Source organism: Lissotriton helveticus, chromosome 7, assembly GCF_964261635.1.
Source record: "Lissotriton helveticus chromosome 7, aLisHel1.1, whole genome shotgun sequence".
NCBI lineage: Eukaryota > Metazoa > Chordata > Amphibia > Caudata > Salamandridae > Lissotriton > Lissotriton helveticus.
The window spans coordinates 1,918,297,344-1,918,441,522 of record NC_136068.1 but is presented as its reverse complement, the minus strand read 5'-3'; the positions used below and the strand labels follow the sequence as shown (position 1 = coordinate 1,918,441,522).

Genomic DNA, 144,179 nt, shown 5'->3' with positions numbered 1-144,179 from the left:
TCTCCTGCTCTGGGAGGACTCCCAGCAGCAGGAGGGCAGACTTGTGTCTCGGTGGCAGCATCCATTTTGTGGATGCTAAGGCTCTGTCTGACTTTAACCGGGGTTAGGGGTTACATACATGTCGTGTCCCTCTAGAAGGGTGGAATGCTAACCCCGTCGCCAGAATTGGCGAGGGGTTAGTATTCCAATTCGTATGACACCTTACTCGACATGTTTTGATAAAGCGATACCAGAGTTGGCATATAACCGCGAGGATTATAATGCACTTAAGAGTATATGGTATGCGATATCATGGAAACGGCTAAGGGATGGATCCCGAAAGCCGCAGACAGGCTCAGCTCATGCCAGAGCACCATCTCACACGATTCCAAGCACTCTGCCTTCAGGATTGTTAAGGCCTGCCATAGGAGTGACTGATAGGAGATCTGTGTGTCCATTTTAGGGTTAGATATAGGTATACTATATCTAAAGCAAAGGGTGATTACACCACCTTGCCCCAGCTGTCAAGCAGCCAGTTGTGTCAGATTTGGATGGCCAGCCAGGGGTGGCATAATACATGCTGCAGCCCCTGGTAGGCCCTGGGTATACCTATGCCCTGGGTACCTAAGGTACACTGTACAGGGACTGGTAAGGTGACTCAGTATCCAATTTAGATATGTACCTAAGGTACATGGAATCCATTTTACAGAGAGAGCAGTAGGCCTGGGGTCCTGAATAGCAGGGCCCCAGGTCAACTAAGTCAGAAAACCAGCAAAACACCAGGCAAAAAGTTGGGGGCAACCATAGTCAGGGGTCAACCTTCCTACATAACCCCCCCCCAAACGAAAGGAGATAAGGCTATCCTTGTCCAGGTAAGCCTATATTGCCTAAGTGGCCATTTAAGGAAGTACCAGCACTGGCATGGTTACCCCCTATGTCATGGTCCACTAAGCAATCCCTCACCCTAAGGGTGTCTGAGGGTCTCCACCATAGGGAATCTCTACCTGTGGTGTGTTTTGTCAAAGAAAAAGGCTGGTGCTGAAATGGAGTACTGAAGTGAGGCTCCACTAATTGTGGGCTCAGCTTCCTCCAATCATTTTCCACCATATAGGCCTTTCTTTCCAAGACTGAGTTGTTTTGGGCTCTCAGGGTCAACCTCTGGCTACCTACAGCTGGAGGTTGGGTCCCTCTGTTTGGCTTACTGGAGGGACAGGTCAGGTCTGGGGCCCTCAGGTCCCAAGTTTGGCTGTGCCCAACAGTGTCCATCTGTGGGAGGTCCCTAACTAATTTTAAGGGGGATCCCTCAGGAGTATGTTTTATTTTCACTTGGCTAGGACTACTAGCTTCAGTGCCCTTAATCTGCTGATTGGGAAATTCTTTTGGACAGGGGGCCCTTTGGGGTCCAACACTGGCCTCCCTGACCTCTACAGCCCTGGGCTGACTGAGGCAGGGTAGAGAGGGGCAGGTTACCTGCTCCAGACTGGGTCCCACCTTGGAAGGGTCCACTGACATCAGGAGTTCTGCCAGGCTAGGCCTGACTACCTCTGTGGCAGTTTCTTCACAAGGGGTCAGGTCAGTTCCCTGAGGAGGCTGATCCTTTCCTAAAGTCTGGTGGGAGGGAGATTTCTCTTCCTCCTCAATACTCTCTGTCTGAGTGGAGTGATCCATAGTTTCAGGCTTCACAACACTGTCATCTGTCTGAGTTTGAGCTGTGGCCATCACAACTCTCCCAACCTTTTCAGGAGGGGGCTCAGTTTGGGTGTGGGCTGTGACCATCACAGCCTTGACAACCTGTTCTGGGAAGGAAGTTGTCTGAGATTGGGTTGTGACTGGCACAACCCTCCTGACCTGTTCAGGGAGGATATCTTGGACTGGGGCTGTGGCTACCACTGCCCCACTAACCTTACCATGGATGTTCACCATTCTAGAATGGGTCTCTTGCTCTACTTCAGCCCAGGCTGAGAGCTCTAAATCATTCCCCAGTAGGCAATCTACAGGCAAGTTTGGTGACACTGCCACTCTCTTGTGGCCAGTGACACCTCCCCAGCTGAGATTGACCACTGCCATGGGATGATCTCTCTGTACTCCATCAATATTGGTCACCTGGTATGTGGCACCAGGTAAAAGTTGCCTGGAGGGGACTAGACTCTCAGTCACCATAGTGATGCTAGCCCCTGTATCTCTATAGGCCTCAACTTTTATACCATTGATGAGGGGCTCCTGTCTGTACTTGCCCAAAGTGTTGGGACAAGTTGTGAAGTTGGCAAACCCCATGCCAGTCTCACAGACAAGAGTATCTAAGTTTGGGGACCTGGTTAGGCCAGAGTCCCCAGGAACTCCCAAAGTAAATGCACCCAAATTCTTGGGGGCACTCCCACCACCTGGGGGATTACTACTAGTAGTAACAGGAGGTTTGGGAAGGTTACTTGGGGGTATGTTTTCCTTATTGTTATTCTTTGGGCAACTGCTGTCAGTTTTTAAGTGACCCACCTGTTTACAGGGATAACAATAAGGTTTCTTCTGGTTGTTGGAAGGATTCTGGGACCCACCCCCCTCAGAGGATTTTTGGGGCCCTGATGTGGTTTGATCTGGAGATTTATTCCCACCCTTCTCTTGAGGCTTGGTTGATTCCTTTTTCTGGTCACCACCTTGGTTCTTGGGCCTAATCCTGGTTCTGACCCATTTGTCTGCCCTCTTACCCAATTCTTGTGGAGAGGTCAGATCAGAGTCTACCAGGTGCTGGTGTAATAACTGGTTCTGACAATTATTTAAGACTTGCTCTCTCATAATTAGATTATACAATCCCTTGAAATCAGTAACCTTACTACCCAGTAGCCAGCCTTCCAAAGCCTTAGTGGCACAATCAACAAAGTCTGACCAGTCCTGAGACTGAGTTTTCTGGGTGTCTCTGAACAGCAACCTGTACTGCTCAGTGGTTAAACCAAACCCATCAACCAGTGCATTTTTCAGGACCTGGTAATTGTTAGCATCCTCCACTCTTGTAGTGAGGAGCTTATATCTACCTTTACCATCAAAGGAGAGCCACAGTATAGCTGCCCACTGACTCTGGGGAATGCACTGCACAGTGCAGGCCCTCTCCAGAGCAGCCATCCATTTCTGGATATCATCCCCTTGCTTAAAGGGGGGCACTATTTTAGTCAGGTGTTTAGTATCTAAACCCTTCTCTCTATCTCTTGGGAGATTGCTGCCACCAGTGGGAGCTAGCCCACTCATCTGCTGCTCTCTTGCCAGGGCAAGCTTCTCTTTGGCCAGGGCAATTTCTTCCCTTTCAATCCTCAGTTCAGCTTGCCTCATCCTAGCTTCATGCTCCTTTCTCTGAGGGGAAGTAAATCTCCTCTGTGGAGGATTCCTTCTCCCCTGAGAAGAGGCATTAGAGTGCAGAGATCTATTGGAGTCCCTAGAAAGAGATCTATCTCTCCTAACTCCAAGGTTAGGCCCACTTCGGGTTAGTACTGGGGGGCCCCCAGATCCTAGCCCAAGTAAGTCTAAGTTGGTCCTAGTTAGCCTTCTGACTACCTCAAGACCCTTGTCTACCTCATCCCCAGAGAGTACCTCCTCATCCTCCTCCTCAACTGCTGAATCAGTGTTGGGGAGGTCTGGATCCCCAGAGGTTCCCTCTAAGGCTGGCATGCTCTCATGTAACTGAGAGAGCTTTCTGGCATCATATGTCTCTAAGAGACCTATCAGAAAGGGAAGGGTGGGGTTAGACCCCTGCTTCAGTTTCCTGGAGACACAGAGTTGTCTCATCTCCTGAAAATTGAGAGCTGCATATCTTGAAGTGACCTGTGGAGGGTCAACACTGACCAGGGGAGTCTCAGTAGAGTCCCCCTGAGTCGACATGCTTTTCTAGTGAGGTGTAAGTGGTGCACTTACCTACACTATATGTTTGCCTACTGATCCCTTGCTAGAGTTGTAGTTTAGGGTGTGCTAGGCCCTAGGAGCTACAACAGCTGGTTCAGTAGAACTCAGAGTATTCTAAGCTAAGTTATATGTACCTTTAGTACTTATGTGATCTTTCACAAGATATTCTTAGGGCATGTGTGGTAAAACAACAGCAAGCTCAAATCCCAACCGCTGCTCACCAATGTGAGAAGTTGGCCTGATGTGCAGTGCTCACTATTCTAGTGATCACTATATATCAGTCCAAACAACCCTTATTGATGATTGGTTGTAAGTCAACCTTATAGACCAGCTATCCTAGTAGCATGGATACGAGCAGTCTAAGGCTAAGACTCTAGAGGGCGTGTTAAGCCAGCTGTTTTACCATCACATTACCCCTTGAACACCCAGTGAAAGGACACCACACAAGTGTTATGAAAATAAACAATGTATTTATTAGAATCACAACAACCCTGTACTCTTTATGAGGACAGGGTGCTAAGCACACAACAAAACTCTTACGAAAATACTTTTAAGTTAGCACGTTACACAAATGCCCGAGGGGCACGAAAAACCATATACGCTAAAAGTGGAATGCGAGTTACTAGCAGGTAAGTAACAGTTCTAATAGGCTTTGGAATCGCTAGGACTGGACTAGGGAATCGTTAGATTACTACTAGGAGGCCTAGGGGACTCGGGTGCAGAGTGTGCACTCTCACGCGGGATGCGGGACAAAGTCTATGGAAGCTAGAATTCACAAAGTTAGTGTTCACGGGCGAACCCGACCTGGTAGGAAGAAAACGACAGTGGATCCTGACCCTTGGATAGTGAGGCTATGCTGGGACACCGGAGTGCCGAAGTTACCTAGCCCAGGGGCTGCAGCTGCATAGGTCTGAAAAGACGTCGGGGATCTCGTTGCCGGACCAGGAGCCTGGAAGGAAGAAGTTGCTGGCAGGCGACCAGTGAAGGAAAGTTCGATGGATCCAAGCCTGGATCAAGGAAGAAGAAAACCTGAAAGCAGAGGGGACCAAGTTCTTGAATCACTAGCCAGTGATTAAGTGGGCACCAGGATGGCACCGGGCGAAGTCACCGCAGTCAGGTGAGTGGGCGCTGCTGGGCTCTGCAGTCTCTCGGACCAGGAGGCGTTGTCGGCGACCAGGATGGAGGTGCGAGCTGTCCCACGAAGGATGAAGTCGTTGGCGTCGAAGTTACCCAGGATTGGGCAACAAGCCTTGGCTAATTCAAGCCCACGCGGTGGACTCAAAATGGCGTCTTGAGTGGACCAGGAGGGTCCGGGGTGCTCCTCTTCTGGAAGGGAGCAAGGGCCAGTCTGGAGCAACCAGACCAGCAGCAGAAATGTCGTCGGGCGTCGTCGGGAAGGCCACAAGCCAACGGGCTAGTAGCCAAACAACGCGGTGAGCAGCGGAAAGCAGAAGGGCCCCACGCAGATCGTGGAGATGCTGGGGGGCTGCACTTCGGAGCTGGAGCTGCTCAGAGTCGGGGCTTCTCGGACCCCAAAGCACTCACCAGTAGATTACTCGGCGGGCTTACTGGAAAGAAGTCGTGCAGTCTTGCAGATGGCCGGTCCCTTGAGGTCTCGTCGCACCCACGGTTCTCAGCTGGGCTGTAGAGGTGGGTAGAGGTCAGAGGTGCCAGGGAAGCCGGTTCTCGTCGAGCTGGGCAGTCGGATTCCGGAGGAAGGACTTACAGCAGACCGCAGTGTTCTTAGATGGTGCCTGCGGATGCAGGGTGACTACTCCTTAGTCACAAGGGAGAAATCTTAGGAAGAAGTCTTGAGTTCCTTTCGCAGAAAGTAGTTTCAGGATTCAAAGATGATCTGATTTGGAAGGGGGCCAGTTCCTACCTTTATCCTGTAAAAAGGGGCTGGCACGCGACTAAGTCCTGCCCTAGGGGTGGGACTAGGAGGGGGGTGGTTACACCCACTTCCTTGGCGGGCTTTTCCCCAGCACAGGGTCTGGAGTGTCCCTGGAACTGGTTCAAGCCAGCCTATGCACAGTGAGCACCGGGGTGCCACGTGCAGTCACCTTCCTCTGAAGCCCTGCCTACCTACAATACACAAAATCCTGTCTGGGACGGTGCTGGCACCGCCCCTGGCAGGAAACCCTTTGTCCTTATCTCCTGCTCTGGGAGGACTCCCAGCAGCAGGAGGGCAGACTTGTGTCTCGGTGGCAGCATCCATTTTGTGGATGCTAAGGCTCTGTCTGACTTTAACCGGGGTTAGGGGTTACATACATGTCGTGTCCCTCTAGAAGGGTGGAATGCTAACCCCGTCGCCAGAATTGGCGAGGGGTTAGTATTCCAATTCGTATGACACCTTACTCGACATGTTTTGATAAAGCGATACCAGAGTTGGCATATAACCGCGAGGATTATAATGCACTTAAGAGTATATGGTATGCGATATCATGGAAACGGCTAAGGGATGGATCCCGAAAGCCGCAGACAGGCTCAGCTCATGCCAGAGCACCATCTCACACGATTCCAAGCACTCTGCCTTCAGGATTGTTAAGGCCTGCCATAGGAGTGACTGATAGGAGATCTGTGTGTCCATTTTAGGGTTAGATATAGGTATACTATATCTAAAGCAAAGGGTGATTACACCACCTTGCCCCAGCTGTCAAGCAGCCAGTTGTGTCAGATTTGGATGGCCAGCCAGGGGTGGCATAATACATGCTGCAGCCCCTGGTAGGCCCTGGGTATACCTATGCCCTGGGTACCTAAGGTACACTGTACAGGGACTGGTAAGGTGACTCAGTATCCAATTTAGATATGTACCTAAGGTACATGGAATCCATTTTACAGAGAGAGCAGTAGGCCTGGGGTCCTGAATAGCAGGGCCCCAGGTCAACTAAGTCAGAAAACCAGCAAAACACCAGGCAAAAAGTTGGGGGCAACCATAGTCAGGGGTCAACCTTCCTACATAACCCCCCCCCAAACGAAAGGAGATAAGGCTATCCTTGTCCAGGTAAGCCTATATTGCCTAAGTGGCCATTTAAGGAAGTACCAGCACTGGCATGGTTACCCCCTATGTCATGGTCCACTAAGCAATCCCTCACCCTAAGGGTGTCTGAGGGTCTCCACCATAGGGAATCTCTACCTGTGGTGTGTTTTGTCAAAGAAAAAGGCTGGTGCTGAAATGGAGTACTGAAGTGAGGCTCCACTAATTGTGGGCTCAGCTTCCTCCAATCATTTTCCACCATATAGGCCTTTCTTTCCAAGACTGAGTTGTTTTGGGCTCTCAGGGTCAACCTCTGGCTACCTACAGCTGGAGGTTGGGTCCCTCTGTTTGGCTTACTGGAGGGACAGGTCAGGTCTGGGGCCCTCAGGTCCCAAGTTTGGCTGTGCCCAACAGTGTCCATCTGTGGGAGGTCCCTAACTAATTTTAAGGGGGATCCCTCAGGAGTATGTTTTATTTTCACTTGGCTAGGACTACTAGCTTCAGTGCCCTTAATCTGCTGATTGGGAAATTCTTTTGGACAGGGGGCCCTTTGGGGTCCAACACTGGCCTCCCTGACCTCTACAGCCCTGGGCTGACTGAGGCAGGGTAGAGAGGGGCAGGTTACCTGCTCCAGACTGGGTCCCACCTTGGAAGGGTCCACTGACATCAGGAGTTCTGCCAGGCTAGGCCTGACTACCTCTGTGGCAGTTTCTTCACAAGGGGTCAGATCAGTTCCCTGAGGAGGCTGATCCTTTCCTAAAGTCTGGTGGGAGGGAGATTTCTCTTCCTCCTCAATACTCTCTGTCTGAGTGGAGTGATCCATAGTTTCAGGCTTCACAACACTGTCATCTGTCTGAGTTTGAGCTGTGGCCATCACAACTCTCCCAACCTTTTCAGGAGGGGGCTCAGTTTGGGTGTGGGCTGTGACCATCACAGCCTTGACAACCTGTTCTGGGAAGGAAGTTGTCTGAGATTGGGTTGTGACTGGCACAACCCTCCTGACCTGTTCAGGGAGGATATCTTGGACAGGGGCTGTGGCTACCACTGCCCCACTAACCTTACCATGGATGTTCACCATTCTAGAATGGGTCTCTTGCTCTACTTCAGCCCAGGCTGAGAGCTCTAAATCATTCCCCAGTAGGCAATCTACAGGCAAGTTTGGTGACACTGCCACTCTCTTGTGGCCAGTGACACCTCCCCAGCTGAGATTGACCACTGCCATGGGATGATCTCTCTGTACTCCATCAATATTGGTCACCTGGTATGTGGCACCAGGTAAAAGTTGCCTGGAGGGGACTAGACTCTCAGTCACCATAGTGATGCTAGCCCCTGTATCTCTATAGGCCTCAACTTTTATACCATTGATGAGGGGCTCCTGTCTGTACTTGCCCAAAGTGTTGGGACAAGTTGTGAAGTTGGCAAACCCCATGCCAGTCTCACAGACAAGAGTATCTAAGTTTGGGGACCTGGTTAGGCCAGAGTCCCCAGGAACTCCCAAAGTAAATGCACCCAAATTCTTGGGGGCACTCCCACCACCTGGGGATTACTACTAGTAGTAACAGGAGGTTTGGGAAGGTTACTTGGGGGTATGTTTTCCTTATTGTTATTCTTTGGGCAACTGCTGTCAGTTTTTAAGTGACCCACCTGTTTACAGGGATAACAATAAGGTTTCTTCTGGTTGTTGGAAGGATTCTGGGACCCACCCCCCTCAGAGGATTTTTGGGGCCCTGATGTGGTTTGATCTGGAGATTTATTCCCACCCTTCTCTTGAGGCTTGGTTGATTCCTTTTTCTGGTCACCACCTTGGTTCTTGGGCCTAATCCTGGTTCTGACCCATTTGTCTGCCCTCTTACCCAATTCTTGTGGAGAGGTCAGATCAGAGTCTACCAGGTGCTGGTGTAATAACTGGTTCTGACAATTATTTAAGACTTGCTCTCTCATAATTAGATTATACAATCCCTTGAAATCAGTAACCTTACTACCCAGTAGCCAGCCTTCCAAAGCCTTAGTGGCACAATCAACAAAGTCTGACCAGTCCTGAGACTGAGTTTTCTGGGTGTCTCTGAACAGCAACCTGTACTGCTCAGTGGTTAAACCAAACCCATCAACCAGTGCATTTTTCAGGACCTGGTAATTGTTAGCATCCTCCACTCTTGTAGTGAGGAGCTTATCTCTACCTTTACCATCAAAGGAGAGCCACAGTATAGCTGCCCACTGACTCTGGGGAATGCACTGCACAGTGCAGGCCCTCTCCAGAGCAGCCATCCATTTCTGGATATCATCCCCTTGCTTAAAGGGGGGCACTATTTTAGTCAGGTGTTTAGTATCTAAACCCTTCTCTCTATCTCTTGGGAGATTGCTGCCACCAGTGGGAGCTAGCCCACTCATCTGCTGCTCTCTTGCCAGGGCAAGCTTCTCTTTGGCCAGGGCAATTTCTTCCCTTTCAATCCTCAGTTCAGCTTGCCTCATCCTAGCTTCATGCTCCTTTCTCTGAGGGGAAGTAAATCTCCTCTGTGGAGGATTCCTTCTCCCCTGAGAAGAGGCATTAGAGTGCAGAGATCTATTGGAGTCCCTAGAAAGAGATCTATCTCTCCTAACTCCAAGGTTAGGCCCACTTCGGGTTAGTACTGGGGGGCCCCCAGATCCTAGCCCAAGTAAGTCTAAGTTGGTCCTAGTTAGCCTTCTGACTACCTCAAGACCCTTGTCTACCTCATCCCCAGAGAGTACCTCCTCATCCTCCTCCTCAACTGCTGAATCAGTGTTGGGGAGGTCTGGATCCCCAGAGGTTCCCTCTAAGGCTGGCATGCTCTCATGTAACTGAGAGAGCTTTCTGGCATCATATGTCTCTAAGAGACCTATCAGAAAGGGAAGGGTGGGGTTAGACCCCTGCTTCAGTTTCCTGGAGACACAGAGTTGTCTCATCTCCTGAAAATTGAGAGCTGCATATCTTGAAGTGACCTGTGGAGGGTCAACACTGACCAGGGGAGTCTCAGTAGAGTCCCCCTGAGTCGACATGCTTTTCTAGTGAGGTGTAAGTGGTGCACTTACCTACACTATATGTTTGCCTACTGATCCCTTGCTAGAGTTGTAGTTTAGGGTGTGCTAGGCCCTAGGAGCTACAACAGCTGGTTCAGTAGAACTCAGAGTATTCTAAGCTAAGTTATATGTACCTTTAGTACTTATGTGATCTTTCACAAGATATTCTTAGGGCATGTGTGGTAAAACAACAGCAAGCTCAAATCCCAACCGCTGCTCACCAATGTGAGAAGTTGGCCTGATGTGCAGTGCTCACTATTCTAGTGATCACTATATATCAGTCCAAACAACCCTTATTGATGATTGGTTGTAAGTCAACCTTATAGACCAGCTATCCTAGTAGCATGGATACGAGCAGTCTAAGGCTAAGACTCTAGAGGGCGTGTTAAGCCAGCTGTTTTACCATCACATTACCCCTTGAACACCCAGTGAAAGGACACCACACAAGTGTTATGAAAATAAACAATGTATTTATTAGAATCACAACAACCCTGTACTCTTTATGAGGACAGGGTGCTAAGCACACAACAAAACTCTTACGAAAATACTTTTAAGTTAGCACGTTACACAAATGCCCGAGGGGCACGAAAAACCATATACGCTAAAAGTGGAATGCGAGTTACTAGCAGGTAAGTAACAGTTCTAATAGGCTTTGGAATCGCTAGGACTGGACTAGGGAATCGTTAGATTACTACTAGGAGGCCTAGGGGACTCGGGTGCAGAGTGTGCACTCTCACGCGGGATGCGGGACAAAGTCTATGGAAGCTAGAATTCACAAAGTTAGTGTTCACGGGCGAACCCGACCTGGTAGGAAGAAAACGACAGTGGATCCTGACCCTTGGATAGTGAGGCTATGCTGGGACACCGGAGTGCCGAAGTTACCTAGCCCAGGGGCTGCAGCTGCATAGGTCTGAAAAGACGTCGGGGATCTCGTTGCCGGACCAGGAGCCTGGAAGGAAGAAGTTGCTGGCAGGCGACCAGTGAAGGAAAGTTCGATGGATCCAAGCCTGGATCAAGGAAGAAGAAAACCTGAAAGCAGAGGGGACCAAGTTCTTGAATCACTAGCCAGTGATTAAGTGGGCACCAGGATGGCACCGGGCGAAGTCACCGCAGTCAGGTGAGTGGGCGCTGCTGGGCTCTGCAGTCTCTCGGACCAGGAGGCGTTGTCGGCGACCAGGATGGAGGTGCGAGCTGTCCCACGAAGGATGAAGTCGTTGGCGTCGAAGTTACCCAGGATTGGGCAACAAGCCTTGGCTAATTCAAGCCCACGCGGTGGACTCAAAATGGCGTCTTGAGTGGACCAGGAGGGTCCGGGGTGCTCCTCTTCTGGAAGGGAGCAAGGGCCAGTCTGGAGCAACCAGACCAGCAGCAGAAATGTCGTCGGGCGTCGTCGGGAAGGCCACAAGCCAACGGGCTAGTAGCCAAACAACGCGGTGAGCAGCGGAAAGCAGAAGGGCCCCACGCAGATCGTGGAGATGCTGGGGGGCTGCACTTCGGAGCTGGAGCTGCTCAGAGTCGGGGCTTCTCGGACCCCAAAGCACTCACCAGTAGATTACTCGGCGGGCTTACTGGAAAGAAGTCGTGCAGTCTTGCAGATGGCCGGTCCCTTGAGGTCTCGTCGCACCCACGGTTCTCAGCTGGGCTGTAGAGGTGGGTAGAGGTCAGAGGTGCCAGGGAAGCCGGTTCTCGTCGAGCTGGGCAGTCGGATTCCGGAGGAAGGACTTACAGCAGACCGCAGTGTTCTTAGATGGTGCCTGCGGATGCAGGGTGACTACTCCTTAGTCACAAGGGAGAAATCTTAGGAAGAAGTCTTGAGTTCCTTTCGCAGAAAGTAGTTTCAGGATTCAAAGATGATCTGATTTGGAAGGGGGCCAGTTCCTACCTTTATCCTGTAAAAAGGGGCTGGCACGCGACTAAGTCCTGCCCTAGGGGTGGGACTAGGAGGGGGGTGGTTACACCCACTTCCTTGGCGGGCTTTTCCCCAGCACAGGGTCTGGAGTGTCCCTGGAACTGGTTCAAGCCAGCCTATGCACAGTGAGCACCGGGGTGCCACGTGCAGTCACCTTCCTCTGAAGCCCTGCCTACCTACAATACACAAAATCCTGTCTGGGACGGTGCTGGCACCGCCCCTGGCAGGAAACCCTTTGTCCTTATCTCCTGCTCTGGGAGGACTCCCAGCAGCAGGAGGGCAGACTTGTGTCTCGGTGGCAGCATCCATTTTGTGGATGCTAAGGCTCTGTCTGACTTTAACCGGGGTTAGGGGTTACATACATGTCGTGTCCCTCTAGAAGGGTGGAATGCTAACCCCGTCGCCAGAATTGGCGAGGGGTTAGTATTCCAATTCGTATGACACCTTACTCGACATGTTTTGATAAAGCGATACCAGAGTTGGCATATAACCGCGAGGATTATAATGCACTTAAGAGTATATGGTATGCGATATCATGGAAACGGCTAAGGGATGGATCCCGAAAGCCGCAGACAGGCTCAGCTCATGCCAGAGCACCATCTCACACGATTCCAAGCACTCTGCCTTCAGGATTGTTAAGGCCTGCCATAGGAGTGACTGATAGGAGATCTGTGTGTCCATTTTAGGGTTAGATATAGGTATACTATATCTAAAGCAAAGGGTGATTACACCACCTTGCCCCAGCTGTCAAGCAGCCAGTTGTGTCAGATTTGGATGGCCAGCCAGGGGTGGCATAATACATGCTGCAGCCCCTGGTAGGCCCTGGGTATACCTATGCCCTGGGTACCTAAGGTACACTGTACAGGGACTGGTAAGGTGACTCAGTATCCAATTTAGATATGTACCTAAGGTACATGGAATCCATTTTACAGAGAGAGCAGTAGGCCTGGGGTCCTGAATAGCAGGGCCCCAGGTCAACTAAGTCAGAAAACCAGCAAAACACCAGGCAAAAAGTTGGGGGCAACCATAGTCAGGGGTCAACCTTCCTACAGCAAGGGATCAATATTATGTCCTCAACATAATAATATGACAACCATAAAACTAGCTGGACAACCCATATCTCTGTATTAGAAGGAATCACTAATGTCCATGCCTCAATCGACAGGACTCCTCTCAGGATAGTATCAGATGGCCAGTAAGGTAGACCTCTCAGATTACATGCAATCATGGGATAGTACTTCTACAGTGTCATCCACGGGATGTCTTCGTTGAGCCCGCTTTTATCGCAGTTGAGCTTATACACCCATTTTTGTTCGATTCTGAACAATTACCTGGATATATCCGTGATGTGATTAGGAATATTCGGTTGCTCTAGCACAGTCCACTCAAAGTCCGTGGGTCTGTGCCCCACTTGGATGAAGTGATTGGTCAATCTTGTTGACTGCTTCTGGCACCTTATTGTGCTCTTATGCTCCGATATCCTTGTTCTGATCTTTCGGGTGGTCATTCCAACATATCTCAGTGCGCAGGGGCAGGTGATGAGATAGATCAGATTACTGCTGTTGCAGTTGGTGAACCTCTTCTGCTCCCACGGCCGATTGGTTCCTATATCTACAGAAGTAGTTCTTCTCGTCTGTGGACAAGCCGCGCAATTGCCACAGGGGTGGTGTCCCGTTACTGGTGGCATGTTCCAAATTGTACCCACTTGATGGATTGCCTTAGGCGGAGGTCTGGTGTGAACAAGTCTGTCTCTCAGACTAGTCGCTCTTTTAAAAGCAAATAGTGGTTGCGGGAGGGAATCTTCTCCGGTGTTTAAGATCCTCCAATGTTTTCGGACGATGCGCTGTATGGCGTTGGATCTCGTGCTGAAAGTGTTGACACAAGTGAGCCTATCGTTCTTGGTCTTTGGGACTGGTGGTTCCAATAAGGCTTCCCTATTATTGTTAGCTGCTCTTTTCATTGAGCGCCGGATCAGTTTCTTGGGGTAGTTCCGTTCAGCCAGTTTAGATGCCAAATCGTCAGAGTACTTGATCGTGTCCTCCTTGTTGGTGCAGTTCCGCTGCACTCGCAGAAACTGCCCATATGGGAGATTATCCCGTAGAGATTTAGGGTGACAGCTGGTGTACTGCAGCAGGGAATTGCGAGCCATAGGCTTTCTGTAAAGCTCGGACTTCAGACCCTGTGGTGTAATCGTAATCAACAGGTCCAAGAAAGCCAAGGATTGTCGGCTACTCTCCAAAGTGAACCGTAGAAAAGGATTCTGCTCATTGAGCCAATTATGAAAATCGTGGAGAGATTGTTCATCGCCACGCCAAATCACCAGGATATCATCGATATACCTCTTCCAAGTGCATATCGATCCCAAGAAGGGGTTCGTATTGATAAGAACAAAGTCTTGTTCAAACTTATGCATATATAAATTCGCCAGGGACGGAGCAAAAACGCTGCCCATGCTCGTCCCAGACGTCTGCAAGTAGAACTGGCCTTCGAACTCGAAGAAATTTTCTTTCATAGCAATCGTCGCCAGATTCATCACTAGTGGAATAGGTGTTATTGACTCCCACGTTAAATCGCCCAACAAAGACTCGATAGCCTCTAGTGTTTCGTTCTGGGGGATGGAAGTGTAAAGTGACTCCACGTCGAAGGATACCAGGTGATCAGTCAGGATGTTAAAATCAAGCTCTGGTAGCAGTCTCAGTAGGTCTTTGGTGTCCTGCAAGTAGGTCGGCATCTGTTTAACCATAGGCCTCAGAAAGACGTCTACGAACGAGGACAGGGGTTCAAGTAGAGACCCGATGCCCGAAATAATGGGTCTGCCAGGTGGTGGTCTTCTGGCCTTATGAATTTTAGGCAGGACATAGAAGTAAGGAGTCACAGGGTTTTGGGTAGTCAGATAGGCTGCTTCTTTGTTCGTGATCCAGCCTTCCGCCAGTGCCTCTTCCACAAGATGCCCAATAGTCGTTTTTAGACGAGGCGTGGGGTCTGCCGTCAGAAGCTTATAGGAACGCGTGTCTCCCAGCTGCTGTAAACACTCCTCCCTGTAGGTAGACATATCTAGAAGGACTGTTGCCCCACCCTTATCCGCTGGTTTGATAATAATGGAACAGTCATTAGTCAGATCTTTTAGGGCTTCCTGTTCAGGTTTGGAAATATTCACAAATGGATTGTGAGATTGTTTGAACAGTTCTTGTATGTCGTGCTGTACGGCTTCTTCAAAGGTGACTACCTTTGCCGGAACCATCGCTGTGAGGGGACTGAAAGTGGATGGTCTTTTGAGTCCTGTGTTTTCGAGGAGACTGTCAGGTGGTTCTGCCTTCGAGAAAAAGAAGTGTAGTCTCACTTTTCGGAAGAATTTCGACATCTCAATCTGTGTCAAGAATGGGTCGCCTGTGTTTGTACTCACAAAACCCAGGCCTCGATTCAGTACCTTTTCTTCCATTGGTGTTAGATTGTGTGAACTGAGATTCACTACGAGGCTGGTCCCGTGCTCTGGCCCGCTTGGTCCTGCGGGATCTGTTTGCCGCTCCGAAGTCCCATCGCCTGTGGGGGGACGTTCCACTGAACTTGTCCTTGTCCTTGTGCAGTCCGGCGTCGTCCACGCGACCTCCCTCGGCCAAATCCTAAAAAAGGCACATTGGGACCCGGATAGTATGGTCCTGGTCCAAAAGGTCCCATCTGTTGCGGGATCTGGGGTGGCCCTTGCATCCATGGATTGGGTGGCCACCAGGGGTTGAATTGGCCCTGATTGTAATTCTGTCCACCTCTGTTTTTCCACTGGCCTCTTCCTCTGGGTTTCATCGTTTGATTGCCTTGGTTGGAGGAGTCAGAGTCTGTAGAGTTCTCGGATGAGGATGTTCCATAAGTCGAGCCTCCAGTTCTTCCATTGCGATTGAATGGCGTCGGAACATAGTTCGCGCTGGTGTAGGGATAAACTTTCTCCTTGGAGAACTTCTCTAGATCCTTCTTGCACTTCTCCAGTTTGGAGAAGAGGATGTTGTCTTTGAAGTCCTTGTTGGTTTTGTTGTTCTCTTCTTGTTGTTTGGTAAAGAGTTTGCCAGTTATGGTAGTTTTGATTTGGCCTTCTAGGAGCTGGATCTCGATCATTATTTTGTCCGCAGCTTTCTTCGCGGTCTTGATTATCAGGACCAGCCAGTCTCTGGTGCACTTCCATGCAATGAGGTACCAATCTCTCAGGAAGTCGGGGTCGTCTAGAAAGAGTCTCGGTGAATTGACTACAATCAGTCCTGTTGGTGCACCGTTTCCTCTAAGATATTCCGCCATGGTAATACCATGGATGCATGTTCGGGAATGACTTTTCTTCAAAGTCAGAATCTTGGGCCAACCATCCTGACTACTATCCTGAGGTTTGGATAAATTATCCAGCATGCTGGGGTTGTCATCTAATATGGATTGTATCTCGGCTTCGTCGAATGCCAAACCCAAGATGGAAGCCATCGTGAATCCGACAGATACAGCCAAAAGGGCCGATAAGAATAACGGATGCTCTGCCTATGCCTTAACACTGAATGGTCAACAAAGACTGTATAGCCACAACCTCACTTAGGGGGTGGGCGGTGATATTCTTATCACGCTGTAAGAAAAATGAACCCGCAGCCTCAGCTGCTCCGGAACTACAATCAACTAACAATTATTCTGGGGTTCAAGGGGTGTGTTTTAAGACCTGGGCACAGTTATATCCCCCACACAAGTATTCAAAAAACGACAAATAACTGTGGGTCTAACGGTGAACTCAAAACATGCTATGTGTGGCTGGCTATGTGTCTGCTACTCCTCTTGAGATAGAAGACAGACTGGACAGTTAACCACTGTGAAAAAATGTCCATCAGTTACGCGATTGTGGGCGCCCAGTACATCATATGGTCTACTCCACAGTAGTATAACCACCACTCTATCACCATAGATCAATATTGGAGATAAGGAGTGATGGGTGGATGTCTGGTAGATTGAGTTATCGTAACTGTGAGCAGTGCACAAAAATAAGAGTGTGAAAAATGATAAGTGTAAGATTGGATGGTGCATACAATTATTTTTTATTCTGGAGTCATGCACCTCCAAGGTTAAAAATGACGTGCAAGTAAGTCAGGTGGTTCAAACAAATACCTTCTGACTGGGCTATCTGGTCGACATGTTTCTGCGGTTACTGGTCAAGTGTTACCATCCGCTTCCTCAGGACCCATAAACTTAATTGCTACTGCTGAATCAGTGATAAGTGAAAAAAGGACATTCTATAAACATAAAAAGTGTCACCTGTACACTTCCATTTTTCTCCTGTGAGTGTCCGTTTTTGATATAGCCAGCGAATCCACATGTAATGAAAAACAAACAATAATAGCACTCACATTAGTTAAGGCTATCCCAAACAGAATTGTTCCAATGATTATGATGCTGCCTCTAGGTCAGAATGACATTAGAGTGTCTCACATTGTTACAATAATCAATGTCTCACCTTAATTTTTAAGGGAAAACGCCTCACCTCACCTGGCAAACAGCTCAGGAAAATGAAGCACCGCTCTGTAGTGCAGAAAAAATATATATACAAAATCAATGTTAAAAGACAGTGTCAGGCAGTTACAGAAACAAACCCTTAGCGGGTGCCCGGGTAGGCAGCCCAAAAAGGGGGGGGCAGTTATCTTATCGTGGTGCCCACATTATAGCTTGGTTCAATGTATTCAGCACATAACCCTTACGGTGTATAACGTGCTATCAAAAGTAAAATATTCAGACAAACATTTATTTGCAGAACTAAAAGCGTTCTGGAGCTGTCATGTCGTTAATAGGTGTCTCCCTCAGCCGATCACTAAGGATCAATAACACCAAGTGTCTTATTATAATGATAGTCTCCAAAAATCAGTGCTGTCAAAATAAATTACTATTAGTTAGGCAGCTGGCTGATGTTTGACATGGACAGAATAGCGCTGGATTAAGCAAGCGCTCCCACCCATTAGAGCAAGCGGCATCTAGCGCGCGCTGCTGATCTAACAAGGAGTTAAACAAAGCCCCTCCTGCTGCCTCACCTCTCCGTCGGTACTTCAGACAGCCGGCCGGGCTGTTTGGGGAGGTGCCGCGGGGGGCGACGTGCACTTCCTTATTGATTCTGTGCCTGCGCGTTAGGTCATGCGCGCAGAGACCAGAACTACGAGTGCTCATGGGTAGTGTAGTTCGGCTAGGTTCCGCCGAGCGCTTCAGTGCGCGAGTACGTCTAGGGACTACAAAGTTGTTGGGAGTTGTAGTTTCAAGGGTGCCTGTCAATAGCGCTAGGTTGAAAATGCCAATATGCAGAGAGATTTCTAGCGTGATGACCCGTCAATAGCGCTAGGTTGAAAATGCCAATATGCAAAGAGATTTCTAGCGTGATGACCAGGTCAAGTGGATTTTAATCACTATGATACGAAGGCTGAGAGCCCTAGTGCGCGAGTCCATTAATGACTGCACTCACCTCCGGAGAGCATGGATACATGAGCGCCCCTCGATCGTGTTTAATTTATGTTGCTACTGTGCAGTAAGGTGTCAATAATAGCGCAGTGACGTGATGTAGTCAATTCTGGCGCGGGGGCTCTTTTATTATACATCTCAGTGTTTATGGAGCTTTAAATAGCCACCTATCAGTCATCGTCCTCTGTCTCAAAAGGACAAGGGATCAGTATGCAAGGGATCAATATTATGTCCTCAACATAATAATATGACAACCATAAAACTAGCTGGACAACCCATATCTCTGTATTAGAAGGAATCACTAATGTCCATGCCTCAATCGACAGGACTCCTCTCAGGATAGTATCAGATGGCCAGTAAGGTAGACCTCTCAGATTACATGCAATCATGGGATAGTACTTCTACAGTGTCATCCACGGGATGTCTTCGTTGAGCCCGCTTTTATCGCAGTTGAGCTTATACACCCATTTTTGTTCGATTCTGAACAAGTACCTGGATATATCCGTGATGTGATTAGGAATATTCGGTTGCTCTAGCACAGTCCACTCAAAGTCCGTGGGTCTGTGCCCCACTTGGATGAAGTGATTGGTCAATCTTGTTGACTGCTTCTGGCACCTTATTGTGCTCTTATGCTCCGATATCCTTGTTCTGATCTTTCGGGTGGTCATTCCAACATATCTCAGTGCGCAGGGGCAGGTGATGAGATAGATCAGATTACTGCTGTTGCAGTTGGTGAACCTCTTCTGCTCCCACGGCCGATTGGTTCCTATATCTACAGAAGTAGTTCTTCTCGTCTGTGGACAAGCCGCGCAATTGCCACAGGGGTGGTGTCCCGTTACTGGTGGCATGTTCCAAATTGTACCCACTTGATGGATTGCCTTAGGCGGAGGTCTGGTGTGAACAAGTCTGTCTCTCAGACTAGTCGCTCTTTTAAAAGCAAATAGTGGTTGCGGGAGGGAATCTTCTCCGGTGTTTAAGATCCTCCAATGTTTTCGGACGATGCGCTGTATGGCGTTGGATCTCGTGCTGAAAGTGTTGACACAAGTGAGCCTATCGTTCTTGGTCTTTGGGACTGGTGGTTCCAATAAGGCTTCCCTATTATTGTTAGCTGCTCTTTTCATTGAGCGCCGGATCAGTTTCTTGGGGTAGTTCCGTTCAGCCAGTTTAGATGCCAAATCGTCAGAGTACTTGATCGTGTCCTCCTTGTTGGTGCAGTTCCGCTGCACTCGCAGAAACTGCCCATATGGGAGATTATCCCGTAGAGATTTAGGGTGACAGCTGGTGTACTGCAGCAGGGAATTGCGAGCCATAGGCTTTCTGTAAAGCTCGGACTTCAGACCCTGTGGTGTAATCGTAATCAACAGGTCCAAGAAAGCCAAGGATTGTCGGCTACTCTCCAAAGTGAACCGTAGAAAAGGATTCTGCTCATTGAGCCAATTATGAAAATCGTGGAGAGATTGTTCATCGCCACGCCAAATCACCAGGATATCATCGATATACCTCTTCCAAGTGCATATCGATCCCAAGAAGGGGTTCGTATTGATAAGAACAAAGTCTTGTTCAAACTTATGCATATATAAATTCGCCAGGGACGGAGCAAAAACGCTGCCCATGCTCGTCCCAGACGTCTGCAAGTAGAACTGGCCTTCGAACTCGAAGAAATTTTCTTTCATAGCAATCGTCGCCAGATTCATCACTAGTGGAATAGGTGTTATTGACTCCCACGTTAAATCGCCCAACAAAGACTCGATAGCCTCTAGTGTTTCGTTCTGGGGGATGGAAGTGTAAAGTGACTCCACGTCGAAGGATACCAGGTGATCAGTCAGGATGTTAAAATCAAGCTCTGGTAGCAGTCTCAGTAGGTCTTTGGTGTCCTGCAAGTAGGTCGGCATCTGTTTAACCATAGGCCTCAGAAAGACGTCTACGAACGAGGACAGGGGTTCAAGTAGAGACCCGATGCCCGAAATAATGGGTCTGCCAGGTGGTGGTCTTCTGGCCTTATGAATTTTAGGCAGGACATAGAAGTAAGGAGTCACAGGGTTTTGGGTAGTCAGATAGGCTGCTTCTTTGTTCGTGATCCAGCCTTCCGCCAGTGCCTCTTCCACAAGATGCCCAATAGTCGTTTTTAGACGAGGCGTGGGGTCTGCCGTCAGAAGCTTATAGGAACGCGTGTCTCCCAGCTGCTGTAAACACTCCTCCCTGTAGGTAGACATATCTAGAAGGACTGTTGCCCCACCCTTATCCGCTGGTTTGATAATAATGGAACAGTCATTAGTCAGATCTTTTAGGGCTTCCTGTTCAGGTTTGGAAATATTCACAAATGGATTGTGAGATTGTTTGAACAGTTCTTGTATGTCGTGCTGTACGGCTTCTTCAAAGGTGACTACCTTTGCCGGAACCATCGCTGTGAGGGGACTGAAAGTGGATGGTCTTTTGAGTCCTGTGTTTTCGAGGAGACTGTCAGGTGGTTCTGCCTTCGAGAAAAAGAAGTGTAGTCTCACTTTTCGGAAGAATTTCGACATCTCAATCTGTGTCAAGAATGGGTCGCCTGTGTTTGTACTCACAAAACCCAGGCCTCGATTCAGTACCTTTTCTTCCATTGGTGTTAGATTGTGTGAACTGAGATTCACTACGAGGCTGGTCCCGTGCTCTGGCCCGCTTGGTCCTGCGGGATCTGTTTGCCGCTCCGAAGTCCCATCGCCTGTGGAAACGATGAAACCCAGAGGAAGAGGCCAGTGGAAAAACAGAGGTGGACAGAATTACAATCAGGGCCAATTCAACCCCTGGTGGCCACCCAATCCATGGATGCAAGGGCCACCCCAGATCCCGCAACAGATGGGACCTTTTGGACCAGGACCATACTATCCGGGTCCCAATGTGCCTTTTTTAGGATTTGGCCGAGGGAGGTCGCGTGGACGACGCCGGACTGCACAAGGACAAGGACAAGTTCAGTGGAACGTCCCCCCACAGGCGATGGGACTTCGGAGCGGCAAACAGATCCCGCAGGACCAAGCGGGCCAGAGCACGGGACCAGCCTCGTAGTGAATCTCAGTTCACACAATCTAACACCAATGGAAGAAAAGGTACTGAATCGAGGCCTGGGTTTTGTGAGTACAAACACAGGCGACCCATTCTTGACACAGATTGAGATGTCGAAATTCTTCCGAAAAGTGAGACTACACTTCTTTTTCTCGAAGGCAGAACCACCTGACAGTCTCCTCGAAAACACAGGACTCAAAAGACCATCCACTTTCAGTCCCCTCACAGCGATGGTTCCGGCAAAGGTAGTCACCTTTGAAGAAGCCGTACAGCACGACATACAAGAACTGTTCAAACAATCTCACAATCCATTTGTGAATATTTCCAAACCTGAACAGGAAGCCCTAAAAGATCTGACTAATGACTGTTCCATTATTATCAAACCAGCGGATAAGGGTGGGGCAACAGTCCTTCTAGATATGTCTACCTACAGGGAGGAGTGTTTACAGCAGCTGGGAGACACGCGTTCCTATAAGCTTCTGACGGCAGACCCCACGCCTCGTCTAAAAACGACTATTGGGCATCTTGTGGAAGAGGCACTGGCGGAAGGCTGGATCACGAACAAAGAAGCAGCCTATCTGACTACCCAAAACCCTGTGACTCCTTACTTCTATGTCCTGCCTAAAATTCATAAGGCCAGAAGACCACCACCTGGCAGACCCATTATTTCGGGCATCGGGTCTCTACTTGAACCCCTGTCCTCGTTCGTAGACGTCTTTCTGAGGCCTATGGTTAAACAGATGCCGACCTACTTGCAGGACACCAAAGACCTACTGAGACTGCTACCAGAGCTTGATTTTAACATCCTGACTGATCACCTGGTATCCTTCGACGTGGAGTCACTTTACACTTCCATCCCCCAGAACGAAACACTAGAGGCTATCGAGTCTTTGTTGGGCGATTTAACGTGGGAGTCAATAACACCTATTCCACTAGTGATGAATCTGGCGACGATTGCTATGAAAGAAAATTTCTTCGAGTTCGAAGGCCAGTTCTACTTGCAGACGTCTGGGACGAGCATGGGCAGCGTTTTTGCTCCGTCCCTGGCGAATTTATATATGCATAAGTTTGAACAAGACTTTGTTCTTATCAATACGAACCCCTTCTTGGGATCGATATGCACTTGGAAGAGGTATATCGATGATATCCTGGTGATTTGGCGTGGCGATGAACAATCTCTCCACGATTTTCATAATTGGCTCAATGAGCAGAATCCTTTTCTACGGTTCACTTTGGAGAGTAGCCGACAATCCTTGGCTTTCTTGGACCTGTTGATTACGATTACACCACAGGGTCTGAAGTCCGAGCTTTACAGAAAGCCTATGGCTCGCAATTCCCTGCTGCAGTACACCAGCTGTCACCCTAAATCTCTACGGGATAATCTCCCATATGGGCAGTTTCTGCGAGTGCAGCGGAACTGCACCAACAAGGAGGACACGATCAAGTACTCTGACGATTTGGCATCTAAACTGGCTGAACGGAACTACCCCAAGAAACTGATCCGGCGCTCAATGAAAAGAGCAGCTAACAATAATAGGGAAGCCTTATTGGAACCACCAGTCCCAAAGACCAAGAACGATAGGCTCACTTGTGTCAACACTTTCAGCACGAGATCCAACGCCATACAGCGCATCGTCCGAAAACATTGGAGGATCTTAAACACCGGAGAAGATTCCCTCCCGCAACCACTATTTGCTTTTAAAAGAGCGACTAGTCTGAGAGACAGACTTGTTCACACCAGACCTCCGCCTAAGGCAATCCATCAAGTGGGTACAATTTGGAACATGCCACCAGTAACGGGACACCACCCCTGTGGCAATTGCGCGGCTTGTCCACAGACGAGAAGAACTACTTCTGTAGATATAGGAACCAATCGGCCGTGGGAGCAGAAGAGGTTCACCAACTGCAACAGCAGTAATCTGATCTATCTCATCACCTGCCCCTGCGCACTGAGATATGTTGGAATGACCACCCGAAAGATCAGAACAAGGATATCGGAGCATAAGAGCACAATAAGGTGCCAGAAGCAGTCAACAAGATTGACCAATCACTTCATCCAAGTGGGGCACAGACCCACGGACTTTGAGTGGACTGTGCTAGAGCAACCGAATATTCCTAATCACATCACGGATATATCCAGGTACTTGTTCAGAATCGAACAAAAATGGGTGTATAAGCTCAACTGCGATAAAAGCGGGCTCAACGAAGACATCCCGTGGATGACACTGTAGAAGTACTATCCCATGATTGCATGTAATCTGAGAGGTCTACCTTACTGGCCATCTGATACTATCCTGAGAGGAGTCCTGTCGATTGAGGCATGGACATTAGTGATTCCTTCTAATACAGAGATATGGGTTGTCCAGCTAGTTTTATGGTTGTCATATTATTATGTTGAGGACATAATATTGATCCCTTGCATACTGATCCCTTGTCCTTTTGAGACAGAGGACGATGACTGATAGGTGGCTATTTAAAGCTCCATAAACACTGAGATGTATAATAAAAGAGCCCCCGCGCCAGAATTGACTACATCATGTCACTGCGCTACTATTGACACCTTACTGCACAGTAGCAACATAAATTAAACACGATCGAGGGGCACTCATGTATCCATGCTCTCCGGAGGTGAGTGCAGTCATTAATGGACTCGCGCACTAGGGCTCTCAGCCTTCGTATCATAGTGATTAAAATCCACTTGACCTGGTCATCACGCTAGAAATCTCTTTGCATATTGGCATTTTCAACCTAGCGCTATTGACGGGTCATCACGCTAGAAATCTCTCTGCATATTGGCATTTTCAACCTAGCGCTATTGACAGGCACCCTTGAAACTACAACTCCCAACAACTTTGTAGTCCCTAGACGTACTCGCGCACTGAAGCGCTCGGCGGAACCTAGCCGAACTACACTACCCATGAGCACTCGTAGTTCTGGTCTCTGCGCGCATGACCTAACGCGCAGGCACAGAATCAATAAGGAAGTGCACGTCGCCCCCCGCGGCACCTCCCCAAACAGCCCGGCCGGCTGTCTGAAGTACCGACGGAGAGGTGAGGCAGCAGGAGGGGCTTTGTTTAACTCCTTGTTAGATCAGCAGCGCGCGCTAGATGCCGCTTGCTCTAATGGGTGGGAGCGCTTGCTTAATCCAGCGCTATTCTGTCCATGTCAAACATCAGCCAGCTGCCTAACTAATAGTAATTTATTTTGACAGCACTGATTTTTGGAGACTATCATTATAATAAGACACTTGGTGTTATTGATCCTTAGTGATCGGCTGAGGGAGACACCTATTAACGACATGACAGCTCCAGAACGCTTTTAGTTCTGCAAATAAATGTTTGTCTGAATATTTTACTTTTGATAGCACGTTATACACCGTAAGGGTTATGTGCTGAATACATTGAACCAAGCTATAATGTGGGCACCACGATAAGATAACTGCCCCCCCCTTTTTGGGCTGCCTACCCGGGCACCCGCTAAGGGTTTGTTTCTGTAACTGCCTGACACTGTCTTTTAACATTGATTTTGTATATATATTTTTTCTGCACTACAGAGCGGTGCTTCATTTTCCTGAGCTGTTTGCCAGGTGAGGTGAGGCGTTTTCCCTTAAAAATTAAGGTGAGACATTGATTATTGTAACAATGTGAGACACTCTAATGTCATTCTGACCTAGAGGCAGCATCATAATCATTGGAACAATTCTGTTTGGGATAGCCTTAACTAATGTGAGTGCTATTATTGTTTGTTTTTCATTACATGTGGATTCGCTGGCTATATCAAAAACGGACACTCACAGGAGAAAAATGGAAGTGTACAGGTGACACTTTTTATGTTTATAGAATGTCCTTTTTTCACTTATCACTGATTCAGCAGTAGCAATTAAGTTTATGGGTCCTGAGGAAGCGGATGGTAACACTTGACCAGTAACCGCAGAAACATGTCGACCAGATAGCCCAGTCAGAAGGTATTTGTTTGAACCACCTGACTTACTTGCACGTCATTTTTAACCTTGGAGGTGCATGACTCCAGAATAAAAAATAATTGTATGCACCATCCAATCTTACACTTATCATTTTTCACACTCTTATTTTTGTGCACTGCTCACAGTTACGATAACTCAATCTACCAGACATCCACCCATCACTCCTTATCTCCAATATTGATCTATGGTGATAGAGTGGTGGTTATACTACTGTGGAGTAGACCATATGATGTACTGGGCGCCCACAATCGCGTAACTGATGGACATTTTTTCACAGTGGTTAACTGTCCAGTCTGTCTTCTATCTCAAGAGGAGTAGCAGACACATAGCCAGCCACACATAGCATGTTTTGAGTTCACCGTTAGACCCACAGTTATTTGTCGTTTTTTGTATTCTGCAACTCTACATCCAGCACTGGGAGTGGGCGCCTTACCACTGGCTGAGAGTGGAAACGGGACTAGGAAATCACCACCATGTGGGACTGGCTTTCGGCTACCAGTGATCGGGTTTTTCTAAATCTGGGATGACCATTGGCCTCGACGTCACCGGAACTCAAACGACCCCCCCCCCAAGTAAATAAAGTGAAACCTTACAAAGTATTGCAAAACGCAAACCAGAACAAGAAAGAGGGGTTCTCGGTGACATGGGTGGTGTAGTCACCAGACTGCAAATCAGCGAACAGCAAGTAAATGGTTCAGCAAGGTTGTACAAACCTTGTTCACCGAAAATGTCACAAGAGTTTGCTTCATCTACAGTATTGTGATTTCTGTGTCCCTGTCCTTTGGTGATGCATAGCTTCCTTCAACACTACAATCTAGTTAGCGTAGAGTTAAATGCATTGCCCTGTCAGTGTGGCCCACATAGAGCTGAGCAGTCAAACCCGGAGCTAATAGAGTGGAATGGATAACTCGTTCACAGTCGGGTCCGAGCCCAGCACATCCAGGAGATGGGCATTATTGTAAAACCAGGGTATGATGTCACTGACGACGTCATGCTTTAAAAAAAAAAGGCGCCAACAATCCGTTTCAGTTTCATTAACTTTTATTCGATTATCAAGTAACTAATCATAAAAAGTACATAATAAGAATTTTTAGACACATGATTAAGAAACACAATATAAAAACGTTTTTAAGTAGAAAAATAAATTTTAAGATACAGTTCAGTTCCGGAATTAACTAGAAATGCTGCGACGTGTTATCAAGACTGCTTTAAGATAGGTCGCTATGTATTTAGCTTCATGCATTGATTTTAAGGATTGCAAATAAAGATATGCCGCTTGTGTTTGTCTGTGACCACTGATTCGGAGGATCGGAATAATCCATTTTTTCCTTGATATTTTATAATATTTACAAAAAAGGACAACGTGGATCGTAGATTGAGAAGAAATTCCGTCACAGGGACAGTTCAGCAAATTGGGCGACCAATTATTCGTTTCAGGGAATGTAACTAATCGGAAAAAAATGTTAAAGCGAAGTCTTGTTAATAAAAACCTTTCATGATTGGATAAAAAATACGTCAGGTACAGCTGCATGCATTTTCCAGTTTGTTGTGCGCCGATTTTTTCATTTGATGGTTTAATGATCTCTGTCTGATTCCGTAAATCCCTTAGGTGGTCCAGACACATTAATTTTAACTGCTTCCTAGAGATGTCTTCCACTGAGGGTGGTTCTTCAAAGTAGGATTCGCGATCCAAGTCTTTAAAGAAATTGGATACATAGGTTAACCAGGGGATTTTCCGCCAATTTGCCATGGCTAAACAGTCAGCTATGACATTCAGGTTTGCACCATATTCGATGCCACAACAGAATGGGCTGGCATCCAATGGTGTCAATAATATATTCCATACCAAGCTCCCGATGTGAGGCTAAAGTCGGGGAACTTTGGGGGAGGGCTAGGATATACTTTACAAAGGCGTTTTCGGTGACCTGTAATTGGTCAATACGTCCATGACCCCAGATTCCAGCACCATAGGTGGCCACGCTATGGCATTTCGCATAATATATTGTCAGGAGTTCAGATGGGGCTGGTTTCCCCAATTTCCTCGAGAAAGATGTTAATGCTGAAGTTGCACGACGAAAGTGGAGATTCCTGGCCTCGATTGCCTTCCGCCAATTCATAGCATCGTCCACTAGGATACCTAGGTATGGATAGATCCCGTTTTTTTCCAATTTGGTGTTGTCGACCATTATTGGTTTTGTGGTTTTGGTCCTAGGGCCGAGATGCATTACGAAGGTTTTCTTGATGTTTATTTTGAGACCGAGTGAGTCCATAAATGCTGTGTACTTGTTGGTTTGGATCTGAAGTTGGTTTAGTGTCGGTGCTAGAATCACTGAGTCATCAGCATACAACAGCGTAGGTATTGGGCGATGACTTATCTGGGGGAGGTCCTGACTCCCGTCCAGCATAGCATGTTCAAGTCCATTAGTATAAAGATTGAACAGGAAGGGAGCCAGGACACAGCCCTGTCTTACTCCCTTCATTATCTGAAATGGACGCGACAATTCGCCACTGGTACCATAACGAACTCGGCCTTCGGCATTTGAATAAAGTTCTCGTAGGAATGTTATTATCGGGGGATCCACACCCAGGTCAGTTAGTATTTGCCAGAGTTTCGCGTGCTGGACGCAGTCAAATGCCGCACTTAGGTCGACATAGACGAGGTAGATGTTACCTCCTTTGGCGTGTACATATTTACCAGCCAATAGAACAAGGTTCAAAGCCTGCTCCACGGTCCCAAGCCCCTTCTGGAAACCATATTGCAGGTCGGTTATGATGTTATTCTCCCGGGCCCAAGATTGTAAGCGGTCCAGGAGTACTCGACCTGCAATCTTGCCCATTGAGTCCAGAAGGGAGATTGGTCTATAACAGGCGGGGTCGTTGCGGTCTCCTTTTTTAAAAATGGGCAGGAGGATGGAGGTAGACCATGAGTGGAATAGGCCGATCTTGGTTACTGCTGACATGACCCGGGTGATTATCTGCGCCCAAAAGTCTACATCATGAAGGAACAAGTCCATTGGAACACCGTCAGAGCCTGGGGCCTTGCCAGGTTTGGAAGCCCTAATTGCCTTTATGATTTCATTAAGATGGAAACATATCTTAATTGGGTAGGTGTTATTACTTGTAGGCTGGACCTCGTGAGTTGTGTTTTCTGTTACGGGACCAGGGGCTGTTCCAAAAATTTGGGCGAAGTGGGAGACCCAGTTTTCCTCCGATATAGCCACATCAAGGTGATCGATATCTGTATTGTTGGCCAGGAAAGGCGATCTTATGGTTTGCCAGAATGAGGTGCTATCTTTTCTTTGAGCACTGTCGTGTAGGCGCATCCAGAGGTCTTTTTTGATTTGTTTTTTGCGATCTTGCCTTACTGTATTGTATATCTTCCTCAGATAGGAAATTTCTTGGGGATCCCTAGTAGGTTTATGCAAGGCGTCTTTGAGTGATGAAAGGGCCTTCCGACATGCGGTATCAAACCATCTCGTGGTGGGATGCTTAGTCTTGTTTTTTATGATAACGAATAGCTCGCCCCTTATTGTTTCCTGGATGCTTTGGAAACTGCTGACAATCGTCTGCGGTGATGCCTCCGGAGACGTGCATTTGGATAGCCACTGACCTGATTTTTCAAGGACCCTCTGTGTCACCTCTTCAGGGTCTATCTTGGTCCATTTAACTGTATACCCATTCAGATTATTCATAGAAAGTGTTTGTTGATTGAGGGAGCTCAGTTTTATGGAATGGGCTCTTTTCCGTTGGATGTTAATTTGTATACTAAGTGGGTAATGATCACTTATTGGGTTAGACCCAATTTCAAAATTCGCTAGTTGCCCTTTAAGTGAATTAGAGGCTATTATATAGTCTATGATTGTGCAGTAGCCTCGCCCATGGAATGTGGGCTGGAAATCCTGCTGCGGATTGACCAGTTCGTTCGCGTGGACCATATCAAGAGAGAATAAAATTTCATTGAGTTTATTACCGCAGAGCGAGTGGGCGAAGTGAGATATGGGATTCCCAAGTTCATTTTGGAGGCCGCAATTTCCGTTTTTATAGTTTGAACACAGAGGGAGATTGAAGTCGCCGCCCCAGATGGTGTAATTTGAGGTTTTGGTGTTGTCATTTTGAAACACTGCTAGGGCTGTAACGATCTCCTCTAAGTTTGACCAGCAGTCCAAGGTACCTAGATTGTTGTAGTAATTTATGAGAATGTAATTGTTATTGTCTTTGGATGATGACAACTGAGAGATTTGTAAAATTTGGAATGTTGATGACTCCTTTATTAATTTCATTTTGAGGGGGAGGGTGTTAGCTACGTAAATCGTGAGCCCCCCTTTGGGTCTGCCCATATTTCCCTGTACTGCTGTGGTGAAGAAAGTTTTGTAACCCGCCAGGTGGAGTGGGATTGTGCACCAAGTTTCTTGCAGGCATAGGATCTGATGTCCTCTGGCCATGTCTAGCCATGGCCCTAGTGTTATTTTTGATAGTAAGCCTGCGATGTTCCAGTAAGCAATAGAGATGCTCAGATTTGTAAAGTCTGCAGGAACAGAAGGCGATTTTAGTAAAGTATTTGCAGTTAAAATGGCTTGAGGATGGTGGAATTCAACCTGCAGGAAGTTAACGGGAGGTTTAGGATATAAAATATGCTGGTGGTGCAAACCAGTGTTGATTCCCTCTGAAGCTAAGGAGGTGATCTGGGTAACTTTGTTAGAAGTGTTTGTAGGAACAACTAGTGATTCCGGAGATGGATCGTCACTAGTAACAGTATTGGAAGAGCTAAGGGAACCGGTTGATAATTCTTGGCTTACATTCCTAAGATTGCGAAGAACTGGCTCCAGAGAAGCTCGCTGCTGAGTGAGGTTCATTTGCGATAGGATAGAAGTGTTTCTGTTCCTAGGTTCGACCCTGGGTGGTCAATCAACCATCTCCAGGCAGTCAAAGCGGTTTTGCGTTGGGAAGCCCTGCCAGCCTTCATAGGATTGTATGGGCCTATCTTGCCAATATTGCCTTGGCCAGTCTCTCGGGGGATTTCTGCCTCCCTGATCATAGGTGTACTCCTGCTGATTCCAAGGCTCTCTTGGGGTCTGGCGCCAGGATTCCCTAGGGGTCTGGTGCCAATTCCAGGGTGGGGTATATCGATGTTGTCGCGCAGGAGGGTAAAAGAAGGAAAGATGACGAGCGTCAATTCCCCCCTTTTTTTCCAACGCGGGCCAAGCACAAATATGATCCACTACGGAGGGGTCTCTGCAGGTTACTATTATGCAGTCTCCGCGGGTCGTTTTTGTTGTTTTGCCTACCCATACTACCCTGCGGACTGTGGATATCCCTCCCGAGTGGTGGGGTTCTAAAGGCCTGTTGATACTTAACCACTGCATGACCTTGTTTTTAAGAGACCATGCAGTTTCAGGTGTATCGTCGGTTAGCTCTGGTACACCGGTGAGTACTAGCGTGTATGGAGTGGCTTCTGGGGGCAAGTGGACTGAACGTCTGGTAGCTGATGTTTTGTTGAGGTTATTTTTAGGCGAAGGCTGGGGGACCGCTGATTTTGGTGACGAAGGTACTAACTTTTTTGGTGAATGGGGTTTGCTGGGTTTACTAATCACCGGTCCTGGTGTATCTTGGGTTACCAGGCCTGTGTTAGATGTTTGCCGATCTAATACCACAGTGGATTTACTCTGCTGCGGTTGAGGCTCTACAGTTTGTGAAGTTTGATTTATGACACTTTGCGTTTGATTTTTGGGAGGTTGAATGGTCAAATTTGGTCGTTTTATTACTATAGATGGTTGTGGATGAGAATGGTTTTTAATAGACTGAGGGCCTTTTCGCTGGCCCTTTATTTCTATGGATGTGTTAGTGTCAAGAAGTGTTGCCGACACAATGGTCATCTGGGCTTCCAGGTTTCTAATACTGAGTTGAATGGGTTTTAAATACTGATACAGCAAATCTTTTACAGTGGTCAGGACTTGCGAGGTCACGTTACATGTTCTGCAGAGGTTAGCAGTCGCCTCGTTCAAAGTTGTTTGATGGAAAGTGTTGACTGCCGGAAGGAGTGATATGTTTTGTTGGAGAGGATATACTGCTTGGTTTAAATGATCTGTGGCATGAGCGGGGATAGGAGCCATTTCTGCTACACTATCGATAGGTTTTGTGCTGCCTTGTTTTGGGATGGCTCCTTCCCTTTCTCCTTGAGAGAGCAAGATGGAATTGCACTGGGATCCTGCCTGAGTTAGAGTTTGGCAGGCCGCTAAGTCAGGGGTTGCCTCAAGATTGTCCGAAGTTAGTGAAAGGTCAGACTCTGTCTGAGTGACTGAAAGGTCTACTGTGGATGGTACTGTGATAGTTTCAGAGACTGACATAGTCACGGGTAAAGAGCAGTTTTGGGAAGTAAGGTGGATCGGGGATATGGCAGTTGCTATGGTGCCTAAAGATGAACGCTTCGCGTTCATAAGATCCAGTGACACTCTTTTTTCGAGTAGGGAGATACTCTGGTTTATTACCTCATGAGTACGGGTGATGAACAGATCAATGGGGCCGGTTATTTGTGCGACCTCCTGTGCATTTTTGGACTTGGTCTTCGTAGTGCTCCTTGTTTTCGGCGGCATGTTTGTAATCAGCTAGGACTGGATGCTGGGGTGAAAAAGGGGTGGCCCGGTCCGGTCTCTACCGGTCACTAACGGGCAACAACGGGCCCGCCCTTGGCCCGGGCTTCGCCCCGGGCTACGACCCGCGCGCGTCCCGCGATGCGCGTTACGGGTCTTGTTTAAATCACCGTTGCTTGAAAAGGGGGCATGGCACTGGGAGGGGGCGCGGCTCACGCGGGAAGAGGAAACAGCTGATGGACTTGATGCTGTTCCTCGCAGTCCCGGGGCCGCGCCTCTCACCTCCTCTGCGGCCTCGCGTTAGCTGTCTCCTCCCTCTACTGGCGCGGTGAAAGTGTTATCAAAATGCTACTCCTGTAGCTCAAAGCTGAAACGCTGGGTCAAAAGTCTGGAACAGAACCTCAAGGCGAGCGGCGCCCGCGAAGCGGGGGCCGCGAGAGGTTTTGTACGCCTTGATGGGGGCGGGCACTGGGAGGGGGCGCGGCTCACGCGGGAAGAGGAAACAGCTGATGGACTTGACGCTGTTCCTCGCAGTCCCGGGGCCGCGCCTCTCACCTCCTCTGCGGCCTCGCGTTAGCTGTCTCCTCCCTCTACTGGCGCGGTGAAAGTGTTATCAAAATGCTACTCCTGTAGCTCAAAGCTGAAACGCTGGGTCAAAAGTCTGGAACAGAACCTCAAGGCGAGCGGCACCCTCCGAAGCAGAGCTGGGGTGCCGCCGGCTGCCGATTACCCCAAAACAGACCCAGCAAGAGGGGGCCGGAGCCCACCCCCGCGAGGAGCACGAGGGCGGCGTGTAAGGTGAGCCCCACCCGTGGATTCAAGGTTTAAGCCGCCCGCATGCAATCTGTGCTGTTACTTGTATATAGCAGTGGCGACGAGTGATACTGCTCTGACGTCACGATGCATCTCATTGTATTGCATTTTTATATATCACTGACTACCCCTATCTCTCTTGGTATGTACTAAGAATCACTGTCCGTCCTCATTGCGCACAACAGTGGGAGTATAGTGATATATGTAAAACACAATATCTATATATCTATCTATCTATCTACTACATAACCTGGCCTTCCCGAATCTGAATTTCTGACATGCATATCTGGGCAGGTGTCAGCTGGGAGTGTTTAACTCACTCAACCATCTCGCCAGTTAGTGGTATTCTGCAACTCTACATCCAGCACTGGGAGTGGGCGCCTTACCACTGGCTGAGAGTGGAAACGGGACTAGGAAATCACCACCATGTGGGACTGGCTTTCGGCTACCAGTGATCGGGTTTTTCTAAATCTGGGATGACCATTGGCCTCGACGTCACCGGAACTCAAACGACCCCCCCCCCAAGTAAATAAAGTGAAACCTTACAAAGTATTGCAAAACGCAAACCAGAACAAGAAAGAGGGGTTCTCGGTGACATGGGTGGTGTAGTCACCAGACTGCAAATCAGCGAACAGCAAGTAAATGGTTCAGCAAGGTTGTACAAACCTTGTTCACCGAAAATGTCACAAGAGTTTGCTTCATCTACAGTATTGTGATTTCTGTGTCCCTGTCCTTTGGTGATGCATAGCTTCCTTCAACACTACAATCTAGTTAGCGTAGAGTTAAATGCATTGCCCTGTCAGTGTGGCCCACATAGAGCTGAGCAGTCAAACCCAGAGCTAATAGAGTGGAATGGATAACTCGTTCACAGTCGGGTCCGAGCCCAGCACATCCAGGAGATGGGCATTATTGTAAAACCAGGGTATGATGTCACTGACGACGTCATGCTTTAAAAAAAAAAAAGGCGCCAACAATCCATCCTAACTGTTTGGTTAATATGAAAAATTAGGAGAAAGTTCTTCATTTTGACAAGCTGCGGGTAAGGCTACCCCTCTTGGCGCAGACTGGTGAGGGGGTAAGAGCAGGCCCACTTTAAGGCCGCTTTAGACACCCCTGTCCATTGCCTTTATCTTTAACGTAAATCACTTGGCACCTTGCTTTTTTTCATTTTTAAAGAGTTTTATGTAGCGCGAACTAGGCCCAACGATATCGGGTATCAGAGCGCTTTACATAGCACCAGTTTCGTTACATGAGCACACGTTCATTTTTAGGTCTCAGCTACGCAGCGCGCATGCGCTGTATAGGAGGGCCTTTAGCCATCGCTCTGCTAATTTTCAAGCACACACTCATGCTTGTGGCGGCATCCACCTTGCAGGAGCGAGCATGGTCTCACCACAAGCACAAGTGCAGTGCTTAAACATGAGCAGACTGCTCTCCCAAGCACGCGCACCTCTCTTCTCGCCCACACGTCCTGCCCACTCAATTTTTGCTTGCGCTTCTTGTTTAACTTTTGAAACCCCAAAACCGGTCCTAAGATGTTTGTTTCCGGTCCAGGGAGAACCTGGCTTGGCAGTTCGGGCTGGACTGTTCCCATGAGACACAGGGTAAAGAGTGATTTGCATTTGGCCAGGTCTAAACTGGGGTGGCATGGTGAGCAAAAGAATGATGGATTAAACCCAGATCTCTTGACTTGAGGTGAATGTTTTGATTTGTTCTGCATTCCGTCCATCAATTGTGTGTCTTTTGCTTTCTTGTTTAACTTTCAGCGCGAGGCATGTGCACTTGTTTAACTTGTTCTTACAGGTGCTCGCTCTAAAGCAGCCACACACTTTGTACTAGGAGTAAGTGTGTTGATAAAGCTCACTTTTTGAAGGAAACCAGTTTGAGGCTGTGGTCTAGAATAGGGGTGTTCAGTCTCCTGTGATGTATTGGAGATCTGCTCATATACTTTCCGTAAACTACTTTGACACCTTCTTCACAAAGAAAGGCGGCCTAGTCGGTATTAAAGTGACCATATTCCTAAAGTGGGTTGAATCTTCCAAAGAACATGTTATTCAAACATATTGTTTGCCCTCAAAGTGACATCCAAACAAGCCCTGTTCTTCTGCGGTTCATGAACACCCCTTAAGAGGTGTTCTAAAATCCCCTTTGTGTTTCATTCACCACAAATGGGATTTTAGAACACCTCTTAAGGTGTGTTCATGAACCGCAGAAGAACAGTGCTTGTTTGGGTACTGTACACTAGAAAATAACACGTTCCTAAATGCACAAAGATGTGCAAGGCAGCAATGTGGTTACACTGCATGCATTCTGCAAGTATTGCTCTGGATGTCAAAAAACATTGATGGTTATCAATATGTTCGAGCCAGTCTGGACTTCTGTTGAGAATGGCTGGCTCAGTTGTGCTGTTTCAATAAGATTTGATAAATATATAGTGGTGCTTAGAAGTTTGCCTCAATCAATCTATTATCACACGGATATAACACCACATTTGCACATATTCTTCTGTAAGACATGAGGTTGGTGTAGTCTGATACCTTTTCTACTTAATGTATCCTGACAAATTCCAGTGTGCCTTGACTGTCCACGGTAGTGCTGTGGGACCTACACTTTATCCAGTGTTTCCCAATACGAAATGCCTGGACACCAGTAAAGCGACATTAGCCGTGAGTTAGGTCAGGGAAAAATATACTTTAGCTTTTTGCCACTGTTTTCATGTTTTAGAATGAAGAGGGCCCAGCAACTTCTCCAGCAACAAAGTTTTACAAGCCCCTGGACAAAACAAAACAAGCATTGACGAGACCAACAGGCTAACAGCCAAGGACAGACCTGTTGGCTTTGCTAATGCTTGTTGCTACTCGAGTCTGGCAGAGAGCTTTCCCATCTTGTATATGGTATTTTAAGTAGCAGAACTTCCTGTTCAGCAGCTGTGTATCTTGTGTGAATACAACCACTAAGTGTCTAAAGTCAGTATAACAGATGACAACAAAATACATTTTCTCTGCTTGGGTTTCCCTCTATTTTCAGCTTTGACAGTTAAGGCTTGAGACTAGGACCTCTTCTTCCCCTTTGTGGATGTAACTGATGCAGCGGTTTTCCAAAAATAATTTCTAAAACCATATCGCCTTTCCCTGAGTCACCAAAACATACATTTACTCACCAGTGGGGCCCATATCCCTGTGAGCTATTCACAAACACTCCGACCTTACTCCATGGATCGGTGAATTTCAAAGGAAAACTGCTGTATCATAGCGAAAAGTCTAAGTCTACACTGAATATTTATACTATTTACATCTGCAGAATAAGGAGTTTTACCATGGTTTTATCAGCAAAGTTGTACATTTAGACATATCGCCATAGGGTCGATGGGTCTGCTAGTAAAAAAATTAGGCGTAGGAAAACTGAAAACCAGCTTAATTCTCCATTTATCTAATTTTTATTAAAGCAACATTTAAACATGTCTAAAAGTTTATTCACTTTATTTATTTCTTTATTTCAAATGACATTTAAGGAATAAGAGTTTATCTCAGAACTGTTAATTTCATTTATTTAAGAAAATTCAAAAATAGACATTATCATTTAAGTTCAGAATGCAAGTATTAGCAAAAGACAGATGGTTCCCAAAATTCATTCTCCTAACTTCCCTAACTAAAAAAAAACCCTCACCCAATGTGCATTTCCTGTTCAAAGAGAAAATTATAAATCAGTCAGTATCTTACATCCCTGGAAAATCAGCTTTCCAGCATCATCTCTGGTAGGAATCGAGAAGAAGTTTTTTCCTCTGTAAAACCAGCACTTTTTATACCTTTTTCAGTAGTTCTATCTATCTATCTATCTATCTATCTAAAGATGTAACTTTCAGCATAAACTCGAGTTCTGATTGGACAATTTGGGGTGGATGAGCATCACCTCATCATTACAAAATTTAAATTCCTGTTCAGTCAGCTAAAATCCAAAGGGCTTACTGTTTTTCGGAAATGTCCGGCCTAGTCTTGTTCTCAATTAGTAACTTCAGATTCTTTTCCCATGTTCAGTAGTTTAAGCACTCCTCATACTTGGCAGTCATCTGGACTTCCAGGGCAGCCTGTCCTTGAACTAACTACATTCCGGCACAGGCAGCTCGCATTCAGACTCGGGCTGGGGCTGCACATGCTCAGTTAATCTTTCTTTCGCAGTTTAATAAGGCAGCCATTTTTCCAGTAGGCCTCACGGGCCACAATGGGAACTATCATAGAAACAAATACAAAATAAACGTTAATTCAAGAATGTTAGCTCTTCTGTTTACCTCCTCCCTTACTAAGGTTTCCCTATTAGTAGTTACCGAGCAAATAAGCTACATTTATGTGTGATATGCTCACCTGTCTCCAACCTCCAGCCACAAATACGTAGACAAAAAGCACATTTATGCTGCATTCCATTAATTTAAAGCTGCTTATTAGTACAAGACACGACCATATCACATAATTAGTTAATTATGATTGCAACACATAAACAAAATTAATTCCCACGTGTATCTGTGTATGTGCAACTTTTACTCCAGGTTGGTTAGTTTTACACGACATTCCATTAGTTCAGATTATAGTTATTGAAGTGTGATTTCACAAGGGGTACACAAAATGTTGTTTATCCGCCTTGCTCCATCATTACAAAACAAGCATTGGCATAGCCAATAGGTCTCTCCTTTGGGACCTTATAAGTGCTTAGCCATGCAACAGTTGATGTTGTTGCACCAGGGATATTGTGCTGCATAACTAAATACTTAGAAGGTCCCAAAGGCAAGACCAATTGGCTATGCCAATGCTTGTGTTTTTTTGTTAGGCACAGGGAGATTAAGTGATTTGCCCAACTTAGACGTCGCAGCTCTAGCCATAAGGCTACATCCTTTGTGCACTACTGATAGGTTAAACTTTAAAAGGACAGCTTGCAGGCACTCCTCGAGTGTGATGTGGAGAGGGTGTAGTTTGTGTGGTCGGGGCATATAGGCTACCCCTCCTCTTCGCCTACTGAGACTCAATTACTGAATTGGTAAATGGCTCTCATAATTCATGGATAAACATGGCAAGTTTCTAAACACGCGAGTGTGACTGTGATGTGTAAAACCCCTTCACGCGTATAAGAGTAAGCACACTCTTTAATAGCCAAATTATTTTTAATAAAGCAGTTGCTGTTAAAGGACTATAATGTTGCCTTTCTAGTCTGTCACTTATGCATTTGACTGGCTTGGAGAAGGTACCAGGCGGGTAGCATGAAATAATTCATGAACCCATCGCCTTCATTCAGCTTGTCTTCAGAGCAATACGATGGACCAGCGGAAGGATACCAGCAATCTTTGGCTGTATCCACAAGGAAGTAATTAGTTTTTAAGTTGAGCATTTGAGATCCCTTGAATATACTCTAGTACATACTTGAATAAACTTATATGTAATTATATGTGGAGTTGCAGCTCACCCACTGCCTTCATTTGAATGTTTCAGTGTCCTTTAAAAATACTTGCTTGCTAGTGGTCAATCCCTCACTTTTAAGTCTAGCCCAGGCAGCGCTTGCGCTGTCTGCAAGACCTGCTGTAGTCACCAAAAGGACTCTAATCCTGCCTGCTGCTTACCATTGGTTGAGTCCTAAATGGTTCTCGAACCATTACGTGACTTCTGTTCTCTTGGAGAGGAGCACCGGTCAACTACACGTTAATTCCTTACTTTGATTAGTAGCCATCCGCTTTGATGCTTTAATGACGTACTATTTGACATTGCATTCTTCTCTTAACTTCTGCAGCTTCCATATAAACGCCTGCCGGTCATGGACACAGCGTCCTCTCTCTTGGTGTGGCTGAGCGGCTGGCCAGTATGAGTTTTCATTCACTCATTTTCCCTTGCAAACACTGCTACGTCCCCCACCCCCATTCTGCTATAGCTCATTTAATTAGGTCAACACGAGAGCCCACGGAGCTTCAACTTGAGCGCTCTCACCCTCTTGATTCACATAAAGCCCTACCCCACCCACCGAGCCGAATGCATCGAGCGAGGCACTATCCATGTCCTTATATTGAAGAGGGGGAACATTTAAGCCCTTTTCAATGCATTACTGACCAGCTGCTTGTTTTTTTTAATTACGCTACCACAGGAGCCCACGGAGCTTCAAAGTGAGCCGCTCTCAATTTACCCACAGCATGCCATTCTGGGATGTGTAAGTTCATCCTTCTTAAATCACCGCCTTCAGAGGTAAATAGGGCACATAAACCATCCATGCTTGATTGAGGAGTCATGGTAGATAAAATGATGGAGGAACGGTGTTGCAACATTATGTTCTTGTGTCTCAAAGTGAATTGGAGGATTCAGAGCTCACAGAGCTTTCATCTTCCTTCAACTCAGGCCACACTCTCATGCACTCTTCCCGCCACTCTCATATTAATTCACGTCGGGTCTTCAAGCACAATTTCTTTCCCGTGCATTTTCAAGATTTCCGTCTCTCAAACCCACGCTCTCCTCCTCTTCTTGGGGTGTCTTCTGTGTACAGAGGCGCTCCTTCTTAATGCGTGCATGGCCTGCTCTCTTCTTCTTTCTCACACAATTTCCTTTCCTCTATCTATAGATCATTCACCACTATATGCACAAACTACGTACGCCTCACTATCTTCCTTTCTGTCTATTCTGTGCAGCTCTCGCCTCTATTTATTCACCATGCCACATAATTCCAATACACGCCACACAATTTCACAACTAATAATTCCAATTCAACCCATAGAATTCCACTCCAAACCACGTATATCCTGTCCACTCCAACCTAAAATTCATGGTTAACAGACATTGCCATTTACAACACCAATAGCTTTAACTCATAAATGTGAGTCCTATTGCATTGCAAATGATTTTTAGGTCTCAACCCAAAGCATTGCTTTAGCAATGCTTGTTTGTCGAGATTCTAGTAAGCGGTCCGAAAACTCTACCACCAAAAGTGCGGATTAGCCACAGTTCATGTGAGACAGGCGCGTGCACAAACCAGCCACGTCACAAACCCCCATTTGGAATGCCCTTCTCTCCCTATAGTGTCTTTCCCTGCTTTCGCGTTGGTCTGGCCGTGTCTCGCGTCTCCCGCCCCCTCCTCCCACACCGTGTCTTGGCCCTCCCCAGCCGCCCCTCCCCAGCCCCCTCCGCATCGCTGGCTCGCTCTGCCTCTGTCTTGCTCGCCCCCTCCCCCTCCACAGTGCGCGTCTTGCGGCCGCTGCCTCTCTGTCATGCTTGTTACTGATGATGTTTTTGGTGTCATTTACGTCTATTTCACCCTGAGCCTTTATTTACTTGTTCTTTGTTGCGTCTCTCTACCCTCTGAGACTACTGCCCCTCCAATCGCTCTCTTTCTGTCTTCCCTAAATATTCCCCCTTGCTTTCTGGTTTTCCTCTTTCCACTGCCTCTCTTTCCACTGTCCCTTTGTTCCCCACTTCTCACGTGCTTCTCTTCCTTGCTTCACTCGCCCCTTCCCTCACTCGCTTTTTATTAAATACTCAAACTTATATACCTCCCGGGATGCCACGGCCTCCATAGCTGCACCTCTCTCTTCTTTGCCATCTTTTTTGCTGCTGTCTGTCTTCCATTTCTCACCCTCTTCCCCCTTACTTCACCTCTTTCTCTCCCCTTCACTCTGACTCACCATCTCTTCATTCTCTCTCGATTCCCCTTTTCAACCCAACGACAGGCACCATCCCACCCATACCATGAAAGCTCGGTCCAGAGACAGAGGGCAAAAAACAATGAGAATCAAGGCGAAGCACATTCACCTATCATTACATAGACCACCGGTGACAATGTAAAGAGCACTGAAATAAAGAACCGAGTGAAAAATATGGTTACAGCAACCCAAAACGTTTGGATGACTTGCCTCGGGGCCCTGGTGCCATTTGTTCATTGGGGCAACTGGTATCAGGACTCCATCATTTCCAGTCTTAGGCTTTCCGTAACTACAGTGGTGCATGCTGGGACACGTAGTCTTGGTTTAGCTGAACAGTACCAATTGGATGACACCAAATGGAAGACTATGATGTTCAAAAAGGAAAGACTGAAAACGAGGTGTATTACTAAAATGCAGCCATACTGGAGCTCTGAAGGTCATACCGCCAGGAGCCGTGTAAACCCATGCCCATAGGGGCTCTGAAACAGTGCCCCCCTCCCCAGCACTACCTAAATTCGCCATAAGTTCTGCCCCCTCCTCAAAGTTTTCTTATCTCTGCCCCCATTCTCCCCCGCTCTGATTCCAACTCCCCTCCTGCAGAAGATTTTGAGCTTTCTCCTCATAAATACATATTTTAGCTGGAAATTTCCAAGCAAGTGACAGGGGCATAATGTGAAACAGAAGAGGTTGCGGTAATAGAAATCATCAGTTGCCATGACAACTTGCTCAGAAAGCGGCTTGCATGCAGTCACGTGACCAGGAGGAAGCCTTCAGCAATACCACCACATCACTCAGGGACGCCACCACATCACTCGGGGACGCCACCACATCACTCGGGGACGCCACCACATCACTCGGGGACACCACCACATCACTCGGGAACACCACCACATCACTCGGGGGCACCACCACATCACTCGGGGGCACCACTACATCACTCGGGGGCACCACTCAGGGGCACCACCACATCACTCGGGGCACCACCACATCACTCGGGGACACCACTACATCACTCGGGGGCACCACTACATCACTCGGGGGCACCACTCAGGGGCACCACCACAACACTCAGGGGCACCACTCAGGGGCACCACCACATCACTCGGGGACACCACCACATCAGTCGGGGACGTCACCACATCAGTCGGGGACGTCACCACATCAGTCGGGGACGTCACCACATCAGTCGGGGACGTCACCACATCAGTCGGGGACGTCACCACATCAGTCGGGGACGTCACCACATCAGTCGGGGATGCCACCACATCAGTCGGGGACGCCACCACATCAGTCGGGGACGCCACCACATCAGTCGGGGACGCCACCACATCAGTCGGGGACGCCACCACATCAGTCGGGGACGCCACCACATCAGTCGGGGACGCCACCACATCAGTCGGGGACACCACCACATCACTCGGGAACACCACCACATCACTCGGGGACGTTACCACATCACTCGGGGACGTTACCACATCACTCGGGGACGTTACCACATCACTCGGGGACGTTACCACATCACTCGGGGACGTCACCACATCACTGGGGGACGTCACCACATCACTGGGGGACGTCACCACATCACTGGGGGACGTCACCACATCACTGGGGGACGTCACCACATCACTGGGGGACGTCACCACATCACTGGGGGACGTCACCACATCACTGGGGGACGTCACCACATCACTGGGGGACGTCACCACATCACTGGGGGACGTCACCACATCACTTTGGGACGTCACCACCTCACTTTGGGACACCACCACATCACTTTGGGACACCACCACATCACTCGGGAACACCACCACATCACTCGGGAACACCACCACATCACTCGGGAACACCACCACATCACTCGGGAACACCACCACATCACTCGGGAACACCACCACATCACTCGGGAACACCACCACATCACTCGGGGGCACCACCACATCACTCGGGAACACCACCACATCACTCGGGGACAACACCACATCACTCGGGGACAACACCACACCACTCGGGGACAACACCACATCACTCGGGGACAACACCACATCACTCGGGGACAACACCACATCACTGGGGGACACCACCACATCACTGGGGGACACCACCACATCACTGGGGGACACCACCACATCACTGGGGGACACCACCACATCACTCGGGGGCACCACCACATCACTCGGGGGCACCACCACATCACTCGGGGGCACCACCACATCACTCGGGGAAACCACCACATCACTCGGGGACACCACCACATCACTCGGGGACACCACCACATCACTCGGGGACACCACCACATCATTCTGGGACACCACCACATCATTCTGGGGCACCACCACATCACTCTGGGAAACCACCACATGACTCTGGGAAACCACCACATCACTCTGGGGATGTCACCACATCACTCGGGGACGTCACCACATCACTCGGGGACGTCACCACATCACTCTGGGATGTCACCACACACATCACTCTGGGATGTCACCACACACATCACTCTGGGACGTCACCACATCACTCTGGGACGTCACCACACACATCACTCTGGGACGTCACCACACACATCACTCTGGGACGTCACCACATACATCACTCTGGGACGACACCACACACATCACTCTGGGACGTCACCACACACATCACTCTGGACACCACCACACACATCACTCTGGGACACCACCACACACATCACTCTGGGAACACCACCACATCAGTCGGGAACACCACCACATCAGTCGGGAACACCACCACATCAGTCGGGAACACCACCACATCAGTCGGGGACGTCACCACATCAGTCGGGGACGTCACCACATCAGTCGGGGACGTCACCACATCAATCGGGGACGTCACCACATCACTCGGGGACGTCACCACATCACTCGGGGACGTCACCACATCACTCGGGGACGTCACCACATCACTCGGGGACGTCACCACATCACTCTGGGACACCACCACATCACTCTGGGACACCACCACATCACTCTGGGACACCACCACATCACTTTGGGGCACCACCACATCACTTTGGGGCACCACCACATCACTTTGGGGCACCACCACATCACTTTGGGGCACCACCACATCACTTTGGGGCACCACCACATCAGTCGGGGACACCACCACATCAGTCGGGGACACCACCACATCACTCGGGAACACCACCACATCACTCGGGAACACCACCACATCACTCGGGAACACCACCACATCACTCGGGAACACCACCACATCACTCGGGGGCACCACCACATCACTCGGGAACACCACCACATCACTCGGGAACACCACCACATCACTCGGGGGCACCACCACATCACTCGGGGACGTCACCACATCACTCTGGGACACCACCACATCACTCTGGGACACCACCACATCACTTTGGGGCACCACCACATCACTTTGGGGCACCACCACATCACTCGGGGACACCACTACATCACTCGGGGGCACCACTACATCACTCGGGGGCACCACTCAGGGGCACCACCACAACACTCAGGGGCACCACTCAGGGGCACCACCACATCACTCGGGGACACCACCACATCAGTCGGGGACGTCACCACATCAGTCGGGGACGTCACCACATCAGTCGGGGACGTCACCACATCAGTCGGGGACGTCACCACATCAGTCGGGGATGCCACCACATCAGTCGGGGACGCCACCACATCAGTCGGGGACGCCACCACATCAGTCGGGGACGCCACCACATCAGTCGGGGACGCCACCACATCAGTCGGGGACGCCACCACATCAGTCGGGGACACCACCACATCACTCGGGAACACCACCACATCACTCGGGGACGTTACCACATCACTCGGGGACGTTACCACATCACTCGGGGACGTTACCACATCACTCGGGGACGTTACCACATCACTCGGGGACGTCACCACATCACTGGGGGACGTCACCACATCACTGGGGGACGTCACCACATCGCTGGGTGACGTCACCACATCACTGGGGGACGTCACCACATCACTGGGGGACGTCACCACATCACTGGGGGACGTCACCACATCACTTTGGGACGTCACCACCTCACTTTGGGACACCACCACATCACTTTGGGACACCACCACATCACTCGGGAACACCACCACATCACTCGGGAACACCACCACATCACTCGGGAACACCACCACATCACTCGGGAACACCACCACATCACTCGGGAACACCACCACATCACTCGGGGGCACCACCACATCACTCGGGAACACCACCACATCACTCGGGGACAACACCACATCACTCGGGGACAACACCACACCACTCGGGGACAACACCACATCACTCGGGGACAACACCACATCACTCGGGGACAACACCACATCACTGGGGGACACCACCACATCACTGGGGGACACCACCACATCACTGGGGGACACCACCACATCACTGGGGGACACCACCACATCACTCGGGGGCACCACCACATCACTCGGGGGCACCACCACATCACTCGGGGGCACCACCACATCACTCGGGGAAACCACCACATCACTCGGGGACACCACCACATCACTCGGGGACACCACCACATCACTCGGGGACACCACCACATCATTCTGGGACACCACCACATCATTCTGGGGCACCACCACATCACTCTGGGAAACCACCACATGACTCTGGGAAACCACCACATCACTCTGGGGATGTCACCACATCACTCGGGGACGTCACCACATCACTCGGGGACGTCACCACATCACTCTGGGATGTCACCACACACATCACTCTGGGATGTCACCACACACATCACTCTGGGACGTCACCACATCACTCTGGGACGTCACCACACACATCACTCTGGGACGTCACCACACACATCACTCTGGGACGTCACCACACACATCACTCTGGGACGACACCACACACATCACTCTGGGACGTCACCACACACATCACTCTGGGACACCACCACACACATCACTCTGGGACACCACCACACACATCACTCTGGGAACACCACCACATCAGTCGGGAACACCACCACATCAGTCGGGAACACCACCACATCAGTCGGGAACACCACCACATCAGTCGGGGACGTCACCACATCAGTCGGGGACGTCACCACATCAGTCGGGGACGTCACCACATCAGTCGGGGACGTCACCACATCAGTCGGGGACGTCACCACATCACTCGGGGACGTCACCACATCACTCGGGGACGTCACCACATCACTCGGGGACGTCACCACATCACTCTGGGACACCACCACATCACTCTGGGACACCACCACATCACTCTGGGACACCACCACATCACTTTGGGGCACCACCACATCACTTTGGGGCACCACCACATCACTTTGGGGCACCACCACATCACTTTGGGGCACCACCACATCAGTCGGGGACACCACCACATCAGTCGGGGACACCACCACATCACTCGGGAACACCACCACATCACTCGGGAACACCACCACATCACTCGGGAACACCACCACATCACTCGGGAACACCACCACATCACTCGGGGGCACCACCACATCACTCGGGAACACCACCACATCACTCGGGAACACCACCACATCACTCGGGGGCACCACCACATCACTCGGGGACGTCACCACATCACTCTGGGACACCACCACATCACTCTGGGACACCACCACATCACTTTGGGGCACCACCACATCACTTTGGGGCACCACCACATCAGTCGGGGACACCACCACATCAGTCGGGGACACCACCACATCAGTCGGGGACACCACCACATCAGTCGGGGACACCACCACATCAGTCAGGGACACCACCACATCAGTCAGGGACACCACCACATACATCACTCTGGGACACCACCACATACATCACTCTGGGACACCACCACATACATCACTCTGGGACACCACCACATACATCACTCTGGGACACCACCACATACATCACTCTGGGACACCACCACATACATCACTCTGGGACACCACCACATACATCACTCTGGGACACCACCACATACATCACTCTGGGACACCACCACATACATCACTCTGGGACACCACCACATACATCACTCTGGGACGCCACCACATCACTCTGGGACGTCACCACATCACTCTGGGACGTCACCACATCAGTCGGGGACGTCACCACATCAGTCGGGGACGTCACCACATCAGTCGGGGACGCCACCACATCAGTCGGGGGCACCACTCAGGGGCACCACCACATCACTCAGGGGCACCACTCAGGGGCACCACCACATCACTCGGGGACACCACCACATCACTCGGGGACACCACCATATCACTCGGGAACACCACCACATCAGTCGGGAACACCACCACATCAGTCGGGAACACCACCACATCAGTCGGGAACACCACCACATCAGTCGGGAACACCACCACATCAGTCGGGAACACCACCACATCAGTCGGGAACACCACCACATCAGTCGGGAACACCACCACATCAGTCGGGAACACCACCACATCAGTCGGGAGCACCACCACATCAGTCGGGGGCACCACCACATCACTCGGGGACACCACCACATCACTCGGGGACACCACCACATCACTCGGGGACACCACCACATCACTCGGGGACACCACCACATCACTCGGGGACACCACCACATCACTCTGGGACACCACCACATCACTCTGGGGCACCACCACATCACTCTGGGGCACCACCACATCACTCTGGGGCACCACCACATCACTGGGGGATGTTACCACATCACTGGGGGACGTTACCACATCACTGGGGGACGTTACCACATCACTGGGGGACGTTACCACATCACTGGGGGTCGTTACCACATCACTGGGGGTCGTTACCACATCACTGGGGGACGTTACCTCATCACTGGGGGACGTTACCTCATCACTGGGGGACGTTACCTCATCACTGGGGGACATCACCACATCACTGGGGGACGTCACCACATCACTGGGGGACGTCACCACATCACTGGGGGTAGGGTGACCAACCGTCCGTAAATTTCACGGACAGTCTGTAATTTCGGCCGTCTGTCCGTTGTCCGTGAAGGATTCTTTAACGGACGCCATTTGTCCGTAATTTTAACTGGTCGCACAACTGGCACAGCTGGCCCCCACCTCCCTTCTTGACTCCGAGGCAGTAGAAAAGCTCAGATACCCCGCAGCATTGGAGAGGCACAGCGGGATGGCAACCCTCACACCTCCAGCCCTTGATGAGCTGTTAAGAGGTGCTTGAAGGTGACTGAGAGGGGAGGGGGGGAGGGAGGGGCTGCAGCTTCAGGAGCAGGGGCATCTATTCAGATGCAAACAGCCCTAAATGCATCCTGTATCTGCAATTGGTGTGAGACATTCCCCCTTTCGGCCCAGGGTCCCAACCATCCTAGAGGCTGAGGCAGCGCATGGTTCTCTTCACGGAGCGTAATTACTGTCACTAAATTGTAAACAAACCTTGATTCTTCAAACATGCAGTCTATATTGTAATGAAATAAAGAAATGGCACAATCGCACCCACTCTGATTAACAAAATATGGAGGACAATCAGTTAAATCAGTTCTCTTGGAGTATCTCCTGTAAGTACTGTACATCAGTGTGGTGGGGGAGGGGGGCAAAACTAACATTTTGGAAACAGAGCCTGTCTTCTTGTTGTCTTGTCCAGGAGGGGGTGAGGAGCCCTCCCCCACCCTGGAAGAGACCAAGATGATATTAGAACACTGCATACCCACCCCTATGCCCACCCTGGTGGATCCTGTTCCCCCCCCCCCCCCCATGAGGTGACTCCTTGCCCCCCCCCCCCCCGCCTGTGATGGCTCCTGTTCCCCCTGTGGTGGATCCTGTCTCCGCCCTCGGTGGCTCCTGTCCGAGTCCTGGAATGGCTCCTGCAGCGAGGGTGAAGTTCTCGATGCGCCTCTTCTCAAAAACGCTCAGCTCAAAATTAATACGAAAAGGTGGGCGAGTGAGTAAGTGAAGGGATGGCTGGTAGGCTGGATGAATTAGTGAAAGGGTGAATGGATGAATGAAAGATTGCATAGATGGATAATGGGAGAGGATGGATGGATTGATGAGTGAGTGGAAGGAAGGATGGAAGAGAGAAAAGGGAAATAGCTGGCTGTATGGGTGGAAGGGTAGCTGGATGGGTGAAAAGGTGGATGGATGAGTGAAAGGATGGATGAGTGAAATGAAGGATAGATTGATGAATTGATAAGTGCAAGGGCGAATGGATGGACGGATGAGTGAAAGGGTGGATGTAAGGATGGATGAGTGAGTGAAAGGGAAGGTAGATGGACAAAATGATGAAAAGATGAGTGAAGGAGTCAAAGGATAAATGGATAAGAGAAAGGATGGATGAGTGATAGGGTCAATGGATGGATTCATGAGTGGATGAGTAGATGGATGGATGGATGGTTGGGTGGATGGATGGAAGGAAGGATTGCTAAGTGAAAGAGTCGATGGAGAGAGAAAGGGAGGATGATGGATGACTGAAAGGGTGGATGGGTGGAAGGATGAGTGACTGGGTGGATGGATGAGTAAGTGAAAGGATAGCTGGATGGGTGAAAGGGTAAATGGCTGGATGGATGAGTGAATGGATCGATGGGTAGAAGAGTGGATGGATGAGTGTACAGATGGATAGGGTGAAAGGGCGGATGGATGTATAATGGATGGATGAGTGAAATGATAGATGGAAGGATACATGATGGATAGGTTTGTAAATGGCTGAATATGTCTAGATATGGCTGGGCTTACTTATATACTATTGCGCGACCTCTGATGTGTCTGTAAAACGTATCCAATTGTCCTGAAGTTTTGTCCTGAATTTTGACCTCCTGTCCTGAATTTGTGTCCTGAATTTTGACCCTTTGTCCTGAATTTTTACCCTCACCGTCCTGAATTTGCACCAATGCCAGTTGGTCACCCTAACTGGGGGACGTCACCACATCACTGGGGGACGTCACCACATCACTGGGGGACGTCACCACATCACTGGGGGACGTCACCACATCACTGGGGGACGTCACCACATCTATCGGGTACAACACCACATCACTCGGGTACAACACCACATCACTCGGGGGCACCACCACATCACTCGGGGGCACCACCACATCACTGGGGGACGTCACCACATCACTGGGGGACGTCACCACATCACTGGGGGACGTCACCACATCACTGGGGGACGTCACCACATCACTGGGGGACGTCACCACATCACTCGGGGACACCACCACATCACTCAGCGCAACCAAATCATCACTCGGCACCACAACAGCACTGTCCTTGCTTGCTACCAATAATCATTGCCATAGACAATAGGACCTGCATTGGGAAAGTGTAAGCTATTGGCTTTGTGAAGAAAAATGCTATTAATTTTTATATTTTGAAAGCCAGCACATATTAAAAAAATTGTCATTTACAATATGGATAGCTCACATTTTCCTAATGCGAGACCTGTTGCATTGCAAATGCTTATTTTTCTTCCTGTGTCTTTGGGTGGATCTCCTGTTTTGATGCTATACTTACATGCTAGATTAAAGGCGCCCTGGTAATCGGGCATCAAAGGGTGGGCTAAATCAGCTAAGGCAGTAAATGTTTGGAAAACAAGAGAATAAATGACTTGTAGCCCGTCTGTGAGAACTGTTTTGAGCTTCCAAGGAACGAGGGCTGCCCAGCCCAGCAGCCTGCAGAGAACGGTGTGTTCTTTTTTTCTCACTGTTCTGCAATGCATCTTCTTTGTAATTGAAAGGGCAATTAAACGCGGAAAATAAACAATATATATTTTTTTCATTCCGTGTCGAAGTGTGAAGTGGACCTTGCATCATTACACCATGAGGCCAGTCGCTTTTCCTTTTCTCAGGGAGATGCTACCCGAGCTTTCCTTCATTTCTATTCCGTTTTGTTGGCGCTGCTCTACTGTTGTTTAGGAGAACACAAATCTCCCGACAACACACACAGGCCAACCGTAGTGGTCCGTGTCCCATTGTACAGAGAATAAATGAATGTGACCAGAGCAGACACCTACCGACCCTCACCCACAGCCAGCAAGAAGTACAGCTGTTACAACAACATGGCTTCATGTTGCAGTCAGCTGCACCCCACGCCTTCTTGGATGGTTGTTTTAAGTGTTTGTGGACGTGTATTACAGTAACTGTGGCGATATTTAATATCACTTATTTTGATAATGTTCTAACCAAAGAGTAAATTGTAATTGTGGATCCCCAAAATAATTGTCTGAAAAGCAGCTGCCGTGGTTGGGATTTCGGAGATGGCTAGATTTATTAGCTGCTTCCTTGAACTTCAGTTCTCACCCCCTCCAGGGCACCACGCCCTGGAGGGTGATTGGTGCTGCAGCCCCGGCCCCGCCTCTCTCAGAGCTGCTCAACCAATGGTGGCCAGTGCCGCCGCTCCGACTCCTCTAAATTTGAGATTCTAAGACGCCAGACAGTGTTGTGATCTCCGCCCGCGAAGCCCGAACCGGTTCTTCGATGCGCTGTGGAAGATGCCAGGGGCACAGAGGCACGCAGTGGGGGCACCGGGGAGTGCCAGGACCGGCTCCGGGGACCCCTCTGCCCCCGGGCCGGGGGAGGAGGGACCCTCCAGGGCTCTGCTCCAGGCTCCATCCTCTGGGTGTGCGGGGGCGCCTCGGAGGGGGCTCTTTAACAGCCCCAGGGGCCCCTCCCGCGGGGCCAGGGATGACGTGAGGGTGGCCGTGAGCCCCGAAGCAGAGCCGATCACCCCAAAACAGACCCAGCAAGAGGGGGCCGGAGCCCACCCCCGAGAGGAGCACGTGAGAGGTGAGCCACCTCATGGAGTCAATGTTAAAGGGCCCCCACCCATAGAGTCAATGTTAAAGGGCCCCCACTACATCCATTCAATGTTAAAGGGCCCCACCCCCATGGAGTCAATGTTAAAGGGCCCCCACCCATTCAATGTTTAAGGGCCCCAACCCCGTGGAGTCAATGTTTGAGGGCCCCCACTACATGCATTCAATGTTTAAGGGCCCCCTCTACATGCATTCAATGTTAAAGGGCCCCCACTACATGCATTCAATGTTTGAGGGCCCCCTCTACATGCATTCAATGTTTAAGGGCCCCCACTACATGCATTCAATGTTTAAGGGCCCCCTCTACATGCATTCAATGTTAAAGGGCCCCCACCCATAGAGTCAATGTTAAAGGGCCCCCACCCATAGAGTCAATGTTAAAGGGCCCCCACCCATAGAGTCAATGTTAAAGGGCCCCCACCCATAGAGTCAATGTTAAAGGGCCCCCAACCCATGCATTCAATGTTTAAGGGCCTCCACCCCATGGCTTGAATGTTTAAGGGCCTCCACCCCATGGCTTGAATGTTTAAGGGCCTCCACCCCATGGCTTGAATGGTTAAGGGTCCCCTTGTAACCTGTTCTCTCGCGAGTATACACAGCCGGGGCTCCCAGCAAAGGATACAGATGCGGCTTCTCCTTGGCCAGCAGTTCTTCTTGCACCTTTTTTCCAAACCTCAGGAAAGAGCTTGTGTCTTGAACTGGTTACCGATTCGCACCCCTGCAGGGCCGTGGTTTAAAATACCGCACTGCCTGCACCCCTTCCATCACATCAGTGACACATGACACCCCCCCCCAGTTCTTCTTTGACCTAATTTCAGAACAAAACAAGCATTTGCAATGCAATCTGTCTTGCATTTGAGAAAGTTGGAGCTCTTGTTGAAATTGACAATGTTTTATACTTTTTGTGTTTTTTTTATTTGCGGTGGAGTGACCATATTTGCATACCGCTATTGCCATTCGTATGGCCTTCCGGCCGCCCCAGAAAATGAGAAATAGGTTATGAGGGAGTGGAGACGAGTAATAGGCTGCCAGATTTATATAAAAAAAGATAATAGCCTGGGAAAAGCAAACAATAATAGGAAATGCAAGCTTAAGTAAAGCATGTGAAATGTAAGTAGGAACAACATGGTTACCTTAAAGGTTTTACACTTCTTGTTCAGAAATCAATGAGTGTTTTTGCCTGAAATATTGAGGACAGTACAAAAGGGCTGCCTAGGCTCGACCTAAAAAGAAATAACAAGCATTTGCAATGCAATAGGTCTGACATTAATAAAGTTTGAGCTATTGGCATTGCTAAATATTGCAACACCAATTGCAACAAATGTCTATAAATTGTAGGCCAAAAAAAGTGTATTTATTTTTGTAGCAATGGTGGCATGCTGCGCTTTAGATGAATATGTTTAAAAGTAAAGTGCGCCATGCTGCGATTGCTACAATAGTTAATTGGGGACCCCTTTCCGTGAGGAAGCCTACCTGGGTGTTGCTGGTTGTTGCCTAAAACGTTGACTCCTTTGCCACTCAGCCTCCCTGTATCCCTGGAGGGATTGACCGCCCTGCCGCTCGGTAACAGCTTGCAGCACCCGCTTCGCGGGTGCCGCTGCGCGGCGTGAGGCGTGGGGTCGAGGCTGTAGTGGTGCTGCTCAGTCTGTGAAAGGAGGAGGAATCATCGCAAGTCTATTGAGGGCGCGCGCCGCAGGGACTCTCAAGACCAGGAGTCCCTGCGCTGCACAGGTGTGCACGGCCGCGCCCCCAGCAAGACACGGCCCCCCCGGCTGTCCAGGCACAAAAGCGGGAAGATTGCCTATTTGCAGCGGGACCCCTTTCCGTGAGGAAGCCTACCTGGGTGTTGCTGGTTGTTGCCCAAAACGTTGACTCCTTTGCCACTCAGCCTCCCTGTATCCCTGGAGGGATTGACCGCCCTGCCGCTCGGTAACAGCTTGCAGCACCCGCTTCGCGGGTGCCGCGGCGTGAGGCGTGGGGTCGAGGCTGTAGTGGTGCTGCTCAGTCTGTGAAAGGAGGAGGAATCATCGCAAGTCTACCGAGGGCGCGCGCCGCAGGGACTCTCAAGACCAGGAGTCCCTGCGCTGCACAGGTGTGCACGGCCGCGCCCCCAGCAAGACACGCCCCCCGGCTGCAACGCCCCCTTCATAATCAACAGCCGACCGCTCAGCGGGACGCGAGCGAAGCCCGAGCAAAGGGCGGGCAGTCTGTGGCAGTCAGGGGCTGTCAGAGGCTGGGCTGGGCCACCCCTCTTTTACTTCACGCTCAACGTCCAGGATCTCGGAGTCTACCTGTGGGTCACGAGGCCAATATGTCAACCCGCTCTGGCAAATTTTTGAGGGGCGGGGGAGAAGGTGCCACGGGGAGCACCATGATCGGCACAATGGATAAATTTATCACTAGGGTGGCGGCAGTCATCGAAAAGGAGATCGCAATGACGGAACGTCGTCTCTCACAAGACTCCTTTCCTTCCAAACGCTCCTCCTTGGGAGCTGTTGCACACGCCCTGTCCCCAATTTCTACCCAGCCTACCTCTCTCCTGCTTGTAATTCTGTCCGAAGAGCCACACATAGTAGCTATAGAGGCAGGTATTGATAGGATAGAAAACTTGATAACCAATCCTTATCCCCTCAGCCCTAGCCAGGTTGGTGCAGAGCTCTTCCCTGTCCCATCTATAGCTTCCTCATCTGGTCATAAGTCCCAACCCTATCCTGAGGCTCCTACACCAGGCCAAAAACCGTTACCCCAGACGCAAACGGGCCAGGCAAACAAGAAAAGGAAGAGGGCAACTAGCATCCGGAAGGGAAGATACTCTACACTTTATAAGCGTCCAAGGGCACAGTTTCAAAAGGGTTCCACGCATTTAGAATCTGGTGGGCCTGAATCATCTGGGAGCTCTACCCCACTATTGCCTGCCGCTGAAACCCCATTGTCTCATTACCCGGTCCCAGGAGTACCTATACCCTCAAATGTGGGTGCCTCCCTGGAGCCCCTCGAGAAATTGGTTAAGTCTTTGCTGGTACCACTCATTGATCAAGTTAAGAGCCTGGGGGAAAGGTTAGATAGATTCGAACAGACCACCCGAGACAATTTCTTCTCCCTGAAGGCCCTGTTTAAACTCCAGCCAAGGCTTAGGGAGGATGACGCAGATGGGAACGTAGGGTAAAGGGATCTTGTGGGTCCACCACAGGGACACCAATCGGCATTGCCTGCTCGGGTCCCAACGACTGGGAGTGTTACAACATCAGCACCCCCAGCTGGCGCTGAGCAGGCAAGGCCGATTCCTACTACTCATATCGTCCAAGTGCATGTTAGTCCCCCTACAGCAGTGAAAACACCCATGCCTAACCCTACCCAAAAGAAGCTGCAAAAAGGAGGGGCTGGTCCTAATCTCAAACCCGCGATCGCTCCATCCACCAAAAATAGTGGGGTAGCCACTACTTTAAAAGCTAACCTGCCTACTTGCCCACCTAAAAATTCTACCCCAGCGCCATCCCACCAAAAGTGATACGCAAGTGCCCCCCAGTTAATCTTCCCCCAGAGTGCCAACCTTATGTTGTTGTCCTAATAAAGGTTCCCCCCCTGAAGGACACCCAGCAGGAAACCAACCAGGCACTGAAGAATGTCATCCACTGGCTAAAATCCAACAAACCCCTCCCATTGGGCGTGGATGGTCTGATTCTTGGTGTACGCAGGGTGGGTTGGATTGGGCAGGGGAAAAAACAATTTGAGGGGGATTGTGTGGTGGTCAACTTCCAAGACATAAGAGCTGCCCACTCAATATGCAGTCTAGGGCGAGCCGCGGCCGTCCCCGGAGTCGAAGTAGTGGATTTAACATTTTTCTACCCGCGGCCGGCTCCGAACCCCCTAGTTATCCATCCCGTGTTCCCACCCCAAAATAATGCTTATGGCCAACGGCTCCCAGCCACAACTGTAGCGCAGATGCACACAGTTTTCCCAACACCGAGCTGGGGTACCTGGGGCTGTTGACTCTGTGATCCCCTTGAGGAGGCTCGGGTGGTTCGGCAATCTAATGCCCAGTCCACTCCTATTGCCAAAGATAATGTTCTCCTGAACATACCAGAAGAACAGGCTATCCTTGAGATCACAGGAGACCCAAGAGAGGGGAGGGTGCCACGTGAGCCCACGGATGCTTGCGCCACCATGGGTGTTGTGGATCTATCTGGTCCTGTCGAGACCTGTAGCATTGCGGCTGTGGTGGACCCATTTATTAGGGTTCTCAGCTGGAATGTTGCTGGCCTAGACAGGAAGTTGGCCCTGCCCGACTGGAACTCGCTTGTGGAGCAATACTCCATATGCCTCTTCCAGGAAACCTGGAGCAAAGAGCCCCTACACAAGGCAGGTTATTCTACCCACCTTTCACCAGCTGTTCACTCAGAAACTGGTAGGGGTCGCCCCTCGGGTGGCCTCCTCATCTGGGTGGCTTCAGCACTCAATTGCAGGGTGGAGGAGCATGACACTAAATGCCCAGACCTCCTCAACATCTCCCTGAAAAATTCTAAGGGGCGAGTTATTTTAAATATCTTCAATATTTATGCTCGAGGTTCGAAGGGGGGAAGAGAATCTCCAACTTTAGCCTGCCTGGAAGCTTTGCTTCGATCCTCACCACACAAGCACTGTACTTTGGTTGCGGGTGATTTTAACTGCACCTCTGAGCCCCTTAGCCCCGAGGTAATACAAGACCAAGAGGAAAATGACACTAGGTGGGGGATACCTGTTCTAGAACTTAGCCCAATTAAAAAATGGTCAGAAGTGGTACTCCAGATCAACTCTCTAACAATGGAGTTTGATCTGAGGGCCGCCAACGGCAGGACTGGTTCTGACAAAGCGGGAGCCCATACATACAACAGGCCTGGGCATACATCAAGAATAGATTACTTTCTTCTTGATGTAAACCTTTGGAGTATGGTAAAAGATATGATGATTATACCCTCCGTCGAGAGTGATCACAACCTCCTCTCGCTCACACTGTCCCATGGGTGGCTAACTGGCACAGGGAGTGGATCCGCTTGTACCCCCGCCCCGGATATGACATCGGTCTCCAACTGCAGGCGACGGCTAAAGTGGGTTAAGTTATCGCTTTCAGTGGAGAAAACTTCCATTATAAGGCAACTTCTAGCGGCAGCTCTAGATAACCTTGACTCTTTTGAGGATGGGTTGCTGGGGGTGACTGCTAGGTTCCGTAGCTAACCGAGGCCATTAGTGATCTTTTTGTTGTCCCAGCTAGTGCCAACAGGAGGAAACTCTGCCCATGGGCCAGGCAAGGCTGGTTTAACCGTAAGTGTAGGGAGGCGAAGACACTGCTCGTCGAAGCAGTCAAATCCAAATCACATACTAGGACCAGGGAGGCAAGAAGGCATTACTCTCTCTGCCAAAAGGAGTGGGAGGACCATTATTGGCAGGACCTCTTGGCTGCTAGCCGAGGGAGAGACGCCAAAGGGTTTTGGGACCTAGTGGGCAGCAGGAACCGTCCTGATGATACACTGAGGACTTGTACCATCACTGCCCAGATGTGGTTTAACCACTTCAAGACACTTTATTCTGTCGGTGAAGGCTCACTTAATGATCCTTTCATCCTTCCGCCATATACCTTGGATAGAGATATGGATTTGTTTTCTGCACGGGAGGTCACGAACATGATTAAAACCTTGACGCCTTTAAAAGCTGCTGGCCCGGATGGGTTGCCAGGGGACCTTCTTCGAGCCTATCCAAGCGAATGGGGGGGTATTGATTTCGACCCTTCTCAATGCCATTATGGAGGGAGGTTCTGTGCCTGAGTCCTGGAAAGGGGCAGAGGTAGTTCCAATTTTTAAAAAGGGTTGTCGGGATCTACCAGGGAACTACAGGCCTATAAGCCTCATAGACTCGACGCAGAAGGTGGCGGGGAAAGCAAACCTTGGGAGGATCCTCCAATGGGTGGATGACAACCACATACTATCTGATATGCAAGCTGGGTTTCGCTCAGGAACCATCGAGCAAGCGTTTAGGCTCCTGTTACTTTACTGGAAGGTGGTGGAGCTAGGCAAAGGCAGTCTTTACTTGGCCTTTATTGATCTGAAGACTGCCTTTGACCTGGTTCCTAGGGAGGAACTCTGGAGGGTGTTGTATGGTCTAGGGATGCCCCCCTACATTTTAAACCTCCTCATTAAACTGCATAATACCAACTATGCCCAGGTTAGATGGGGGCTGAATGGGGAAAAGACCGACAAGATCAGGGTTGAGAAGGGTGTCCGGCAGGGCTGTGTTCTAGCCCCCACCCTATTTTCTCTCTATGTAAATGGGGTGGTAGAGCACTTGCTTAGTGAGCCAGCAGATGCCCCCAGACTGGGTGGCGTAAAAATTCCCACATTGCTGTTCGCCGATGGCACCCTTCTCATTTCGAAAACTCCCCAAGGCCTCCAGAAGCCCCTGAACCGTTTCCAGGATTTTTGTACTACCAGAGGACTTGTAATCAATGTGGACAAAACTAAGTATTTAATCATGCACCCTCCGCGTAAAATTGGCCGCCCCCCTATCTATCCCCCTTGAAACAGTGGCAGAATTTGACTATCTGGGAATTCGTCTGAGTGATGCCATGGGCTGGACTGCCCATATCAACAAAATGACAGTTGGTCACAAAAGGGTGGGGGGCCCTCCTGAAGGAGTATAGTAACTCATCAAAACATTGTGTAGCCCCGATAATAGACATCTATAAAGCCCGAGCTGTATCCGCATCACTTTACGGAGCGGAATTATGGGGTCTAGGCAACATGGAGTCTCTGACCAAGGCAGAGAATAAGTTTATCAAGGACCTCTTTGCCATTCCGACGAGTACCCCGACAGTTCCGGTGCTAATGGATGCTGGCTGCAAATCAATTAAGGACCATGCCCGCCTCCGACCTTTACTGCTTTGGGCTCGCTTGTGGAGGGTCCCTGAGTTAAAATCCTATGCAGACGGGTTGGCTGAGGTGATGTGCTTAGACGGCTGGCAGAAGATCAAATGGCTTAGGGACATTAAACATCTGCTAGGGGACCTAGGATTGGGGTCCTGCTGGTCCGACCGCTCTGCTCCCCCAAAGGAGTCCCTAAAAAAACTATATTGGGAATGGGTTTCTGCCAAGCTCATCAGCAATCAGCGTCACTGCAACGCAACTGCAGCTTATTTGGAAATCAAAGACGTTGTTGCCTTCGATCCCTATTTGGACATTATTACCCTTGCCATGGACCGGGCTCTTTATATTAAATTTCGACTAGGGTCTTTACCCCTTGCTGATCTTCGTTCTAGGTGGAATATGTCTCAGCGGGCATCATGCTATTGTGCCTCTTGTATCGATAAACCTGAAACTGTGGCACACTTCCTTTTTGGATGCCCGGACTATGTGCGCCCCAGATCACGTTGGCTTAAACCACTTTGCAGAGAATTGGGCACTCGACAGTACTTGGTGGCCCTGCCACAGCCCCTCCCATTGTCTGTGCCGTGTCTAAATTTTTAAAATGGGCCTGGTTGATCCGACTAAAAAGACTTTCTATATCAATTTAATCCATTTTTAACTAACTTATTCTGATTAACTGCTGTTTTTATTTTCTTATTTTAAATGTAAAGTCTTTCTCACGATGTGCTGTTTTTATATTTTTTTTTTTGTAATGCTTTTATGATGTATGCATATCGAAATAAAGCAATCAACCAATTGTGGATGTGTTAACAATTGATGTGTGCACTGATGGCTGGTGGTGTGTGTGCCTGTAGAAATTGTGCACTGACGGCTGGTGGTGTGTGTGCCTGGTGAGTGATGGAGCGGTAATTTCTTCTGGTAATTTCTCAATGCAATACCCTCATGCTACCTCTAATTTACCGCTGAAAAGGTGTTGGGCCCTTCATACCATGTATACCCTTCAGGAGACTTTAATTAAACCTGAACAGTAAAATATGCAATTATTATTAAAGCCAAATAAAGAGATTTGTTGAGTATTTTAAAGGGTTTTATTTTCTAGTCAAAAGTTAAGTTTTTCTCTGACCCTTTATTCATTAGTAAAATATCAATCCGGTTACAGAATTTGGAAAACATGAAAAATAACATTAATACAGAACACATTACAGTCTGCATATAAGCATTACATGTAGGAAAGAAAATGTGGCGCAAAATATCAGTCAAAACTCTTAAAGAGTTTCTAAGAAAAATAGTCTTGCAAAGCTAATCAATAATTAAATAGTTGGCAAAAATCTCCCTTAAAGAGAAATAAATGCATAAGACAAATACATCTTTTCAGACCTAATTAATTAGTCAAAGCATAAACTTAAAGTTTAGCATCTAATTCTATCCTGATCCACTGCTGTCTGTCTGTGTCTAAAGAGGAAAACAGCCCGCTCTTCACAAGGCCTTAAAGGAATGTGGCCTGCAGTGCCAAAATATGACGTGGAAGCAAGAAACCTCCCCCTGACTCTCCTCGAACGCAAACTCTGCCCTTCAGCAATCTCCTGGGACGTTTCTCGTACCTAACCCATAGAATGAAGCAAAAAGCAGAAGTGAGCTGAAAGCCAGCCAGTGAGCAAAAAAGCAGCCAACCCCTCCTCCAGAGAGGTCATTATTTATATTCTAATTCTTGGCAGACTACACAAAGATGTTGCATCTTCAGGAAAACTTGTACGTGATTGGTCAGTCATGATGGCATTAGGTCTCACTGTCCTGACTCATTCTAAAATCCTGATTATACAAGTTTTAACAAAAGAAGCATACATGAATAAATACATTTATATTGTGGGGGGCAGAGCTAGCCGCGACGCAAGATGGCCGCGTTGTGAACGAGCTCCTCGGGGAGGCGGCTATAAATCATCCCGATCCTGCATAAAGCCAAGTGAATACGACCCAAAAAGACTGTCGATAGTTGTATAATCGCCCTAACAGCACTCAACCATAAGTGGAGCCGGCTGGCAAGCGATTTGAAGAGGTTCCGGATCACGCAGCCAAATGAGGCCTGCAACGGCCTGAAAGACGAGAAGCACCGTCCTGCCGCACTGACGCAGGCCGAGACGCAGTGCACGCAGGTCGGCCAAAGATGTGCGTGAGGGTCCGGGAGCTGGGAGCACGCCGCCGGAACGAAACAAAGGGCGCGGAAAAACCAGCACCCCCACGAGCTCCCTACGCTACGCAGTGAGTGCACAGTTGCGGATAGAGTGGGAAACCACGGCGCAGGGACCACAGACACTTGTGGAATAGGGAGGCAAGGCACAGCAGTGGTGACAGCGCTAGGGTCGAATGCCGGCTGCCGGCAATTGGGCGCCCTGGCCCCACTGTGCTGAGGTGTAGTGGGCAGAACAGACATTTAGCGCACAGTCAGACGAAAGCAGCCGGAGGGGCAGCATTGCAAGCGAAGCAGGTGAGGGCACGAAACCTAGCGCATGAGGACTGAAATGTCTGCACCACCTCCACCATTATAAAGGCCCGGCACATGAGGGTGAAAGAGTCGACTCTCCATCGGAGGCTAAGGGCGCAAAACACGGTATCGCGTAGGAGCACTCGGGCACCAGCACCGCCGCGCAGGAGGGCGATGGGGCACATGAGGTGGCGAGCTGGCAGCGATCGTGTTGGTGAACCCTGAACACTCCAATGGTGGAGGACAAACGGACTGCGGAGCCTGTTGACATATTAGCTTGGTGTATCGAGACCACACCACTGCGCTGGGAGAACGACAAATAAATCGGAAACCCACGGCTTCAAACAGTGAACTGAATAGACCTAGTCACACTAGCAATCTACCACACCTGTGGACAGCAGACGCTGAGAACGCTACCGGTCTAGGACAGAGGGAGAACTGCGAAATACCGAAAGACTGCTGAGATGGGTAAACCGGACCAGACTCAACCCAAAATTGCCTTTGAGGCCCAGAAAAAAACACAGGGACAGGCAGATAGTGACCAGCGGGTGACTCTGCCGACGGAATCGCAGCCCAGAGAACCCCATGCAGATAATGTTCAATCGATGTTTCTGTCCATTCAGACATCACTATCGAAACAAAGATGGGAAGATCGACTCGCTCACTCACAGGGTGGACCGCATGTCTGAGAGACTGGACCGTCACACAGAGAGTATAGACACGGCGGAAAGGCGAATTTCGGTGGTTGAAGACACCAGTAGCCAGCTGTCCAACAAACAAACAAACAAGGATGGACAAACAACTGGCGGCCCTGATGGCAAAGACAGAAGATTTGGAAGCCAGGTCTCGTAGGTCTAACATACGCATAATGGGAGCTGCAGAAACGACGAACACATGCCCAATGGAGCAATACGTGGAAAAACTCCTGATAACGCTCCTGGGAAGAGACACTTTCTCGGAGGTCTTTCTTATTGAAAGGGCCCATAGATCCCTGGCCCCGAAACCACCGCTGGGAACCAGACCAAGACCCATAATGGCCAAAATATTAAATTATCGGGACAGAGATGCGGCGCTTCGAAAGGCAAGAGAACTGAAAACGCTCCGTCACGAAGGAATGGACATAGCCCTATATCCGGATTTTACCCAAACAGTGCAAGAAGCGAGGAAGAAGTTCAACACGGCAAAGCAAAAGCTGTGTGAGCTACAAATCCCCTGCGCAATGCTGTACCCAGCAAGACTGAATATCACAGAAGAAGGAGCGTTGAAAATTTTCAATGAACCCAAAGATATTCTGAAATGCCTACAACTGAAAAAACCGAAGGGGGAACGTAGGAGGTCGCTGAGAGATAGACCTCAGGATAGAGGCGCTATGTCGGATGTGGAATAATTCGCCTATGGCGACTCATGGACTCCGCCAGGGCATCGTGGCAAATCTGACGGCTGTAATGCCAAAGGACTGCCGTGTCGGACATGAGACATTGATGATAAGAGACGCAGAGCGCCTAGGCTGAGCTAGGGGCGAGAAGATTGGCAACTGCACACAGTCCTGAGAACCAGCTAAGTCATGGATGGTTGATAGACATATAAGTTACTGTACAATTGTTGTTATAGACGTATTGAGCATGAGAAGCTTTGTTAGATTATGATGGGATAGGTACCCTAAAACGACATATCCCACAATTGGGTTGGAGTTCACGTGGGCAAATGCCACCTTATGTTTGCGCTTATGGCCCCCCTCCGCCCCCTAGAGCTTCACCGTCAGGGGGGGGTATAGTCAAGGCAGCTCCAGCCCACGTGTGTAACACAAAAGATATTGTTCCGGGGAGGGGAAACAGTTGGAAGGGTTGGGAATATGGCCTCGTTGAGAGGTAAGGAACGAAGTGGGAGGAGGGAGGGGAGAGGGAGAACACATAAAACTTACTGAACAGCAGAGGGCGCATGCAGAGTAAGACATCGGGGTCGAAGAGGTCAGCATAATACACACCCAAATGAGAGCAGAAGGAAAAAGTGGGATCTCCAATGGCACGTAACCTGACGCAGACTAGGCCGTTATCCCTTCTGACATGGAATGTGAGGGGGTTACAAGATCCACGTAAGATTAGGAAGGTGATGGCGTACTTAGACAGGCACTCTATTGATGTGGCTTGCTTGCAAGAGACACACCTAAACCCCCTACGAGAATGCAGGATAGGGCACATGTGGGCACAGACATATGTAGCATCGTCATACTCTAGCTATGCGTGAGGGGTCCTGCTGCTGATACGACGTGGTATCCCCTTCACACTAATAGACACAATCACTGATAGCCAAGGGAGATACGTGGTTTTGCGCGTTAATTTTGGGGGCACAGACCTTACCATAGTATCCATATACGGCCCGAATATAGACGACCCGCATTTCTTTGAATCCATATATGCCAAACTAAGAGCCCTGCAGCCGAAAAATATACTTTGGGGGGGTGACTTTAACACTTGCCTAGACCCCGCTCTAGATAGATCAACGGGCTTGGACAAACAAGGCAGACGATCAGCTAAAAAGGTTCGGGATGGGATGGAAGAATGGATGCTTGTGGATGTGTGGCGGCTGAGACACCCAGATTCCAGGGAAGGTACGTGCACCTCGCAGGCCCACAACACGTGGTCCAGGCTGGACTATTGGCTCACCACGCGGGCGGTCAACGCTTGGGTCAGGACAGTGGTGCATTTAGCTAAAAAGTTATCTGATCACTCCCAAGTAAAGCTGAGCCTCGAGCTGCCCACACATACACCGAGACAATTTACATGGCGCCTTCCACACTCTGCGCTGAAGGATCAAGTTTTCCATAGCGAACTGAAACAGGCCATTATAGATTTTTTCCAAAATAATGAGGGTACGGTGGATAGCTCCCGTACACTATGGGAGGCTTTCAAGGTCACCATTAGGGGACACTGCATTGGGAAACAGGCAGGCATACTTAAAGACATTAGGCAGCAATTAACCATGGTGGAAAGAGACATCCAAAGACTAGAAACTGAATATGCAGCCACACCAAGCCCCTCATTACAGGCCGATATAAGACAAAAAATCACCACATACCATGAGTTCCCAGATACAGAGGTGAAATACCTCTCAAAACACTATAGGGCTAGAGCATACGGAGAAGGAGGCAGGCCGGGAAGGGTGCTGTAGCAAAAGATCAGATCGACGCGCAGCAACATGCAAATAACGCACATCAAAAATGAGGATGGCGTAATGGTATGACACTCCCACCATTCTGTATTGCTTCTGGAATTTTTACTCCCAGCTATACACTACTCGGATAGCAAAGACGGGGCAGGAGATCCACGAGTACTTAGATGACATAGGTCTAGCCTGGTTTTCGGACACACATACACAGTTTCTGGATAAGTTTAAGGACGCAATAAATTTGCTCCCAAACAACAAAGCTCCAGGGCTAGACGGCCTGCCGGGCGAATTTTACCAAGAATTTAAGGATTTACTACTCCCAATTCTGGCCCACATGTATGAGGAGTCATATGAGGAAGGGATCCTCCCAGAGACGCTGAGGGAAACTTTGCTGATAGCACTTCCTAAACCTGGAAAGGATCTTACCAAATGCGAGGTTTACCACCCCCTTTCCCTTATCAATATAGATGTGAAAATCCTAGCAAAAATAATAGCCACCAGAATACAGTTACTTCTGCGTTCTCTGATACTTCCAGATCAGGCAGGCTTCATTCCCACCAGATCTACCACACAGAACATACGTACAATATTCATGATGTTCCAAAGTCTGGACCCAGAAATGCCGGCAGCAGCGGCGCTCCTTGATGCTGCTATACGGACTGAGGGTGCGCTGTTATTGGGTTCAACAGGACAGAGATCGGACGTTGCCCAACTTTCCTCTCGCGAGTTGGCCGAGGTTTAAGGAGGGGATCGTGACACATACTCAAACATCGAATTAGGACGTTATTTTATTGATCAGGACAAGGTGCACAACCTATGGATGGTGCGCCTTGTGTGGCTCTTTCTCTGTCCAGAACTAAGGTATTACCTCTATCGTAAGGTGAACGGTGAAGTCCAACTCTTCGTCCTTCTTGAATTTGAAACTCACAGACTCTATATGACTGAATCAATAGGAATTACTGCTATCATTGTTATTTCCTAAAATATTATCTTAACTTACACGTACTGCAACAGGGATTATCACACTCCTCCCATCGTCATACGACTGGCTACATTGCTGTGAAGCTACTATCTTTATCCTGCCCTGAGGAAGTCCCACCCGGGACGAAACGCGTCGGCTGTTCGTTTCTTTCTATTGGAAAATAAAGGAATCAATCAAACAAGAATTTTGGACATCACTTTTTGTACCTTTTGAATAAATTTATTGCCTCTTCACAATTGCAATGTATGGTGCACCTGTGCGTATCAATTTAGTACACGTTAAGTTCTGTATAGAACTATCACTGTGATGGCGGGTGTTTCATCAGTGTGCACATAAACCCCATTTACCAATTTACAAAGGGGAAAAAATATACTTTTGAGGTTATTGTGGATCAGGTGCATTGTTATGAAGGCTCATATCTACCATGCTTTAGTATCCTTGATGCTGCGAAGGCTTTCGATTCGGTGGAGTGGGAGTTTATGTTCACGGTCCTGATTAGAATGGGGTTCCCGCCAACATTTTAAAAATGGATAGCTATCTTATATACCGAACCCAGAACAAGAGTGCGCATTAACGGAAGCACCTCCCGTAGTATTGCCTTAAGCAATGGTGTCCGTTATCCCCTATACTTTTCACACTTGTGGTCGAACCTCTGGCCTGTAAAATCAGACAAACACCCAGAAACAGCCTTACAGTTCTCACTACGGCCTGTCGGAATTTCGCTATACGCGGACGACATGGTCTTATACACCTGCAACCCAGATACAAACTTGAACCCACTGATACGGGAATACATAAAGTATGAGCAGTATGCCGGGTTAAGTATAAATTGGGACAAATCAGTGGTGATACCGCTGACGGAGGTGACCACGCAACCTACGCTGGCATACCCACTTACCTGGGAAACGGAACCGGTGAAATATTTGGGAATATGGGTGCACCGAGACCCCGGGGTGGTAGTAAATAAAAATTATGGAGTGGCCCTGACCAAACTGGAGGAAACAGTAGAAAAGTGGATTAAGCTCCCGTTATCGATAGCTGACCGAATCGCTCTGCAGAAAATGATAATTTTACCCTGATTCCTATACCTGTTCTGGAACATTCCAGTGTGGCTCATGAATGCCTTTTTCGATAAACTACGCGCAGTGCTACAACGCCTGACATGGGCAGGGAAGCAACCACGGGTAAGCTGGAAAACGCTCATGAAGCCCTACCACCAGGGAGGCTTCGCAGCCCCTGATCTACAATTATACTATTACTGTGCACAGGCACAACATGCGCACTACTGGTTGCAACCACATACCACATGTAGCGGTGGAGACGGATAGTATCCGCCCCAAAAAGCTGACACAATTTTTTGCAGACACGGTAAGCTACTATTCAAATGAAACGATTCAAACAGTTAAATGCACATCACGGGCATGGCACACACTGGCGGTACGAGCGCAAAAACTACCCCTATATGCGCCGGCACTCCCACTGTCGAATCATCCCAAACTGTCGGTGACGTGTGAACAGAAGATGTGTAGAGAATTAGGAGACATGGGCCTCCGGATGATGAGCGCGGTATTTCCACACAACACGTTTATATTCCTACAAAGCCCAGAGCTAAGCGCCCACAACGCCATTAAAATTATTTGCATATCACAGGCTGAGAGCAGCGATTAGAGACTTGTATGATACATTCCCGCACGAAGCACCAACTCTGCTGGCCTTGCAGGTTCTATTAACTGCGCCAACACGCTCAAAATTAGTCACCAGACTGTACACGGCATCATAATATGAACAGATGGGGGACACAAATAGATCGGTACTCAGATGGGAAGAGCAGACAGACATGACTATAACGGAAGAAGACTGGGATTATAGTTGTGCACAGATGCGGTTGCTCACATCAAACTGTAACTTGCGCATCATACATTTAACATTTTTACACCAAACATGTTATACGCCAGTGAAGCTACATAAGTCCGGCCTTCGAGTCGATGACAGATGCCAGAGGTGCCTGTCACCTCGCGCCGATTTACTCCATATGGCATGAGCTTTCCCTGATCTTCTGAATTACTGGCAACAAGTGACGGCTGCACTTACACACATGTTAGCCGAACACGTACCAAACTCCCCATTAGTATGCCTGCTGGGCACACACAGGATTAAACAGGTTAGAAGACGGAAGCTGCTGGCAGTGGCGCTATTGTTGGCCAAGAGGCGTATGGCAACTAAGTGGGGCAGCAAAAGACCGCCCAGATTTAAGGACTGGGTGTCGGATATGCTATACTGTAAAGAAACAATGGGAATTTACGAGGAGCACTTAACCATTGCCCTCCAGACCAAAAGATTTCTGGCAACCATTTGTAGATTATCTGCAGACACAGCAGGGCGAAACCTGAAAGCAAGGGGTGGGGCTATGCAGACAGGCACTAGGATGAACATACACCTGGAGACGGATCCGGCTATACAATGAACCCCACGAGAGGGAGGGCCACTATCTCTACTATGCTACAACCTGGTTAAATGTGCAAGGAGAAAAAATTGAATATGTGAAATGAATATGATGAATAATCAGTAATGTACAAAGTATAATGGACTAAGAAGGTGAAAGAGTACAGTGTGAAATGCTTGATGAGATCACTAAAAATGCATTTGGTTTGAAGATCTACAATGTTAATGTACTGAAACAATCCATACATTGCATAATGAATGTATCTGTCTGCTGTTCTGGTGAATAATAAAAAGTTAAAAAAAAAATACTTTTATATTGTTTTTGCAACATTAACTAGGAAAAATGTTTCATTCAAATTCTCTTCCTTCCTTTCACAGCGCAGTAGGACGGATATATTAACTAACTGGTACATTGGCAAAATAACAAGAATGTACAGTTCAAGATGGCCTTGACTTCTTCGTGGTTTGAGGAAAGCTGCCACAGTCTGCGCATGCACTCTTTTCTGAAAATGCAAGTCATAGCCTTGCTGGATTCACAGGCAGCCATTTAATTGTAGGCCCCAAAAATAAAAAAGACACAAAGAGAATATTAATTTCATGTAAATCAGCCCATTATGTTTCCCAACTCCATACTAATACCCCTTATAAATGTTTACCTAGCCAAGCTATTGGTGTAAAGCAGCTTTTCTATTATTTATGACAACATGCAAAATAAATGTGCAATGTGCAACATAGCTTTTTCATGCTTTAGTGTAAATTTTAAGAGCACACGCAGTCAATACAGCGCACACAGCAACATGCTTTAATGTTTTAGACAGCTTTTCATGCAAAAAAGCATTTAGCCCCCTGTGTAGTGTTTGGTGCATTATTATTTCGCACACATTATAAAAAGATGTTATTAACTGAAAATGTTTATCAAAATATGCAACAAGTCAAAGTCTTTTAAGACAGAAATAGTGAATTTAGATTGCAAGGGATGAGCTGGGAAGAGAGAAACACATTCTATTAATCTTCAAAGCTAAAAAGGCCACTTTTCTCTACATTGCAAAAACACATGTTAATTCAGCAAAAGCATTTCAGACTGAATAGGCCTCACTTTCATGTTTTTCATGTGCCATGTTTTTTTAACTTGCACCAAAATGTGCGTGGCAATTTAAATGCAGTCTGTCTGAAGCACAAAAATAAAACAAGGCCTGACTGCAGATGAAATCTGCTCCATCAAAAGCATGCTCTGATGACTAGTGGTGTGTTCCAAGCGTGCACTGACGGCTGGTGGTGTGTGCCTGGTCAAAGCGTGCACTGCCGGCTGGTGGTGTGTGCCCGGTGAAAGCGTACACTGCCGACTGATGGTGTCGGTGTCTGGTGAAAGTGTGCACTGACGGTGTGGTTGTGTGTGTGGATGTGGTTCGGTGTGTGGTTGTGGTTCGGTGTGTGGTTGTGGTTCGGTGTGTGGTTGTGTGTGTGTGTGGTTGTGGTTGTGTGTGTGGTTGTGTGTGTGTGGTTGTGTGTGGGCTTGTGCTTGTGTGTGTGGTTGTGTGTGTGTGTGTCTGTGATTGTTTGTTTGTGTGTGGTTGTGTGTGTGGTGGAGTGGGAATAGTAATTTTTACCCCCCCCCCCTTATCCAACGCTTTCCCTACTGTTGCACTCACTGGAGTGGGAATAGTCATTTTTACCCTCCCACTATCCAACGCTATCCCTACTGTTGCACTCTGTGGAGTGGGAATAGTAATGTTTACCCCTACGCTATCTAACGCTTTCCCTACTGTTGCACTCTCTGGAGTGGGAATAGTCATTTTTACCCCTACGCTATCCAACGTTTTCTCTACTGTTCCCACTCTCTGGAGTGGGAATAGTAATTTTTACCCCTACGCTATCCAACGCTTTCCCTACTGTTGCACTCACTAGAGTTGTAATAGTAAATTGTACTCTCCCGCTATCATATGGTAAAAATATTGTATATTTTTGTTAATATTATGTTAATATATATATATATATATATGTATGTATTAAAAAATTAAATTGTATTTTTTTAACTTGCATTAATTAATAATTAATTTTAAGGTTATTTAAGTATTTTAAGTATGTTTACGTTAATTATATTCATTATTTCATTAATTTTCAATTAATTTTAAGACATCAAAAAATTCGATATTTTGACTAACTATATTTTTTACAACGATATTTTTGATTCGATATTATTGTACTTGCCTGTTTGTAGAAAGGAATTCGAAATTTTTGCACTCTATATTTTTTCATCGATATTTAGGTAAGTCTATATTTTGGTCATCGATATTATGTCAGTGATCTGGGGAAAAGGCCCAGCAGCGAAGGGGTCAAGCACTTTTATCAGGCCTAGGAGAGCACCGGTCTGATAGGTTAATTGGTTTTGCTAGAAGTTTTAAACTTGCATCAAACACATTTTCTCCTTGGGAGAAATGAAGTGATCTTCTTAAAACTGGTTTCTCAACATTTTAAAACCGTATTTATTTAAAAGTCAAAATAATTCATAGATGTACACATAATCAATTGGATTAATCGGTTTAAAGTCCATGTTATTCCTATCTTATATGTACATTTTTTGTTTTGAAATAAGAAAATTCTTTGTCTATTTGTTTCTGTTAAAATATACACTGATGTGTGTGTTACTCCTGGCCAATGCCCAACAAATGCAGCCATCCAACACATGTTTCGCTGTTTAAAACCACTTCTTCAGGGCTCAAAGCAAGATTTCAAGGTGACGCTGAAAAATCTTCAGATTAAAAATATGCCTTCAATTCCAGAGTCCTTGAGTTCTGCGTCCAATCAGAAATCATCAAAATCGTTTTTAACATTTTAAATATCTGAAGATTACATTCCATACTTACTCTAAAGTGCGTTACCTACTGCCCTCACTCTATAAGAATTCATATGTTTAAAATGCGGCCAATGATATTAGACTGAGCCTTGCACCAAAAAAGAAACCTCCTCGAGCCATGTTCTAACTACGAGAAGTATTTTTTATTTCTCCTAACTTTTCAGACATTGCCTGTGTTCTACATTGTACGACACCCATGTAATTTGAGAAAAGTTCATAAATTAATCTGAACATAGTATTTTCTACTGGAATAATACACTTCCTGTACAAAACCTATGCTAGACATCATGCATGCACCTATGCACTATGGTGCAAAGGTGTGTACGTTGCACTAGGACCCCTAATGGAGCACCAGCGCTGAGAATGAAAGTAGCAACAACATATCTTGGCAGATATGGGGCTGTCCTGCACTCTCCCCCTAGTACAATGTGGCTCAGCAACTTTGACTTTTGTACTGTGTTGCCCTATAAATTGGTAAACCTCCCTGTATGAGTGACCTTTACTGTGCACTAGGAGTCATTGATCTGTTCTGTATCCCTCTTTCTCTTCTCAGGATGCTGTCGTTACATGCTCGGCACCGTATCCATCCCTCGCTGGGCTCTGCTCGCCGCACCATTGGGGATCCTTCTGCTGGTGGCCGCCCTCGCAGGAATGTTGGGTAAAGTATTTCACCAGTTCTTTCAAGGCACAGGAATTATTACCAAATACTGCATATGTGGAGGTTTATCAGAACCAGGGGCACTGGGATTATGCGACAACTGAGCACCAAAATATGCAGCAGAGTTGACTAAATTATGCGGCGTGAAAAGCTGACTTATGTGGCACATTTTTTATAGTACTCAGTATTTTGTCATTTTTACACATAGTAATACTGCCTGGGCAAAGATTTCACCTCATTAGTGTCGGTTTTCCTATTAAATACAGCATTAATAAAAATTAAAGATGACCGTTTAGCCTTTGCGAAGGACTTTCCACTGGGAGTGAACATATGCAGCCACGTGTTTACTAACTTTTGATCTGCTTGATCTATAAACATTTTTTTTGTTAAAATCTGCAGATAATGCAGCAGATGATGGATTATGTGGCAAATACAGCAAATCAATAATGCGAAAAAGCCACGGCCGCAGATTCGCATCATTCCAGTGGCCCTGGCCATAACTATTCCACGTCGGGATATTCATTTCACCATAGAGGGGCTGGCGACCCGTGTGAGGTCCCCAAAGTGCAGACAAAGTGATTAACATCATCCTGATTATGCACATGGGAGGAGGCACTTCATTCTAATTATGCAGCAACCTAGTACCCTCCAATGGCATCCACACAACGGCTGCCAGTAATATGTGTGAAACCCTCTGAGGGTTTGATTGCTAGTTTTATCATTTCTTTGAAGGATGCAGTTTACATTCCTTATTAACTGAGTAAAAAAGTGGAGTATTATTTTATTATTACCCTACATATTCTGTGGAGTTCAGATGAGTTATCTCTGCCCATTCAGGGCAGCATAATATATTTTCCCCTGGGAGGCATTTTATATCCTTTAAACACATATTCATATTTAAGGATAATAACTGGCTTGGAGAAGCTGGAGAGCCAATGCAAATTAGCCTACAATAACTTCAGGACGGGAAAAGTTAAGTTTCTAAAAGTAAATTTTCCTTATTATTCATTATAAGACAGCTTTAACAATTGACGTGGACTTTTTATAGCTGCAAGAGAGTACATATTTTTGTAAGATCTCCTCCCAAATTATTGGAGTGATGATGCTGGTTTTTCAACTCCAAAGTACTCTGGCCCTGCTGACCAAGCCCCATTGCATGTCTTGTGACCCTTGTAGTGTAAGTACAATGGGCTAATCCCTGATTTGCTTATTTAACTTACCAAGATTCCCTACTATATGGTACAACGTGTACCCAGGGCTATAGTAAGTTAAATATCACTAGTGGCCTGCAGCACCTATTGTGCAACTACTGCAGTGGAAAAGTGAAAACATGGCTTTAGGTCTGACCTAGCATCCTAGTTGGGCAGCTTTTGAACTGCCAACCCAACTTGGCAAAATGAACCCTTTTGAAAAGTCAAAACCTTCTTTTTAAAAATGTATAAGTCCTCTCAGGAAGGCCTTATTAGCCCCGAAGGCAAAATATTAAAAAGGACAAGTTTCTTTGGTGTTAAACATGTCCTGACAGTGAAAACTCAAAATATTTTTTTTCGCTGTAGTAAGGCCGGTCACCTCGTTTGCTAAAAATAAGTTTCACTATCCAATGTGGTAAGTGCAAACTTCCATTTGGGACAGCCAAATATAGAACTCCAAGATATTAAATGAAGTGTTTCAATAAAACTGACTCATTGCTGAAGTCAAATATAGAGTAATTTAATAGTAAGGTGACTTTAGAAAGTCACCACTTTCTTGCCCTAAACTTCCAGTAGCCACTTCTGATTATCTACTGCAATTGTCACCTTAGACCGACTGCTGACTTCCTACCAGGAGGTGTGAAGTGCTTTCAGGAACACGAAAGAAAAAGTCTGATAATGGGAGGAGCCTGCCCACCCCTTTGCGTAGATAGACAGGTGGGCATCTCTCCCAAACATGGGATTACCTATTGCAGAACTGGTTCCCTAGCAGGAACCAAGGGTGGGGCTCTAGCTATGATCCAGGGAAGAAGGGTCCCAACAGCTGGGATTTGGGATGGGAGATTCACTGTGGGATTGGTTAGTGCCAACCCCTACAGGAAATGATTTAAAAGTGGGTAGGATTGCCCTGTGGAAATTGTTGCCCCATTAGCTAGGAAGTCCGCTTTAGCCGCAAAGTCGATATTGCTATAAAATTTGCACTTCTGGCTACCAGCCCAAGAATATACCTGGGCGCTGAAAGAATAGAAGGACTGCACCTGCTGTACCTATGGAACTCGGAAAGAAAAGCTGCACCTAGTAATACTGCACCTGTTGCACCTACTGAACAAACACAGGATTTCAGAAAGAGCCGGGCTGCTCCTGCTGTTGAACCCACCGCAAAAGACCTCAAGGGCTGGACCTGCTCTCACTTGTCTCAAAGGACCAGTGAGTGGACTCCAAAGGCTAGTGAAGCTTTAGTGCCACAAAAGGTAAACAAGCCTGTACCTGCGAAGTGGCCAGCTGACCAATAGCTACCGGACCTGACCTAGACTCCACTGGTGTACCCCATGAGATAGTCCTGGTCCCTAGGGGTATCTCCCCGATCATGTACCCTTGGCTGGGGCTAGAGTGTACTCTTTCTCCCTCAAGAACTGCAACTTGCAAGCCAAAGGAAAAAGCTAAAGTTTTTGGAAACAGTCCGAGGCTCATAGTCTCCCACTATTTGCCGGGACATGGGTAGCCTCAAATGTCATCAAGGACCAAGGCTCTCCATTGGACAGTTGACATAACCTATTCTTTGAAGTCGAGCCTAGCGCTGGCCTCTACCTGCAGAGAACCCCACCGACCTCACTGTTGACGAGAAAAAGAACCCGGAAAGTTTTTAAGTGTAAAGGTAAAATTTTGACTGTGGCAAGCCCGGCACATGCGTCCTACCCTGACTTCCATTGCGATCGGCCTGAAACTTTGCCCCATGACCATCAATTTTGAGACTCATAGACAAATGGTGAGAGTGAAAAGCAGTGAATGACAAACTGTAAAAAAAGTTTTAGAATGAAAAGCAGTGACTGATGAATATCGGGCCTTTAACAAGGAAGCGGGTCTTTAATTGCCAGTGTAGCCCAGCTACGGAGTGCTACAAGGCTATTAGAACATTCTGCCACTAGAGGGCAGAATGTTCTAACAAATAAAACAAAGGTCTCCCGGAACCCGAGGAGTTTAAATCCCCACGGGCTCCGTGAGGCCTTTGTGAAAACATTAGAATGTTGCTTTGCGGGCCTTTACTGGCCTGTAGAAGCACGGAGCACTCCATTGTCTTCAATGGAGTGCTCCACATTCCAATGTTCTAATATGCTTGGTGGGTCCCCGGTGGTGCCGCCAAGCATATTGCAGCCTCAGGACTGCTGCGCAACCGCCAGGGAACGGTGGTACCCGGCAGTTGCAGCAGTTGCAGTGATCCGAGGGCGGCACGACCACCCTAGTTTTAATAGGGCAGTTGGGAAACTGCTACCGTTATTCTAACAACCCAACTCGTAATAAGGCCCTGAGATAGATTGCCTGATTCACAAAGGTAAATTGACATTTGCAGATCTACTCCCACACTTAGGTGTAACTCTCATCTTTTTTACTATTCGCTATTTACCTCCAGGTGTAGTAGACTTACTTCTCTACATCCACTCCAATAACGGGGGTGGAGCCTCCTACATCTGAATTTACAAGCGTAAGATTACTATTGGTAATTTTCCATCTGTTGGTGGAGATCTTCACCACTGGGGCAGAGAACTTCCTACAGGAAGAAATCGCGACATTTAATGAAGTTTAACTAGTTAGAATTACGTTAATGTATATTATAAAATACGAATTATCTTCCTACTGAGACACTGACGGACTACATTTTAGAAGAAACTTAAAGATTGTGTCCAAGTATTCTGAGACGGACTGCTGCTGCCAGGACTCTGTGAGAAGCCCTCACGCTTGTTTTGAACCTTTACTTGGCTGTGCAACCTGCCCACCCGCCTCCCGACCCCTGTTACATCTTGGGGTGAGGCCGCCGAGCGGAGCGCGGTGCTGGGGAGGGGAAAAAACTACATTGCCCACCATCCTTTGCGGCGCAACCTGCGTCAATCGCGCGCCAGGAGGCGTTTAAATCCACAGGCACCCCGGTCGAGTGGGGGAAGTATTCTGAGACGGACTGCTGCTGCCAGGACTCTGTGAGAAGCCCTCACGCTTGTTTTGAACCTTTACTTGGCTGTGCAACCTGCCCACCCGCCTCCCGCCGCCCGACCCCTGTTACATCTTGGGGTGAGGCCGCCGAGCGGAGCGCGGTGCTGGGGAGGGGAAAAAACTACATTGCCCACCATCCTTTGCGGCGCAACCTGCGTCAATCGCGCGCCAGGAGGCGTTTAAATCCACAGGCACCCCCGTCTCGCGGGACGCCGGGCAAAGCCCGGGCCAAGGGCGGGCCCGTTTAAGCCCGTTCAAGACCGGGTAAGACTGGACTGGGCTACCCCATTGACACTTTGTGGTTGCTATCATTAAGTGGACATATGCTTGATATTTTACTGTTGTGGTCTGTATACATACTGTTGTAACGTCTACTATTGCTTATAGTCTAGCATATAGTAACCATGTCACCCAGGAACACCAGAAGCACTAAACCATCCCGTGCAGCCCAAAAAACAGGCCCCATTGACCAGTTCATTGCGAAAGCCAACGACGCAATTAACCAAGGTGTATTACTGTTAGAAAGGAGGGTCTCCCAAGATCTTGCTTTAGCCAGGCGATCCTCTTTGGGATTACTGGCTACAGCTAAAACCCCCCAACGTAACCCTGACCCCGGAACTCCATTAGTTACCATCATGGCTCCGGGAACGGTGGACCTATCAGTGACTATAGACCTTTCTGCTACCCAACTATCACTCCCCTCTCCTTCACGTTTAGCTCTATCACTTGAGAGAACACCACCCCTCTTTACGATTCCCACCCAGGAGGATTTTCCCTCACCTAATACTAGGGGGCAGTGGGAAGGGGCGATCCCAAAAAACAGAAGGGAACATAAAATGAACCATCATTCGCCTCAGGTTATCTCTCCCAGCCAATCCACGGTTCAGCCCGCTACAGTCGACCAAGCTATTAGCCATTTATCGCCACTTCAACAACAGGTGATTGCTAACACGGCTGATATGTCAAATTCTTCAACCAATACTAATAATTCTTCCATCAGTAGCAACATGGGTGATGACAACTCGCAATTGTTGGCTTCGTTACAGTCACTAATCAAACTTCACTTGAAACCCATTGAAATTGCACTACAAAACATAGAAAAAACATTAGCATCATTATTATCTAATTCAAACTCCAAGAATAACCCAACTCCAGCTCCTACTCCCTTAGAGGCCCAAACCTCAGCAACAACGCGCGTAAGCACGAATAAAGCAGGGCCCTCTACAACTCATCACTCCCTCCAACAGCATAAGCATGTAACTATCATAACTCAGCCGAAACAAAAATCCACGATCCCGAGCACGCAACAAGCGCAACCCCCAGTACCCACAAAAGGGTCCGTTTCTAATCCACCTTTATCAGCACAATTATTGTCTTCAGTGCCAACAAACCCGCACCCACACGCAACAAATCCGCCAAGGACACCTGCCACAAAAAACGCAGCCTACAACACTAAACAACATGGTCGTCGCCCAGCACACCTTCCACCTGAGGCAACGCCATACACTATTATTATGACTGGGGTTCCTGAGTTGCATTTAAACTCAGAGGAGCCAGGATGGTCTTTAAAGAATAAAGTCCTACACTGGCTATCGACCAATAGGCCCCTTCCCCCATACGCCAACAACAGAGTCACATCTGTCCGCAGGGTCCCTTGGGTGGGAAAGGAGTCAAAGACAATCTCCGGGGACTGTGTTATAATTACTTTTGAAGACCCCCAAACGGTTGAATATATTTCGTCAATCGGGGGTTCCCAAACGTCCCTGGAAGGTATAGACACCAAAAGATTAGCTTACTTCTATCCTCCAGCAAAAAGTTTTGTATCAGGTCCAGAATGGAACTGGACCCAGGTTGGGACCTGGAACAGAAAACCAGACTGGGTTCCACGGGTGGGATACGGAGCCGGAGATAAGAGGCCATCTCATGATTGGAGAGGTATTCCTATGTATAATAGATTCGATTGCCTTGAGATGGTGGATTGACCACCATCGATCAACATCCAGGTAAAAAACAACTCCTCTATTTCAGGTCCTCCATCCCCTATAGCACTGACACCTTTATCTCCCCTAACTCCACCTCCTAGACTACCGATACCCCCTTCCCCTGTAGAGCCTAAGGACCCAAATGATATTCTGTCACAACATAATGTGAAGGTTTTGCAACGATGTGATATTGCAGCCAACCACTCTTCCGTCCATGCACAGCCCATAATAAAAATAAGAACACCACGTTTGAAACACGTAACAGTACCATCTTTGCGGGTATCCGTACTATTTTGGAACGTAGCTGGACTTCGATCCAAGATCAAATCAGAATTGTGGCTGAAATTTGTTACCACTAATCAGATAATCTGCCTGCAAGAGACTTGGACAATCACCCCACTTCATATACAGGGTTATAAAACATTTCACTCCTCAGCGAGCCCCTCCACCCACGGCAGACCCATGGGCGGTTTAGCAATATATGTGTCAAATAACCTGCAAGTCCGGAATATTTCCACCCTCCAGTTTAATTCAAATTACCAAATACTTTTGGTTCTTTTTAAGAATGGTACTTCATATTGTTTTATTAACTTTTATAATAATTTGTCTGCTGTAGAATGTGTAAGGACAGTTTCAGGTCTTTCCCTGTTTATAAGTGAACAACGTCTAAAGAAATTACCTCCTGAGTGTAATCTAGTATGGGGAGGGGACTTCAACGTCCCATTATGCCACACACATAAAAATGGCACTTGTGGCATTCTAGACGAACAGGATAATCCAATGACTCATTTTGCCCATTCCCTCGCAGGTGAATGTCTTAACGATAGCATAGCGACCTTAGAACTGTCATACGCTAACGAACTCGTAGATCCCCCGGTGGAATTTAAACCTACTTTCCACGGCAGGGACTGCTCTAGTACGATAGATTTTATTTTATGTTCATACTTTTTAAAAGGTACAATTTTTAATTTTACTACAGGTTCAGAAATTTCAGGCGATCATTTCCCAAATAGCTTTACTTTTAATTTAACCTCCATCGACCCTAATCCTATAAGGTTAAGTCAATTAACTCAGAAATCGTTGACCATGGATAAAACCAATGGTTTCTCCGTGAAATGGTCAAAAATTGACCCAACTCTAACCACTACTAAGGTAGTATCGAAAGCATCCGAATGGATCAACAACTGTTTGTCGTTGGACCCTACCCCCGAGCTAACTATTTTTAGCTTCAGGGAAATCTTAAAAATAATTCAGGCTGAACTACGATGTACCCATAAACCTGATATTCAACGAACACCGAGCTGGTTTAATACCGCTTGCCGGAAAGCATTGAATGCACTAAAGAAAGCTCTCCATAACCAACCCAGAATTAAAAGCGAGGTGGCTAAACTTAGATCGGAGTACAATCAGGCCCGAAACAAATGTAAAAAAGATTATAAGAAAAACTTGTGGGCCCAATTACACGAGAGCTCAAGAAATAGGGATAGTTCTCAATTTTGGCAGGTTATCAAATCTCCCTTCTTGGCTGCCGATAATCATCATCAACATCTGGATGTGGCGGTGACTGCAGACGAATGGGTGACTCATTTTTCAAAGATCTTTAGTGATCCCCATTCGGACTGCCCCAGCCAAGTTGAATTACCAGCCGATAACCTCAAGGTGGATCCATATCCGATTGATCTGCATTTTTCACTTAGCGAGATAAGGCATGCACTAACTACCTCTAAAACCGGAAAGGCCCCCGGCCCTGACGGCGTCCCCCTCGATTTATTTGTTGCCAATATTGACCTATGGTCCCCAATAGTTGCCCGATTGATGACAGCAACCTTACAAACCGGTCTCTTGGAATCTTGGTCATCTTCCATTCTCCTCCCTATTTTTAAAAAGGGGGATAGAAATAACCCAGCCTGCTACAGACCCATCTCCCTCCTGGATTCACTGGGGAAAGTTGCGGGTCGCCTTATCCTGGAACGTCTCCAGGACTGGGCGACTGATAAGAACATCATTACCGATCTCCAGTACGGATTCCGGGAGGGACTGGGGACTGTGGAACAGGCTTTAAATCTTACCCTTTTGATAGGAAAATATGCGAGGGTAAAACGGGGTAACTTATTTTTAGTCTACGTCGACCTTAGTGCGGCGTTTGATTGTGTGATCCACGCCAGGTTATGGGCCATTCTGGAAGAAATGGGTGTTGACCCCCCACTAATTAAGTTCTTGCGTGAGCTATACTCTGATGCATCTGCTTGCGTGAGGTACGGCCTGGGCGGTGAATTGTCATCCTCATTCCCTATCACAAGGGGAGTCAGACAGGGTTGTGTCCTGGCACCCTTCTTGTTTAATCTTTACACCAACGGGCTGGAAACAGCCATGCTAGAGGGGTGCCAGGACCTACCCACTATTAATCGTCGCCCTATTCCGGCATTATTATATGCCGATGATTCTGTCATACTTGCCAGAACCCTGGTGCAGCTCCAAAAACAACTTGATAAATATTGTAAGTACATGTCATCATTGGGCCTAAAAGTGAACAAAACCAAGACCTTTGTCATGAACATAGGCCCAAAGGTAAAAACTTCTAAACATCTACATATTGATCATATCAAATTGGAGCAAACCAGGGAATACCCCTATCTTGGTATTTTAATAGACGACCAGCTAACCTTGAAAAGGGCGCTGGCAAGTAGGAAACTACTCTTCCAGAGAGCAATTTCGGCCCTTCGCTCTTTTTCTAGTAAACTGGGCAAACCGGCTCCACCTGAACTGATTAAGATCTATCAATCCAAGTGCCAGAGCATTGCTACCTATGGATCAGGTGTTTGGGGCTATATAAACACTGAAGACCTCCAAAAGATTCAAAATCACTTCACAAAATATCTTTTGGCACTTCCACAGAGCGCGCCAACTTACGGTTGCCATATTGAACTGGGTATGGACTTTATATCGGATGTCATCAAATGCCAACCAGTTCTTCTATGGCACCGTATATGGTCCAAGCCAGAATGCCACCTAACACGCGCATTAATCTCTGATTGTTTGAAAATGTCGGCCTGGAAAAGAATTCCATGGTTAGCATATGTAGCCAATTTTTTGAAGGACTTGAATCTATTTCACCATTTCACTGAGCCATCCACCATGGACCCAATAAGTAGAAAGACATTGAAACAACTATGTATAAATCATCTGAGAGAACTACGTTTAACCTCTGAAGCACACAAAACGACAAATACCCACTTATTGATGGTTCAAACGTCCCTAGAAATTCAGCCTTATCTTACTTTTTATATATCGAATCACGAGAAATTCCTATTAACCAGATTTCGTTTTAATTTGTTTCACCGCCTCGTTTCCTTTCCAACCGTGTTAAATTGGTCACACGACTTAATAAACTGTCCCTGCGATCACGTCTCCCCCCAAACGACCATCCACGTTACATTATTCTGCCGCTATTATGTACAAGCGCGCAAACGTTGGATTATGTGCTTATTACGCCAAATGGGGTTGAGGACGTGTCGCCCAGCTATGTTAGCACTTCAACAACTGGACTCCCAATATATGGCCAAAAATGTAGCAATGTTTTTGAAATCATGTTTAAAGGTTCGTAACGCCATGGTGATATCGCCCAACTGATTCCTTTTTATCTGAAACAAATTTATTCGTATCACATTATAATAATCTGCTTTTATGTATATGTATGTATTTATTTTGTCTATGATGTACTTTTTATGATTATCAAACTGATTAATCGAATAAAAGTTTTTTTTTTTGTCCAAATTCCGTCTCCAATTGCATCGCTGACCTCTTATGAAAGAATCTCAATGTCTTTAGCACTCTTTTCAAATGTTTGGACCTACATTTCTCTGATTAGCATCAGTTAATCTGACAACATATTGACAGTGAATTTAGAAGGGTCTGTGCATTTGGCATGCTGGATGTTTGTAGCCCTTGGATATCTTAATTGGAGCTGCTCTATGTGATGTGATAAAACAAGGAGTATATTCAAATGTAAATCCTATTGCATTGCATTAGAAATAACTCAAAGTAATTCATCTTGATGCTTGTTTTCTTTGCCACCACAGTAAAGCAGAATGGACAAGAAAGGAGAGAATGCATTACAGACTCTATTAGTAGTAAGTATCATATTATTTCAAAATTGTATTGCAAAGCAGAAGGTCCATTAAAGAGGAACACCCGGCACAGAGTTCATTAAGTGTAAACCTCGTGCTACTGTAAGGATTTCCACCCATCTCCAAAGACAGCGAAACATTCTTAAGAGACTTGGCCATCAAGACTGGTAGCAAGAGAGTAGGATTGCTCAAGATAATAAAATAAGCTTCTCCTAGCCAACAATGAATGCATCTTTTGTAGCACATGGCCATAGAAGTAGAAGACAGACTGTTTGGTGAGATAAATTCAAACTTATAAAAATTATCAAAACTCATTATGGAGAAAAGTTTCAAAAGGGGATACTAAGTTTAATGGAGCCAAGAGGGTATGGAAGTGTGACCAAAATGACCTGGATGCAGACAATCTGCACAATCTAGTGAAATTAGTTGAACTCTAAAATCATGGAAAATTATTTAGCGTCTATAGATGAAGGGGCTACACTGGTAATAGAACTGTTCAAATGTTAAGTCATTTAAGAGGGGGTACGTTTGTCATCTCGGGAATCCCTGGCTTGGTAAGGTGGCAAGCTGAATGGTGAACACTGGGTCTCCATAGTGTAGGCAGAAACCATGTAGGTTTTGGGAGAGGTGCAAATACAGACCGATGAAGCTGGCAGGGCCAAGGCACCCACTACCGGCTCTGAAGATGAGTACTGCGCTGAGGTAACTCAAAATGAACAAAGAAAAATATTGTGATATAAAAATTACTGTATTCAAAATATTGCTAGCAAAAATTCAGGTTTGAATGCTTAAAAGTAAATTAACCAAACTATTGCAAATATGAATATACAAAATGCAAAAACATTTACTGTAATAATATAGAGTGCATAAAAATAGTATTGTTATAAATGGAAATAGATGTAGAACAGGGGTAACCATATTATAGTTATCTTTTTTAAATCTAGTTTAACAATAATATAAAAATATTCTAATTAATAAAATGAAATGTAATATTATTTAATATTATATATCTTTTTGTGACAAATGCGTTTGTAACTAAATCAATCTCTCTATATGCATTATCTTTGTTTTTCATAAACACTGACATGTTTAAAAAATATCTACATTTTCTACTTTTAATTAGTTATTTTTATAATTTCCCTTTACATGATGCTATCATATTACCGTAAAACTCAATTTAAAAAAGGAGACCAATATGTCAATAGTACTAAATACATTTGTAAATAAAATAGATGAACATTTTATTTTGAAAACGTTAAAAATATAAAGTATAGGTATAAAAAAGCTCTTTATAAAGAAAAAAATTTGTTTAAAAAGTATCTTAATTCAATATTTTATCTTGAATTCTACAAAACTAAACCATGTAAAACTTTGGAACAGAAAGATTTATCAATATAATGTATATACTACTAACATTTTTAAAGTAACATCTTTTAAAATCTTATTATGCTAAACCCACCCACAAACATTCAATATATTACGTAATAAAGTTGGTGAAATGAACTATTGTAACTCTAGTCCCACCAACCTTGGTGAAAGGACATGCATTTAGATGGAGAATTTACTCCTCTAACTCCAATCCAATGAACACTGGGGAAAGTGCTTTTACCTCTGGAAAGTGCATATACCTCTGGGAGTCAGACTAATTGTTCTACTACCAGTCCCACAAATATATGAAGGCCCTCTCCTAATATTGGAGAAAGTGGATATATTTGGGGTTAAAAGTTAAAATAGTTAATCCTACCCTCTCACTCCAGCTCCGTAAACATTGGGGAAAGTGACTGTAGTTTTTGGGGGGAGGGAGACGGATTTACTATTCTAACTCCAGTCCCACAAATATTGGGGAAAGATCATCTTTTTGGGGGGACGGGGCACATTACCTCTTTTACGTGCTGTTCCAAAAACATTGGGGAAAGGAGATATGTTAGAAATGGGATTTCCGGTTGGCTAAGGCTTGCGCCAAAGTCAGGCAGAAACCACAACTCTAGTCAGGGCAAGGGAGTTACACGCCAAAGATAACCCCTGCTCACCCTCTTGGTAGCTCGGCACGAGCAGTCAGGCTTATCTCAGAGGCGATGTGTAAAGCATTTGTGCACGCACCCACCAGCAACAACATCCCAGGCCCCCCAAAAAAGGAACTCCACACAAGGTTATATAAAAATAGCCTTTGTATTATCAGAACACATCAGAATCAGAATCACAGGATGTACATTGTGCCAACTGGCACAGGCAATATTTACAAGGGATTATGTACACAGGACAGGGCCACGTGGACCACTGTCAAGACTAAGCACTTTTAGAACTAGCACTTTTAGAACATATAATACTTGTAGCACCAAATAGCAAATGTAGCACACAACCAGTAACCACTGGTAAAAGGTAAGTACTACCTACGCAACCCTAAGCACCTTAGGAAAATATCACGCAGGGCACCATGAACTCACTAGCATAACTATACTAGGAAAAACAACCACCTAAGCATAAAAATACATTTAGGGGTATAGGCCAGAAACTTTACACATGATGCATAACAACACATTCAGAGGTGTCAGAACACCGGGTGCGCAAAACATACTATACACAGTACATTTCATAACACCCAAGCATTAGCGCATGAATCATAATAGCCTATAAATCACATTTAGCACATAACTCACATCAAAGTCCAGGTCGTGCCACTGCGCCAAAACCTAAATGTAGCAGCTGCCTACTACTTGCTGGGCAGCTGGGGACAATAGCAAGGGCCCTAAATGCTGCAGCTGGCACTAAGTGCTGCGCAGCTGGGGAAGGCCAAGGCAGGGATGAAGGAGTGCAACTCACTCCTGAGTCCAAAGTACATGTCCCTAGTAAGCAAAACCTAAACGGTGCAGCTGCCCACTACTTGATGGGCAGCTGGAAAGCAAACTGCGACAGGGGCCCTTACTGGCCCTTAGGACAGAACGGCGCAAGGTGGGAGCCCTCTAGGCACTGAAATAACTGTGTGCATGGGAGCACTCTGGCTCCTTAGAAATAAATGCCCCCAATGGTGGAGCCTTCTGGCTCTAGGAATAACCACTTGCCCATCGTTGGAGCCCTCTAGGCTCTAAAACCATGTGTCCCCAGGAGCCCTCTAGGCTCTTAAACATAATGGGCCTCGTGGGAGCCATCTGGGCTTGGGGAGGGTGGGGAGCGGCCCGCTGCCAACCGGGGCCGCTCTACCCTTCAAAATGCCCCCAGGAATGTAGGAGTCCCACTCGGGGGACTCGAAAGGACAATGGCCCCTACACTGCAAAAACGGAGCCCCACTCACCGGGACTCCAGGTGCGACATCTCCGCTCCCTCGGGTCATGCAGCGGTAGCGCTTTGAGGGGTTCTCTCACCACATGAGAGCCCCGCCTTCACAGAGCGCCCGCCACGCTTCCCCTGGTCTTCACCCGGTCCCCATCTCGGGACCGGGACTTCTTCAAATGGAGCCCACAAGGCTCCGGGTCTTCCTCTGGCCACTCGGGGAGGCGGGGTAGGCTCCCGGCCTCCCCACGCAGCACCAGCCTTTCCTTTTCCGGCAGCGTGGGAGGACAGCAGCTCCGGTTTCCCTCTCCACACGGGAGACCTGAAAGCGGAAATGGCTTTCCCCAGGCAGGGGGAAGCGGAAGGGATGTACCCCAGGCCCCACCCTTTTTGTCAGGGGGGCGTGGGCCTGGCTTCCGGTTTTGCCGCGGCGGCGGCGCTGACACACTTCGGGGGCAAATAACGAGGGGTAGGCACCCTCTGTCATACAACCAAACGTGGAAACGGGGTGGGCACCCGTCAAGGCCACCAATAAGCGGGGTGGGCACCCGTAATAAAAATAATTAAATCAGGTCATATGCTGGTTTACTGCAGGGTGGGCACCTGCGATGAAGGGGCCACAAGGGGAATCCCTACGCTCGGGATTCCCTCTCACAGGGCCACAGGAGAAAGGAGCCCAACGCACCCAGGGCACCCACAGGCAGCATCAATTCCTGGGGCAAAGGCAACAGCAAGGAAAAAGGTCCTGGAGGTCAGGAGGTGCATGTAGGGCCCAGGGGCCAGCACACAGGGCACTCCAGCAAAGAAACAGCCTCCATGGCGGTCCCTCCTGGGCCCCACCATCAGCAAGCCCCACTCTGTCAGGGTTCAGGAAGTAGAGGGGTCCTCCAGGCATCCAGGGGCTGGGCAGGGCCCAGGGAGGCAAGCCTTCCCCTGGGCCCCAGCAGCAGCACGCCCCGGGTAGATTCAAGTCAGGAAACAAGAACATTTTCATGGGATGGGTCAGGGACATCAGACACACCACAGGGGGTGGAGCCAGCATTGTGTGGGGAAAGCCCAGCCCTATTCAGGTCCCAGGTGCACTCCTACCACACATCAGTCATGCAGATCTCCCATTCACCACTGAGGCAGACCCATCCTGACTTCTGGAGCCAGGCACACCAACCAGCCCCAGCCAATCACAAGCCAGCACATTCACTGCACAGACAGGCCAACTTCTAGAAGTGGCACTTCCACACTAGACACAATAACGCCGCACACATCATTGGGCAGCATTTAATCACACGAGTCCGCACATACCAAACTCCATCTTGCACTCCCCACGCCTCAGAAATTACCATGGACACACATTTCCTCCATGCATTCCTAGGGGAGGGCAGGTGCAAAAGTGCGCAAAGACCAGAAATCACTATACTAATGTAACATTACAAGGCAAAAAGTTCAGGGGTGAACCTGCCAGAAGGGCCAAGTCCAACAGGCTATATAAAGGAGTCAGATGTACAGTTCTATCTTCAGTGCCATAAACACCGGCAAAGGTCTATATGTTTGTGGGTAGGGGAATGTGGGGCAGATATATAACACCACTCCCACACATCTTCAGTAAAGTTCACATATTTTCTGGGGAGTTTGGATGATGGAGAGTTACTGTTTACACCACCTCAACAATTATTTCAGAAACTACAGCTGTTGATGGAGGGAGATACAATTTATTTTCCTAATTCCAAGTATACTATTTTTGGTAAATAAATTATTGAGTACATAAAAGTCAATATTTTAAAACAATAACGTTTTAGTTATATAATTAAACAATTTTGTGAAATATGTTGACTCTTAGAGTAAGATGAGACTGTCATTTAATGCAATTGTTTTCATATTTTCAACAAACCATTACTTACATTCATATTAAAGTTACAATATTTTGAATTTTAAGACTATTATATCAACATGGGTCCATGAAAATACCATATCCCATATTCAAAAAACCCTGTGCACTTCAGATTTCTCTTTAATGTTTTGTCAACGTGTTTCAGTGGACACTCTTATTAATAACCACCTTCTTCAGGACTGATTAGATTTTTCTCCCAAAATATTTCATATAAAATCTATGAAAAAAGATAATACATAAACAAACATTCCACAAATATATACATCCATTAAGTCAAGACCCCGTGGTCTTCAAACAATAACAGAATGAAACAACCATCAAAATTGAGTACTAATTTAAACCATATACATTGCATAATGTGGTACTAGTTACCTTATTAAAAAAAAATATCATGCATACAGTCCATAATAACTACATCCAGATTTAACATTCTTGTTAATTCAAAAAGCAGATTTACTGGTTTATAAAGACTGTGAATCTCTTAATTGATGAATCTCTTAATTGTTCTCCTCTATTATCCTTGTATTTTATTTTTTTATTTTTAAATGCATGTTTTCAATATGAAGCTGATATTTGATATAGAATATTAAAGTGGAATTATTTTTTTTTATAAGCATGTTAAAGCCATACATATATATTCTTACGAATGTCTGTGGTGTATTGTGATTTCGGGGTTTGTATCCTCAGGGGAAATTTATACCCATGCAAACCAAATCTAAATTTACTGTGATTGTAGGTAGATTGTCACCTTTTTCTGAACCACAAAAAAGTCCTTTCAGACGGACATTTAAACAAATATTAAAATGTGCCCATTAATATTCTTGAGCCTTTGATGAATCAAGTGAACATATACTATGTTTGATTTGCACAAACACATTTTGGTGAAAAGTGTCAATTTAGGGTGGAAAAAATTATTCAGTCGGACCTTATAAGAGACGGCTTCCTTCCTACTGCCCATAGTTTTAAAAGTGAACATTACTTTTACCCCTCATAGCTCATAGCTCCCTGTTCACAGTTGTACCCAGCATGAACCTCTCCAGTGTGTCTCAGGCTCCTCTGGCCCGTCTCTATAAAGAAATGGTGCACAGGACTCAGGAGAGGGTTTCCTACATCAATGTTTCCACAGTTAGATGACTGAGAAGAAGTAAGTTTTTTTTTATGGTCCTGATCTACCTTTCTGTCTCCTCTGAGGCCTGGACCCCCCCTGCCCGCGTCGGTGGATGTGGTACGAAGGAAGGTGCTACCTGTTTTCCAACGAGACCAAGTCCTGGGATGCAAGTCACGCGTTCTGCGCTTCGCAAAACGCAAACATGTCTACGATAGCGACTCTAGAGGACAAGGTAGGATGATCATGGATACCAGCGTTGTTGCAATAAGATATGTATGCATAAACCAGTCCGTGTCTCATGAGTTTTTTTTTTTTTTTTTTTTTACATTTTTTCCCCCTTGGGGAAACCCCATCACGTACGGCACTACAATTTTATGGGCTTCTTCTCTTCCCATTCCCACCCTGGCAATGGATGTACTCCTGTCCTTGACAGAGTGAATATCCAACTATTTTTAAGACCGGGTTGGGTTGTGGAGACATTTATGAGTACCCACAACCTCCTTTGGGAGTGGGCTACACATGCATAATTATGGGATAATATTGTGCAGGAGTATATCTCTATAAGTGTGTCAATTTTGTATATGTGAATTGGAAAAGTTATGTTGCCTTCTAAATTGAACTTACACATGCATATGTGCTTGTGAATCAGCTCACGAAAATGAACCATTAAAGAGCACTTACCCAAAAACAAGTGACATTGGCAAACCTATGTAGTGTCAGACAAGGCCTTTTATCATCCCACAAGGCCTGAGTAATCATGGACAATCATCAGTCATATGGGTGTCTCTGGACTTTCCCTGGTAGAAAAGAATTAGTGTTTTTAAAGCTGTCTTAGGCTTTTTTCCTCTCTGTACTATGAATCTGTAGTGCTGGTTGTTGACTCCCTGAATCAGAAAACATGGGACTATCAAAAGAATACTAGCATTTCTTGAAAAATGTTAAAAATAACTATATTGATAGAGAAAAAATCCAAGATAATGAAAATATTTGACACGTGAACTCTCAAAATGTTCCAAAGATTGTTAAAGCTGCAACAGGTGAAAAAACACATGGGTCCCTATGTGATAAAACTTTTATTGGTGGTGCTTGTGCCAGTACAGGCGGCTGGAGTGTCTCACCCCATGAAGGGGAAATCTCACCCCATGAACGCGAACTTTTCAGACTCCAAACACTGTTGAGACCATCTAAGGAAGCCTTAGAAGGAGCATTTACATGATGGCTTCATGGGCATGGAAAGTATCGCCCCTCTAGATCTGTATTGAACAGGGAGTTTTTTAGACCTAAATCTCCCGCCTGTCAAGACCGGTGGCTGTATCAATACTCAGTTCTGCTGTTATTGTGTTGAGTGACCACTGTCATTAACCAGTCTGATCTTTGGTTGCAGGCCATCGTTACCCGTTTGAAGGACTCCAAGGATTATTGGGTTGGACTCCGGAATAAGGACGGGGAATGGAGGTGGCCGGACGGCTCTCGTTTAAGGACCGACATGTAAGATGCCTTTGTTGATCTTTCCTGTAAAGCTAACAAGAGTAACCTTTGAATTCCTCTCCAGGTCACTATTACTCCATGGCCAATGACCTGCATTCAAATAGCCCTACCCCTCTTTAACTGAGTGCCAACATGAGTAGTCCACACTTTCTGGCAACTTAAGCAATTCACATAGATGCTCTTTACGAAGACGTTGGACTAGAATACAGTCCAACTAGGATATGGGTTGGAATCCTCACTAAGCTCTGGAGATATTCTTTTTGAAAATCCAAAAGTAGATTGTGGGGTCCACTGGTGGTTCCCCTGAGCCTTGTTTGGAAAGCACGTTTTCCCCACAATGCAGCAAAAGTTATTACTTCTCCAGGATGACCGTCTTTGCTCTTCACATTGTCCAGAGAGGCTAATGCCGGATCAGGTGTCGCAGTACCACTGGTGGCTTGTGCTGTTAGTGGTGTGTACAAGTACTGTGGGATATTGGTGGCCAAATAAAAGAAGGCTGGGAAAACGGTTTGATGGCCATGTTTGGTGATTTTAATTACTGGTTTAACCATACCGATGCCGGCCCCACGCCACTGAACTGTTTGAGGCACTCCTCAGTTTAAACCTGTCCCAGCATGTCACCACCCCTACTCACATCGGGGGCCACATTCTGGATCATATCTGGACGCAGGGGGTATCGCTCTCCTGTCCGAGTATCTCCCCCTGTGTCTGGTCTGACCACTCGCTGATTGAGTCCTCTATTTCTGTAAAGGGGCCTGGTCAAGCCACCTCCTCTGGAGGGTGGGATCGCCCGGAAATGGAACGCGCTTGATTCCTCTGCCTTTCTCTCCTTTCTTGCGTAGACTCAGCCCCTACCGAGTAATGCTCTTGGCGTCAATATACTGGACGCCAATATCGCCCATTGGCTTACTACTGCTAGCGACCAATTCGCCCCCCTGTCCCGTTTCCCTCGCTCACGCCATAGCAAATCCCACAAATGGTTCAACTCAACACTGAAATCACAACACCTCGAGCTGCGCCAATTGGAGCGCAGGTGGAGGCGTAATTATTCTAGTGCAGACAGGGAGGCGTACGTGCTCGCACGCAAAGCATATAAAAAGCCATCATCTCAACTAAGTCTGTTTTTTTCTCTGAGAGAATATCAACAGCCCCCAACAAATCTAAAGAGATTTTCAAGGTTCTCTGTGAATTAACATCGGACACCAGGACACTCCCGAATCTGCCTCCTTCGGCAGAGTCATGTAATGCCTTGAACACCTTCTTTATTGACAAGATCCTGGCAATTAAAAAGTCTATCCCTCTTTCCCCTCTCTCAGCTATCGCTGTAGTCCCTCCCATCAACACCTCCACTCTGACCTGTTTTCCCACACTCGATCCCGACTCTTTAGACAAGTTGGCTACTTGGGTGAAATCTGGCTCCCCTAAGGATTGTTGCCCCCCTCTTGTGTTTTGTGACATTTGTCATGCTCTACCGCACTGTATTCTACCCATACTCAACACCTCCCTCAATTCTGGCACAGTCCCTAGTTCTTTCCAGGAGGCCGTACTGGTGCCCTTGTTAAAAAAACCTGGTGCGGACCCAGCGGTCCTCGCCAACTACCGGCCCATCTCTCTCTTGCCTTACCTGTCTAAAATCTTGGAGGCACATGTGACTACTTGCCTCTCGCAATTCATCGAGGAGTCCAACTTCCTGGAAATGAACCAGGCCGGTTTCAGACCAGCCCATTCTACCGAGGCTGTGATCCTCGCCGTGTTGGACAACCTCAGATGTAATGCTGACAGAGGACGCCCCCAGGCATTGGTCCTATTGGATTTGTCGGCGGCATTCGACACGGTGGATCATAACATCTTACTCCACCGTGTCGAGTCCGTGGGCTCGCCCTGTCCTGGGTTAAATCATTCTTAGAGGGTTGATTTCAAGCAGTTAGTTTGGGTCCCTTCAGCGCCACCAGTGCACCATCACCCTGTGGGGTTCCCCAGGGCTCTTCTCTGTCCCCCCTCCTTTTTAATTTGTATCTTCAGCCTCTTATTCACTCCCTGGGTAGTTGGGACGTCACCGTATTTAATTACGCTGACGATTTACACATTATTTTTCCCCTCTCCTCCCCTGACGCCGTCACCAACTTTAAGGCGGTCAGGATACACATTCAGCATTGGATGAATCAAAATCAATTAAAGCTCAATCCTGGGATAACTGAGCTCCTCCTCCCTGGGAGAAGCGCTTCCCACTGGGGCCCCCAGTATTGGCCATCTGAGCTTGGCCCGTCTCCTTCTCCTGCTGGCTGTGTAAAGAGCCTCGGTGTCATTATTGACTCTGAGCTCACTCTTAAGGCCCAGGTGAGCGCCGTAACATCTTCCTGTATGTTCCAGCTACACAGGATACGGAAAGCTGCCCACCTCTTGACCCCTGAAGCTTTGCTACAAGTTCTAATAGCATTGGTGATGTCCCGCCTGGATTTCTCTAATTCCTTGTATCTTGGCCTCTCCAAATCCCTGCTGTCTAGGCTACAGATCATTCAAAACCAGGCTGCCAGACTGGCATTTAAAATCCCCAGATGGCAATCGGCCAAACCCTTATTACATCAACTACATTGGCTTCCAGTCAGTGAAAGAATAGCCTTCAAGGCTGGCTGCCTGGTCTTTAAAGCCTTGACTGGTCCCTCTCCTGCTTTCTTGAAGTCCCTGGTTACCCCCTACTGCCCCTCCCGTACTCTGAGGTCCACTCACCTTCAGCTTTTAGTCACTACCCGGTTTAAACTTATCAAATTAGGCGGCCGCAGCTTCTCTCATCTAGCTCCCAAATTATGGGATTCTCTTCCACTCTCACTCAAGACTTCATATTCTCTTTTATCATTTAGGAAATCTTTAAAAACTCTGCTCTTCTCACACTCCCAATAAAATCCCTCTTGTACAGTCTCAGTGTCCTATCAGCGCCAGGAAACTCATGGTGACAGTGCGCTCAACAAATGCCCATTAACATAACATAACATAACATGGCCAGGCCTTACCGCACTCAAGTTAGTAAATGCAGGCACTGCTGTCTTCTCAAGATTGCGAGGAGCGGAATAACAAAACGTTGACTGAGCTTATAAACAAACGACTGGTCGAGGCAAGAGTTGTTTGCCAAAACTGTTCAGTAGCTGGTTAATAGTTATGATGTCTCACCATCACAGTATTTCAGCTGATGTGCATGCATGACATGTCTCTGTTGCAGCATCTCCCTCCTACATACATCAATGTAAACAAACAGCTGACCCCTTTGCAGGTGTGTTTCCACTGCCCTCCTATGGATGTGCAAAGGCTTAGGATGGACACTTCATTGCAATAGGCCCATAAACAAAACTATGATATAGACACAGAGTATATTCATTACATTGACAGACCTTCTTAGTTCTAGCATTAGTCCAGACCTTTTCATTTTACTGAAATAAGATATATATTTTATATATCTATACGTTTGCAGACAAAAAGAGAGACGTGGAGGATACAGTGGATTCAAACCTTCGTACAAAATCTACATTTAACCCCCAACACCTTCTATTATGATAGAAATGCAAGCTTTTGAACAAGTAGTCATCAATGAGAAAAGATTGATAGCCCTCATCACAGAATGTTTCAGAAGATGTCCAGAGAAACAAAAACAGCCCTAGACGAATTAAAAAAAGGCATGGCGGGGGTAATAAAACTAGTGGACAGAGTTATGCTATTGTCCACCAGTCAACCGAGGATTACAAAATACAATACTTGCGCCTCCTGAATGTCAGAAAGAAGTACCGTATGATTGAGTCAACCTGACAGGAGCTTTAATTGTGTAAATAGACAAAATGGTCGAAGAAGCAGAGGTGTGACAGCGTATATCAAAATGGGTGGTTGATTTCCTCAAGACCAGAGATCCTGTAATCCTGTTCTTTACACCCTGCCCAAAATACACAAGATTAAGACTGTTCCCCTGGGGCACTCTATCGTGTATTTATTGGTTCCGTTTTGGAACCTCTGTCAGATTTGTGAATATTTCCTCCATGCTATGGTCCAGAAAATACCGTTCTACTTAAGATATCGAACATCTGTTAAATGTACTGAAGACCCTGTAGAGCAGAGGTCTTCAAACTTTTGTAGGTTGAGCCCCCCCCTGCTGAATCTTCTTAGATGTTGGGACCCCCCACCACCTAACATTAACTGCAGGAACCGGGCACACTACACAATCGCCCGCCACGCGCATATCATGGGCCATATCCAGCAAATACTGTTCAACACAATAAGAGTGTTTAGGACACTGCAGGTTTGTGAGTGGGTGTGGTAAAATGACAGAGGCTTATTACACAGCTCAAAACACAATTTTTCAAGATTAAATGTGCGCAAATTGTTTTACTAGGATGCTTTGTTTTACACATGACATAGATTATTAATAAGACCACAACATAAATGTGACGGGTGTGCCTGTTTTTCGCCACTGAGACAGTCAATCTGTGGATGGATTTTTGCTACTGTCATCCTCAGGTTGTGCTCCACATCCAGTCTTGAACGGTACTTAGTCTTTAATACCGCAAGTGCTGAGAACCCAATCTCTCATAAATAGGACGTGTTGAAAGGCAATAGAGTTTTGATAGCAGTTTCTCTTAAAGTTCAATATTCTGCAGACATTTTCAGCCAAACAGTGACTGCAAATTCTGAAAGTGTTTACATCTAACATTCAGAGAGTGAGGGTGAGTGAGGTGACCATATGAATTTGGGTGCGGATGTAAGTGCAGAGTGGGACAAATTAATGTATTGGTAATGATGGGCTTATTTGAGTAAGATTCCAGATTGAGCAGTGAGTGTGACAGGTGAGCAAAGTGTCGCATGAGTGCACGTTGAGTAGTGTGCTTGTGTGAATGCAGGGTGAGGTACAGGGCGAACAGCGCAAGTGAGTGCAGAGTGATCACTGTGAGTGCAGAGTGAGCGGTGTGCTCATGTGACCACAGGGTAAGTGAAGGAAGATTGGTGTGAGTTCTGTGCGAGTGGCATAAGTGCAGTGTGGTCACTGTGAGTGCAGGGTAAGTGGGTGAATGGTGTGAGTGCACGGGGATATTTTAATGTGACGTATTGTTGTGTTTTTTGTGTGTGCTTTTATGATCACATTTGTGACCGAAATAAAGTGAATTGATTGATTGATTGATTGATTTAACACACACATCTGTGGGAATTTCCTGCGGCCTGTGCCAAAGCAAGCCAATGTTGAGCAGAGATTCTCTCTCATTGTGTCCAATTCTAGAGCCCACCTCTGGCCCATGCCTTAGATCACAAGGCATATGAGTGGGAAGCTGTAATTCGAACGCCTCGATTTTCTGCCTCACAGCCACACACCGGCTTTAGTAAACTGAGTTGGATGCCACTCCATCAGTCCCGGCTTTAGAGCAGGTGGTGCGATGTGAGCTAAGGTTTTTTGGTGCCCTCCCCATGACCTCCACCTCGGATTCCTTCACTACCACCTGCCAAAAGTGCTCCTCATCTCTCCTTAGCCCCTCTCTCACATACATTTAATTTGTTTTAAACCACTGTTAAAGGCTGGTTTTCCTAACCCACACAGCTATCCACAAAAAATGCAGATCTGTTCTTTGCAGCAGGCATATTAACCCACTGTGCTACTTTATGGCGAGTCATAACTGCCAGTAGACAAAACACCGATCTCTCTCTAGCAGGAACATTAACCACAACAGTTATCTTGACATTTTTATTACTGCCCGAAAGCTGGACGCACATGAAACTCTGCAGCAGGTGCCTTTCAATCGTAAGTTATTGTTCAACACAGCATCCCCCCCCCCCCTCCCGAGTTCAGTGCCTCCCTCCAGGTCAGCGCCCAGCGCAGCTGCACCAGTAGCACTGCCCTAAAGCCATCCATGCACTCCATTTTATCAGAATCACATTATGTAGTTGATTGTTTTATGCACGGGTACAGCTCAGGCGCACCAATGCAAGCACCCCTTGCACACAGAACATTCCTGAAGTGGGAATTGTAAGAGGGGAGAAGGACTGTCTGGTCCGCTTGCTACCTAGGCACACGTTGGGTACTCTGTAATGGAGGCACAGAATTGAGCATAAGATGGAGATGGAGCAATAGTACTCCGGGGTTTGGCTGGTATACAGAGTTGCCAAAGGAGATGGTGTGTTTGTGACGCAGTTTCAGGTGGACAGCACTCTTTGGCGGATCATACCTCAGAAGCTTTTGAGGGGCAGAGGCCAGTAAGCCAGACATCCTTTGGGTAGAGTCCCCACAGATTGAAGAACTTTGCTCCAGAGAGAAGGCACGTATATCGATTGCCATGTCAGGTGTGGGCAGCCTAGCGAGGGTTGGATTTGAAATGAGAAAAGGAAACTTACAAGTACTAGGTTTGCTGAATATTATCATTTTGGCACACTTAGCAACCTTGCCTGCTGTCGGAGCAGTTTGCACCAATCTTAATAGACAGTATAGTGACTGTGCCAAAATTCGTACAGATTGTTCAAGGCTCAAAAGTTACGAGGGGTGTCCCGAACTCCTCACTTTTCCAAATAACATTTTAGCTGCAGTGGAAGGCAAGGGTCTCCTCGGCTCTATGAAATCAAACCAAAGGAAAAGGACGGTCTGTTTGCTTTCCATTTAATAAGAGGAGACTTTTGCCTGCAGCTGAAGCATTTCAGCGCGAATTAACCCCCTTCCTGGGCCGATTAAAATAACTGTTCGCTTTTAACATGACAAAGCAAGGGCCCCATCTAATTCCTCTCCCTCCCCCCTCCAACCCTCTGTTACGGAGTTCTGCTCAACAAAAATTTCCAATTGGAATGGGGGAAGACTTGCGACGCCGGAGAAGAAAAGACAAACAAATGTAAGATTTCAGGGTGGAGTGCACACCCCCCCTGAGATGGTGTCGTGCCCCCCTGGGGGGTCGCGCCCCACAGATTGAAGAACTCTGCTGTAGAGCAACCAAGAGATGAACCGGTTATAAGGCAGGATATCGAGAGCCGATGCACCAGCATAGTGCATGAGGAGACGATGGACGTAATTGAAGAACGCCTGTTCTGCAAAAAGTGGAATTTTGAAACCCCAAAACATTTTGTGCTCAAATGTGTCAGGTTAGCCTTCACCAAATATGTTTTTTAGTTCGAAAGGACCTTGTGTCCGCAACTACATGATACTTCGATGGACAGTTCTTTTGCCACGAGTATTGCCTTCCTTTATGTACATTGCTGAAGGAAGATGGTTTTTTATGTAGTGTACCAAAAGAGGTACAGTATGTAGAAAGTCTAGACGACCCTTATTGGCTCACAAGGCTTAAATTAATAATCCAAAATGTTCTCTTTTGTGGTAGTGTCACTTCCTGGTAAGTCGCTCCCCCTCCGCACAGTACCGCCTGTGCCTCCCTGCCCAGCTGCCGCTGCTGAGGAACTTCGAGGCCCTCCTCCACCCGCAGGCTACCACCTGCGCCACTTTCCTGGTGGCTAGTGGTAGGCCGTAGGTTTGCTCATCCTCCATTGTATTCCCTGTATTTTCTTTCATTGCTCCCATTGTAGTGACTACTGACTGCATTTTCATTGTTGTATTTGTATTTGTATTTGTATTTTGTAATTGAATTTGTAAGGAGCGCAGCTACCCACAAGGGGTCTCCCGGTGCCAATAGAGTAGTGATTACGCATCGCAGTTGTTATTGAGAGAAGAGCCAGGTTTTAAGGTATTTGCGGAATTTTAACAAAGATGGTTCAAGTTTTAGTGTGGTGTTCATTGTGTGTCTGTGACCGCTGTTGTCTGTATCCCTCGCTGCCTGTACGTGGTCTGTGCCCGTTCTCTCCCTCTGTTCCCCTCACTGCCCCGTGTCTCAAATCCCGGTTTCCCTTCTGCTCCCCTCGCTGCCCCCGTGTCTCTCTGCCCGGTTTTTCCTTTTGATCCCCTCGCTGCCCCCGTGTCTCTTTGCCCGGTTTTTCCTTTTGCTCCCCTCGCTGCCCCCGTGTCTCTTTGCCCGGTTTTTCCTTTTGCTCCCCTCGCTGCCCCCGTGTCTCTCTGCCTGGTTTTTCCTTTTGCTCCCCTCACTGCCCCCGTGTCTCTCTGCCCGTTTTTGCGTTCTGTTGCTTAGCTGCTCCTTCATTTCTGTGGCCTGTCTGCCTTCTGTGGCACTCGTTTCTCCCCGTTGTTTTGTGACCTTTCTGCCCTTTCCTGTGACCTTTGTGCCTCTGTGCCTCACGTTTCCCCCATTTCTTCTGACCTTTCTGCCCTTTCCTGTAACCTTTCTGCCTCTGTGCCACTCGTTTCCCCCCGTTTTTTGTGACCTTTCTGCCCTTTCTTGGGACCTTTGTGCCTCTGAGCCACTCGTTTCCCCCTGTATATTTGTGACCTTTTGCCCTTTTTGTGACCGTTCTGCCTTCTGTGCCACTAGTTTCCCCCTCAATTGTTGTCCCCCTTTGCCTTCTGTTTCCTTTGTTGCCCCGCGCCGCTGCATCCCCTGCGGCCCCGCCCCCCGAGCTGCCCATTCGCTGCCCCACCTCCTGCCTCCCAGCTGCTCCTCCCTCCTCCCCACAGTTGTTGATATCATCATTAAACGTTAAAGAAGCTCCAAAAAGCTCCAATGCATTTCGGACAGATGTCCTTTCTCAAGGAGCTCTGGTATATCCTTTGTTTGCAGAGCTCCTTGAGAAAGGACATCTGTCCGAAATGCATTGGAGCTTTTTGGAGCTTCTTTAACGTTTAATGATGATATCAACAACTGTCAACCTTTTCATATGAAGTCAATATGAAACACATCTATGCAAATTTGAATAAAAATTCTGAGAACTTTCTATAAGTTTGGAACTTTACTTTCTCTGGAACCACCGTGTTGCTACACACTGGTCCACACAAGAGTGCCCACCACAGGGATGCGCTTACACCCCAGTAGCGCACGCAACCCCATAATCCTATTGGACGCACCTGAACAGTTGCGTCACCTGTAAGGAGCACCTTAAATTGGTTTCACCTTTCAACAAACCTTCATTCTCAACCACAACTGTGCGCCACGCTCACATTGCCTTTTGCCTTCTGTGCCACTCGTTTCCCCCTGTATTCTTGTGACCTATTTGTCCTTTTTGTGACCTTTCTGCCCTCTGTGCCACTCGTTTCCCCCTCAAATATTGTGCCCTTTTGCCTCCTGTTTCCTTCGTCGCACCTCACCACCTCTGCTGCTGCGTCCCCTGCGGCTCCGCCCCCCAGACTGCCCATTCGCTGCCCCGCCTCCCAGCTGCTTCACTCCCTCCTCTCCATGCATGCTGGCCGCTGCGCGGTCGTGCCGCTGGCGCACAGCAAGACCGTCTGCACCTGGACCGCGCCCAGCGCCAGAACCCCTGGCCCCGCACCTGCCATGATGACCGCCGCCACTAAGACGCCAGCACTGTGCACGCTCTCAACCCCGGACGGACCCAAAACTGCTTCAAGGCCGCCCGGAAACGCACACACAGTCCCTTCACCTGCCGGAACTGCAGCTACACCAGCCACAGAGCCGACGAACTACCCGCCAAGGAAGACCTCAACCACCTCCGATGCATTCTACTGAACACCCGCTCCGCACGCAAACACGCCATCGAGCTCTGGGACCTGCTCAACACAACCTCCCCAGACGTCGCCTTCCTGACAGAGACCTGGTTAAACAACTCCTCCACACCTGACATCGCCATAGCCATCCCAGACGGCTACAAGATCATCCGCAGAGACCGCACCAACGGAGTCGGAGGAGGAATCGCCATCGTCCACAAGAACAGCATCAGGGTCTCGACTAGCACCGACGATGCGCCTAGCACTGCCGAACACATGCATTTCCAGATCCACACAGACCCCAACTCCACCCTCAGAGGCACCCTCGTCTACTGACCCCCCCGGACCCCGCCCCCAATTCAGCGACTCCATCGCCGACTTCATCAGCACGCATGCCCTGACCTCCACCGACTACATCCTCCTCGGAGACCTGAACTTTCACCTTGAGAACAACAACGACAACAACTCCACAACCCTGATTAATAACCTCACCAACCTCGGACTGAGACAACTTGTCACAACACCCACCCACTCCGCCAGCCACACGCTCGACCTCCTCAAGTCCGCACGTCTCCGTCAGCCACGCCACGAACTCCTCTGGACCGACCACCGCTGCATACACTTCACCTTCCAGAAACCCACCACACACCACCGCACCCAACAGATCCCCCGCCACCGCTGGAGCAAAATCACTGAAGACCAACTACATGCAAACCTCGCTCTCAGCCCCCCCACCAAACCCTCCAACACCGACGTCGCTGCCCACAACCTCAGACGCTGGATCGAGGACTGCGTCAACACCCTCACCCCGCTGAAACCCCCCCAAACCCCCCACAGAGACACCAGCAAGAGGGCCAGCTGGTTCACCGAAGAACTCCTAGATTCTGAGCAAGCCTTCCGGAAACTAGAGAAGAAATGGTACAGTGAACAAACTCCGGACAGCCACGCAGCACACAAGGACGCCATCCGCAACCACCACCACCTCATCAGGGCTGACAAGAAACACACGACAGCAAGGAGCTCTTCAACATCGTGAAGGAACTCTCCGATCCCAGCTCCAACACCAACGACATCCCGCCGTCGCAAGCCCTGTGCGACTCCATCGCCACCTTCTTCCACCGCAAGATAGCAGACATCCATGACCGCCTTAACACCCAGACAGCCCCAACTGACAGCAACACAACAGACCCTCCGCACACCATCAACCACGTCCCCTTGCTAGCCTGGACCAGCGTGAGCGTCGATGACACCATCAAGACCATGAGCACAATCCACTCCGGCTCTCCGTCAGACCCATTCCCGCACCACGTCTTCAAGAAAGCAAGCAGCTCCATCGCACCCCACCTACGCAACGTCATCGATCTCTCCCTTGAGACTGCGACCTTCCCAGAGAGCTGGAAACACGGAGAGATCAACGTCCTACTCAAAAAACTCAAGGCAGACCCAAGAGACCTCAAGAACTTCCGACCCATCTCTCTGCCCTCCTTCCCAGCCAAGGCCATCGAGAAAATCATTAACAGACTGCTAACCCGATACCTGGAAGAGGACAAAATCCTGGACCCTTCCCAATCAGGGTTCCACAGCAACCACAGCACCTAGACCGCCCTCATCGCCGTCACCGACGACATCAGAACCCTGCTAGACAACGGGGAGACTGCAGCACTCATCCTCCTAGACCTCTCTGCCGCCTTCGACACCGTCTGCCACCGCACACTACGCCAACGCTTCCACGCCGCAGGGATCCGAGACAAGGCTCTGGAATGGGCCACCTCCTTCCTCTCCGGCAGAACCCAGAGCGTCCGCCTCCCCCTGTTCCGTTCCAAAGCCTCCGAGATCATCTGCAGCGTACCCCAAGGATCCTTCATCAGGCCGACACTGTTCAACATTTACATGGCCCCACTAGCACACGTCGCCCGACAGCACGACCTCAACATAATCTCCTACGCCGACGACTCTCAACTGATCCTCTCCCTCACCAAGGACCCCATCACCGCCAAAGCCAACCTCCATGAAGGAATGAAGGCCGTCACCGACTGGATGAAGATCAGCTGTCTGAAGCTGAACTTGGACAAGACTGAGGTCCTCATCCTCGACTCCAACCCGTCAGCCTGGGACAACTCCTGGTCGCCAACGGCACTGGGGGCAGCCCCGACCACGCACGCAACCTCGGAATCATCCTCGACTCAACGCTCTCAATGACCAAGCAAGTCAACGCCGTCTCCTCCTCCTGCTTCAACACCCTCTGCATGCTCCGCAAGATCTTCAGATGGATCCCGACAGATACAAGAAAGACAGTCACCCAGGCCCTCGTCAGCAGCAGACTCGACTATGGAAACGCCCTCTACGCGGGAGCCCCGACCAAGCTCATCAATCGACTACAACGCATCCAAAACGCCTCGGTACGACTGATCCTCGATGTACCACGACACGGCCACATCACCCCCACCTGAGAAACCTGCACTGGCTCCCCATCAACAAGAGGATATCCTTCAAGCGCCTCATCCACAAGCACAAGGCACTCCACAAGACCGGCCCAGCCTACCTCAAGACGGCTCCACTTCTACGCCCCCAACCACCAGCTATGCTCCGCCGACCTCTATCTCGCCACCGTCACGCGCATCCGAAGAACAACAACTGGCAGGAGATCCTTCTCCCACCTCGCCACCAAGACATGGAACACCATCCCACTGAGCCTACGACAGACCCAAGACCTGCTGACCTTCAGGAGGACACTAAAGAGCTGGCTGTTTGATCAGTAGGGGCCAACACCTTGAGACCCTCGCAGGTATGTAGTGCGCTTAACAAATGACTGATTGATTGATCTACAAAAATAGCAAATATTTAATATATACTTTTAAGAACTAGATCTTTGGGTAAGTACTTTCTAGTTATCAATTTTTACAGGTAAGTAAAGTGTCACATCCATCCATTTTTACGCATTAATGTTTTCCTTTGAATAAAGAATCATATACTGCATACAGCTATTTGCAATCGTATTTCGGGGGTCCCCTTTTGGACTTAAGGTGCTAGAGGTACAAGTTCACAAGAGTCTGCCCTGGAGTGTCGGTGCAGAGGTGCAGGACGGATTGGTAGCCTTCCACACCATACCATAATCAAAGAGGGGGGGCCACCTAGAAACATGCTGTAGAGGCGGACTTTGGGACTAGTTCGGGAGCTCCCAACAGTGAAGCTCAGTTCATGAGGGTCTTGGCAGCAGGGGGGCTGGAAGTTGGGGTGTAGAGGGTTTTAATCGGCTATTCCAGTGCATCGTATGCGCTTATGATTCTCGGTTGGACCTACAGAGGGGCAAAACAAGACCGCTGGTCCACTCTCAGTGCTGGACTCCGCGAAGCTGACATACCTTGTCAACTGTTTGGTCTTTGCGGCGTTGGAGTCCGGACTGAACTTCAAAGAAGCTTTGCTTGCTGCAAGGGGTATTGCACCGGGGTTTGGTGCATGGTGGCTCCTTGGGGTCCTTGCATCAACAAACAAGGTGGGGAGACGGATTTGACCACTGGGAGCATGGTGACCTCCTCCTGGGTGTCTGTGCTCTGTTGGACCCAGTGGTCAGCAGATTGGTGAACCAGATGTTGCGGTCATTTCCTGCTGGCAGCAGGAAAGTGGCTCTTCCACCTCAAGGGAGATGCTGACAGCTTGGTGAAGTGCTGATGGCCCTCTGAGGCTTTTGCAGGATGCACAGCTGCAAGACATATTTGGTTGTCGTCATTGTGGGGACAGGAGATGGCAGGGTTTGACGCCAAAGTCCACCGGTAGTCCGCAGTTCATACTTCTTTGGTTTTTCTTCTTCTTTTGTCAGGTGAATCTGAGTTCGTGGTGTCAGGGATCCTCCTAAATACTGAATTAGGGGCATTAAGTGGAGTTAAGGGTAGTAGCCAATCGGCTACTTAACCTTGGGCTCACTACAGCCCCTATATGACCACTTCCTGTGGGGAGTGGGCATACCCCTGTCCCAGAGTTCCTAATTCCACCAAAACCAAACTCGGGGAACTCTTCTTTCGTGGAGCACATCAGGCAGCCCACCTTAAGGTTGTGATTGGTTTAGTAGTGCACCACGCTTCCTTACATAGCTACTTTCCCGGCTGTCCTGGTGCCAAATGGGCCTCGGTGGCATAACCTAGGTCTGAGGAAAGCTGGGGTTGCATATCAAAGGCGGCAGGGACTTTAAAACTCCTGGCCTTGATATGCTAAATCACTAGCCATCCTGCTGGAGGATGTGTGAAAGCCTTCCTATGCAGCAGGCATTGTTTCTGGCCTCAGAATGTAGGCTGTCACCTGCAGAGCGTCAAACATGTTTGCAGCACACATCGCAGTAGGAATATGCCTCTCAGGATTGTTTTTGTGCAGGAAACTGTCCCTTCCTGCCCACAAAGAATCCTGCATGCAACAAAGAGACCCTTGCACCAAAGTGCACAGGTGTCTGCATTAGCGCTAGGCTGCCAAAACTGCACCAGTGCAGAGCAAAAGGCAGGAATTGCTTTAAATACAGCACAGTCCTGCCCTTTCCCTGTCACACAGTGCGGTGCAGAATTGACTTGCTCCGCTGCATGACTTTTTCATAAATAGACCCCTTAAGTGAACTTCACAGTTCATACAACGTATCCATGGATGTAGCGAATACCTGAAATTCACCCATAGAAGGAGCAATAATGAAGTGACTTTCCTGGATGCTTGAGTTTTTGCAGAGTGGGTAGTCTTAGGACTGACGCACATCACAAATCGAAGGACAACCATTTTTTTTATTTGACAGTTTCTGCCCACACCCATTGCCGGAAAATGTTCCATATGAATGAAATTAAATGAAATGAAAAATTGCACTTGTATAGCGCGTAACTACCCGGTGGCCTCGCAGCGCTTGTGACTGATTGCTTAACGCGAGCTCAGGGTAGTTCAGCAGGTTTTGGCAAACAAGTGCGTTTTCAGAGCTTTCCTAAAGGACATATGATTGCTGTTTCCTCGGATTGGGAGAGGGAGGGAATTCCAAAGTCTGGCCGCAGAATGAGAGAAAGAGCGGCCGCCCCAGCGAGCTCTGTTGACTTTGATGGAGGTTGCCAACTGGAGGGTGCCAGAGCGAAGGGGGCAAGATGGAACATAAGGAGTGACTATGGAATGCAGGATTGGGGGGCCTGCTCGATGAAAGGACTTGTGCAGGATGCACATGGCCTTGAATTGCACTCTTGACGCCATTGGGAGCCAATGGAGTTCCTTCAGGGCCTTCTTCGCTGACTGCCAGCGGGGCAGGTGGTAGAGTAGGCGGGCAGCGCTATTTTGTGTAACTTGAAGCTTCTGTATAACGGAGGCCGGGGCACCCATATAAAGAGCGTTCCCATAATCCAGGCGGGAGAGAATCAAGGCCTGGACCATGACCCTCCTCGCCTGGAATGGGAGCAGAGGAAGCACCTTGCGGAGCATCCTCATTAGCCCGAAGCAAGTAGTAATTCCTTAGATCCCAGAGAAACTGCAATAATTGAATAGACTCCAAAAGTCAGGGAGAAGCTTGCTGTGACAAATTATGAGCAAAGGACCACAGAGAACAATTCAGAAACAGAACAAGAGGGCAAGGACTAACAGAGAGGCCTTTCAAGAAGATCAAAATGAGCATTCCAAGGATGAACTGATCTGTGTGACAACCTATAATGTAGTCTCCAAACAAGTGAAAATTATCAATAGAAAATAGAGATTATGGAGAAATGGAGTTGGAACCTCGCCTATATGATACCTATGTCCTTGTTAGAAAGGCGACCCCGGGGGAGGCAGACGGTATCTGACTGACCACCCCTAGGTCCACCTCTCCGTCAAGAAGTAGCCGAACATTACTGAGAGGCCTCCTGAGTGAGGGCCCTCTCCTAGGATCGCACGGCAGAGTAACCACACACTACAAATGGACACCACACCAGAGGTCGAGTTCGTAAGCTTTATCAGGAAATAAAGGCTGCTGGTTCCCAGCGATATGTACAAGTAGACCGAGGGGTCTGTACAGTCTCGTAAGGGGGGTCAGGGTAGCGGGACCGTCTCGGTTGGGGGTATGAAGGGATACCCTGCGCACAGCTCTCAATCCTCGAGCCGGGGGGTTCCGAGCGGTTGAGCCGCGGCAGCGCCAGCAGGCTCTCAAGATGGTTCGACAAAGGGGGCCGCGGCAGCGCCAGCAGGCTCTCACGATGGGTTCGGCAAAGGTGGGCCGCGGCAGCACCAGCAGGCTCTCAAGATGGTTCAGCAAAGGTGGGCCGCGGCAGCGCCAGCAGGCTCCCAAGATGGTTCGGTAAAGGTGGGCCGCGGCAGCGCCAGCAGGCTCCCAAGATGGTTCGGTAAAGGTGGGCCGCGGCAGCGCCAGCAGGCTCCCAAGATGGTTCGGTAAAGGTGGGCCGCGGCAGCGCCAGCAGGCTCCCAAGATGGTTCGGTAAAGGTGGGCCGCGGCAGCGCCAGCAGGCTCTCAGGGTCTCTTCAGGTTACAGGCAATGAGTTCTTCTGGTGTCGGCCGTGACAGCGTCAGTAGGGCTTTCCAGTCCAGGATACAACTGCCGTCCTACTCCGGGGCTGGCCCAAATATAGGACTGGAGTCCTTTGATGTCCGGACCCTCGCGCCTGGGGGTCAGAGGGGCCGGGAAGATGGTGTCCAGACACCCAGCAGGGGGGTGGAGCCAGCACCCAGGGATGCCGGGGGTGATCGATACCAGGCGTCCGGGGTCGGTTGGAGGGCCATCGAAACTCCCCTCCTCCGGGATCTGTCGAGTGGCCACTCGACCACCTGGGTAGATCTTGGCGCCTCGATGTCTGGGCTTCGCTGGGCCTGGGCCGGAGCCACGTGGTCGTGACGTGGGGGCCCAAGATGGAGTCGGGCGCGGCCTCGTGCTTAGGTCGTGAGGGGCCCACGATGGAGCCAGGCCGGTAGGGGGGTCCGGGATGGTGCCCGGATCAGCAATTTTGGGGCGTGCAGTGTCGGGCAAAAGGGCTGCCCGATGCTGGGTGGAGGGCCGATGTCGGCCTGGGCCCTCCATGCGGGAGGGGTAGGACCACGCCATGAGGCCGGGTCCAACAGTCCTCAATCAGAAGGTGGAGGAGTTTTAAGGATACACTTGTCCACTTGCAGGAAATGAAAGGCACAAATCAAACCCAGAACTTGACATCATGAGGTCTACCAAAACTCACAAGACACTCTCCGTGTGGAAAGTGTAGTGTCTGTCATTTGAAAAGACCTACCAAAATATTAGACCTGAAAGTAGTGTATATGATTATTTACTCCTGCAACATGAAATACGTGGGCATGAGGAAGGTGAGGACAAGAAGAGCACAGGAGTAGTTTGAGATAGAAGAAAGACACCACAAAAAAGTGTAATCTTTTCCTAAAGTAAGACATACAGAGCATGACCAGGCAGAGATCCAGGTGAGCGCCGCAAAACTGATGAAAGCTCTGTGCGACTCCATCGCCACCTTCTTCCACCGCAAGATAGCAGACATCCATGACCGCCTTAACACCCAGACAGCCCCAACTGACAGCAACACAACAGACCCTCCGCACACCATCAACCACGTCCCCTTGCTAGCCTGGACCAGCGTGAGCGTCGATGACACCATCAAGACCATGAGCACAATCCACTCCGGCTCTCCGTCAGACCCATTCCCGCACCACGTCTTCAAGAAAGCAAGCAGCTCCATCGCACCCCACCTGCGCAACGTCATCGATCTCTCCCTTGAGACTGCGACCTTCCCAGAGAGCTGGAAACACAGAGAGATCAACGTCCTACTCATAAAACTCAAGGCAGACCCAAGAGACCTCAAGAACTTCCGACCCATCTCTCTGCCCTCCTTCCCAGCCAAGGCCATCGAGAAAATCATTAACAGACTGCTAACCCGATACCTCGAAGAGGACAAAATCCTGGACCCTTCCCAATCAGGGTTCCACAGCACCTAGACCGCCCTCATCGCCGTCACCGACGACATCAGAACCCCGCTAGACAACGGGGAGACTGCAGCACTCATCCTCCTAGACCTCTCTGCCGCCTTCGACACCGTCTGCCACCGCACACTACGCCAACGCTTCCACGCCGCAGGGATCCGAGACAAGGCTCTGGAATGGGCCACCTCCTTCCTCTCCGGCAGAACCCAGAGCGTCCGCCTCCCCCTGTTCTGTTCCAAAGCCTCCGAGATCATCTGCAGCGTACCCCAAGGATCCTTCATCAGGCCGACACTGTTCAACATTTACATGGCCCCACTAGCACACGTCGCCCGACAGCACGACCTCAACATAATCTCCTACGCCGACGACTCTCAACTGATCCTCTCCCTCACCAAGGACCCCATCACCGCCAAAGCCAACCTCAATGAAGGAATGAAGGCCGTCACCGACTGGATGAAGATCAGCTGTCTGAAGCTTCACTTGGACAAGACTGAGGTCCTCATCCTCGACTCCAACCCGTCAGCCTGGGACAACTCCTGGTCGCCAACTGCACTGGGGGCAGCCCCGACCACGCACGCAACCTCGGAATCATCCTCGACTCAACGCTCTCAATGACCAAGCAAGTCAACGCCGTCTCCTCCTCCTGCTTCAACACCCTCTGCATGCTCCGCAAGATCTACAGATGGATCCCGACAGATACAAGAAAGACAGTCACCCAGGCCCTCGTCAGCAGTAGACTCGACTATGGAAACGCCCTCTACGCGGGAGCCCCGACCAAGCTCATCAATCGACTACAACGCATCCAAAACGCCTCGGTACGACTGATCCTCGATGTACCACGACACGGCCACATCACCCCCACCTGAGAAACCTGCACTGGCTCCCCGTCAACAAGAGGATATCCTTCAAGCGCCTCATCCACAAGCACAAGGCACTCCACAAGACCGGCCCAGCCTACCTCAAGACGGCTCCACTTCTACGCCCCCAACCACCAGCTATGCTCCGCCGACCTCTATCTCGCCACCGTCACGCGCATCCGAAGAACAACAACTGGCAGGAGATCCTTCTCCCACCTCGCCACCAAGACATGGAACACCATCCCACTGAGCCTACGACAGACCCAAGACCTGCTGACCTTCAGGAGGACACTAAAGAGCTGGCTGTTTGATCAGTAGGGGCCAACACCTTGAGACCCTCGCAGGTATGTAGTGCGCTTAACAAATGACTGATTGATTGATCTACAAAAATAGCAAATATTTAATATATACTTTTAAGAACTAGATCTTTGGGTAAGTACTTTCTAGTTATCAATTTTTACAGGTAAGTAAAGTGTCACATCCATCCATTTTTACGCATTAATGTTTTCCTTTGAATAAAGAATCATATACTGCATACAGCTATTTGCAATCGTATTTCGGGGGTCCCCTTTTGGACTTAAGGTGCTAGAGGTACAAGTTCACCAGAGTCTGCCCTGGAGTGTCGGTGCAGAGGTGCAGGACGGATTGGTAGCCTTCCACACCATACCATAATCAAAGAGGGGGGGCCACCTAGAAACATGCTGTAGAGGCGGACTTTGGGACTAGTTCGGGAGCTCCCAACAGTGAAGCTCAGTTCATGAGGGTCTTGGCAGCAGGGGGGCTGGAAGTTGGGGTGTAGAGGGTTTTAATCGGCTATTCCAGTGCATCGTATGCACTTATGATTCTCGGTTGGACCTACAGAGGGGGCAAAACAAGACCGCTGGTCCACTCTCAGTGCTGGACTCCGCAAAGCTGACATACCTTGTCAACTGTTTGGTCTTTGCGGCGTTGGATTCCGGACTGAACTTCAAAGAAGCTTTGCTTGCTGCAAGGGGTATTGCACCGGGGTTTGGTGCATGGTGGCTCCTTGGGGTCCTTGCATCAACAAACTTGGTGGGGAGACGGATTTGACCACTGGGAGCATGGTGACCTCCTCCTGGGTGTCTGTGCTCTGTTGGACCCAGTGGTCAGCAGATTGGTGAACCAGATGTTGCGGTCATTTCCTGCTGGCAGCAGGAAAGTGGCTCTTCCACCTCAAGGGAGATGCTGACAGCTTGGTGAAGTGCTGATGGCCCTCTGAGGCTTTTGCAGGATGCACAGCTGCAAGACATATTTGGTTGTCGTCATTGTGGGGACAGGAGATGGCAGGGTTTGACGCCAAAGTCCACCGGTAGTCCGCAGTTCATACTTCTTTGGTTTTTCTTCTTCTTTTGTCAGGTGAATCTGAGTTCGTGGTGTCAGGGATCCTCCTAAATACTGAATTAGGGGCATTAAGTGGAGTTAAGGGTAGTAGCCAATCGGCTACTTAACCTTGGGCTCACTACAGCCCCTATATGACCACTTCCTGTGGGGAGTGGGCATACCCCTGTCCCAGAGTTCCTAATTCCACCAAAACCAAACTCGGGGAACACTTCTTTCGTGGAGCACATCAGGCAGCCCACCTTAAGGTTGTGATTGGTTTAGTAGTGCACCACGCTTCCTTACATAGCTACTTTCCCGGCTGTCCTGGTGCCAAATGGGCCTCGGTGGCATAACCTAGGTCTGAGGAAAGCTGGGGTTGCATATCAAAGGCGGCAGGGACTTTAAAACTCCTGGCCTTGATATGCTAAATCACTAGCCATCCTGCTGGAGGATGTGTGAAAGCCTTCCTATGCAGCAGGCATTGTTTCTGGCCTCAGAATGTAGGCTGTCACCTGCAGAGCGTCAAACATGTTTGCAGCACACATCGCAGTAGGAATATGCCTCTCAGGATTGTTTTTGTGCAGGAAACTGTCCCTTCCTGCCCACAAAGAATCCTGCATGCAACAAAGAGGCCCTTGCACCAAAGTGCACAGGTGTCTGCATTAGCGCTAGGCTGCCAAAACTGCACCAGTGCAGAGCAAAAGGCAGGAATTGCTTTAAATACAGCACAGTCCTGCCCTTTCCCTGTCACACAGTGCGGTGCAGAATTGACTTGCTCCGCTGCATGACTTTTTCATAAATAGACCCCTTAAGTGAACTTCACAGTTCATACAACGTATCCATGGATGTAGCGAATACCTGAAATTCACCCATAGAAGGAGCAATAATGAAGTGACTTTCCTGGATGCTTGAGTTTTTGCAGAGTGGGTAGTCTTAGGACTGACGCACATCACAAATCGAAGGACAACCATTTTTTTTATTTGACAGTTTCTGCCCACACCCATTGCCGGAAAATGTTCCATATGAATGAAATTAAATGAAATGAAAAATTGCACTTGTATAGCGCGTAACTACCCGGTGGCCTCGCAGCGCTTGTGACTGATTGCTTAACGCGAGCTCAGGGTAGTTCAGCAGGTTTTGGCAAACAAGTGCGTTTTCAGAGCTTTCCTAAAGGACATATGATTGCTGTTTCCTCGGATTGGGAGAGGGAGGGAATTCCAAAGTCTGGCCGCAGAATGAGAGAAAGAGCGGCCGCCCCAGCGAGCTCTGTTGACTTTGATGGAGGTTGCCAACTGGAGGGTGCCAGAGCGAAGGGGGCAAGATGGAACATAAGGAGTGACTATGGAATGAAGGATTGGGGGCCTGCTCGATGAAAGGACTTGTGCAGGATGCACATGGCCTTGAATTGCACTCTTGACGCCATTAGGAGCCAATGGAGTTCCTTCAGGGCCTTCTTCGCTGACTGCCAGCGGGGCAGGTGGTAGAGTAGGCGGGCAGCGCTATTTTGTGTAACTTGAAGCTTCTGTATAACGGAGGCCGGGGCACCCATATAAAGAGCGTTCCCATAATCCAGGCGGGAGAGAATCAAGGCCTGGACCATGACCCTCCTCGCCTGGAATGGGAGCAGAGGAAGCACCTTGCGGAGCATCCTCATTAGCCCGAAGCAAGTAGTAATTCCTTAGATCCCAGAGAAACTGCAATAATTGAATAGACTCCAAAAGTCAGGGAGAAGCTTGCTGTGACAAATTATGAGCAAAGGACCACAGAGAACAATTCAGAAACAGAACAAGAGGGCAAGGACTAACAGAGAGGCCTTTCAAGAAGATCAAAATGAGCATTCCAAGGATGAACTGATCTGTGTGACAACCTATAATGTAGTCTCCAAACAAGTGAAAATTATCAATAGAAAATAGAGATTATGGAGAAATGGAGTTGGAACCTCGCCTATATGATACCTATGTCCTTGTTAGAAAGGCGACCCCGGGGGAGGCAGAAGGTATCTGACTGACCACCCCTAGGTCCACCTCTCCGTCAAGAAGTAGCCGAACATTACTGAGAGGCCTCCTGAGTGAGGGCCCTCTCCTAGGATCGCACGGCAGAGTAACCACACACTACAAATGGACACCACACCAGAGGTCGAGTTCGTAAGCTTTATCAGGAAATAAAGGCTGCTGGTTCCCAGCGATATGTACAAGTAGACCGAGGGGTCTGTACAGTCTCGTAAGGGGGGTCAGGGTAGCGGGACCGTCTCGGTTGGGGGTATGAAGGGATACCCTGCGCACAGCTCTCAATCCTCGAGCCGGGGGGTTCCGAGCGGTTGAGCCGCGGCAGCGCCAGCAGGCTCTCAAGATGGTTCGACAAAGGGGGCCGCGGCAGCGCCAGCAGGCTCTCACGATGGGTTCGGCAAAGGTGGGCCGCGGCAGCGCCAGCAGGCTCTCAAGATGGTTCAGCAAAGGTGGGCCGCGGCAGCGCCAGCAGGCTCCCAAGATGGTTCGGTAAAGGTGGGCCGCGGCAGCGCCAGCAGGCTCCCAAGATGGTTCGGTAAAGGTGGGCCGCGGCAGCGCCAGCAGGCTCCCAAGATGGTTCGGTAAAGGTGGGCCGCGGCAGCGCCAGCAGGCTCCCAAGATGGTTCGGTAAAGGTGGGCCGCGGCAGCGCCAGCAGGCTCTCAGGGTCTCTTCAGGTTACAGGCAATGAGTTCTTCTGGTGTCGGCCGTGACAGCGTCAGTAGGGCTTTCCAGTCCAGGATACAACTGCCGTCCTACTCCGGGGCTGGCCCAGATATAGGACTGGAGTCCTTTGATGTCCGGACCCTCGCGCCTGGGGGTCAGAGGGGCCGGGAAGATGGTGTCCAGACACCCAGCAGGGGGGTGGAGCCAGCACCCAGGGATGCCGGGGGTGATCGATACCAGGCGTCCGGGGTCGGTTGGAGGGCCATCGAAACTCCCCTCCTCCGGGATCTGTCGAGTGGCCACTCGACCACCTGGGTAGATCTTGGCGCCTCGATGTCTGGGCTTCGCTGGGCCTGGGCCGGAGCCACGTGGTCGTGACGTGGGGGCCCAAGATGGAGTCAGGCGCGGCCTCGTGCTTAGGTCGTGAGGGGCCCACGATGGAGCCAGGCCGGTAGGGGGGTCCGGGATGGTGACCGGATCAGCAATTTTGGGGCGTGCAGTGTCGGGCAAAAGGGCTGCCCGATGCTGGGTGGAGGGCCGATGTCGGCCTGGGCCCTCCATGCGGGAGGGGTAGGACCACGCCATGAGGCCGGGTCCAACAGTCCTCAATCAGAAGGTGGAGGAGTTTTAAGGATACACTTGTCCACTTGCAGGAAATGAAAGGCACAAATCAAACCCAGAACTTGACATCATGAGGTCTACCAAAACTCACAAGACACTCTCCGTGTGGAAAGTGTAGTGTCTGTCATTTGAAAAGACCTACCAAAATATTAGACCTGAAAGTAGTGTATATGATTATTTACTCCTGCAACATGAAATACGTGGGCATGAGGAAGGTGAGGACAAGAAGAGCACAGGAGTAGTTTGAGATAGAAGAAAGACACCACAAAAAAGTGTAATCTTTTCCTAAAGTAAGACATACAGAGCATGACCAGGCAGAGATCCAGGTGAGCGCCGCAAAACTGATGAAAGCTCTGTGCGACTCCATCGCCACCTTCTTCCACCGCAAGATAGCAGACATCCATGACCGCCTTAACACCCAGACAGCCCCAACTGACAGCAACACAACAGACCCTCCGCACACCATCAACCACGTCCCCTTGCTAGCCTGGACCAGCGTGAGCGTCGATGACACCATCAAGACCATGAGCACAATCCACTCCGGCTCTCCGTCAGACCCATTCCCGCACCACGTCTTCAAGAAAGCAAGCAGCTCCATCGCACCCCACCTGCGCAACGTCATCGATCTCTCCCTTGAGACTGCGACCTTCCCAGAGAGCTGGAAACACAGAGAGATCAACGTCCTACTCAAAAAACTCAAGGCAGACCCAAGAGACCTCAAGAACTTCCGACCCATCTCTCTGCCCTCCTTCCCAGCCAAGGCCATCGAGAAAATCATTAACAGACTGCTAACCCGATACCTCGAAGAGGACAAAATCCTGGACCCTTCCCAATCAGGGTTCCACAGCACCTAGACCGCCCTCATCGCCGTCACCGACGACATCAGAACCCCGCTAGACAACGGGGAGACTGCAGCACTCATCCTCCTAGACCTCTCTGCCGCCTTCGACACCGTCTGCCACCGCACACTACGCCAACGCTTCCACGCCGCAGGGATCCGAGACAAGGCTCTGGAATGGGCCACCTCCTTCCTCTCCGGCAGAACCCAGAGCGTCCGCCTCCCCCTGTTCTGTTCCAAAGCCTCCGAGATCATCTGCAGCGTACCCCAAGGATCCTTCATCAGGCCGACACTGTTCAACATTTACATGGCCCCACTAGCACACGTCGCCCGACAGCACGACCTCAACATAATCTCCTACGCCGACGACTCTCAACTGATCCTCTCCCTCACCAAGGACCCCATCACCGCCAAAGCCAACCTCAATGAAGGAATGAAGGCCGTCACCGACTGGATGAAGATCAGCTGTCTGAAGCTTCACTTGGACAAGACTGAGGTCCTCATCCTCGACTCCAACCCGTCAGCCTGGGACAACTCCTGGTCGCCAACTGCACTGGGGGCAGCCCCGACCACGCACGCAACCTCGGAATCATCCTCGACTCAACGCTCTCAATGACCAAGCAAGTCAACGCCGTCTCCTCCTCCTGCTTCAACACCCTCTGCATGCTCCGCAAGATCTACAGATGGATCCCGACAGATACAAGAAAGACAGTCACCCAGGCCCTCGTCAGCAGTAGACTCGACTATGGAAACGCCCTCTACGCGGGAGCCCCGACCAAGCTCATCAATCGACTACAACGCATCCAAAACGCCTCGGTACGACTGATCCTCGATGTACCACGACACGGCCACATCACCCCCACCTGAGAAACCTGCACTGGCTCCCCGTCAACAAGAGGATATCCTTCAAGCGCCTCATCCACAAGCACAAGGCACTCCACAAGACCGGCCCAGCCTACCTCAAGACGGCTCCACTTCTACGCCCCCAACCACCAGCTATGCTCCGCCGACCTCTATCTCGCCACTGTCACGCGCATCCGAAGAACAACAACTGGCAGGAGATCCTTCTCCCACCTCGCCACCAAGACATGGAACACCATCCCACTGAGCCTACGACAGACCCAAGACCTGCTGACCTTCAGGAGGACACTAAAGAGCTGGCTGTTTGATCAGTAGGGGCCAACACCTTGAGACCCTCGCAGGTATGTAGTGCGCTTAACAAATGACTGATTGATTGATCTACAAAAATAGCAAATATTTAATATATACTTTTAAGAACTAGATCTTTGGGTAAGTACTTTCTAGTTATCAATTTTTACAGGTAAGTAAAGTGTCACATCCATCCATTTTTACGCATTAATGTTTTCCTTTGAATAAAGAATCATATACTGCATACAGCTATTTGCAATCGTATTTCGGGGGTCCCCTTTTGGACTTAAGGTGCTAGAGGTACAAGTTCACAAGAGTCTGCCCTGGAGTGTCGGTGCAGAGGTGCAGGACGGATTGGTAGCCTTCCACACCATACCATAATCAAAGAGGGGGGGCCACCTAGAAACATGCTGTAGAGGCGGACTTTGGGACTAGTTCGGGAGCTCCCAACAGTGAAGCTCAGTTCATGAGGGTCTTGGCAGCAGGGGGGCTGGAAGTTGGGGTGTAGAGGGTTTTAATCGGCTATTCCAGTGCATCGTATGCACTTATGATTCTCGGTTGGACCTACAGAGGGGGCAAAACAAGACCGCTGGTCCACTCTCAGTGCTGGACTCCGCAAAGCTGACATACCTTGTCAACTGTTTGGTCTTTGCGGCGTTGGATTCCGGACTGAACTTCAAAGAAGCTTTGCTTGCTGCAAGGGGTATTGCACCGGGGTTTGGTGCATGGTGGCTCCTTGGGGTCCTTGCATCAACAAACTTGGTGGGGAGACGGATTTGACCACTGGGAGCATGGTGACCTCCTCCTGGGTGTCTGTGCTCTGTTGGACCCAGGGGTCAGCAGATTGGTGAACCAGATGTTGCGGTCATTTCCTGCTGGCAGCAGGAAAGTGGCTCTTCCACCTCAAGGGAGATGCTGACAGCTTGGTGAAGTGCTGATGGCCCTCTGAGGCTTTTGCAGGATGCACAGCTGCAAGACATATTTGGTTGTCGTCATTGTGGGGACAGGAGATGGCAGGGTTTGACGCCAAAGTCCACCGGTAGTCCGCAGTTCATACTTCTTTGGTTTTTCTTCTTCTTTTGTCAGGTGAATCTGAGTTCGTGGTGTCAGGGATCCTCCTAAATACTGAATTAGGGGCATTAAGTGGAGTTAAGGGTAGTAGCCAATCGGCTACTTAACCTTGGGCTCACTACAGCCCCTATTTGACCACTTCCTGTGGGGAGTGGGCATACCCCTGTCCCAGAGTTCCTAATTCCACCAAAACCAAACTCGGGGAACACTTCTTTCGTGGAGCACATCAGGCAGCCCACCTTAAGGTTGTGATTGGTCTAGTAGTGCACCACGCTTCCTTACATAGCTACTTTCCCGGCTGTCCTGGTGCCAAATGGGCCTTGGTGGCATACCCTAGGTCTGAGGAAAGCTGGGGTTGCATATCAAAGGCGGCAGGGACTTTAAAACTCCTGGCCTTGATATGCTAAATCACTAGCCATCCTGCTGGAGGATGTGTGAAAGCCTTCCTATGCAGCAGGCATTGTTTCTGGCCTCAGAATGTAGGCTGTCACCTGCAGAGCGTCAAACATGTTTGCAGCACACATCGCAGTAGGAATATGCCTCTCAGGATTGTTTTTGTGCAGGAAACTGTCCCTTCCTGCCCACAAAGAATCCTGCATGCAACAAAGAGACCCTTGCACCAAAGTGCACAGGTGTCTGCATTAGCGCTAGGCTGCCAAAACTGCGCCAGTGCAGAGCAAAAGGCAGGAATTGCTTTAAATACAGCACAGTCCTGCCCTTTCCCTGCCACACAGTGCGGTGCAGAATTGACTTGCTCCGCTGCATGACTTTTTCATAAATAGACCCCTTAAGTGAACTTCACAGTTCATACAACGTATCCATGGATGTAGCGAATACCTGAAATTCACCCATAGAAGGAGCAATAATGAAGTGACTTTCCTGGATGCTTGAGTTTTTGCAGAGTGGGTAGTCTTAGGACTGACACACATCACAAATCGATGGACAGCCATTTTTTTTATTTGACAGTTTCTGCCCACACCCATTGCCGGAAAATGTTCCATATGAATGAAATTAAATGAAATGAAATGAAAAATTGCACTTGTATAGCGCGTAACTACCCGGAGGCCTCGCAGCGCTTGTGACTGATTGCTTAACGCGAGCTCAGGGTAGTTCAGCAGGTTTTGGCAAGTGCGTTTTCAGAGCTTTCCTAAAGGACATATGATTGCTGTTTTCTCGGATTGGGAGAGGGAGGGAATTCCAAAGTCTGGCCGCAGAATGAGAGAAAGAGCGGCCGCCCCAGCGAGCTCTGTTGACTTTGATGGAGGTTGCCAACTGGAGGGTGCCAGAGCGAAGGGGGCGAGATGGAACATAAGGAGTGACTATGGAATGCAGGATTGGGGGGCCTGCTCGATGAAAGGACTTGTGCAGGATGCACATGGCCTTGAATTGCACTCTTGACGCCATTGGGAGCCAATGGAGTTCCTTTAGGGCCTTCTTCAATGACTGCCAGCGGGGCAGGTTGTAGAGTAGGCGGGCAGCGCTATTTTGTGTAACTTGAAGCTTCTGTATAACGGAGGCCGGGGCACCCATATAAAGAGCGTTCCCATAATCCAGGCGGGAGAGAATCAAGGCCTGGACCATGACCCTCCTCGCCTGGAATGGGAGCAGAGGAAGCACCTTGCGGAGCATCCTCATTAGCCCGAAGCAAGTAGTAATTCCTTAGATCCCAGAGAAACTGCAATAATTGAATAGACTCCAAAAGTCAGGGAGAAGCTTGCTGTGACAAATTATGAGCAAAGGACCACAGAGAACAATTCAGAAACAGAACAAGAGGGCAAGGACTAACAGAGAGGCCTTTCAAGAAGATCAAAATGAGCATTCCAAGGATGAACTGATCTGTGTGACCACCTATAATGTAGTCTCCAAACAAGTGAAAATTATCAATAGAAAATAGAGATTATGGAGAAATGGAGTTGGAACCTAGCCTATATGATACCTATGTCCTTGTTAGAAAGGCGACCCCGGGGGAGGCAGAAGGTATCTGACTGACCACCCCTAGGTCCACCTCTCAGTCAAGAAGTAGCCGAACGTTACTGAGAGGCCTCCTGAGTGAGGGCCCTCTCCTAGGACCGCACAGCAGAGTAACCACACACTACAAATGGACACCACACCAGAGGTCGAGTTCGTAAGCTTTATCAGGAAATAAAGGCTGCTGGTTCCCAGCGATATGTACAAGTAGACCGAGGGGTCTGTACAGTCTCGTAAGGGGGGTCAGGGTAGCGGGACAGTCTCGGTTGGGGGTATGAAGGGATACCCTGCGCACAGCTCTCAATCCTCGAGCTGGGGGGTTCCGAGCGGTTGAGCCGCGGCAGCGCCAGCCGGCTCTCAAGGTGGTTCGACAAAGGGGGCCGCGGCAGCGCCAGCAGGCTCTCACGATGGGTTCGGCAAAGGTGGGCCGCGGCAGCGCCAGCAGGCTCTTAAGATGGTTCAGCCAAGGTGGGCCGCGCCAGCGCCAGCAGGCTCTCAAGATGGTTCAGCAAAGGTGGGCCGCGGCAGCGCCAGCAGGCTCCCAAGATGGTTCGGTAAAGGTGGGCCGCGGCAGCGCCAGCAGGCTCCCAAGATGGTTCGGTAAAGGTGGGCCGCGGCAGCGCCAGCAGGCTCCCAAGATGGTTCGGTAAAGGTGGGCCGCGGCAGCGCCAGCAGGCTCTCGGGGTCTCTTCAGGTTACAGGCAATGAGTTCATCTGGTGTCTGCCGTGACAGCGTCAGTAGGGCTTTCCAGTCCAGGATACAACTGCCGTCCCACTCCGGGGCTGGCCCAGATATAGGACTGGAGTCCTTTGATGTCCGGGCCCTCGCGCCTGGGGGTCAGAGGGGCCGGGAAGATGGTGTCCAGACACCCAGCAGGGGGGTGGAGCCAGCACCCAGGGATGCCGGGGGTGATCGATACCAGGCGTCCGGGGTCGGTTGGAGGGCCATCGAAACTCCCCTCCTCCGGGATCTGTCGAGTGGCCACTCGACCACCTGGGTAGATCTTGGCGCCTCGATGTCTGGGCTTCGCTGGGCCTGGGCCGGAGCCACGTGGTCGTGACGTGGGGGCCCAAGATGGAGTCGGGCGCGGCCTCGTGCTTAGGTCGTGAGGGGCCCACGATGGAGCCAGGCCGGTAGGGGGGGTCCGGGATGGTGACCGGACCAGCAATGTTGGGGCGTGCAGTGTCGGGCAAAAGGGCTGCCCGATGCTGAGTGGAGGGCCGATGTCGGCCTGGGCCCTCCATGCGGGAGGGGTAGGACCACGCCATGAGGCCGGGTCCAACACGCGTCCCCCCCCAGCTGAAGGCAGGGGAGAGTCACCCATCTTCTTGGGGATTCTCCTCGCCAAGGCGGAAGAATCTGGAGAGGCCGTCAGCATTGGCGTGGTCGTTGCTGGGGTGATGCTCCACAGTGAAGTCCATCCCTTGCAGGGAGATGGACCATCGCAACAGTTTCGGGTTTTCTCCCCGCATCTGCATCAACCACCGCAGGGGCCGGTGGTCGGTCTGGACCCGGAAGTGGGTGCCGAAGAGGTAGGGCCGGAGCTTCTTTAGGGCCCACACGACGGCGAAGGCTTCCCTCTCGATGGTGCTCCAGCGCTGTTCTCTGGCTAGCAGCCGCCGGCTGATGAACGCAACGGGAAGGTCGATTCCCTCAGGGTTTACTTGTGAGAGGACCGCCCCAATGCCGTGCTCCGAGGCGTCGGTTTGGACCACAAACTCTCGGCTGTAGTCGGGGGCCTGGAGCACAGGGGTGGTGCACATGGCAGTCTTTAGTGTCTCGAAGGCTGTTTGGCACTCTGGGGTCCAGCACACCTTCTGGGGTAGCTTCTTGGAGGTCAGTTCGGTGAGGGGCCCCACGATGCTTCCATAGTCTTTTATGAAGCGCCGATAGTATCCTGTGAGCCCCAGGAAGGCTCGGACGGCTGTTTGGGTGATCGGGGGCTCCCAGGCCCGGATGGCGTCAATCTTTGGCTGGAGGGGAGCCACCAGGCCGCTCCCCACCTGGTGTCCCAGATACGTCACGGACCCTTGGCCGATCTGGCACTTGCTGGCCTTTATTGTTAGTCCGGCCCGTCGGAGGGCCGACAGGACCTCCCGGAGGTGGGTCAGGTGTGCATCCCAGCGGAGGCTGTACACCGCAATGTCGTCTAGGTAGGCGGCGCTGAACTCTTCTAGCCCGGCCAGCACTCTATTCACGAGTCTCTGGAAGGTGGCCGGGGCGTTTTTCATGCCGAAGGGCATCACCTTGAAATGGTAGTGGCCATCAGGGGTCGAGAAGGCTGATCGCTCTTGTGCTCCAGGGGTGAGGCCGATCTGCCAATACCCGGCCGTGAGATCGAAGGTGCTGAGATACTTCGCAGCCCCCAGGCGATCGATCAGTTCATCCGCCCGGGGGATGGGATGGGCGTCGGTCCTGGTGATGGCATTCAGCCCCCGGTAGTCAACACAGAACCGGAGCTCCGGGGGCGTGCCGGGGGTGGCGGCTTTAGGGACCAGGACAACTGGGCTGACCCACGGACTGTCGGAGGGTTCGACTACCCCCAGCGCTAGCATCTTGGCCACCTCGGACTGGATGCAGGCCCGCACTCGGTCGGGCACTCGGAAAGCTCGGTGTCTTACAGGCGGGCTGTCTCCGGTGTCTACATCGTGGACACACCACCGGGTGACTCCAGGGGTGAGGGAAAACAGATCTGCAAACTGCCCCAGCAGCTGCCGGCAGTCATGGTGCTGCTCCGGGGTCAGGGTGGAGGAGAGCAGGACCCCTTCGGTGGAGCCGTCCTTCTCAGTGGTGCTCAGGAGATTTGGCAACGGTTCGGAGTCGTCTTCAGCTCCGTCATCGGTTGCTAACAGCAGACTTAGTTCAGTGCGGGCAAAGTGTGGCTTGAGCCGGTTAGCGTGTAGAACCCGGAGGGGGTTCCTGGGGGACTCCATGTCCACCAGATAGGTGACGGGGCTCTTGCGCTCCACCACTTTGAAGGGCCCGTCCACTTGTCTTGGAGGGCACAAGGTTCAACCTGGGACATGACCCAGACCTGCTGGTCCGGTTCAAATTCGATGGAAGAGGCGTTCTAGTCATACCAGCGTTTCATCTCCTCCTGACTGGCTTCAAGGTTGGCTTCGGCAAGTTTCCGGAACTTCCGAGTCTGGTTGCGGAGGGTCAAGAGGTACTGGTAGACATCTGGTGGAGCACCTCGGACAGCCGTCTCCCAGCCTTCTTTGACCAGGGTGAGGGGGCCTCGGACCGGGTGCCCATACAATAGTTCGAAGGGGCTGAACCCCAGGGACTTCTGGGGTACTTCGCGATATGCAAACAGGAGGCAAGGCAGCAGAGCATCCCATTTGCGTCGTAGTGGCTCCTCGAGGCCCTTGATCATCCCCTTCAGTGTTCGGTTAAACCGCTCCACAAGTCCATTTCCTTGGGGGTGATACGGGGTGGTGAACTTATGTGACCCTGCACTGTTGCCACAGGGATCGCATATACTTGGAGATAAAGTTTGTGCCCCTATCACTCACGACTTCTCGGGGGAAGCCGACTCAAGATCCCCATTAGGGCTCGGCCTACTACTGGGGCCGTGATGGTTCGGAGGGGGATGGCTTCCGGATAGCGGGTGGCATGGTCCACCAGAACGAGGATGAAGCGGTGCCCTTGAGAGGTGCGGGGGTCCAGGGGCCCCACGATGTCTATCCCCACTCGCTCGAAGGGGGTGGTGACCACGGGAAACGGCTGGAGCGGGGCTTTGACTTTCCCCCCGCTCTTTCCGCTGGCTTGACAGGTCGGGCAGGATCTGCAGTGATTGTGCACATCGTTGCGCATTTTCGGCCAGTAGAAATGAGTCACCAGGCGGCTGTAAGTTTTGTCCTGCCCCAGGTGCCCGGCGAGGGGCACATCATGCGCTAAGTTCAAGAGGAAGTCTCTAAATCGGAGGGGAACGACCAGCACCCGGCTGGCCCCTAGTTCGGCAAGCTTCTGTTCACTGTAGAAGAGGTCGTTGTCCCAATAGACCCAGTGGGACCCCGCAGGGTCTCCAGCGGCTTGAGTGGCGGCCTGCCGTCGAATTCCCTCGAGGGAGGGACAGGTGCTCTGTTCTTGTCGGAATTGTTCGCGGGTGGTGTCACCTTCTTGGCGCCACTGAGCTAGTTCTGGAAGATGGCCGAGCTCGGCGATTTCCTCATGGCTGGGCCCCTGGGGGCCGGGTTCAGGGTCGGTGTCCTCGGGGACGGCGGGCGGTGGGGGTGCGGGCCACTCCGGCTCCTCGGGGCTTCCTCCGTTGGGGTGGAGGCCCGGGCGGACATGGAGCGGGTGGTCGCACAAACCCACTCGGGAAGGCCTAGCATCCCCAGATGCTCTCTCCGCTCTACGCCGGCCCAGAGGGAGCTTTCCAGGTCGTTCCCGAGGAGGCAGTCCACGGGGGCATCGTCTCGGACAGTCACTTTCAGCATGCCCGACACCCCTCCCCACTCGAAGGGGATGCGGGCCATCTGGCACAAACTCTCAGAGTTGTCCGCCGACCGCACTGGGCACAAGACGTTGGGAAGAATTTGTTCGGGGGTCACCAAGTGGCAGCGGACCGCCGTCACGCTGGCTCCAGTATCCCGGAGGGCTTCGGCCCGGCGTCCATTGATGGTGACCCATTGGCGGTACTTCTGGGTGTTACCTGGGATCGGGTCTCAGGGGATCATGTCTCGATCACCCAGGCATGCTAAGATCATGGCTGTGGGCTCCCACTCGGCCTGCTCGGTGTCGTCGCCCTCTTCTTCGCCTCCCTCTGCACTCAGGGCGGCGGCGGCGATCTGGCGGCTCGGGGGAGCGGTGTTGCCGGGTCGCTGGTTCATCGGGCAGAGAGGGTCGTTCGCATAATGGCCCTGTCGCTGGCATCTGTGGCACGTAACATTCGGGCGGGGCCCGGGCCTTGCTGGGGGGCCTCCCCTCCAACCCAGGGAGGGCGACGGGGAGGTAGGGGATGACCCCGCGGGGGTGTCTCGGCCCCTGCTCTGGCCTCCTCCGCCGCCTCGGGGTCGGTGGTTCCCCGGGGATCCCCGGCCGTAGTCTCCCATCGGACTCCGGGGAACTCGGTTGCTCACCCATCTATCCGCCTCGACAGCGAGTTTTCGTGGCTCTGTCAATTTGCTGTCGAGGAGGTGCTGCCGGAGTTCGACGAAGCAATTATTGGAAAGATGCTCCCATAGGATGAGGTCGACCAACTGCTGGTAGGTGGTGACCTGGCAGCCTCTGATCCACCCTTCGAAGGCTCTGCTGTAGAAGTTCACGTACTCCACCCAAGTGGTACCGGGGATTTTTTTACAGTCTCGAAATCGCTGCCGGTACATTTCGGGGGTGAGTCCGTAGCGAGTGAGGAGGGCGGTCTTCATGTGTTCGTACGAGGTCATCTCGGCGTCGGGGTGCTCTAGCAGGGCGTCTCTCCCCTCGTTGATGAACTTTCCCCATAAGCCGGCGCCCCAGTCTTTGAGGGGTACTCGATGGGCGGTCATGGCGACCTCGTAGGCTTTGAACCACTGTTGGATGTCGTTGTTCTTATAGTATTCTTTGACGACCTCCTTGGGTATGTGCACCTTCGTTTCCACCGGCGGGGGGTGAGGTCTTACCCCCGGCGGTGCCGGTTTCTGTTGTCTTGGCCTTGATTTCCAGTTCTTTGAGGCCGCGCTCATGCTCGAGCATGAGTTTCTTTTCTTCGAGGTCTCGTTGTCTTCGCCTTTCCTCTAGGTCTCCTTCTAGCCGTAGTTGCCCGAGGGCTAATTTCCTTTCCGCCAGCTGTATCTCTCCTTCTTGTCGGAGTCGGGCGAGCTCCAACTCGTGGAGCCGGTTCCTCTCTTGTTCTCGGGCGTCTCCGTGGGGGAGGCCCGTGTCCAGGTTTGCGGATCTTTCCCTCTCTGGGTTTGTGTCGGTCTCCGGCCGTCCGTTCGGGCCCGGGTTATCTTCATTCTGGGGCGGCGCGTTATCGGCGTCCACCCATGCTTGTAGGGCTGATTTAAAGTCTTCCTTGGTGCTTAGCCCAGTGGTAGCGATGCCTAGGTCCTTGCAGAATTGTTTTAGTTCCTTGTGGCTGTAATCTTCCATCTTTTCTTTCTGGAATTCCGCCGTCGGTCTGGTTTCCTGAGTAGTCATGGTCGCGGTGTGTTTTTCTTGGTAGTGAGCGAATTACTCTCTGTACGATCTGCGTCGGCTCGGATCCCGTCGCCTGCCACCAATGTTAGAAAGGCGACCCCGGGGGAGGCAGAAGGTATCTGACTGACCACCCCTAGGTCCACCTCTCCATCAAGAAGTAGCCGAACGTTACTGAGAGGCCTCCTGAGTGAGGGCCCTCTCCTAGGATCGCACAGCAGAGTAACCACACACTACAAATGGACACCACACCAGAGGTCGAGTTCGTAAGCTTTATCAGGAAATAAAGGCTGCTGGTTCCCAGCGATATGTACAAGTAGACCGAGGGGTCTGTAAAGTCTCGTAAGGGGGGTCAGGGTAGCGGGACAGTCTCGGTTGGGGGTATGAAGGGATACCCTGCGCACAGCTCTCAATCCTCGAGTCGGGGGGTTCCGAGCGGTTGAGCCGCGGCAGCGCCAGCCGGCTCTCAAGGTGGTTCGGAAAAGGGGGCCGCGGCAGCGCCAGCAGGCTCTCACGATGGGTTCGGCAAAGGTGGGCCACGGCAGCGCCAGCAGGCTCTCACGATGGGTTAGGCAAAGGTGGGCCACGGCAGCGCCTCAGGCTCCCAAGATGGTTCAGTAAAGGTGGGCTGTGGCAGCGCCAGCAGGCTCCCAAGATGGTTCGGTAAAGGTGGGCCGCGGCAGCAGGCTCCCAAGATGGTTCGGTAAAGGTGGGCCGCGGCAGCGCCAGCAGGCTCTCAGGGTCTCTTCGGGTTACAGGCAATGAGTTCTTCTGGTGTCGGCCGTGACAGCGTCGGTAGGGCTTTCCAGTCCAGGATACAACTGCCGTCCTACTCCGGGGCTGGCCCAGATATAGGACTGGAGTCCTTTGATGTCCGGACCCTCGCGCCTGGGGGTCAGAGGGTCCGGGAAGATGGTGTCCAGACACCCAGCAGGGGGGTGGAGCCAGCACCCAGGGATGCCGGGGGTGATCGATACCAGGCGTCCGGGGTCGGTTAGAGGGCCATCGAAACTCCCCTCCTCCGGGATCTGTCGAGTGGACACTCGACCACCTGGGTAGATCTTGGCGCCTCGATGTCTGGGCTTCGCTGGGCCTGGGCCGGGGCCGGAGCCATGTGGTCGTGACGTGGGGGCCCAAGATGGAGTCGGGCGCGGCCTCGTGCTTAGGTCGTGAGGGGCCCACGATGGAGCCAGGCCGGTAGGGGGGGTCCGGGATGGTGACCGGACCAGCAATGTTGGGGCGTGCAGTGTCGGGCAAAAGGGCTGCCCGATGCTGGGTGGAGGGCTGATGTCGGCCTGGGCCCTCCATGCGGGAGGGGTAGGACCACGCCATGAGGCCGGGTCCAACAGTCCTCAAACAGAAGATGGAGGAGTTTTAAGGATACACTTGTCCACTTGCAGGAAATGAAACGCACAAATCAAACCCAGAACTTGACATCATGAGGTCTACCAAAACTCACAAGACACTCTCCGTGTGGAAAGTGTAGTGTCTGTCATTTGAAAAGACCTACCAAAATATTAGACCTGAAAGTAGTGTATATGATTATTTACTCCTGCAACATGAAATACGTGGGCATGAGGAAGGTGAGGACAAGAAGAAGAGCACAGGAGTAGTTTGAGATAGAAGAAAGACACCACAAAAAAGTCTAATCTTTTCCTAAAGTAGGACATACAGAGCATGACCAGGCAGAGATCCAGGTGAGCGCCGCAAAACTGATGAAAGCTTTATTTGAAGAGAAACAAAGGTGGATCTATAGATTGTGAACCCATAAGTCCGGTCTCTCTAGTGACATACCCTGGACTCACTTTAATCGACTTTAACATGACTAGAGCGGGGCAACATCACAATTTGGGAACATGGTAATTTAGAACTGGCTTATGATCCTTACCTCCCCGCCCTAAATACTCCAGCGAGCACTTCAGGTCACCTCACAATATGCATACTATCTTTTTGCTAACCTGATGTGCTATTTATATGCACAGATGCTAGGTATTGCGGTTATTTTGGCTAAGAACCCAAAGAACTGGCGTATTACACCTGCTAACCTACAACAGGGACTTTGAATAATAACACATTAACTGGACATGATATGCAATAGACCTAACTGTTAACATATATAGGATAAGCTCTCAGAACTACTTGTATATATTACAATAAAAAGAAAATGTCTATATGTCAATTGAAGGCTACTGGTGATGTGCATTCGTGAGAGTAGATGACTCGACGTAAGGTAAATGTATTTTGCACAAAAAGAAAAGTTCTTGCAAAATCTTCTAATAGCCATATACAACATAAAACAAAATCACACACTTAACACCAGAACGCTGATATGCCGAAATACGTGAGACATACGAAGTACACACCACGCCCCATGTTATTCGAAATACTTTACTGTAATTGATTTAAAGGCACTATGTCCACCATACATGCTGTAGCACCCTTTGTACCTATGCATTTTAAACATAACAGACACAGGCATTGTTTTTGAGACACAACCTTTTACAGGGCTGATAACATTTCCTTTGAGTTTAAGAACAGACATTAATATTGATCCGCTAGCCAGTGGATGTCTGGGCTTAATACATATTGTCTACTCTAGTCTGGTGTGTTAGAGTGTGGCATGATAATTTATGCACAAAGCATTGCAGTAATTGAAACATGTACTTATTAACCAAACAAATAATCTAACAGCTGTCTAGAGCCACAGGTTCTAACCGGGGAATTAAAGGCCAGTCTGGAAATACTGTATGAGTCTATATATGAGTGAATGCCACTTATGTACGTGAATGAGGTTCCATAGATTATACTACAGATTACAGGCATCTTTACCTTGGTCCTGAAGAAAGCCCATTTGGAAGTGATGTAACTGGCCGAAACATATAGACAGGTCATCATAAGATGCAGGAGAGCTGGTAGCCTCCAAAGGCATCTGACTGTTTGAAAATTTACCAGAGGACCCCTAACATATAACATTTCTTATTCACCAGCGTACTCTTTAGGTAACTTTAACTGTTTAACATCCCAACACCAGAAGGAAAGATCTAAGTACTGCCTCTATAATAAAGATTGAGCCGGCACGGTTAAAATCATTAACTGGGCAAGGACTTGATGATGAAGCATGAGGCAGAGTTCTTTGTGGGTAAGAGGCCTTTTACAAAGACCTGAGGTCTTTTTTGAGGGGATAGAGGAACTCCAATATCAATGGAGCTGTGGCCGGTCTCTCTCTTGGCGGAGCAGGCCCCTGATGCAAGAAGCTTCTCCCTCCCTCGCTTTTGAATACTTTAAATGGGACTGAACTGGCCCTTCTCGGAAGTAAGTAAATCATGACCAGTAATTGAATTTGTTTGCACATGGAGTGATCAGGCAGATGCAAATACTACAAACCCTTAAATAATACCCCCCACATAAAAATGTATGAGTGCAGAAAGCGTGCATTGTTGGACTACACTTGTTCACAGCAGCATTGTCCTATCCAATTCATCTGACTACCTTTAAGCTCCGGAGGTGCATTTTTATTTGTTGACTAGTTTGTGTGTGTGGTTGCGTGGATGGATGAATGCAAGAATGAGTTAATGGGGAAATGTGTGAGTTCATGGCTGGGTGAATGGGTGAGTGGCTGCGTGGAAAGAGGAAGGGGCGAGTGTCTGAGCACATGGTTGGATGAAGGTATGAGTGAGTGCACAGAAAGATGAAGGGCCAACTGTGCTAGTGCAGAGATGGATGAAAGGATAAATGCCTGAGCGCATGGTCGGGGAAGGGGTGCATGTCTGAGTGCATGGAAGGAAAAAGTGGTGAATGGCTGGACGGATGGATGGCTAGATAAGTGAGCGAGCAGCAATGGCAGAAGAAGGGAGTATCCCCCAATTGAGAGCTAAAATCCATTGTTCTTCAAAAAGGGACTGATGGTTCAGAACAAATCCTGATGCTGTGTTTGTTTTTTCCTCAGTATCCAGTTAAAGAACAGCCGCCCCGGCCTGGACTGCGCCTACTTGAACGCTGATAGGCTTGGCGCGCTGGACTGTGTCAGCTTAAGAGGTTATATCTGCACAAAGGATGGACACTAACCCACAGCCTACAACACATGCACATCTATGAGTTCAACCACGTGTATGCACTTTCACAGCACAGATGGGAATCCCTTCTAAGGAACAAAGACTGGATCCTTTAGCTGCTCTCGAAGAGGGTCTATGCCAGTGACGCCATCTAAGAGTTATATTTTTTATATTTTTGTACTTAGTATTTATCTTATTTGTGTTTGTTTATTTTATATTTTTTTCAGCCTTTCCCTAAAATGTGAATTTATGCACTGTATGGCATGAAAATCCTTCCCAGCCTCCTGTGTAGGGGTATTTACAGAGTGCAAACCCAGCTGCAAAGAAATGGAGCAGGGTCCAGCCCTGGGAGGAGCCAGTGAGTGCAGGTAGGGCTGCAGGCGGGGTGAAGTGCTAAAGGCGGGGAGAAGTCCTGCAGGTGGGGCACATAGAGGGAGAGAAAACTCATCGACAGGTGTTGGGTCTTTAGAAACTGTCCGCCACCGCAGGGAGGTCACACAGAGAGAAGATTTTATTAGAAAACACAGGTGTTCAGGTTCTCCAACAACGAGGACACTGTTCTCCTTGTAATACTAGAAATCCTCAAACTCCTTCTCAGGGGTCTTACCAATAAGTAGTCCATTCAAAAGCAGCAAAGAAATCAACAGAGAATCTGAAATATGAAAAGACATCTTTATTACAATTAATTGTGAGGCTACGTCGCCCAGTCACCCCTAAAGCAACTGAATGAGGCAGCCTCCTGAATGGTCTCAGCACAGACCTTTTATACCATTTATTATGCCCTAGGCACACATTTTCTCTTTGAAGTACATTATTGTTGGTCACTCCCAGGACGTGCACACAAAGCACTGTATGATGACAAACCCACTTTCAAGATAAGTCCAGGCCATAAACAATGTCCACATAATGCGTACATTCTCTAGCTGACAAGGCCGGATAAACCCAAAACAGTAAGATCACAGCCCATGTCATAAATAGCTCGTGGAGGCAGGAACAGGAACAGATGGAAGTAAGATAGGCACGTTTGTGTGTAGTAAATCTTTACAATGTCTTGTGCTCTGATCTATAATCTTGATCAGCTAAAGGGCAGGAACTGGCTTGGCAAGGTTAGCCTCAAGCAACCGGGTCAGCTTTCGCCAGGTCATGTAGGAGTCAGCACAAACCCATGCTAAGGTTATGTCCTTAAATACTTGTTCTGCCACAGTGAGGGCCTACTGTAAGGGCAATCGAAAATGGCTGCTATGCACAAGATGGAACCCGAGGGTTCAGAACAAAACCTTCAAATACACAGTGAATCCATTGGTGTAACATGACGAAAACACTTGCACTTGCTGAACTCACTGTTTACGGTCTGCTGTTACCAAATTCATAACAGAATCATGATATTTAAAACACAGGTTCAGAATTCAAGGAACCACATCCTATGTCTCACACCCTTTGAATGCTGTAGTAGAGCAAAGCACTTAGTATTGATTAGGCCGCATTTGATCATGTAAACCGCACTAAACTGTGGTCCAAATTGCATAGATGGGGGCTGTCACAGCCCTTATTAAACTTGTTAATAAACTTGCATGCGGATGCATGGCTGCAGGTGAAACTGGGAAACGGAGTTTCACTGTCGAGGTGTATTCCTACAGAAAAGGGATGTGTTTTAGCCTCGACTCTTTTTAACCTATATATAAATGACTTAGTACCACTTCTAATTAGCTGCAACTCAAATGCCCCAAAACTAGGAGACATCTTGATACCATGCCTCTTGTACACAGATGATATAGTCCTGATTAGTAAAACAAAAGTAGGCTTCAACACCTCTTAATCGCAACGCGGGACTGCTTTAAAGCAAATGATCTAACAATCAACCTGGATAAACAAGAAGTATGACAATCAGGAAAAAAAGAGACACGCTGGAGCCTGATCTTGGGGAGATACTAAAATTGAGGATACAGCAGAATACAAATATCTGGGTGTGAAGCTGGTCACAGGGGCCCACTTTGTGGCACAGAAGAACAGCATCAGGAACAAAGGCCTAGTATTGGCTACCACTCTAAAATCGCTAAATTCTAAATTGACAGGACCATCGATCTTAGCTTTGATTAATGTGGTTCAGGCAAAGCGGCTGCCAACAATCACGTACTAGATAAAAAACTGAACAATTGCCAATACTGTTTTTTTCAGATCATCACATATGACCCTTAAACATTAGAATTAAACATAATGTGGGTACAAGACTTGCAATTCAGTCTGAATAAATCACTTTTTATTAATACTTTTATATTAGTTATTATTACACCATAAGATCCTCAAAACATACAATATTACTAAAAAAAATATTCTGACTCGATTATATGTATCATTGTTTATTGAATTGTAAATAAAGTGTGGTGGTTGTGTGTGTGAGAGTGTAAGAATAGAATGTGAATTGTTGATCAACTGTGAGTGTTGAATGAGTATGAATATTGAACTGTTGAATTGTTTTTATTGTAAAATTGTTTTTGTACCTTGATTGTAGGAGTTCATAATGTGAAATTGGTGAAATGTAACCAACAAATGCACTAAAAAGTATTAATAAAAAGTGATTTATTCAGACTGAATTGCAAGTCTTGTACCCACATTATGTTTAATTGTTCAGTTTTCTATTTGGTCAGTGGCTTGGCCTTACCCAGTGTTGTTTTGCAACAATCACCTACAACAGCGAGGTTCAGTAAGGCAGAGAAGCAAAAATACTTGACGCTACAGTAACAACAGCATATAGGGTAATTTTTGGGCTGCCCAAACATACCTCGCCTGTGCAAATCAGGCTTGAATTTGGCGTTGAAAAACAAACAGTTGCAAGACAAGGGGCCTTTATTATTGCATGGGATAAAGTGCGAAAAGCTCCGCATGGCACACTAAATGAACAACTATGGAAGGAGTTACAGCAACACACCACAACACCTGCTGAGATATATCTCAACAGTAGTTTGAATGGGATGGGGCTTCGTCAGCTTTGGGAAACACCAACAACTAATATCATTAAAAAAACTAGTGTGGAAGCAGTGAAACATCTTTCTTGGCTGGAGGACAAGGCTTCATTGACAAAAAGGGCCCATGGCTGGATGACATTGAAGTCATATACAGAGTCGGCCCCTCAAACATAATTTAATGTGGGCTTCTGGAGTAACACAGCCCAGGAGCCGACATCCCGTGGGTTCGGCGGCATTTCAGGAGAATACACTCCAAGGATAAGCAACCCGTATTGGGTAGAGATGGTATAACAGTCCCATTTGAACTTCAATTTTTCATTTTATCAAATAAACAATAACAAAAACAATACCACAGGCATGTATAGCAGTATAGTATCACAATCCGTAATGCACGTTTCTAGTATCATCAATCAGCACAATCCAGATAAGAAGGCAATCACAAGTGGCGGATGGTCAAGCATTAGAGCAAGCGTCATGGCAGTACCCAAAGAATCAATAAGACTGCAGAGGCAATGTACCTCACAGCAAACACGGCAGAAAAGGCCGATTCAGGGGTAAGGGAACCATCAGTCGCGACCCAGCCCCACACTAAAACTCTTCAACGTTAGCAGGAGAGCCCCCTATGTGTGCGCCTCAGCATCCAGCAACATATCAGGCTCAGCATCAGAATCCCCCACGCAGGCCCATCCCGCACATCATCCTCAACCTCAGCAGCCCCAGCATGTGTATCTGATGTGAACGCACCCTCCAGTATCGCCGCCCAGTAGTTCTTAGGTCTGTTCTTGGGGGGCATCAGTTCAGTGTACAGCTCAGTTTGGGTGCAGCAATAAACCAATTCTCTCTTTCACACACGTAAAGTAGGGAGGGAGCCTCTCATCCAGGCCCTAGCGATACAACGCTTGGCCATAAGGAACGCCATATCCACAATTATCCGCTGGGAGGGGCGTAAGGGTTTTGAATAGCCCAAGAGGGCCAAGTTCACTGTTCTGTTGAGCTCAGAGTATATTTTTAGCAGGTTTTTAAACAAGAATCATGAAGGAATAAGTCGTATATGTATATATTTGATTTTTTTTTAAATGTTATTGTTTTGCAATGGTTTTAATTACCTATGCAAATAAAATTTATACCTAGTATTGAATGACTTCAAATTAAGTTTCTAACAAGTATTGGCAATGCAGATTGGTCATGCTCAGCAGTTGAAGTGCATTAAAAAAAAGTAAGGGAACTGTGGTGCTGTGCAGAATGGGGGTGGGGGCGAGTAAACATGAGGTGGGGTCAAAGGTAGGTCTAAAAAAACAAAATGTACTGTAACTCTTTTCGGTTTTTCATCTTTAGGTATGTACATAAAAATAACGGAGCTTATTGGAAAATGCACTATCATACATTATGAAACCTTTATTAGTTAAAGCGCTGCAGAGCTCTGTGTCTGTAACCAGAAAGACACGGAATTGAATCTAGGTTGAAGTAGTGGAGAATAGCTAGGGCCTAACACGAGCCCCTGCGGCCAGCCAGGGTTTGTGTTACACCCCTTAAAGCACACACTTCACCACTCAGCTGGTAACTCCTTTCCAATACCACTCAAAAGGAATAAATCTATTGTCATGAAGTGTCAAATGATTCCATTAATCAAAGCCAAATCCTCCTTCTAAGCACCCTTTACATTTGCAGATTGACCCATTGTGCACATTTACATTTCTTTCAGGCAGCAGGCACCCTTGCAAGAAGGTTTGTTTAGCTGATAATTTACACAAAGAGGTTGAGGCAGTGAACCATCACACCTACCACTTTAGTGAGTTAAAAGTCACAATAAATCAAAATAGTGCATGGACCTGGAAGACTAGCCCCCTTCGTCTCTCTTACAGGAAAAAATTAATTTCCCCCATACAGAGTTAGCAAATTTTCAGTGGCCCAGCACAACATTTTAACATACAATGGATGCAATCTAACGCAGTTCAACTCAATTGCTAACATAAAGCACAGACTGTTAGATTTTTTTCGGTAGAAATTTCTTTATTCGTGTTCATTTTCTTTTTTGTATATTGTTAAATTTCTCTATTTTTATTCAAATGTGGCCTATGCGTTTCATCACAGGGACGTGTTCAGGGCTACAACAACATACATAAAATACAATTTTTAAAAACCCATCTATATAATTTTATCTTTACAAAATGCACAACAAATACAGAAAGTAAAAAGGAGAGAAGTGTCAAAAGAACTTTTAAAAACCTATTTCCCATGACAAATGAAAATAACACACACTTAGTGACCAAAAGCAATACAGCAGCCTAAAAAGTTTCTGAATGGTTGATTGGTGGTTAAACCAATCTCTGTTTATTATGGGATTATCACTGTGCATTAAAGTAATTCAATGACTCAATGGACTCAAATTAATAAGCACTCTCCATGATATTGTCAAATAAAGCTCAATATTCAAAGCCATCCATGTCGAGTTCCCATTTGTCGTATGCCACGTTTAGCCCAAGGGTTTCATATCATATTATCACAAGGTATGACAAACCATACTTTAATGTGGAAGTTCTTCTGAATAAAGTAGAATAAAGATATCGTAAATAGTTTTGTGTAAATTGGCGTCTCTAATGTTAATCAAATTTATCTAGGACCTGAAACAGATGGAGAAACTTATTTGACTAAAAATGAAAAGATCAATAGAATTGTACCCGATAAAAAAAAAAAGACAAGAATCCTACCTCTATTACGTGCCTCTCTATACACGGAATCAAAGGGCTACATATCTTCCTGGTCACAAATCCTGGTGGATAATTTTGGTCGTGATGGCTGACAATACGTGAATCCAAATTGCTGTCCTTATATGGATACTATTGGCACTATTGATAGGATTTGTAGAATAACTTGATATATCTGCATCATTTATAAAATCAACTATTTTACTATTTCATATTCTGGTATTCAGACATTCATATTACCAAATAGCATATTCTAATACCTTATTATAATACCTAACTTAATTCTTTTTTTTAAAATTAATTGTACCTGAGGAGATGCAATGTACATACAACTCTTCAACACCCTGGTATAATTTTAGGTTGATACTCTTATTTCTAGAGCGGCGCTCTACACATATGGAGGCTGGGTTATTCAAAACTATCTAAAGCCACATGTAATTCCCCATACGCTAGTTCAAAGTTATTGCTCCGGGGTAAGCATGGTATTGTTTCCTAGTGAAACACAGTAATGTCACACCTCTAATTGAGTCTCAAATAAGAGAACCCAAAAAACCCTTCTGCAATCATGCATATGGGATTACTATTGAAATATGTGGTGCAATATGTTATATGTAGAGTTCGCTAAGACATACACATTAGACCATGTCTCAGTTTCTATCTAATATAAAATCACCACCATCTTGAACTGCGTAAACCTAATCGCCACAGTGTCCACTACGAAGCATCATGTGTAAGATGCCTCCATTAACTATATTTGATTGAATAATCGCGTTTGTCAAAAAACAGTACACACGACCAGCTTCATAAACCCTCAGTAAATCATCACGTAACTTTTATCAAAGATCATTATACACGCCCACTTTCTTAACGCACAATAAATGTTAAAAAAGAAAACATATTAATATGCCATATGTGTTACTGATCTCACAATTTTCTCAATGTTCACACTCTGTGTATTCTAAACCACCCACTAAGAATGTGGTGTATTCTAAACCACCCACTAAGAATGTGGTGTATTCTAAATCACCCATAAGAATGTGGTGTATTCTAAACCACCCACTAAGAATGTGGTATATTCTAAACCACAATGTTGTGCTCCCCATCCAACTGTGAGAGCATCCCCTGTTGCACAGCTTATCAATCCTTCTGGCTATCCCATAGTTCCTCCAAATATTCAACCAACAAAATATCATTTACTTCTTCCGAATTTATTTAATTCTTAAGTTTTTCAAAAGTTCATTTTTCTTTGGTAAATCATTGTCTTTTATGGATTATAATCACTTTCAATACATTCGTCCAATGCATTTCGGTCATATTTGACCTTCATCAGGGTCAATCAGCTGAAACAAGGAGTAAAGATACCAGTCAACGAATAGTTAAATTTGTCATTTACAAGCATCTAGTCAAACAAAACATTGTGATCGAAATTGTGTTCAAACGTGATAAACCCAGTGCTTCGGTGCTATATAACATGCATAACAAAAATAATGCCCACTTGGCACTCACTTGTGTTCATGTTCATCAGTCCTTCAATAACGCATCAATTGAAAAGTATGACATGACTGTAAAGTAAAATAACATTGGACAGACTCACTTTCTATCTTAAAACAGTATGCTGCTTTCAAAAACCACTTGTTGTGATGTTTCTCAAACTTACATTGCTGACGAAAAAACGCCTTTCGTTGTCTTCCTTGACTCAATCTAAATGATGCCGGCATTAGCGAGGCATCTGACCTATGGCGTTACATTTGATAACAACGACGTGGCCTCGAAAAGAATGATGTGTTCTGATTGGCCCGAACTCCGATCACATGATCGGAAGGCCGGCCAATGAGAACATCTTGCCGCTTTGTGGACCATAAAGATTTCCACGTCTTCAAGTGGATAAAAAAACAATAATAGAACTTTATCACAAATATATATATATTTTTTTTTAAACTTTATTTGTAGTTTTTTTTGCAAAACAAGAAAAAAAAGAGGTTAGCAGTGTGGAACGGTACAGCAATGTCTACATCACATCAATCAGATAATTCATGGCAGCACATCAGTAGGACCCAATCAGGGACAGGCGCCTGAGTAGACTCTATGCATGTTCGACAGGAGTGAGTGTCAGAAGACATTTACAACGCACAAGTGTTGTAGTGCAGCTCAGGTCAGACCATTACGGCATACAGTCATCAAGATTCCGTGCAGAACAGCAATGATTGTTAACACACGGTACAAGATACCCAGCCATGCATTCGCGTATACACAAATAAAAATGTAACTAGAATATAACTAGACTAATAACGTCATAAAATAAGGACTTGTCTCATGAGCTACTGGGTAAAAGTACAGACGTCCATCCACATAGACAAGGTTGAAGCACCAGTGTGCCTAGTTTTCGTTACAAATAAAAGAGTGAACCATGACACGATGTCTTAAGTTTAAAGGTAGCAAGTGAATTCAGTACGATCATTGAGCCCAAATGGCTTATGGGAGTTCAGAAGATACATCCAATTGTTTTCCCTTTGAAGGAGAAAACGATTGTTGTCCCGTCCTTCTTTTTTATCAATTGTTTCCAAAATCAAAAATTTCAATTGGGACACATTGTGTTTTTCTTCTTTGAAATGTGTGGCCACTGTCGATTTCACATTTCCAGTTCTAATGTTCGACTAATGCTCATTAAGTCTTATTTTTATTTTATGCGTGGTCTTCCCCACGTATACTTTCCCACATGGACATTTTAACATGTATATTGCGTTTGCTGTATCACAGGTAGCGTTTACATGCAACTTGATGGTGTGTCCTTTCATCGGATGTGTCACTGTGTCCCCCCTGATAATGTTATTGCAGTGCCCACATTGTAGGCAAGGTCTCGTTCCTCGGAAACACGTTTCTTTTGGACTTTTTTGTTTCAATATTTCCCCTAAATTCTTGCCCCTAGTGAAGGCAAAAATCGGTTGTTGTTCAAAGGCTTGTTCAAAGTCAGGTTCCGCTCGTAGGATATTCCAATGGTTTCTGATGATCTTTTTGAATTTATAACTCATAGTAGAGTATTTGGACACAATTGTCATCCTTTCTTCTTTCACCCTAGGTCTTTTTTCAGTAGATCCTTCCTAGGTATTCGACTCACTTTTTCTATGGATTGTTTTATTAAATTGTTTGGATATCCTCGGTTACTAAATCTTTCTCCCATCGTCTCTAATGCTTTCTCTACCTTGTCTTCATTTGAAATAATTTTTTTTGCTCGCATCATCTGTGATGTAGGTAAATGTGCTTTTAGTGGTTCCTGATGGAAGCTCTGGAAATGGAGAGTATTATTCCTGTCCGTTTTTTTGCGATACATTTCTGTTTCTAATTTCCCTTGATGAAAGTTGACTCGAACATCCAGAAAAGTGATTGAGGTTTTTGATATCTCCCAGGTCAATTGTATTCTCTCATTTTTGGCATTTAATTCCAACAGTGCCTTCTGTAAAGTCTCTTCTGTGTTATTCCATAAGATGAAAATGTCATCAATGTAGCGTACTATCATTTTTAAATTGTCTGTCCAAACTGAGTTGCTCAAAATTAGTTGTTCTTCATATGCTTTCATGTATATATTGGCATATACCGGGGCGGCGCAGTTGCCCATCGAAGTACCTACCAATTGTTGATACCATGTGTCATCCATTTTGAAATAGCTATGGTAGAGTGTGAAGACTATAAGTTCCATGAGGAACACTTGCATGGGTTGGTCATAATCCGTAGATAGAATTGCTTCTTCCATAGCTTCGATACCTTCTCCATGAGGTATTACAGTATACAAAGATTTAACATCGGCGGTACACAGTAGCAGTTGTTCATTGGTTGCTATCTTTAACATCTCCAATCTGATCAAGAAATCTGTGGAATCTTTAATGTAGGTAACCATTTTCTGTACTGTGGGTTGCATGTACTTATCTATTAGTTGTCCTGTGGGTTCATGTATGCTGTTCTTTGTCGAGACAATAGGACGTAACGGTGGGATGAGCAGATCCTTATGCACTTTTGGCATCATATAGAATGTTGGACTTTTTTGGGTTAGTTTTGATTAATAAATTTCTGTTTTTTTCTGTTATTACTCCATATTCTTTAGCTCTCCCAACAATTTCTGCCAATTTGTAAAGAAAACCATTGGAATATCCTACGAGCAGAACCTGACTTTGAACAAGCCTTTGAACAACAACCGATTTTTGCCTTCACTAGGGGCAAGAATTTAGGGGAAATATTGAAACAAAAAAGTCCAAAAGAAACGTGTTTCCGAGGAACGAGACCTTGCCTACAATGTGGGCACTGCAATAACATTATCAGGGGGAACACAGTGACACATCCGATGAAAGGACACACCATCAAGTTGCATGTAAACGCTACCTGTGATACAGCAAACGTAATATACATGTTAAAATGTCCATGTGGGAAAGTATACGTGGGGAAGACCACGCGTAAAATACAAAATAAGACTTAATGAGCATAAGTCGAACATTAGAACTGGAAATGTGAAATCGACAGTGGCCACACATTTCAAAGAAGATAAACACAATGTGCCCCAACTGAAATTTTTGATTTTGGAAACAATTAATAAAATAGAAGGACGGGACAACAATCGTTTTCTCCTTCAAAGGGAAAACAATTGGATGTATCTTCTGAACTCCCATAAGCCATTTGGGCTCAATGATCGTACTGAATTCACTTGCTACCTTTAAACTTAAGACATCATGTCATGGTTCACTCTTTTATTTGTAACGAGAACTAGGCACACTGGTGCTTCACCCTTGTCTATGCGGATGGACGTCTGCACTTTTACCCAGTAGCTCATGAGACAAGTCCTTATTTTATGACGTTATTAGTCTAGTTATATTCTAGTTAAATTTTTATTTGTGATAAAGTTCTATTATTGTTTTTTTATCCACTTGAAGACGTGGAAATCTTTATGGTCCACAAAGCGGCAAGATGTTCTCATTGGCCGGCCTTCCGATCATGTGATCGGAGTTCGGGCCAATCAGAACACATCATTCTTTTCGAGGCCACGTCGTTGTAATCAAATGTAACGCCATAGGTCAGATGCCTCGCTAATGCCGGCATCATTTAGATTAAGTCAAGGAAGACAACGAAAGGCGTTTTTTCGTCAGCAATGTAAGTTTGAGAAACATCACAACAAGTGGTTTTTGAAAGCAGCATACTGTTTTAAGATAGAAAGGGAGTCTGTCCAATGTTATTTTACTTTACAGTCATGTCATACTTTTCAATTGATGCGTTATTGAAGGACTGATGAACATGAACACAAGTGAGTGCCAAGTGGGCATTATTTTTGTTATGCATGTTATATAGCACCGAAGCACTGGGTTTATCACGTTTGAACACAATTTTGATCACAATGTTTTGTTTGACTAGATGCTTGTAAATGACAATTTAACTATTCGTTGACTGGTATCTTTACTCCTTGTTTCAGCTGATTGTCCCTGATGAAGGTCAAATATGACAGAAATGCATTGGACGAATGTATTGAAAGTGATTATAATCCATAAAAGACAATGATTTACCAAAGAAAAATGAACTTTTGAAAAACTTAAGAATGAAATAAATTCGGAAGAAGTAAATGATATTTTGTTGGTTGAATATTTGGAGGAACTCTGGGATAGCCAGAAGGATTGATAAGCTGTGCAACAGGGGATGCTCTCACAGTTGGATGGGGAGCACAACATTGTGACTTTCAGTTAGACGCCTATGACAAGAGGCGCCACTCTGTTTCTGCACGCTACAAAATTGACGAAATTAACTTTTTGAAAATATAAACTTCTAACTAAACGGCAGTGCGCTCGCACCTTACATTTCTGCACATTTCTTGTATATTCTAAACCACCCACTAAGAATGTGGTGTATCTTGACAGTCACAGCACTCTAATAAATGTCTAGCACAGCTAAAATGTCTTCTATCACCGCAGTGTATCTAATGTTCCATTATCACCGTTAAAAACACCTCTCGAACATGAAATGTCAGATACACAAAAGCAAAATTAATCAAATCTGTACAAGTAAGAGCAACTAAATGCGGTCTCAAAGAATACTTAAATGTTATATTTAACACCACAACTGCTCCCAGTCCTATCTTACAAGTGAGTACAATGGCTCTAATGCACTGCTGCGTTCAAAGCTGGATGCATCTACTGGCAGTTAAACCAAGAAGCGCATATGGGCGGGTCAAACACAGAAACAAGGGAAAGCCACCAATAAGAGCAAGGCAACTGAGACTGACATAAAAGTCCTCTAATCTTGAGCAAGGATTGGTTCTGTAAAGTATTGGAAACACTTTAGTTTGCAACACAGATTAGTTGGCTATAGTGAGACTGCAAAAAGGAGCCAATGGACAAAATGCTTTAACATAAATAATGTTCTTGTACATTTCTGACCTGTAGGGCTCCTAATATAGCCAAGGTATTTAACTTTGTAGACAACCTCTCTAGAATATCTTGTTATTGTGTAAAATGGTTCAAACCACTAGCTGGAAATTCTTCCAACTGAAACTGAACTGTAGTGGTTGAGCAAGGGTCAGCCTTTCAGCTACTTGTGGTTTTGGGCAAATGGAAAAGTGAAGATATTTTATAAGTTGAATTGCATCTGGATTTCGTCTATAATCCGGCAGGATTTCCGAAATTGGTAATTTTAGCAGCCAGGTGGTCAGGCATGCCACACATGCACAAACATACTTACTGACACTTACATTCACAAGCACGGACACCTACACCAAACATTTACAAGCATGTACACACCCATTCACAGCACGCGCAGTAACACAAATAATGGACACATGCATCCGCATATGCCCGCACTAATTAATTTCTTTAAAAACTTACTGGGCTGCGGCAGTGATATAAAGTGGAACCTCGGTGGCTTCTGGTGGACAAATGCATACCATTTAAAGCACTTTTCTATATGCATAATGCTAGGTTTAAATGTTGGTCAAATATATCTGCAACAGCTAGTGGAAACCTACTGTCCCAATCACTCGCTTCGGTAGAGCAACTACAACTTAAAAAAAAAAAGCCCACATGGATAGTGTTTTGTTTACCTGCCTGGACCCTAAGCTCTGGAACACAATGCTCGATTCACTGAAAAGCTGCCAATTTCTGACCATCTTTTCAAAAACCTCAAAACCTGGCAGTTTGTACTTTTTTCTGCCTCCTCTGACTTGTCTAGTGCTGTTAAACCATCTTGGGTAGTTAGGTACTATATAAGACTTTATAATATTAATGTCAGTGGTTAATGCTGACTGCAACACCCAGTGAGACATTATTCATGACACTTAACAACAACAAAAAACATGTGCTTAGCAATCTAGTCTTGTTTTGTGGGCGCTTTTCCATGATAGCATTAATACTCTGTGGACTAAGTGCCTGGACTGCGGGATGCGCTTGCTATGCAGGGCAGGGAACAAATGCCCTCCTCACAGTCGATTGTAAAACAAACTGTCGAAGTCGCTTATACATAGCTACTGGCTGTTTTCGTGAGCGTCTTAAATCAGGAGCAGGCAGATTACTCTGTTTCAATACGGTGTGTAACCCGCTAACATGTTCCATGAGCCCCCTCATTACTCAAGCGACCCATTCTAAAATTCTGAACAACTGAGGTGGTTGTCCACTAATCCATGCTGGATGTTTTTCATATCCTATCAGGATTTCTAAATCTCGTTAGCATTCACAACTAGCAGGTGCAGCAGCAGTCCAGAATGTTTGAAGGTCCTCTGTCCTAGGATCTACAGGGTCAAACTGCTCTCATAAGTAAAGCGTTTCAAAGGGGTATTCATCATGTGCATTTATAACTTGCATTAATCCACCCCCTGCATTGGGAAACCCCATAGTCGAACTACAGGGAAAGAGCAAGCTACAAGAGGCCTTTCCTGCAGCTGCCCAGTGGCAACTGGACTAGACCACAGCTTTCCAAACTGTGTGGCGCGACACATTACTGTGTCGCGCCCCAGCCGTAGGTGTGTCGCGGGATGAGATGACTTCTGCTGGCAATCGGCAGAGTGGGGCTGCAGGGGCTCTTAGAAGGGGTGAAACAACAACAAAGCCCCATTAACATGCACAAGGTCTTTAACGATCTGTGAAGTGCTCAGGTGCGGCTATCAGCGGGCCCGGGATGCCACACATGACGGGATGGGGCGGTCGGGGGTTGGGGGATTGAGTGGGGGCTGAAGCCCTGTGATGCCAATGGGGGGGAGGGCATTGCATCATCTGCATTATTTGTCGATCCTGCATATCTACGTATAAAAAAACCAGTAACATTTAGGCTCTAGATGTTACTGGCTTTTTTATACGAAGATATGCTTACGTTATGTATGGTGCATTTTCTTCTGTCTTTTGGTCCCCCGTTGTTTTTGTTTTACACCATCACTGCTCAGGTCAATATTTGTGGTATTCTCTTTGCCGAGCAGAAGGTGAGCTTAGGCCAAGTGCCCTATGACAGAAATGACCGAAAATGAGGAACTAATTGTATTTTTAAGAGTACTCATTTTATTGAAGAAAAACATTTCTAGTCACGTGCTTTCCCCACTTTCTTTAACAGATTGTAGACATTCATTTCTATAAAAATGATTAGTGTTGCTGCATTTTTGGGTCCCTTTATTTCCTCAGTTTTGTTCTACCTATAAATAGTAGTTGTGTTCCTGCATATGGGACTTTGGCATCTTCTGAATGTGTGTTCTGTGCATCTAAATACATCACGCTTCATCTCCTTCCTCCGCATCACTGTCACTTCACTCTCTTCTTTCTTGTCCAAGTACTTCCTTTTGTCGCCTCCACTTTACCATCACCTCTCCCACGTACACAAACACACAATACTTTTTCTATTCATTGAGCTCTGTCATTGTTTTGAGAGCTGTGTACAGGGCCAGACTGGGAGCCGAAGGCAGCCCTGGCAATTTTCCGGTCCTGGGGGAGTGGGGGTGGTGGGGTGTTGGGGTTGGCTGGCTGCCTGGCCTCTGGGGAAGCACTGCCTGCCCTGGCAGGCTGGCAACGCTTGTATGCTGCTTTTGTAACCTGGGGGGCAATATTGCAGCACAGCTGCAAACCCAGCCCCAGTAACAAACCGGCCCCGGTGTGTGTGTGTGGGGGGTGTGGGGGGGGGTTGTGTGTGCGGGGGGTTGTGTGTGTGTGTGTGTGTGTGGGGTGTGTGTGTGTGTGGGGGTGTGTGTGTGGGGTGGTGTGTGTGTGTGGGGTGGTGTGTCTGTGGGGTGGTGTGTGTTGGGTTGTGTGTGGGGTGTGTGTGGGGTGTGTGTGGGGGGTTGTGTGGGGGGTGTGTGTGGGTGGGGTGTGTGTGTGTGTGTGTATGTGTGGTGTGTGTGGGGGTGTGGGGGTGTGGAGTGGTGTGTCTGTGGGGTGGTGTGTGTGTGGGGTGTGTGTGGGGGGGTTGTGTGGGGTGTGTGTGTGGGGTGGTGTGTCTGTGGGGGGTTGTGTGTGGGGGGGGTTGTGTTTGGGGTGTGTGTAGGTGGGGTGTGGCGGGGTGTGGGCTGTGTGTGTGGGTGGGTTTATGAGGGGTGTGTGTGGGGTTGTGTGTGGGGGGTTGTGTGGGCTGTGTGTGTGGGGTGGTGTGTCTGTGGGGGTTGTGTGTGTGTGGTGGGGTATGTGTGTGTGGGGCCCGAACCCACCATAGGTGGTTTGGGCTCGCTCGCTTTGCTTCCTCACTTTACCGTGTCCCTGAAATTGTTTTCACAAAAAGGTGTGTCACCAACATGAAAAGTTTGGAAAGCTGTGGACTAGACCCTACTGTTGGCCTCTGCCTGACACCCTGTGAGTCTTAAGTTTCTCCCCAGAGGCACTTAAGGGCTTTGGAAGTGTACTCCTGTGGTGAATGGGGACTGAAAGGACTAAAGTCAGAAGGTACAATCTTTGACTACCACAAACCTGGCTGGTGTATCCGACCTGCACTCCATCGCAGTCCGTCAAATTGCACCTAGGTTCCAGTCTACCTCGACCATCGAACAGCATAGGCACGTTGTGCTTCTTAACGCTATTCAAACGTAAGGTCCTTTTGGTTTCATTTTGCTTATTACGTTTTACTCTATTTGTCTACTTTGGTTAGGGATTTTTGTTGCATTGCCTATTGACTTTATTACTGTTTGTGAAATTGCATAAATAATGTATACATTGCTCTAAGTTAAGACTGTCTGCCATGTGCCATAGCTACCAGTAGGTTAAACTCAGGTTAAACTCAGGTTAATTTAAATACTTTAGTGGTTCACCCAGACACAGATTATGATTATTCCATGAGCCATTGAATTAGGTAGTCACCCCCCTCAAATATTAATCCAATTTCTTACAATGAGTATCCTCGACCCATCCCTTTCCTTGTCTAACTATGATGATCTCCGCACTAAAAGGGTCCTGAGGGAGTGAGTTTCTTAGATGGTCTTGCTCACGCCCACATACCTTTTTAGAACAACTGATGCAGAGTTTAGTGGGAAGTCAGCTGTTCTGTCTGTCTCTGTGCCACAACTGCTGTTTTGTCTTCAGGCAGGCAGATCAGCCTGTCTGAAGACTCACTGGGCCTTCTCTAGCACCTTCAGCAATGAACGATGTTTACAGCTATACTGTCTGAAACCGTCAACCAGCAATCACTGGATCGAAGTTCCTCTCTATTTAAAAATGAATTCTGTGCTGCTTAAACACTCTGAACACCGTTGAATACTTTCTAAATAAACAATCAATATAAAAGCCCCTCTAGTCTTTCACCTACTTATGTCCCGTGAAATCTTGTTTGTTGTTTAGAAAGAATAACTGAGAAATCAAGATATCAGATTCTATTAAACCCTCTTAACTATTTCAAAATAAGAACCAGAAAATCAAAATAAAAGGCTAAGCTGAAACAAGCATCTAAACACTAGAGGACATATTTAGGAGGAAGTGGCAGAGTGCAGAGTTAGGCTTTTTTTAATTTAATTTTTTTAAATTTATGTCCTCATTAGCCTCAGTTTCACTTTCCACAGCACCTCCATCTGAAAATCTTACCCTTGTGCCGCGACAGGAGCTTCTGATACTGACCCCTTGTCCGAAACCTGCCAGGTGCACTTCAATGCATTTTCCCTTCCATTTATCTCTCCCAGCTGAAGACCAAGAGGAGAGGGCGAAAGAGTGGGAGTAGCATGTGCTTGTACTTTAGGCATAATCATTGGACAGTCCCTTCCTATCCTTATCCCTATCCATATCGCTCCAGCCATTCCACAAGGAGCCAGAAGGCATACCTCTTCTTTTCTAGGGAGACTGCATCCAACCTGAGTGTATATTCCAACGACGCCCTCCACCCAATATACGTAGGGAGATTCAGGCTGGCCCACTTCTGGCCACTCTTTGTGTCAACAATACTGCGTAGAAAATTTATTTGAGCTTGTCTTTCTCAGATTCCCATACTTCCAGGGCCACACCAAAGAAAATGAGGAGAGGGCTTACTTGAAGCTGTATGCTCAAAATGTCGGCCAAAGCCTTGTTCATATCACCCCAGGATACCTGAATCCTTCGACACTCCAAAAACATATGCAGTTCACCTGCCATCCTCTGACCGCATTTGGGGCATGCCACCACCCCTTTATTTCCAATTTTTGACAGCTTATGTGGTGCCCAGTACACTCTGTAGATAGAAAAGCGATGTTTTAGGCAGGCTTAATCACTTGATAAAGCATAGAAAAGGATACTTTCCATAACTTCTCCAGCGTTGCTCCCGGCAAGCATCTCCCCCACTGCTCTTGTGGCAACGTAAACTTCCCATTCGCTTCTTCCATCAT

The 144,179-nt window shown here is 48.2% G+C and overlaps 1 protein-coding gene across 1 annotated transcript; it reads left to right on the top strand.

Moving 5' to 3' along the window:
- The first annotated feature begins 50,798 nt into the window (after positions 1-50,798).
- On the top strand, positions 50,799-127,114 carry LOC144769966 (natural killer cells antigen CD94-like). The gene is made up of 7 exons (XM_078654163.1): positions 50,799-51,086; positions 53,339-53,354; positions 70,491-70,595; positions 80,829-80,879; positions 87,220-87,368; positions 88,521-88,624; positions 126,633-127,114. Exons 1-7 carry the CDS (start codon positions 50,799-50,801, stop codon positions 126,748-126,750), a joined length of 831 nt encoding a protein of 276 aa, XP_078510289.1. The 3' UTR covers positions 126,751-127,114.
- Positions 127,115-144,179: the final 17,065 nt, after the last annotated feature.

Coding starts and splice junctions, on each gene's coding strand:
- LOC144769966 (XM_078654163.1), top strand. CDS start 50,799: ATGCCAGGGGCACAGAGGCACGCAGTGGGGGCACCGGGGAGTGCCAGG. Junction 80,880..87,219: donor CATTACAGACTCTATTAGTA/GTAAGTATCATA, acceptor GTCTCCTCTGAG/GCCTGGACCCCCCCTGCCCG. Junction 88,625..126,632: donor TCTCGTTTAAGGACCGACAT/GTAAGATGCCTT, acceptor TTTTTTCCTCAG/TATCCAGTTAAAGAACAGCC.